The sequence below is a fragment of the Asterias amurensis genome, chromosome 10 (genome assembly GCF_032118995.1).
Source record: "Asterias amurensis chromosome 10, ASM3211899v1".
Taxonomy (NCBI): domain Eukaryota; kingdom Metazoa; phylum Echinodermata; class Asteroidea; order Forcipulatida; family Asteriidae; genus Asterias; species Asterias amurensis.
In genome coordinates, this window is record NC_092657.1 from 12398779 (window position 1) to 12542957 (window position 144179).

Consider the following 144179-nt stretch of genomic DNA (forward strand, 5'->3'; position numbering starts at 1 on the left):
GATTGATTGATTGATTGATTGATTGACTGACTTTTTTTTTACTTTTCAAAGCAAACACTTTATTCATACACAAAATATACAGAATTTACAAAAACATAGAAACTAAAAAGTTACTTTAAATAGACAATAAATAACTGTAACAAAAAAAAGATCAGTAGCTGGGATTGAAATAACACCCAAATTAACACTTAAGCAAATACATTAGCATGGCATGGTAAACAAGGAATAAATTGATTGATTGATTGATTGATTGATTGATTGATTGATTGATTGATTGATTGATTGATTGATTGATTGATTGATTGATTGATTGATTGATTGATTGATTGATTGATTGATTGATTGATTGATTGATTGATTGATTGATTGATTGATTGATTGATTGATTGATTGATTGATTGATTGATTGATTGATTGATTGATTGATTGATTGATTGATTGATTGATTGATTGATTGATTGATTGATTGATCGATCGATCGATCGATCGATCGATCGATCGATCGATCGATCGATCGATTGATTGACAATACAATATGTCTCTTTGTTAATAATGTTTGAAAACAACATGTTCTACTAATTTCTATGTTTTTGTTTCTATTTCACTTGTCCAGAATGTACTCGAGTATGTTCAAATAATGGAGAGCTTGATAATGTATTATGTACGTGTACATGCGTTTCACCCTGGAGTGGCCCAACATGTACTGGTAAGTTTGTTCAAATGACAATTTTCACATGCAAAGTTTCAGAATGTAATGTTGAGGAAATCCTTGCCAACACATGCTCAAAGCAATTCATGGAACATGCCCCAGCTACCTGTCTGACCACATCACCCCGTATGTACCAGCCCGATCACCCTGTTCCTCCTCACAACATCTCCTCACCATATGCTATCCGTGCGAACTAAGTCTTTGGGCGGATTACTAATTCGCCTGGGCGGATTACTTATTCACCCGGGCGGATTACTATTTCACCCGGGCGGATTACTATTTCGCCCGAGCGGATTACTATTTCGCCCGGGCGGATTACTATTCCGTGTGTAAAGGGAAAAGCAAAATCATACATGTAACCCTGTTTAAACAGACCCGGAGATGAGAACATTATGACCACAAAAAAAATCCGTTTTGATGGAAGAAAACATGTGCATCTATGAATGTTTTTTTATTTATTTATTTATTTTTAATTTTTTTTGGGGGGGGGAAGGGGGGACAAGCACAGTAAATAGTAAAACCGGGACACACTCAACACGTTCAAAAAGCTAGAGGTTAATTATTTTATAGTTATTCCTCATTACATGGAGAGAGATGTAATGGAATCCAAGCTTTAAAAAAACCGTATGAGGCGTTAATATGTATTGTAGAAAGTTCTTTTTAGGGAGGGGGCAAGGTAGAACAGCTGGTGTTGGTAGGGGTGGGGTTTGGATAAGATAGAAAGTGCGGGGAAGAGGGAGACCGACACTATCCAGAAAGTACCAAAGGCCAAAATAATTCTGGAGTGGGAAATTCGAAACCAAATCCGGCGACAGGGGAGGGGGGGGGCCGGTTGTTTGGAAAAGGAAAATACAAGTAATCTTGTGGGCAGCTCGTCTGGTAGTATGTGCCAAGAAATGTGATTATGTGACACCATCCTGAAGAGTCTTCAGCGCTTTTCTGATAGATTTGCGAAAAGCCCCGACACGTAACCACTCTCAAAACGTCATGGTTGTGAGCTCCAGTTTGTAAAGCCGCTTTTAGTCCAGGAGCTTATGGTGATCCGTAGAAAATAAATGATTAGAAGATGCCACCTAGCTAGATACCTTCTTTAGGTCTTACAAAACAAGAAAATACATGTTGGCAAAATTGAAAATCAATTGAATGTCATAAAACGGTGATTTTTGTGATTAGAATAACATAAAAGGTACAACTGAAATGTTTCAGATGGCGGCCATCTTGGAATTCAAAATGGCCGCCTTTTTATGTATTTGTTTCCATAACTTTGGCAATGTTCTTGAAAATCCTGTTTTTGATGACTAAAGTAACATTCGCAATGACTATCAAGCTACACAAGCTAGCATTAATATAATTAACATAAATATAAGACCAATAGAAACAATATTACATCATGAAGTTAAGGCCGCCTATCAAATGCATTTTTGCCTGTATCACGGTCTAAGATGAGCCTCACAGAAACTTGGTGTTGGTGTCTATACCCATGTTTGCAGGGTCAATGAACCCAATTGGATGGTTATATTATTGGATCATTTGGTTAAAAGAGCCATCTTGAATTTCAAAATGGCTTCCAATTAAATGTGCCTGTTTGACATATCTTGGTCTGTGGAGACGCATAGATGTAGGTATACTGGCAAGTTTTACTGTTCAACAAACCAAATAAAAACATATCCATCACCGCTAACTATGACAAACTGGCTCCAGATCTTGCCCAGAAGCGACAGGCCCTGGCTTGGTCTTGGCCAGTTAATGATATATCTGGGCCCGACCAGACTACACCGATTCCGTATTAGATCTGGGTCTGGTTAAGCCAAGCCAGGTCAGATCTTCTTAGTCTGTGCCAGGTCTGGCCATACCGGGTCAATTGATTTCAAATCTGAGCCGAGGAAGGCCAGGTCAATAAATCTGGATGTCAGACCTGTGCCAGGTTTGGCCACAATGTGTCAGATATTTCTATATCTGTGCCTGTTCTGGCCACACGAGCTCAGATAATGGCAAATGTGGGCAAGGTGTTTCCTCCAAACCAGCTCAGATGACGTCAGATCTTGGCCAGAAGTAACCAAGCCCGGAAAATGAGTTTTCGATCTATGCCAGGTCTTGCCACACATTTCAGATCTTTGCAAGATCTGGCCGAACATACTCAAAGAATGGCAATATGTGTTTAATATGTGACGCCATGACTCTGACGCCATCTAAACGTGTGTGGCATGACCTGACACAGACCTAACATTAGAGTTACCTGGTCTTGCAATACCATGCCAAGATCTGCCATTCTTTGGCATTCTGATCTTGATCTGAGCTGGCCTGGCCAAACATGGCCCAGATCTGACAGCAACTGAATTGGTGCGGTCAGGTCAGGCCAAGATATCAATATCATCAACTGGCCCAGAGCAGGCCAGGACCTGTCATTTCTGGGCAAGATCTGGGCCAGTTTGTCAGAGTTAGCTGGGATGGATATGTTTTTATTGGATTTGCTTACCCGTAAAACTTGCCCGCATGTATGAGTCTCTACATACCAAGATATGTCAAACAAGCACATTTAATGGGGGACTTTTGGGACGCTTGGTGGCAGCAGACTTTCCAGGTAAATTGCATTGTTTACGTAGTTCTGAGCATGCGCATATTACCGAGACCAATGGATTTTACCTGGGAAGTCTGCTGCCACAAAGCGTCCCAAAAGTCTCCCATTGGCGGTCATTTTGAAATTCAAGATGGCTTCTTAAACCAAATGATCCAATACATTGTTCTTATTGGGTTCGGTGAACATTTGTATAGAAACCAACACGGGGGGGGGGGGGGGGGTTGAAGGAGAAAAAGGAGGCTGGAAGGGGTTAAAGAGAACTTTTATCCGGTGATGTTTGTTAAGGTAAAAGTGAAATCATACATGTAGCCCTGTGTAAACATGCGGCCTCGTAATCCGCCCGGGCGAAAAAGTAATCCGCCCGGGCGAATTAGTAATCCGCCCGGGCGAAATAGTGGGGCCCAATTGTTTTTTCTTCCGGTATGTCCTATGTACGCTTCCGTAGTTTTTTGTAAAGCACATTGGTATTTATTTTAGTTGTGAAACACCCTATATAAGAATAAGCTATTATTATTATTTTTATTATTATTATTGTGCATTTAATTACTAAACAAAATGAATGACTTGTTGTACATTATACGTATCAACCAAATGACCTGCACTGCGATGTAATTTTAAAAAGTATTCCGTGGCCTGACTTTATTAAGAGCTAGAGTCTTACTAAAAAGGGTTCCACACACCTCAGAGAATTTAGTTTTGCAAAAAATAGTTAATGACCTGATGTTTCGACCCACCCTAGCAGAGTCTTTCTTAAAGGCTAAATGACAATACAACAAACATGAACAGGTAACTAAGTGAAACATAAGCGGTGAAGTGGAATTACATGACAGGGTTTGATAGCATGCAGAAAAAAGCGAGAGGTTAACAATGAGTAGGGGCCAAAAGGGGGGGGGGGTTAAGAGAAGGGACTGGCTTTGGATTAAAAACAATTGTTTCTTGTTTTTGTAGAATGCTCACTGTCTTGCATGAATGAAGGTGTAAGGAATGATGCGGATTGTAGTTGCGGTTGTGAAAACATCCCCTGGAGTGGAGAAACATGCTCAGGTAAACTTAATCAACATGTTCTGGATATGAATTTTTAATTTTTGGTTTTTACCCATACACCAATGTTTGGTAGCACTGTATACTTTCCCGAGTCCTGTGAAACAAATATCACAGGCATATTACTCGTGTGGGATTCGAACCCATGACCCTTGCAATTCTAGAGCAGTGTCTTACCAATCTGCACAGGAAGACTACGAAACGGTGAGGCGTAAGAAAAAGATTTGTGGCTATAAAAATATGGTAGAGTCCGAGTAGGGGAATAATGGTGAACAAGTTCATTCAGCCCATTGCGTATGTTTAGTAAAACAAAAAATACTTTTGGCGCCACAAGTAATTTCTTCAGAATTAATTGTTGCTATAAATACATTCGGCACTAATTGTCTTTTCTTCCATAATTTTATTCAGATTGTGCCATAACTTGTGGTCCCGACGAGGATCTTGATACCGTGACCTGCGAGTGCTCTGGTAAAAAAAACACTTTGTTTACCAATTTAAATTCAATGCAATTTTCCCTGTGACTTTAATTTTTCGAGACAAATGAAACTCTTGCAATGAAAATACTTTTAAAACCATTTTGGTTTTGGAATGTCATATAGAAGGGGTTTTTTTTTTTTTTTAGTTTTTGTTTGTTCGTTCGTTCGTTCGTTCGTCCGTCCGTCCGTCCGTCCGTCCGTCCGTCCGTCCGTCCGTCCGTCCGTCCGTCCGTCCGTCCGTCCGTCCGTCCGTCCGTCCGTCCGTCCGTCCGTCCGTCCGTCCGTCCGTCCGTCCGTCCGTCCGTCCGTCCGTCCGTCCGTCCGTCCGTCCGTCCGTCCGTCCGTCCGTCCGTCAAACTCCCACAAGGTGATTGCAAGTCCTGTAGTAAAACCACTTGACCACGTTAACCTAATAGATTTGTTTTATATATAATCTAATCCTGTACATGTTCCTTATCTTTATATGCAGTTTGTCCATTCACCTGTCAAAATAATGGAGTGCTTGACACTGTCAATTGTTTGTGTACATGTACAGACAACTGGACGGGACAGGCCTGCGGCGGTAAGAACCATTTTGCATTTAACATTTTACATGTTTTGGGATGTGATACGAAAAAGGCCTAAATATTGCTGCCAGTGAATTAGGCCAAGTAAAAAAAAAAAAAACAGTTGATCGTCTAAGTTTTTTCAAGAAGAGGATTATTGTTATTTCTTTCAAAGATGGTCGCCAAACATTTTAATTTAAACTGGCCACAAATTCTTCAGTTTAAAGTCACCACTTACTGCTACCATATTAATTGTTGGCTGCTGTATTTTGTCAAGCGATGCTACTAAGTGATATGCCTGATTCATTTATTTTTATAAATTTATTGTTTATTGATTTGTTTATTTCAACCACTGATGTTACAACCCCTGATTTGACAACCCCTGGTGTTACAACTCCTGGTCTGACAACCCCTGATGTTCAACAACCCCTGATGTTACAACCCAAGTTTTGACAACCCCTGATGTGACAACCCCTGATTTGTCAACTCCTGATGTAACAAGCCTTTGTGGAACAACACCTGGTTCAACAACCCCTGATGTGACAACCCCTGATGTGACAACTCCTGGTGTGACAACCCCTGATTTGACAACCCCTGATTTGACAACTCCTGATGTAACAACCCCTCGTGTAACAACACCAGGTTCAACAACCCCTGATGTTACAACCCAAGTTTTGACAACCCCTGATGTGACAACCCCTGATTTGTCAACTCCTGATGTAACAAGCCTTTGTGGAACAACACCTGGTTCAACAACCCCTGATGTGACAACCCCTGATGTGACAACTCCTGGTGTGACAACCCCTGATTTGACAACCCCTGGTGTTACAACTCCTGATGTAACAACTCCTGGTAAAACAACACCTGGTGTGACAACCCCTGATGTTACAACCCAAGTTTTGACAACCCCTGATGTGACAACCACTGATATGACAACCACTGATGTGCCAATCACTGATGTGCCAACCACTGATGTGCCAATCACTGATGTGCCAACCACTGATGTGCCAACCACTGATGTGCCAACCACTGATGTGCCAACCACTGATGTGCCAACCACTGATGTGCCAACCACTGATGTGCCAACCACTGATGTGCCAATCCCTGATGTGACAACCACTCATGTGACAACCACTCATGTGACAACCACTGATGTGCCAACCCCTGATGTGACAACCACTGATGTGCCAACCACTGATGTGCCAACCACTGATGTGCCAACCACTGATGTGCCAACCACTGATGTGCCAATCACTGATGTGCCAACCCCTGATGTGACAACCACTGATGTGCCAACCACTGATGTGACAACCACTGATGTGCCAACCCCTGATGTGACAACCACTGATGTGCCAACCACTGATGTGCCAACCACTGATGTGCCAACCACTGATGTGCCTACCACTGATGTGACAACCACTGATGTGCCAACCACTGATGTGCCAACCACTGATGTGCCAACCACTGATGTGCCAACCACTGATGTGACAACCACTGATGTGCCAACCCCTGATGTGACAACCACTGATGTGACAACCACTGATGTGCCAACCACTGATGTGACAACCACTGATGTGCCAACCACTGATGTGACAACCACTGATGTGACAACCACTGATGTGACAACCACTGATGTAACTCAAGCAATGCCTACAGGTGAGAGTGGGTTTTAAAGTACACATGTTTACAATTTATTGCAACAGGTCATGAATCTAGGCAAGGCTCACATTGAATGAAGTATTTCATCCTTAAACAGAAAAATTTATCTCATCTGGTACATGTATTATTACTTTACTCTTTTCTTGTGTTTTTGGTTTGTTAGAGAGGGTGCTAATGTGTAAATAAAAAAAGGTACCGTTCTTTTGAAGATTCATTGTCACATAACAGGAAAGCTCCTTAATTTTCGTTTTATTAGTGCATTTAAAAGCTTGCAATCAGAGATGCAGCAACCACAATGGCTTGAAACACTGAAGCAGCAACCACACAAACAATAATCACATGTTTGTTGTTTGAAAAGGCAAACTCTGTGTTGTATTTTTTGTTCTACTTCTTTTCTTCTTCTAAATCTTGATTATGTTTAATTGACATCATGGTATTTAATCATATTTAGCACATTCAAATTGGCACCACTAACATAGTTTTTACTTAAAGGAACACGTTGCCTTGGACTGGTCGAGTTGGTCTTTGAAAAGCGTTTGTAACCGTTTGTTATAAAATGCATATGATTAGAAAGATATTTTAAGGATAGAATATTTTAAGGATAGAATATAATGATCCACACAAGTATCACTCGAAATTGTGTAATTTTCCTTGTACCTCGTCGACAAACACAGTCGGCCATTTATGAGAGTCAAAATTTTGACTCCCATAAATGGCCGACCGTGTTAGTTCGCAAAGTAAAAGGAAAACCACACAATTTCGAGGCAAAACTGAATATTTATATTGCAAATAGTTTCAGACCTCTTAATCTATCTCAAACATATTTTGCACAGATCATCCAATTTCCTGACTTTCAGAGCTCTATTCAACCCTCAATGCTAGTAATGTCATCCTTCAAGGGGTCTTACTATGTAACCCATGCCCCCAAGTAACTCTTAAGTCTGTCGGAAAGTCCCGAAATCACAATGAAAAAATATTGGCTTTTCATCTTGTTGTACTTTTTGTTTCAACACCATTGCGTTCAAGATTCCGGTGAGCTGTGACAGTAAGAACCTAAAAAAAAAGAAGCAGGGATTTAGGTATTTTATAAAGTAAATTAAATTTCGTCTTTTCCTTTTCCCCAAACAATTACAATAGAGGCAGCATCCACCAAAGTAGCAACCACAGTGACGACTGAAGCAACAACCACTGATGTGCCAACCACTTGTGTGACAACCACTGATGTAACTCAAACAACGCTTACAGGTGAGAGTGGGTTTTAAAGTACAAATTGTACAGACTATTATTTTGGGTGAAGCACACATTGAATGAAGTTTTTCTACCTTTCTACCATCTGTAGATGTGCCAACTACAGATGTGCCAACCACTGTCCTGACAACCACTGAAGTGCCAACCACTATCGTGACAACCACTGATGTGCCAACCACTGTCATGACAACCACTGATGTGCCAACCACTGTCGTGACAACCACTGAAGTGCCAACCACTGTCCTGACAACCACTGATGTGCCAACCACAGTAGTGCCAACCACTATCCTGACAACCACTGATGTGCCAAACACAGATGTGCCAACCACTGTCCTGACAACCACTGAAGTGCCAACCACTGTCATGAAAACCACTAATGTGCCAACCACTGTCATGGCAACCACTGATGTGCCAACCACTGATGTGCCAACCACTGTCGTGACAACCACTGATGTGCCAACCAGAGATGTGACAACCACTGTCATTACAACCACTGAAGTGCCAACCACTGATGTGCCAACCACTGTCATGACAACCACTGATGTGCCAATGACTGATGTGCCAACCACTGTCGTGACAACCACTGATGTGCCAACCACTGTCGTGACAACCACTGATGTGCCAACCACTGTCATGCCAACCACTGGTGTGCCAACCACTGATGTGCCAACCACAGATGTGCCAACCACTGTCGTGACAACCACTGAAGTGCCAACCACGGATGTGCCAACCACTGTCGTGACAACCACTGATGTGCCAACCACTGTCGTGACAACCACTGATGTGCCAACCACAGATGTGCCAACCACTGTCATGACAACTACTGAAGTGCCTACCACTGATGTGCCAACCACTGACGTGCCAACCACAGATGTGCCAACCACTGTCTTGACAACCACTGATGTGCCAACCACTGTCATGACAACCACTGGTGTGCCAACCACTGATGTGCCAACCACAGATGTGCCAACCATTGTCGTGACAACCACTGAAGTGCCAACCACTTATGTGACAACCACTGATGTGCCAAACACAGATGTGCCAACCACTGTCCTGACAACCACTGAAGTGCGAACCACTGTCATGAAAACCACTGATGTGCCAACCACTGTCATGGCAACCACTGATGTGCCAACCACTGATGTGCCAACCACTGTCGTGACAACCACTGATGTGCCAACCACAGATGTGCCAACCACTGTGATTACAATCACTGAAGTGCCAACCACTGATGTGCCAACCACTGTCATGACAACTACTGATGTGCCAATGACTGATGTGCCAACCACTGTCGTGAAAACCACTGATGTGCCAACCACAGATGTGCCAACCACTGTCATGACAACCACTGATGTGCAAACCACTTATGTGCCAACCACTGTCGTGACAACCACTGATGTGCCAACCACTGTCGTGACAACCACTGATGTGCCAACCACTGATGTGCCAACCTCTGTCATGACAACCACTGAAGTGCCAACCACTGTCGTGACAACCACTGATGTGCCAACCACAGATGTGCCAACCAATGAAGTACCAACCACAGATGTGCCAACCACTGATGTGCCAACCACTGTCGTGACAACCACTGATGTGCCAACCACTGTCGTGACAACCACTGATGTGCCAACCACTGTCATGACAACCACTGATGTTTCAACCACAGATGTGCCAACCACTGTCATGACAACTACTGAAGTGTCAACCACTGATGTGCCAACCACTGACGTGCCAACCACAGATGTGTCAACCACTGTCGTGACAACCACTGAAGTGCCAACCACTGTCGTGACAACCACTGATGTGCCAACCTCAGATGTGCCAACCACTGTCCTGACAACCACTGAAGTGCCAACCACTGTCGTGACAACAACTGATGTGCCAACCACAGATGTGCTGACAACAACTGTCCTGACAACCACTGAAGTGCCAACCACTGTCGTGACAACCACTGATGTGCCAACCACTGTCATGACAACCACTGGTGTCCCAACCACTGATGTGCCAACCACTGTCGTGACAACCGCTGATTTGCCAACCACTGTCGTGACAACCACTGATGTGCCAACCACTGTCATGACAACCACTGAAGTGCCAACCACAGATGTGCCAACCACTGATGTGCCAACCACTGTCATGACAACCACTGATGTTTCAACCACAGATGTGCCAACCACTGTCATGACAACTACTGAAGTGCCAACCACTGATGTGCCAACCACTGACGTGCCAACTACAGATGTGCCAACCACTGTCGTGACAACCACTGAAGTGCCAACCACTGTCGTGACAACCACTGATGTGCCAACCTCAGATGTGCCAACCACTGTCCTGACAACCACTGAAGTGCCAACCACTGTCGTGACAACCACTGATGTGCCAACCACAGATGTGCCAACCACAGATGTGCCAACCACAGATGTGCCAACCACTGTCCTGACAACCACTGATGTGCCAACCACTGTCATGACAACCACTGATGTCCCAACCACAGATGTGCCAACCACTGTCGTGACAACCACTGAAGTGCCAACCACTGTCGTGACAACCACTGATGTGCCAACCTCAGATGTGCCAACCACTGTCCTGACAACCACTGAAGTGCCAACCACAGTCGTGACAACCACTGATGTGCCAACCACAGATGTGCCAACCACTGATGTGCCAACCACAGATGTGCCAACCACTGTCCTGACAACCACTGATGTGCCAACCACTGTCATGACAACCACTGATGTGCCAACCACTGATGTGCCAACCACTGTCATGACAACCACTGAAGTGCCAACCACTGTCGTGACAACCACTGATGTGCCAACCACTGTCGTGACAACCACTGATGTGCCAACCACTGTCATGACAACCACTGATGTTTCAACCACAGATGTGCCAACCACTGTCATGACAACTACTGAAGTGTCAACCACTGATGTGCCAACCACTGACGTGCCAACCACAGATGTGTCAACCACTGTCGTGACAAGCACTGAAGTGCCAACCACTGTCGTGACAACCACTGATGTGCCAACCTCAGATGTGCCAACCACTGTCCTGACAACCACTGAAGTGCCAACCACTGTCGTGACAACAACTGATGTGCCAACCACAGATGTGCTGACAACAACTGTCCTGACAACCACTGAAGTGCCAACCACTGTCGTGACAACCACTGATGTGCCAACCACTGTCATGACAACCACTGGTGTCCCAACCACTGATGTGCCAACCACTGTCGTGACAACCGCTGATTTGCCAACCACTGTCGTGACAACCACTGATGTGCCAACCACTGTCATGACAACCACTGAAGTGCCAACCACAGATGTGCCAACCACTGATGTGCCAACCACTGTCATGACAACCACTGATGTTTCAACCACAGATGTGCCAACCACTGTCATGACAACTACTGAAGTGCCAACCACTGATGTGCCAACCACTGACGTGCCAACTACAGATGTGCCAACCACTGTCGTGACAACCACTGAAGTGCCAACCACTGTCGTGACAACCACTGATGTGCCAACCTCAGATGTGCCAACCACTGTCCTGACAACCACTGAAGTGCCAACCACTGTCGTGACAACCACTGATGTGCCAACCACAGATGTGCCAACCACTGATGTGCCAACCACAGATGTGCCAACCACTGTCCTGACAACCACTGATGTGCCAACCACTGTCATGACAACCACTGATGTCCCAACCACAGATGTGCCAACCACTGTCGTGACAACCACTGAAGTGCCAACCACTGTCGTGACAACCACTGATGTGCCAACCTCAGATGTTCCAAACACTGTCCTGACAACCACTGAAGTGCCAACCACAGTCGTGACAACCACTGATGTGCCAACCACAGATGTGCCAACCACTGATGTGCCAACCACAGATGTGCCAACCACTGTCCTGACAACCACTGATGTGCCAACCACTGTCATGACAACCACTGATGTGCCAACCACTGATGTGCCAACCACTGTCATGACAACCACTGAAGTGCCAACCACAGATGTGCCAACCACTGTCATGACAACTACTGAAGTGCCAACCACTGATGTGCCAACCACTGACGTGCCAACCACAGATGTGCCAACCACTGTCGTGACAACCACTGAAGTGCCAACCACTGTCGTGACAACCACTGATGTGCCAACCTCAGATGTGACAACCACTGTCCTGACAACCACTGAAGTGCCAACCACTGTCGTGACAACCACTGATGTGCCAACCACAGATGTGCCAACCACTGATGTGCCAACCACAGATGTGCCAACCACTGTCCTGACAACCACTGATGTGCCAACCACTGTCGTGACAACCACTTATGTGCCAACCACTGTCGTGACAACCACTTATGTGCCAACCACTGTCGTGACAACCACTGATGTGCCAACCACTGTCGTGACAACCACTGATGTGCCAACCACTGTCATGACAACCACTGACGTGCCAACCACAGATGTGCCAACCACTGTCATGACAACTACTGAAGTGCCAACCACTGATGTGCCAACCACTGACGTGCCAACCACAGATGTGCCAACCACTGTCGTGACAACCACTGAAGTGCCAACCACTGTCGTGACAACCACTGATGTGCCAACCTCAGATGTGCCAACCACTGTCCTGACAACCACTGAAGTGCCAACCACTGTCGTGACAACCACTGATGTGCCAACCACAGATGTGCCAACCACTGATGTGCCAACCACAGATGTGCCAACCACTGTCCTGACAACCACTGATGTGCCAACCACTGTCATGACAACCACTGATGTCCCAACCACTGATGTGCCAACCACTGTCGTGACAACCGCTGATTTGCCAACCACTGTCGTGACAACCACTGATGGGCCAACCACTGATGTGCCAACCACTGTCATGACAACCACTGAAGTGCCAACCACTGTCGTGACAACCACTGATGTGCCAACCACTGTCGTGACAACCACTTATGTGCCAACCACTGTCATGACAACCACTGATGTTCCAACCACAGATGTGCCATTCACTGTCATGACAACCACTGAAGTGCCAACCACTGATGTGCCAACCACTGTCGTGTCAACCACTGATGTGCCAACCACTGTCATGACAACCACTGATGTGCCAACCACAGATGTGCCAACCACTGTCGTGACAACCACTGAAGTGCCAACCACTGTCGTGACAACCACTGATGTGCCAACCACAGATGTGCCAACCACTGTCCTGACAACCACTGATGTGCCAACCACTGTTTTGACAACCACTGATGTGCCAAACACAGATGTGCCAACTACTGTCCTGACAACCACTGAAGTGCCAACCACTGTTGTGACAACCACTGATGTGCCAAACACAGATGTGCCAACCACTGTCCTGACAACCACTGAAGTGCCAACCACTGTCATGACAACCACTGAAGTGCAAACCACTGTTGTGCCAACCACTGAAGTGCCAACCACTGATGTGCCAACCCCTGATGTGCCAACCCCCGATGTGCCAACCCCCGATGTGCCAACCCCTGATGTGCCAACCACTGATGTGCCAACCCCTGATGTGACAACCACTGATGGGCCGACCACTGATGTTACTTCAACAACGTCGCCTCCAGGTGAGAGTGGGTTTTAAAGTACAAGCCAAAGAAATTATGATAAAGTGTCTTATTCACGGACACTGGTGCAGCTGCCAAGACTTGAACCCACTCTGACAATACCATTACTTGAGTCTGGTGCATGAGACAGCTTGACCATGGCTGATTATAAGATGTGTTATCAATGCAACCCAAGCCCAAAATAACTATTTAGTCTGTCGGAAAGTTCCCTGCTGACAAAATACCAAAAAATACAAGAATTTGCAAAGATATGTAGCTTGCAATCTTGATGTATATTTCACCAGAACCACAATCTTCCAGCACTCTATTTAACCCTCATGGCTGGTACTGTCATACTTCAAGGGGCTTTTTACAATGCAATCCAGACCCAAAATAACTGTTAAGGATGTGAGAAAGTTCCCTGACAAATACAATAACTTGCAAAGATATGTAGCTTGTCATCTTGATGTATATTTACCCACAGTTTGCTAATATATTTGTTTGGTTTGTTTTGGGCAGATAACGAAGGTCCAATTGTCACATGCCCAATTGATAAAACTACTAGTGCGGATCTTGGGGGGGCTGGTGCCCTTGTTGATTGGTCAGGTTCACCAGATGCCACTGACCTTGTTGATGCTACAGTTAATGCCGACAGTGTTGTTTGTAAAGACAATCTTGACAATGTCGTAACTTCTGGTGGATTTTTCCAAGCCGGAACAACAACAGTGACTTGTAGAGCTTCTGATACTGCCCTTAATGAAGGGTCCTGTGTATTTGTCATTATTGTCGGTAAGTAGTTTTTGTGAGCTGATTATATTTTACTCGAGTTTGATTTTGTTTGTACAAAAGCTAGATTTTAATTTCAACACTTGAGTTTTTAAATTCTTTGATTGTTTCTTAATTAAAAAAGGAATTTTCAATGATAATAATAATAATAACCTAATTTATATAGCCCTTTATACAGATATCGATACAAATGCTTTTTTTAATACATATTATTTAGTCTCATGTGAGTGGTGATGAGTTTTTTGTGTGACAGTCATTCTTATTTTTCTTTGTTCGAACATCATTTGGCAAAGGTTGAGTATTTGCTAACATACTTGTTTTGTTTTTTTGGCAGACAACGAAGCTCCAATTGTCACATGTCCGACTAATAAAACTACCAATGTGGATTCTGGAACGGCTGGTGCCATTGTTTCTTGGTCAAGATCACCATTTGCCACTGACGCTGTTGATGCTACAGTTAATGCTGACAGTGTTGTTTGTAAAGACGGTCTTGACAATGTTATGATTTCTGGTGGATTTTTCCAAGCCGGTGAAACAACAGTGACTTGTAGAGCTTTTGATACTGCCCTTAACGAAGGGTCCTGTGCGTTTGTCATCACTGTTATCGGTAAGTATTTTTTGTGAGCTGATCGTATTGTATATGTGTTTTGACTTGTTTGTAGAAAAGCTGGACTTAATCTGCAATACTTGTTTCTGATTTTAAAAGGTGTTTTTTTTTAATTTAGTGTCAGGTAACGCTGGTATTGGTAACCTGTAATAAGTTTAGTGTGTGACAGACTCAACATTGTGATTTTATGATGTTCAAACAACATTTGCCAAAGGTTGAGTATTTGCTAACACACTTGTTTGTTTTGTTTTTGGTGGACAATGAAGCTCCAAGTGTCAAATATGTCCAAACAATGTGGATCCCTGATTTTGTGATGATTGAACATTATTTCACCACAGTTGAGTATTTGCTAATATACTTGTTTGATTTGTTTTTGGCAGATAACGAAAGTCCTATTGTCACATGTCCAAGTGCTGAAACTACCAATGTGGATCTTTCTATGGCTGGTGCTCTTGTTTCTTGGTCAGTTTCCCCAGATGCCATTGATGTTGTTGATGCTACAGTTAATGCCGACAGTGTTGTTTGTGAAGACCATCTTGGCGATGTCGTAACTTCTGGTGGATTTTTTCAAGCCGGTGTAACAACAGTGACTTGTAGAGCTAGCGATAATGTCCTTAATAACGGATCCTGTGTATTTGTCATCACTGTAATCGGTAAGTAATTTTGTGAGTTGGTTATATTGTACTTGTTTTTTATTTCTTTGTACAGAAGGTGGATTTATTTGCAATACTTGGGTTTTTCAATACCTTGATTGTTTCTGATTTAAAACGGCGTTTCTTAATTAAGTGTCAGGTGAATTGTGATGAGTTTTGTTTGTGACAGTCATTTTTTTTTCTTTGTTCGAACATCATTTACCAAAGGTTGAGTAGTTGCAAACATACTTGTTTGGTTTGTTTGTGTTGGACAATGAAGCTATAATTGTCAAAATGTCCAAACAATACTACAACCAATGTGGATCCCTTAATTTGTGATGTTAAAACATTATTTGCCAATTTCCAGGTTGAGTATTTGCTAACAAACTTTTTGTTTTTTGTTTTTGGCAGACAATGTTGCTCCAAATGTAACTTGCCCAATGGATGAAACTACCAATTTGACTTCTGGAATGGCTAGTGCTTTTGTTGATTGGTCAGTTTCACCAGATGCCACTGACGCTGTTGATGCTACAGTTAATGCCGACAGTGTTGTTTGTAAAGACGGTCTTGACAATGAAGTGATTTCTGGTGGATCTTTCCAAGTCGGTGAAACAACAGTAACTTGTAGAGCTTTTGATACTGCCCTTAATGAAGGGTCCTGTGCGTTTGTCATCACTGTTATCGGTAAGTATTTTTTGTGAGCTGATCATATTGTACTTGCGTTAGGCCCATTACCAAGATTTTTTTAAGTGATGGTGGGGGGTGGGGGGGGGGTTATATGAAAAAGAAAAATTCCAAAGTTGATAATAACACAAAAACTTACTTGGTAACAAGCAATGGATAGGTGTTGATAGTACAAAACATTGTGAGAAACGGCGTCCTCTGAAGTAACATAGTTTTCGAGAAATGAGTATTTTTCCACGAATCTGATTTCGAGACCTCAGAATTAGATTTTGAGGTCCCGAAATCAAGCATCTGAAAGCACACAACTTCGTGTGGCAAGGGTGTTTTTTCTTCCATTATTATCTCGCAACTTCAACGACCAATTGAGTTCAAATTTTCACAGGTTTGTTATTTTGTGCATATGTTGAGATACACCAAGTGAGAAGACTGGTCTTTGACAATACCAAAGGTGTCCAGTGTCTTTAATTTAATTATTGACCACTGTTTTCTTTCTCCAAGATATGATATCTCCAACTGTGACATGTCCGATCAGCTCAGAGACGCTTGTGCCTACTGGGTCATCAAGTGCTCAAGTCGACTGGTCTTCACAACCCTCTGCCGTTGATAGCGTTGATTGCTGCATTAGTGTTTCTTGTCGTAATTCTGTCGGTGGAGTGGTTGTTTCAGGTGGAATTTACAATGTTGGTAACAATGATGTTACATGCACAGCACAAGATTCTTCTTCTAATATTGGAATGTGTACTTTCACTGTCACCGTCAGAGGTAACATTGTCAACTTCTTTTATGAATAACATTTGATTTGGTAATTTTGATGTTTTCTTAACACTGTAAACTCCTTAAATTTGTTGTTTTTGAAACTTTCACTATTTTTTACTTTGAAAAAGAGGACTTGATTACTCTTTATAAGATCATATAATTTTTGGTTTGTTTGAGTGGTTCTTTATGTGTACAATATGAAACACATTTAATGTTTAATAGGGTATTCATTGTCATTTACATTACAGAGGCCATAATAATACATCCTTTTCGTTTTTACAAGTGTACACCTGGTATCTCCATGTAATTCCTTTCCCAAAGTGGAGCCTGAACTTAGAGGTGTTTTTTACCTTTTGTAAATCGCTTTGTTACCGTGACATTGATTCCTACTCACTGTGAATGAAGATGTATGTAATATAATGTATATGGAAAGGTTTGCGGTAACACCATGTAAGGACTATCTGAGTTGGGATGGTTCTGAAAAGAATTTTTGGTTTCAACGTAACGTTTCAATCAATAGTCTGTGATTGTCTTCTGGAGAAATCTGGACTGATGCTGCATTTAATGTAATTAAACTGTACTAGTTTAAGCCTCTATCGGTCATAAAGTTTTTGAAAAGCGAAAATTACATAGCAATGTTTTCAGGAGAGTCGCATGCAGATCCGTTCTACAAGCTAAAATGATTTTTTTTTTTTTTTTAAATGATCAACTCATTTCTCAAAAACCACAACACTTCAGCAAAAGTTATTTTAGAGCTTTAAACCGTGCAAGCATGTGTAAATCTGTAGACGTTTGTGTTCTGTGTTGTACAAAAAAGACCAAAACACTTTAATTTGGATCAAAAACAAACCACTGACTGCCCCAGGCAGATTAACTGCTCATCCTTGAAGAAAAATAGACAATTCAAATTCTCACACTCAATGAAAACTATGTATATAGTTTCCAAACTCTGCAATTATTTAGTGGAGCTTTGCATTATAAGTTGTTCTCTTTAATTTAATTATTGATCTGTTTTCTTTCTATAAGATATGATACCTCCGACTGTGACGTGTCCAATCAGCTCAGAAACGTTTGTGTTTCCGGGGACACCAAGTGCTCAAGTAGACTGGTCTCCACAACCCTCTGCCGTTGATAACATTGATTGCTGCATTAGTGTTTCTTGCCGTAATTCTGTCGGTGGAGTGGTTGTTTCAGGTGGAACTGTCAATGTTGGTGTTAATGAGTTGACATGCACAGCACAAGATTCTGTCTCTAATCAAGGAAGATGTACTTTCACTGTCAGCGTCAAAGGTAACACAGACAACTTGTTTTATCATCCCCTGTCAGAAGTTGCTTGTCGTGGCTCTGCGATTAACAGCACCAAACTCAAGCTCTGGTGTTTCTGATCAGCATAAGTGTGGGTTGGAGTCCTGGCACTTATGTCATTGAGCAAGTGCTTTAACGTAGTTGCTTTGTCCTACGAATGGGACATTAAGCATTAGGTCATGTGTACTATAGGATTAATAGAGTAGTAAAAAAAAAACAGAACACTTGTCCTTGAAGAGTAGGGGTGAGCGGTTAAGAGCAACGAATTCAAACTCTGGTGTTTCTGATCAGCAGAGTGTGGGTTCGAATCCCCAGCCGTTACACTGTGTCCTTGAGCAAGACACTTAACCATTGCTTCGTCCTTCGGATGGGACGTAAAGCCGTTGGTCCCATGTGTTGTGTAACGCATGTAAAAGAACCCAGTGCACTTATCGAAAAGAGAAGGGGTTCGCCCCAGTGTTCCTGGTTGAGGCTGCTTAATGCACCGTAGCACCTTGTAAACCCTTATAAGGTGCTAAATAATTGGGTCTCAGAATTCATCACTGCAACAACCTATCTTTCTGAAAGTTTGTATATACTCAGCGCCTTGAGTACCTTGTTTGGTAGATACGTGCGCTATATAAGACTTCGATATTATTATTATTACTAGATCCCATAATCAAGCACTCAAGTTTACAGTTATTCCTCAGGCTTGCGAGCTATAGTGATGAGGTTCACTTGTGAGGCATCCTTATTACCTTACCGTATAATAATATCATAATGATTAAAATATGAGATAGGATTATTCTGAAGGTGATGATGATGATCTTGCCATTCAAATAGTCATGCCTGTTTATGAAAAAAACACTTGTTATTGCAAGGTTGTTGTTTTTCTCAAGACTGGGAATTCCCAATTTTTTTATTGTTTTTTTTCACCCTTTTTTCAGGAGAAAAGGAATTGGTTACATTTTATAAGATCAATGGTATTTGGTATTTCCTTTTCCAAAAACTCTCAAATCTTTAAGATTGACTACTTCTGTTTTTAATTTGTTTAATATTTGCTGTATTATTTTGTTTTTAAAATGGTGTTAATTACCATTTTTTGTTGTTAGTTTTTCAATTTTGTGAATTTGGTTTTCTTCCAGTTCTAAATTTTGTGCCATTTGGAAGGTCCTATGGGGATCGCTTACTGTCAAATGCTGTTCAACAGGTAAGGGCAGTTGATCTTTATATAGTGTGTAAAATAGACCCCTTAAAATTGGCGCAACATACTCACATGTGCCAACCTGGGTGTCATTTTGGGTGTCAAAATCGTATACACATGCACAAAAGAGAGTTGACACCCGAAATTACGTGTATTGTTCGGAAGCGCGTTCTGTATTGTGTAAGAAATCAATAGCTTTCTCTTGCATAACGCGAAAAACCCTACAGGTACGCTGAGGTCGCACAGAGAACAACTATTGTCCAATGATCTGCCTCCTTTTTGAGAGTGTGACGTCATAGGCAACGGGTCTATAGAAGGCTTTGTTGTCGAGTCACCCAGGCATTATTGTAGCATTTTGGACATTCGGATATTAAAAAGAAGTCACAGATTATTGTTTCAGTTTATCCTAACATCGATTTGGGATCAGCATTGTACATTCAGTGAGTCCTTGGGGGAAAGTCTATAGGCTGTTGAGATGTGAACCCACTCCCCTGCATTTTGGAACGGTGTATTAACTGCTATAGAGTGCGCGGTGGTACCTACCTAACGAAGAACCATGCCGATCACCCAAATTTCAAAAAGTCTGGGCACCAGCGCCATCAAATTCTAGCAGTTTCACATTTTAAAGACTGCACTGTTTCTTTTCGAAATTGTTACTCGCTGCCCTACACCTATATGTAGACCGATGCCGACCAAGCGGTTGTTTCTACTTCAAAATAAATGCTGACTGTGCTGCATTTTTATGACGACCACAGATATCTCACCATGATGCTACCACGCTGCGTGTTCGATAATGGCGTTCCCACTACTTCTTTGTAAGACTTTGGCCCGCTTATGGTTTGGCTACACTTATTTCGAACATGTTCAGAATAGGTTTTGGGAGAGAATGCAGCTTCCCAACCTATGTAGTAGATCCCACCCTGACCAAACCACGCTCATGGAGATCCTCCCATGTTTGGCCTGCGATTGGCCAAACTGTTGGCCAGTTTTCCATTGTAATTACTTTATTAGCACTAGAAATACTGTTCCCGAAAGATTCTTAAAATCTATAACTTTATATGGCATTTTGAACGGGTGGAAGTGCCATCATTTCAGCGTACTTTCTAAGATCTTGATACAATTTATAGACTTTTTGGTCACGATTAACTCTCACCCCTTCATTATAGTATTTTGTGTTTTCCCCAACAGAGACGACAGGCTCTTACCGATTTACGATCAGAAACCTTCTACCCACCAAACTATTTTCCATATGCTGATAGTATCTTCGAAAAAATTTATGTAAGTACATTATTCATATTTAGCCCAAATATAAGAGTAAAGCATATTTGGAGTCGCATATTCCATGGGCAAAGAAATGTTATTGCACCTTTAATTGGCTAATTCTTGTACGGCATATTCTATCGAGAGGATGAATTACCTGTTGCAAACAACTCACCAACCTTATAAAGGATAAATGAACAAAATATTCGAAACAATAGTTAATGACCTGACGTTTGGATCCTGGGAGAGTCTTTCTCAAAGGCTATAAATGACAATACGACACAAATAAACAGGTATGCTGCTAAGGTCGAACCGTCAGGTCAATAACTCTTTTGTGCATATATGGATTACAAACTTGAGGATGTCAAGGCTCCGATGGCTTTTGAAGTTAAGTATTTATCATCCTGGCCAGCTTGTAATAGGTTGTCTCTGTTTCTAGTTCCCTGCTGTTCCCTCTCCCCCCCTATTTTCTGTCCTTACCCAATCTACCCTCATCTCTCATCTATTCTTCACATGTTCATTGCTGTATCCGAACCTTGCTGTCAGTCATCTTCATTAAGGACTAACTTATTAAGGACCAGTGCTTTATTTGCTATTTGTAGCCTGTATGCCTACACACATGTACGTGTAGTCTAGCTGTCCAACATGGTTGTTTATTTGTTTCCCATAAATAAAACTTTATTTGCAAATACATGTATTGTTATTGTACTTTTTGAAATGGCCAAAATAAATAATAATAATAATAATTATAATAATAATAAAGTATTAATCACCATGTATCCAAAAGAGTCTAATGTAAACCTACCTACATGTAGGGTACATGTAGGGCTTTCTTTCTTTATGGAAATTGACCCAGAGTCATAGAGATCCATATCAACCGAAAGGGCCATCTGACGAGCAGCTGTCAAGTTATGAAAGCAGTCTTTGCTGCTTTGCAACTGACAACATGATGATGATGATTATAAAAAAGGTTCAATATTTAATCCATTTTCCTGGCTGCTGATTGGTCAACTGCTCTGTAATTTTTTGTCTTAAATGTTTGGTAACTTACCCATCATAAGTGGAATATGCATTTGCATGTAGGCCTACCTTGCAACTACGCCAACACAACTTTGGACTATGTTACACCACAAAGAAACTGCAAATGTCAAAACAGAATCGAGTTTGCTAGAGGATTAATATTTTCCGATATGACGTTGGATTAAGGAAAAAATGTCTGCATCCAATATACAACTCGATCGTCAGCCTCAAAGTCTATTTGATTCAGAACTGCAATACCTGGTGATTTTTTCTTTAACAGTTCACAGAGGATGGTGTGATCATATTTAGTAATGAGCAACATCTTCAGAAACGCAGCTTCCCAACTCCTGGTCAACTGGTCTTCTCTGATTACGAGGATGCGAACATCTTGGCGCCATTTTGGGCTGACGTAGACAGTACAGTATTCAATAACGACAACAACGTCTTTTACCAGGTAAAATATTTCTACTTGTAAATATTCAAAAAATTATCTATTTTTTTTTTTTTAAATATCAATGTGAAGCCAGGTCGACTTCACGCACACTGGCTCCATCGTCGACTGGAAGACCATTTGAAATACTTTTTGAACCTTTTTGTATTTCATGATTTATATTAGAAAATATTTTCGGACTTGCTTTCCACGTCTTGCAAAGACTCAAGGTGTTATGCGAAACATGGGTTTCTGTCCAAATGAAAGTGGCTGGGGGGTTCTAGAGGACCATGATTGCAGATCCGTCCTTTGGGAACTAAAGTATTTAAATTGTCCGAGTCTGTTGGGGGATTCCAAGTCCAAGTCATGGTGCTCTGAGACCAAGTTCTAAAGAATGGACTCCAATGGACTGTAGCATCAGCCATTGAGGCATTTGTACTTTGTTTTTTTGGTTGATCTATTAAGTAATATTTGTCTGACAAATTTTGGCATACTTGTGTGCCTTGTTATAATTTTTTTGTTTCGAATCACATGCTAAAAAACTGCAATGGACATACATGTTGACTCATTGAGATGCATTGACCCACTCAGCATTCTGCAGTTTGTATTCCTAGCGGTCCTTTAGGGTGTACGCTACAATTGCCGGGATGCCACATTAGGTCAAATGTGAGCTAGCTTATGAGAGTACCATTGTGTTTTTAACACAATGGAACAAACAATGTACCCCACAATGGAATTATTTGTTCAAACAAAAGAGCAACACAAGCAGGATCTCACAAACTGGATCTGTAAGGTTGTTCAGGTGAACGCAATGCCGTTGTCCAACAATCAACAAACAAACTGTAGGCATAAACAAGTGACTGCTGGGCACTTTATAGAACAACATTGCATAATAACTGCGCATTTAAGTATAGAGTCTGCATTCTTTGACCATTTGTGTGTGTGTGTGTTTGTGTTTATTCTTCAAAGGATATTGATGCTGCAGCTCCGGGTTTTAACAAAGCTGCAGAACTTAGCACCATCAGTGCGATGGTGTCTGAACATCCTGATCTGTCCGCTCAATACCCATACTTCAGCGCAACATGGGCACTCGTTATTACATGGGTAAATGTACGACCTGCTCAAGCCATTCCAACAGCAGTAGACACCCAATATGTGAGTACAAATGTTTATGTTATGGGACTTGTACATGTCAGTAATGGCCAATTGCAGCTAGTTTGGGTAAGGGCATGGGTTCAGTTTCCGGTCCTTATTTTAGACCTTGTGTCCTGTAGCAAACATTTTTGCAACAGTTAGATGCTTTGTCCTTTGGATGGGATTTAAATAGGTTAGGTATTGCACTGCCTCATCAACATGGTAACTTGAATGGGACACATTGCTTTGGATCGGGCGAGTTGGTCTATGAAAACCGTTTGAAACCGTTTGTTAAGCATAAGGTTAGAAAGATGTTTTAAGAGTAAAGTTCCACACAAATTTCCCTTAAATTGGCATGGTTTGCGATAAAAATTTCATGAACTAACACGGCACGCCATCTTGTGGAGTTGAGTTTTGACTCCATAAAATGGCCAAAAAAGGGAAAACCATGCAATTTAGAGGCATGTTTATGTGGATTATTGTATTGTACTTTTAAAACTTCTATCTAACCATATCGACCAACTCGACCATTCCAAGGCAATGAGTCCCTTTAATACATGTACATGTAGATCCTTTATTGTTCACGAAACCCAAACACAGCTCAGTGGCATTGGTTCTGATGGAGCACTAGAAGAACTGCTGTTCTTTTTATTATTAGGAGATGTTATGATAGCAATATTACTTGTTTTACTGAATTTTTGGAGACCAATTAGCTTGAATTGGTATGACGTAAAAGTCTTTGTAGTATTAACCTTAAAGGGAAATTAAATCATAAATTGTTTAAAGCATTCATTCTTATCTTCTAATGTTTAACAAAAAACAACCAAAACTAGATCAGATTTGTTGGACAATACATCACACTTTCAGTGAAAACAGCATAAAATGATTTTAATCTCAATATGTTTGGGATTTTTCACACAACTTCTCAATATTAATGCAGGGAAAATAATTTCCAAAATTGATTGAGGTGAAAAATGGTTTTAGCTTGAATAATCTGATATTTTCCTTTTATTAGGAGACCAACACATTCCAAGTCATAATTGTGACGGATTCAAATCATGGTTTTGCCATCATGAACTACCATCCATCGCACATGAATTGGAACCCTGCAATGCTCTTTGACAGCAATGTCATCCTTGGATACTCATACGGACTATTAAATGAGCATTTTCATGTGCAAGGTGTATCTAATATTTTCAAGCCAGGACGCGACAATGGGAATTCTGGGCTTCAAGGACGATGGGTGTTCCATATCGACAAGCTCCCACAGAATTACCAAAATCCACGTTTGTTCTGTACAAACTGGGCATCAAGGCAGTCATTTTCCAGGTCATGGATATTTTCTTATTTGTTTACTGCCCACACCTGTCCTTGTTCTTGGACTATGGCATGGTTAGACTTCCGCTTCACTTATATAGGCTTTGAGACATCATTACCAACACAAGGAAGTTCTGGCGTATGTGAGTAAAACGGCATTGACCAAATTCTGATTTGCTTATTAGAATGTTTTTATATAATCTAAGAAGAAAAAATATCAATTTATCTCTTAATTTATTTTCCTGATTTCAATTTTAGAGTTATATACTTTGATTGCTGACCGCACCACCAGCGGTGACTCGCAATATACTGCAGTGGGACCGGTGAAATGTGCATCGTGGGCCATTACCAGTTTATTGTTCGGGGATCATTGCAATCTATACTAACCTACGTTTGGTGTTAATTCCTGTGATTTGTTATATGAACAAGATTAATTTGAGAAATGTAAAGGTGCGAATAATACAGAGTTGTCAGTTAGGTTTACAGCTCATTAAAAATTGGGGCGGGGGAGGTGGGCAAAGTTGACTACTTTTCAAAAGGTGTTGGGGTGGGGGGGGGGGGGGGGGTTATTGGCTGGCAGGTACTTTGTATATACATCACATAGTAGTTTTATAACCTACTGATGAACAAGGTCTTTTATATTATATTTATCTCTTTACAGCTTTTTGTTTTGTGCGAACTTTTCAATGGCCTTGGTTAGCTGGTCCTCGGTGCTGCTACGATTTATTCTACGGTAGCATTATAGTTGGTGTAAGAAGTGCACTAAGTGCATCAGTGTTTGAGACATATCCAGTGAGCCCTTTTTTCTACAGAGTGAGCTTTTATTATCAACAATGGTTTGGTGAGCATGAGTTTTGGCAATTTATGAAAAGTTTTGAATGTTTATGAGTGCATGCAATGGTGAAAATATTTTCAAGAATTGAAAGATGGCAATATGTTACAATCAGAGAGGATGAAGCTGCCATTCAACAAATATTTCTTCTTTCAACGTCAGAAAAACTGCTCTCCATTGCATGAGATGCAATACATCACAAAATAACGTTCCAGGTTGTAAATTCACAGGTTGTGTATTCACAAACATAAACGTTCCTACAAGGCTTAAAAAACGACGGACACAAATGTTAAGCAATCTACTCAAAAAGTATATTTTGTGTATAAATATATGACCATTTTGGAATTGTTTTCTGAACAGATGAGGAGTTTCTGCCCCGGCAACACTGTTGTGTACAATCAAACCTGTGTTACATCTATGAGCGCTTTAGGCCCCCCATGAGCTGTTGGAGATACAGGCCGCCATTTTGGGGTAAGTACTTGACTAATGCATGCTTACTAGTATTTTCCATACAATTCCATACAATTTTCCATAATTCTGTTTATCATTAAGTTTCAAAAAGTTACCATATAAATGTCAATGACATGTAACCAGTTAGGGCTCTATCTGTCGGACAATAAGTGCCTTACAAAACCTAATTTGACCAAAAAGCCCCTATAGATGGATTGCACTCCTACCCACCAACAGCAAAATTATTTTCCCAAGCCCCTCTATAGATATTTTCTGAATGCGCACACTGTTGTTAGTTTTGGCTTAGTGCCCAAGTGCACCAGACTCGAGCTGTAGTGTTTCTGTTGGTCTGTTTGAGTTGCAGTCACACCTAAAGTTGTAGGTCATGTTTCATAAGAAATACAAGAACTAAGTATACTTTCGTTAAGAAAAGTTGTTCACTTGATGGTGTTTCTGACGTTGTTAGCTGCATTAAGTTTGTGCAACATCACATTCATCTAAGGTTTCAAATGTGAAAATATTTTTACTTTGGAGTCCGTTTTTGGAAAACAATCGTGGCACGTTGATGTAGTGACATTTTTATCATCTAGAAATAATGATTCTTCTTAACCCTCAGCCTGGTTCTTTGGAGACCCACATATCATGACCCTCGATAGTGTCGGCTACACGTTCAATGGCCTTGGAGAGTTCTCTATGCTGATTGTGGACGATCAGCCTACAAATGGGCAGAAAATGTTTGAGTTGCAGATTAGGACTAAGCGGGCTCTCAACACAGAAACACAACAACTCACTGACGCCACTTACTTAAGTGGGTTTGCTGCTGAGATTGTTGGTGGCGAAAGGGTGAGTGAAAATCAGATTTCTTACAACACCATCTGGAAATCAGGTCTGCTTAATGTAGTTATATAAACGATGTGACCTATGTTTACATTCAAAGCTCTCACGTCATGTTTCGCCGGGCAAAAAACACGCGCAGTCATGGTAAGATTGCGTGTACTTTCTAGCTGAATGCCAAAACACAAAGGTTTTGCTCGGCGGTATAAGCGCGAATCATGTTATGTTTTCAAGTGACGTCAGAGGTCACATCGTCTATATATCCAGTTGGAATCCTGCTGTATGTGGATTGGATTTTCATTCCTTATCTGGGCCCAATTTCATAGAGCTGCTATAAGCACACAAAGTTGCTTAGCATGATTTGTTTTGCCTTACCAACCAAATTTCCACGTGATTTTTAGGATAAGCAAACAACAGCTGAATACCAGTAACAAGCAATATGCAACCAATTTTGTTGGTACCTGTTTTTATCATGGAAGAAATTTCATGTCAATAAAATTGTAGTGCTAAGCAGCTCTATGAAATTGGGCCCTGGTGTGGGCATGGCTTCCCTAGTTTGGGTTATCCTACTGCCACATCTAGAACTGAAGATTGCTTCCTGTTTTTTTTTGTGGATTTGTAAAATAAATAAATAAATAAAGCTTTTTTACTTTATGTAGCCTGTATGTGGACCCCCTCAAGTCTTCAAGTTAGGATCAGGGAGACTTAAATTGCAAAAATAGTGGTCCTCTACACAAAGGAAATAAGGTTTCTCCGAGGTTTTCTTTGTTAAAGTTGTACCTCAACGGGAAATCGTTTAGAAAGTGGAATAATATAAGGGTGTGCTCAATAAGGATGCATTTGATAATTTGTTTTTGTTCTTCGGTATTGCAGATTGAGATAAAAGCAAATGCTGCTGCCGATGGTCTTATTACAACAGTTAATGGGGAAGTGATAGTACCCACGACGGAAGGTAAAACACATCTATATGCACCATTTAATCAACTAAAAGTTACTTGGTTGTTGTTTTTGTTTGTGGCGGCAAGAACAAAAGATAAATTTGTAAAAAAAACTGTGAAATAAATTGGACACTCTTGATTCTGACCATCACTGCACCAGTTACAAGGCCATTTAATCCTTAAACCAGCTCAGCTCTCTTGGGAGTATGCCTTCTCTGCTGTGGAAGTGTCGTGGCCGAGCGGTTAAGAACTCCAAATTCAAACTCTGGTGTTTCTGATCAGCAGAGTGTGGGTTCACATCCCCAGCCGTGACACTTGTGTCCGTAAGCAAGATGCTTAACCACAGCTTCCTCCTTCGAATGAGATGTAAAGCCCTTGGTCCCATGTGTTGTGTTACGCACGTAAAAGAGCCCAGTGCACTTATCGAAAAGAGAAGGGGTTAGCCCCGGTGTTCCTGGCTGTGGCAGCTGAATGTGCCGTTACAAGGTGCTTCATAATTGGGCCTCAGAATTCGTAACTTCAATAACCTATCTTTCTGTAAAATGTTAGCCTTTGAGAAAAACTCGGCTAGGGTCAAAACATCAGACCCTTAACTATTTTTTGCACTTAATCCCTTGGACTAATTATACAACTGAAATATTTTGCAGGTGTCATGATAGGTAACCTAACTGTGACTCTTGAGGAGAACCCATTGAAAGTGGCTGCTAACTACATAGAAAACATTGGGTTTGCCGTGGGTATAAACAACAGTTTTTGTGACATCACGTTCCGGATTGACGACGAATACAAAACTAGAACTAAAGGACTGATGGGTAAGGTCGTCCAGACTTATTTCAGACTTTTCGTGAGTGTTATGAACAGGTTAAGTGTTAATTGGCACTTAAAGGCACTAGACACTATTGGTAATTACTCAAAGGAATTGTTAGCATAAAAACTTACTTTGTAATGAGCAATGGATATATAGCTGTTGATAGTATAAAACATTGTGAGAAACAGTTCCCTCTGAAGTATAGTAGTTTTTGAGAAAGAAGGAATTTCTCAGTAAAATATTTGAATTGATTTCGAGACCTCACGCGTGAGGTCTCGAAATCAACCATCTGTTTTTTTCTTCCATTATTATCTCGCAATTTCGACGACCAATTGAGTCCAAATTTTCACAGGTTTGTTATTCTGTGCATATGTTGAGATACACCAAGTGAGAAGACTGGTCTTTGACAATCACCATAAGTGTCCAGTGTATTTAAATGCTAGTTAAAACTTTCGAGGACTAGTCACCTGTACTTGTGTGTCCGGTTGGCTAAACGTTCAGTGTTGAGAAGTGCCTCCCTGCCACGGACAAGTGAAAACACTGGAGGACTCTCGTGAATTGACAAGCTACTGGGCCCAATTTCATGCTCTGCTTACCGCCGAATTCTGCGCTTAGGATCACGATCCCCGTTTACAAGCAAGTGACGAATTTATGTGCTAGCCTTGTAAGCGTAGATTGCCTTTGTAACGTGGAGAACGCACGCGCAGAAGTCAAAATTCAACCCTAACCTGTGAACTACGCTTGTCGTAAGCACATAATTCCCTGCTTCCGTAAGCGCCGATTCTGTGCTTACAGTGAGCAGAGCCATGAAATTGGGCCTAGGTCCCTCGATGTAGTCACTGAAAAAGTTTAGGTAAAACCTTGCTTCTGGTGAGAGAAGACTCATCACAAGTTAAAACGTTTAGAAACCATTGAAATGTATGAATGCTCTTATGCTTATTTTAGGTTTATGGGATGATGACACGACCAATGAGGCTCTAAGGCGTGATGGCAACCAGCAGCCGGCAACTGGGGATGGTGGGGTCATGACAGAAGAAGATTATTATCAATTTGGAATCACCTGTAAGTAAACTAGTCGTAGAATTCCAAATAGTGACTCATAAAGCTCAATTCAAATCAGTATTTATGATATACTTCTCTTTTTCGAGAAAAAAAAAATAATATTGTTATTATTATTGGTTTATTAAAAATTCAAACATCACTGCCCGAGGGCTGAATTGATTTTTAAAATATACACAACAAGAATATACATTATAAAAACATTTAAAAGGGAAGAAAAATTGTTTTAAAGATTATGTTCAAAGATTATAGATGAAATAATGAAGGGGATATCAGTTTATCTTTAACAAAACCAAAGAGAATTTAGCCATGAGGACAGCCTAGACAACTAAAGACTAAACAAACAGATCAGACAAAGAGTTTCACAAAACAAACAAAAAAGACCACTCATAGATTTGTAAGGCTGACAATAATAAGCAGGCATCACTGACCAGGCTGGTTAAAAAATGGGTGCGTTTCTCAAAGTTGGATTTGCTTCGAAGAGGTTCTGAAATTCATCTTTATGGTCTCACTCTTGCATTTTTTTTTTAAGTGGACAGTCTTTGGAATAGCCTTGCTCAAGGCGGTCGAGATATTCACTCCGAAAAAAGACCGCCGCTGTATAAAAACCCACCCGTATACACTGTGCGTAAAATGTGTAACCACATCGCACGACACGATGCCCCCGTACACTATCCGCATGCGTCGGCCATCAGGCCGAACTCAAGGCAGTCGAACTATTCACTCCGAAAAAAGACCGCTACTAAAAACCCACCCGTATACACTGACACTGTGCGTAAAATGTGTAACCACATCGCACGACACGATGCCCCCGTACACTATCCGCATGCGCCGGCCGTCAGGCCGAAAGCCTTGTAGGGTCTGTGTTGAAGCCACTGACCAGCGAAGAGTTCCCACGGTCAACTCATTACCATAATGCCCGTGAAAGACGAGACATGTTTACATCACACACCACCACCACGGACGCTCAGCGAGCATGATAGGGTCCAAAGGTCGTGATAAGGGAAGTGAGTGATATTGGACGTCAAAATGATTAATTCATTTCCTGTGTTGTCTGATAGGTCTGACGAAAGATATACATATTCATGAGCTGCATACTAGCATATATTGGAAATTGTTTTCATGAAACACATTAAACCCGGAAGTTACAGCTCCGACAAGGCTGACGGCCTCCGCATGCGGTTAGTGGTACGAGTGTGGATGACTTGTGTGCACAGTAGTTGTACGATGTGACAGTGTGTATTACGGGTGGGTTGTGTGGTGTGATTACACGCACCACGCACAGTGTATACGGGTGGGTTTACAACGGCGACTTTTTTTGAGTGAATAATGCGACTGCCTTGAGCAAGGCTTTCTTTGGAAGTCCACCTTAAAATGTTTCAATTATTTAAACAAATATGCAAAGCTTTTTTTTTTTTAAGTCTTTAGCAAAAACCGGTAGACAATAAAAAGCAACACAAACAAACCTTGGTTTTTCTGAATGCTCATGCTTGCGCTAAATTCTGAAACTTTAAAAAAAGCACCAACCGTTATTTTGTGTTTGTTTCCTTTGCAGGGCGTATTACTGAAGAGGATTCCCTTTTTTATTATGTCGACTCAGAAAGCTTTGCCTCCGAGAATGATATCACCTTTACTCCAAGGTTTTTAGAAAATCTGATAGCTGAGGCAACTACGGCAGAGCTTGAGGCCGTCATGAAACTCTGCAAAAATGACAAGATGTGTCAGTTTGACTATCTAGCAACCAAGGATCCGGTATTTGGTGAGGCTGCCATGATGATAAACAGTGAGAACCAAGCCGAACTTAACAGAGCAAGTAAGAACAGAAACAACTAACTGTTTATAATTCTCAACATTGCCCTGCACCCAGATTAACCCAGGTCAAAATTCCAGTTGAACCTAGTTAACTGGGGTCAGCTGGTTCAACTGGATAGTGACCAAACTCGTCCATTTTCCATATTTACCAACTGGTTTGGACTAGGTTTAACTGTGTTCAACTAGGTTGAAATTATAAACCAGTTGGTCTCTGTCCATTTTCCATATTAAACCAACTGGTTTTAACGTGTTTAACTAGTTTATCAACTGGTTTCAACTAGTTCCAGTTAAACACAGTTTAACTAGGTTCAACTGGAATTTCAACCTGGGAATAGAGCTGCTAATTAGGCAGTGGACACTATTGGTAATTACTCAAAAGAATTATTAGGATAAAACCTTTCTTGATTACGAGTAATGGGGAGAGGTTGGTAGTATAAAACATTGTGAGAAACGGCTCTCTCTGAAGTGACATAGTTTTCGAGAAAGAAGTAATTTTCCACAACAATTTTGTTTTTGAGACCTCAAGTTTAGAATTTGAGGTCTCAAAATCAAGCATCTAAAAGCACACTACCTCGTGTGACATAGTTATCTCGCAACTCCGACGACCAATCGAGCACAAATTTTCACAGGTTTGTTATTTTATGCATATGTTGATATACACCAAGTGAGTAGACTGGTCTTTGACATTTACCAATAGTGTCCACTGTCTTTAAGAAGAACAAGTAGCAAAGTGCAACAAAAATAAGGTTTCCATACCAAAATACATGTCATGACTACTGTTGCTAAGCGGGACATTTTAAAGTTTATTTTCAGCTTAAGCAGCTCTATGAAATTGAGCACCCGTAATAGTTAAGTAGCAAGTGTGAAATATGACACCTTTGGTAGTTGTCAGAGATCAAAATGGTCACTCGGTGTACCTATCTTATGCATAAAATAACAAATCTGTGGGAGCTTGGTCTTAATTTGTAATCAAAGTGGCAAGGTGATAGGAAAAAGCACCTTTGTTGCACAAATTTCTCAAAATCTACATCACTTCATCAGAGGGAGCAGTTTCTCGCAATGTTTTATACTATCAACAGTTCCCATTGCTTGTTACCAAGTAAGTTTTTATGCTAATAATTATGTTGAGTAATTTCCAATAGTGTCATTATTATTATTATTTTTATTTATTCAGCCATTTCAACAATACATGACAATACAAAAGTACTTCCAGACGGGCTAGGAGAAACAAAAGCAAAGTACCTTTAAACATTTATGAGTTGAGTGCTACATGGATGATTTATTTTTGTTTTTAAACAGCTAACTTTCCTCCGAACATAACATCGGTAGAGCGTATCCAAGTAACTGTAGGGGAGATATTTACACTGCAGTTAGAAGCGAGTGACATGGACGGCGATAACATTACATTTAGTCTTGCTGAGGCGATTGAAGGGGCCTCAATCACACCAGAAGGTCGGTACACAACCTCATTTGTTTAGTTTCATAGGCACCTCTTCATGAACGTCAGGTGGCGCTAATTTAAATATGTGGAATGTTGTTACAACCCCCGGTGTGTCTTCATTGTCTTCAGAGTTTTGGTGTTTGGTGGTCACTGCTTGTTTCACTTTGATGCTGTAAATGCATTTTTTTCCCCTCTCCCCTGTAAAGTTTCTGGATGGTTGTAAATATCTAAATGTCTCTGTGTTTTTTTATCCTATTTATATTTTTATACCTGAAGTTTATGTTTATGTATTTATCTGACAATTTATACTTTTTTTTAATCTAGTTTGAGATTTCTAGAATGGAGGACCACCTCATTCTATACTCTGCATTTTTTTTTAGAAGAGACTGTTGTAACTGTTACTTTTCCAATATCTGGCTTGTAGTAACCAACAGGTTCAACGCATCAAACTTAAATTCTAACTGTTGATGAGTATGTATTTATCTGACAATTTATACTTTTTTTTAATCTAGTTTGAGATTTCTAGAATGGAGGACCACCTTATTCTATACTCTGCAGTTTTTTGTTAGAAGAGACTGTTGTAGCTGTTACTTTTCCAATATCTGGCTTGTAGTAACCAACAGGTTCAACGCATCAAACTTAAATTCTAACTGTTGATGAGTCTGTAGAGTGTTGGTTTGGTTCTCAGTTGTTGAATTTAGTCTATGCGGATGACACTATAATATATTTGTTGCACAGACTGTATTCCCCAGGGAGCTGAGAGGATTTAAAGAATGATTTAAATGCCCCAGTGACCAGCGGTAATAATATTGGAAGCGATTTGAGATGCCATTCGGGTCTGTAAAGTGCTATATGAAAATCATTTATTAATATTAATTTTTATTATTAATTGTTTGTCATTACCCAGGTACCTGCCAGGGTACTCGATGTCAATTCAATTCAATTCAATTCAAATCAATTCACTTTTATTCCAAATAAAAAAAAATTAAAATAAAGTTGCTGGTACTGGCCAGGCTTCCTACTCATGATACCCAAGCCTACATCCGTATGGACTGTTTCAGCCCTAGGTTAGGTGGCATGAAACGACCTCTGGAAAAAAATAATTGTAGCCCACAACTTGAAGTGGCTTTCAGGCCTTGTGTGTCCTGGCGACTTGCATTAAAAAAAAAAAAACAGCAATACGTTGCCTTAATTGAAAAAGCAAAATCAGTACAAAGTTTTGGTGAATGTTTCCATTAAACTTAAAATATTAAAAGATTTCTGATGAAATATTTAACATTTCACTACAGGTGGCCTCTTCACCTGGGATGTTGTTGACAGAACAGCGGTTAAGCTAATGTTTGTCGCTAGTGACGACAAGTCCAACACGACAATGGAACCAGAGGTTGAGCTATGTGACTGTAGCAATGGTGGTACATGCAGATTTGGTGAATATGTAGAGGGCACAAATATCATGATAGATCGTTTTGGTGTAAGTACAGATCTGTAATTGAGTCTTAAAGGCAGTGGACACTATTGGTAAATACTCAAAACAACAATTAGCATAAAACCTTACTTGGTAACAAGTAATGGGGAGAGGTTGGTAGTATTACACATTGTGAGAAACGGCTCCCTCTGAAGTGATGTAGTTTTCGAGAAAGAAGTAATTTTCCACGAATTTGATTTCGAGACCTCGGATTTAGAATTTTAGGTCTCGAAATCAAGCTTCTGAAAGCACACAACTTCGTGTGACAATGATGTTTTTTTCTTCCATAGTTATCTTGCAACTTCGACGACCAATTGAGCTCAAAGCTTCACAGGTTTGTTATTTTATGCATATGTTGAGATACACCAAGTCCAAGTGAGAAGACTGGTCTTTTACATTTACCAATAGTGTCCAGTGTTTTTAAGTGTTTGAAATGTTAAGCTTATATGTCTAAAGGTTTTTCTTTTCTTGATTTATTGGGGTGTCATGATATTAATATTTATAATAAACCATTTATTTATAAAGCTTATTACACACGGAGTCCCAATGCACTGTACAAAGTAAATATAAAACAAACAACAAAATCAGTCAGAGTTTAACAAAATAAAATTTGAGAAGGCGGAATTTGATACTTAGTTAGTGCGTCTTTGATGTTGCGGGGAAGTTTGTTCCAAAGAGTAGGAGAAGACGTAGAAATAGCCCAGCAGTCTACCCAGACTTTAACCACAATTTCTTAATTTTTTAGAATGGAACAGTTAGCCAATTGTATTGTCTGTTATAACAATGCTCGTAATGCTTCGTAATAGTTATCTCCAGAACAGGTAATTATTCTGTTGCCTCTGTAAATAATCCCCCAAATTCTCCCATTCTCATATGGCTCATTTACTTTTGTTTAAGGTGGTGTTGTGCGACTGTATGTCAGGCTGGAACGGAGTTCTTTGTGAAGTTAACTACGATGCTTGTGAGGTCAGCCCGTGTTTCCACACTGTGGCTTGTTTCGATATGGACCCCCCTCATTTAAACAGGACGTGCGCAGACTGTCCAGTCGGGCTGGAGGGTGACGGCGTGAAATGCAGGGGTGAGTAACTTTGAGTTATTGGCCAAGCAATGCATTCCCACGACCATTTTGAATTGAATTTCAAATTCTCTCAAAAAACCCATCGCCGCAAAAAGTTGTTGCTGGAAAGTACCATATGTGATCAAGTTTTTTTATCTGTAACAACTCTCACCACGGGAACAAAACAAAAATGCACGAAGGAATAACCTTTATTGGATGCTGATATTATCTACAGATATTGATGAGTGTATTCTATACGAGAATTCTACTGCTAGTAGTGGGGGACTCGGTTGTGATCAGAACTGCTTCAATCTGCTACAGACCTTCAACTGTAGCTGCAACTCTGGATTCTCTTTGTACATCGACGGCAGAAGATGTATCGGTATGTTATAATATTGGGTTTTTTTCTCCTGCAAACAAAACATTTTTGTTACAGGTGATTTACTTATTGTCCTGCTGCAAATACATCGGAAAATATTTTCTTTGCATACAATTTGAAAAGTTTTGAGATGTTTGATAAATCATATTTTCTTTCAATGAGCTGTCTTCAAATTGTTATTATTTTCTAGATGTTGATGAATGCAATCTGCAATCCGATGACTGCTCCCCCGATGCTGTTTGTAACAATACCGTCGGTAGTTATGAATGTATCTGTAATCCAGGCTACACAGATGATAACGGAGATGGTAGAGTTTGCTTAGGTATAGTTCAAGAATTGTCCAAGTTATTTAAACAAACTTTATTCCACGTACTGCATCTCTTTGGAACTCCGTACCTTGTGCATGTTTCCCTCCATCCTACTGGACTGTTTTAAAAGGAATATCAATCCCTGCCTCCGGCTCTCTGAGTTATTTTCATGTTTAGTCGTTTTCTTCCTGTAACCCCTTACCTAGAGTGGCTTTAGTCTTGTTTGGGGCGAACTTACATACAAATTATTTTTTTTTTTTAAGCAGCAGTACATTAAATATATACGTATCAAGTCCTTAGTTTTTGAACTAAAAAGTTGCATCCCCTTAAGGTGAACCCCTTGCTGCTTCCTCCCAGGTTGTGTTAGGTTGGGTATGATTCCTGGCTAATGGCTATTATTATTTATTATTATTATTAATGGCAGCTGCAGGTTGAATTGCCTCTGAAAATCCATGACCAAAGCTATTGACAAAATAGGGAAATCGTCAACATTAGGGACGGATAGCTCGGTTGGAAGAGCACTGCCGTCGATTTCACCAAACTCTTCCCAACTTAGGATTAATCTTAGGACTTAGGACGTGTTAAACTCGGAAGACTGGGTGTTTTTTCCAGCCTGTTGTTGTCTTAGTGTTCATGTATGTGACCAGTTGGCGTTGTTCTGGCTGGTGCATTTTTTGAATATGCAGGTCTTTTGTTGCTTTGTATTTGTAACTTCACTTATTTTGTAATTTATATAGTTTTGACATAGATTCTGTATTCTTGTATTTGGCCAGTGGATGTCAAGTTTCTATGTTTTTTAACGTGGACAATAAATAAATCTATTCTATCTATTCTATTCAAAGCATTAGGTCGCATTGAACCAATCCTAAGTTAGGGCGCCCTACTCGAGATAGGATTAATCCTAGTGTTTCTTGAAATCGGCTGCAGGCACATTAATTGGTGTGTTGCAGGTTCAGGTTTGGCTCTAGTCCAAGTGAATGAATTGTATTGCATTAAACTAAATTTATTTTTTGCATTTATTAACTTGGGATGAAATAAGAAACCTGAAGGTTTCCTGGTAATATCACTGGAAAATTTGGCATGACCTTTAGCACTTGAGTTCTTAACTGTGGCGATACCCCTGGGAAAAGTTATACCCCTGCTTGGGAGTAGGCTGGATAACCCCCTAGGGAGTAGCATTCTAAATGTTTGTTTTATGTACCCAGAAAAATTAAGTGAAACAAAAGTAGGGTGGCAGTGAGTCAAAATTCCCCATGGCTTTCCCAGGGTTTTATTCCCTGGGAGTTGGCTCAGGTGAACATGGCTATAATATATCGATTGAGAAAAACAATTCACCAAGTTATTTGCTCTCTGATTTTGGACAAACATTTTATGATTATTTTGTGTGTATATTTTTGTTCAGATATCAATGAGTGTAACGGAGTGAATAGTTGTGACAGCAATTCTGAATGCTTCAACACAGACGGATCATACAGATGTGAATGTCTTACGGGGTATGAAGGCAGTGGATTTACATGTGAAGGTAATAAATTCATCTCAGTCAAGTTCCTCATGTACATGTACAGTAGTAATAATGATAATAATAATATATTAATAATATCAAAAGCTTATTGTGTGTACGTATCTACCAACCTGGTACTCAAGGCGCTTAGTCTATTGATTTGATTAAATTGATAGGTTACTGAAGATATGAATTCTGAGACCCAATTATGTAGCACTTGGGGTTTACAAGGTGCTATGGCGCATTCAGCAACTTATTTTTTTGTAAACCTTGGAGCTTGCTCTATATGGGCCGCAATTATAGACGATGTCCCATCGTTACTTTTTGTAATGTTTTTTTCACTTCACCATGCTGAGAGGAATTTTCTTATTTCAGCGATTCGTTTCAACTCTTGCTGTCGTAGATATGGATGAATGCATGAGGAGCCTTGACGATTGTCACCAAGAAGCATTGTGTGGCAACACCGTGGGTTCGTTTACCTGCAGCTGTAACGACGGATGGACCGGTAACGGTACCTGGTGTGAAAATGAGAATGAGTGTCTTCGCCTGGTGCAACCCTGTAGTTCAAGAGTCAGTACGTGTTCAGATACTGATGGTAGCTTTACGTGTACCTGCATTGAAGGTTTTCTCGGCAACGGATTCTCTTGTGTTGGTAAGTTTGACTGAGTTGCATGCTGATGAAACATTTCTAAGAAATAAAAAAAGTGTTTTATACTATCAACAGCTCTCCATTGCTTTTTTCGTAAATTCTATAGTTGTTTTTTGTTTTTTTTAGTTTTACAGAGCTCTATACATTGTTCTTATAGACATTCTTTAGAAAAGTGGCCCAATTTTCTAAAGAAAGACACTGTATAGATTCTGTGTAGAAATTGTATAGAATTTGTATAGAAACTGTATAGAAATTTTATATAGATGTTCTATATATTTTTCTATAGAATTTTTTCAAGAAATTCTATAGTTTTTTTTTTAATAGATTTCTATAGAACTTTTTTCTAAGGGAACAAGTAAGTTTTTATGCTGACAATTATTTTGTAATTACCAATAGTGTCCAGTGACTTTAATATCCCATCCAAAGGATGACAATTCTTTTTTGAATTTGTTTTTCATATAGACAAGGATGAGTGTACTACAGGTGAAGCAACCTGCTTGGACGTTCTAGGCGTATGTGTTAACACACCCGGTTCCTACAGCTGTGAATGTATTAATGGTTATAGCGGGGATGGGCGTTCTTCTTGCGTTGGTAAGATTATAGTTATCTCTTCACTAGCACCACCTGGCATGTAGATACTGAGTAAAGGAACAGGCCTTGTCGAATTATTTGTCAATTTAGAAATAAATTGTTGCTGGTTGCTAGTACCAGGGGTTGATTTCACAAAGAGTTAAGACTAGCGCAGGGATCTCACGGTGATAATTATACACTGTATAAGAATGGTTTTATTATTATTATTAGTCTTCTTGAGTAAGGATGAGTCATCACTCATTGTAACTGGGGACGATACTTAAGTTTTTAATATCTCCTAGGACTAGTCCTAAGTCCTAGTCCAACTCTTTGTGAAATCAACCCCTGAGTGACCTCATTTTGAACTTGCAGAGATGGATTGAGTGATTTGACCTTTTTTCTTCACAGTGTTATTTTTGAAACATTTCCCACTTTTATTGCAGATGTTAATGAGTGCACCATCGGGACTGATGATTGCATCTCCAATGCAGTATGCATGAATACAGCAGGTGGATTTGATTGTGAGTGCCGGCCAGGATATACCGGCAGTGGATCAGTCTGTACAGGTAACTATTGATCCCCACAGTGTTAATGCGCAACCATAGAGTTATATATAAGAACTAGAGGGGCACTGGTGATGCTGTTGCACAAACGCGGCGGGACCGCAAGGGGACATGTGGGATATAGTGTTCGTGGGTTGAATATGAAGTACACGTTGGAGTTGTACGCTACGCGATGCTGTTTTGTCAACTTACAAAATGGCCACACAAACACACGCTGTGCGATGCTGTTTTGTCAAAATAGCCGCATGCGCGCATGCTGGGTCGCGTACATGTACATGTATATAGGCCTGCGCCCTGTAGTTCTTATATATAACCCAGTGGGCAAAATACGTTGAAATAACGTTGAAACAACGTCATACCCCGACGTTGAAGTAACATTGAATAATAGTTGGATTTGCAAATTGTTTTAACGTTGAAATGTCGACGTAGAAACAGCGTGGGAATGTTAACGTTGTTTCAATGTCGGCATTTGTACGTGGTTTCAACGTTAAGTTTCTATGTTGAAACAACGTTGAATAATGGTTGGATTTGCAAATCGTTTTAACGTTGAAATGCCGACTTAAAAACAATGTTAAAATCACCATGTTGTTTCAACGTCAAGTTAAGACGCTGAAACAACGTTGAATAATAGTTAGATTTGCAAATCGTTATAACGTTGAAATGCCGACGTACATGTAGAAACAACGTTGCAATCACAATGTAGAAACAATGGCTCTTTAATTCCCTAGTTAATTATATTAATTAATTATTTTTTTATTTATTTCAGGTAATTATCATTAGTGTTAGTTAATACTACTCTGTTATTTACATGTACTTTAATATTTATACTAACTCAATACATGACTACAACCTATCAAGGTCTAACATCTATACACACTGTATGTCTTTTGAAGGTCAACTTTTTACATCAATTTGGCGCTGATATATTGTAGTTAATTTCTGACCAAAGTATGACGTCTAATAAATGTCATATTTTGGTCAGGTGTCAACGTTGCCTTAGGTTGACCTCGATATGCAAATTTATAGCCGGATACAAATAGCAGTCCAAACTCGAAGTTAATATGCTACAATTTTGGTGTAATTGGGAAATTAAGTGGTTTATTGTTTCTTTTCTAAATTCTTTTAGAAAAAAAATGCTTTGGATCTCTACACTTCTTTCAATACTTTCATTTGCTAATTATTAATTAAAAATTTTACCAATTAAATAAAATAAATCCATGACTGCAGATTCTATGTATCCTAGACTATTTATATATGAAACGTGTTGTATGCTATAGGTATGAGGGATAGCATGTAGTAGTGTAGTATCAACATTAGTAGTGTATAAGTATTATTAATATTTAAATAAAGACAAATGCAAAAATACACTACCTACTCAGGTAAAAGTTAATGAGACATCCAATGTAATGTTGTTTCAACGTAATTTAACATTTTTTATTAATGAGCAAATTAACGTTGAAACAACGTCCGTATGCTTTCTGGGTAACATCTAGCAGACGTTGAATCAATGTTACATCAATGCTGGAATGACGTCCAGTCATGTCGTTATTGCATTGTTAGACGTTGCTGGTGACGTCGATTGGACGTGTCTATTTGGGTGTTGAATGCCATCAATGTTTGACGTTAAAGTGACGTAATTTTTGCACCAAAGCGCAACGTCAAGTTGACATAGATTTTTGGTCAAGACCAACGTCTAACTGACGTTGAATTAACATTATATCAGTGTAGGAATGACGTCAAACAAAGTCATGCAACGTCAGTTAGACGTTGGGTTTGACCAAAAACCTATGTCAAGTTGACGTGCGCGTGGGTGCAAAAATTACGTCACTTTAACGTCAAACATTGACGTCCATTCAACGTTTGGTCTGACCTGAAAATGACGTCATAACAACGTCGGTCTGCTGTGTGGGATGATTGTAAAATAAACATGGCAATTTCTTAAACTGCCCGTTGGAAAGATAAGCATTGATTTTAGTTGGTTATTATGCAATGCAATAACAACCTTTATCCAATTTGTGAAACTACCTGACTGATAACGGGTTGGACCAACGTTGATTTTAGGTTGTTATCATCACAACGCAAAAACAACCTTTATCCAACATTGTATGTCAGAAACCTCATGTTGAAACAATTCGTTACCACACTGATGTTGGATCAACATTGATTTGAGGTTATTTATCGTGAGGTAAAAACGTCCAACGTTGCACATACATCAAAAATTATTATGTCGATACAACGTCAGCAGACTGATATTGGATCAACATTGATTTGAGGTTATTACCGTGTCGCAAAAACAACCTTTGTGCAACGATGTAAAACATGAAAAACATAATGCTATTACAACATCGCAGACTGATATTCGATCAACTTTGATTTTATCCAACGTTGCAGGCCTACATACTTCAAAAACATTACATTGATACAACGTTGGCAGACTGATGTTGGATCAACGTTGATGTTGTGTTGTTATTATCCCGACGCAAAAAACAACCTTTATCCAACGTTGTACTTACGACCAAAACATTACATTGATACAACGTCAGCAGACTGATGTTGGATCACTGTCGATTTTTAGGTGGTTATTATCCCGATGCAAAAACAAGCTTTATGCAACGTTGTACTTACGTCAAACAAATTACATTGATACAACGTTGGCAGACTGATGTTGGATCAACGTTGATTTTTGGTTGTTATTATCCTGACGCAAAAACAACCTTTATCCAACGTTGTACATACTTCAAAAACATTTTGTTGATACAACGTTGGCAGACTGATGTTGGATCAACGTCGATTTTTGGTGTTATTATCCCGACGCAAAAACAACCTTTATCCATTGTTGTACTTACGACCAAAACACAGCGTTGATACAACGTTACCCAGCAGGCACAAGATGGTCATAGTAACGTTAAACCGACGTCAAATCCCGACGTCGGATGACGGTCGGCTCATGGTTCTATGTGAAAGTTTGTAGGACGTCTGTTACCAACCATGATACAACGTAATTTTTCCGACCACAAACCGACGTCGACAGACGGTCAATAAATAAACGTCATTTAGACGTCGGCAAATTTCCCAAAACATGACGTCAAATCCCGACGTCGGATGATGGTCGGTTTATGGTTCTATGTGAAAGTTTGTAGGACGTCTGTTATCGACCATGATACAACGTAGTTTTTCCGACCACAAACCGACGTCGGCATATTGTCAATTAATGACGTCGTTTAGACGTCATTGGAATACCCCAAACCTGACGTTAAATCAACATTATCTAAGTTTATTATTTATTAGTTAATTGATTTTTAATTATTAACATTATCAATTAATACAATGCATACATACATACAATCCGCTTGATCTCCCTTCGTTGACCTCTAGTCACCGCACCTATTATAGTATTCAATGGTACAGCATGTGTATATATACCGATCGGTTTCAAGAATTTTGCATTCATGGGTGTTATAGATTGTAATTAAAACTTTGTAGTTTTAATTAATATTTTGGAATTAAGCTGTCAAATTTAGTTAACACATTTAATTTATCACAAAATCTATTGATATTTAACACAAACAAAACAAAGCATGTGTTTGTAGTATCTAATTACCGATAAATTTGTTGTATAATTGTTGCAGTATATACCACATCTAAGTCTGACCTCAAAATTTGCATAATATGCAAATTATGTCGTGACGGTAAATTGCCGTCACAAGCTGACCATAATATGACGAAATACTGATGTACATATTATGACGTCATAATGACGTCACAGGTTGACCAAAATATAATGACGCTACTAACTGGTTATGATACAAACAATAATATGACGTTTGTTTATGGTCGGCTTATGGTAATACAATTATGGTTACAAAGGGACATACAAAAAACGTCTATGCAACGTCTGCTCAATGACGTTACTATCTGGTTAAAATACAAAAATTAATGCGACGTCTTATTATGGTCAGACTGTTGTAATAAAACGATGGTTAGACTATGACAATAAAATTACGTCTAAGCAACGTCTGGTCAATGACGTTACTATTAAGTTATAAATCTACCTAAAATGTAACGTTCATTTTCGGTTACATTTTAGTTATTATAGTTATGACCATCTTACGACGTCCATACGACGTTATTAATTTACGTTTGATTCTTGTCGCCAATCTGACGTTGTATTTTAGTTACTTTTTGGTAATCTGACGTCGCGACTCAAAATCAACCATAATATGACGTCAGAAAGACGTCGTGTGCCTGCTGGGTAGCAGACTGGTGTTGGATCAACGTCAATTTTTGGTTGTTATTATCCCGCCGCAAAAACCAATTTTATCCAACGCTGTACTTACGTCAAAAACATTACATTGATACAACGTTGGCAGACTGATGTTGGATCAACGTTGATTTATGGTACTTCAAAGTTGCGACGCCAAATCAACCAATATCCAACGTTGAAATAACGTTATGTGCCCACTGGGAACTCTATGTGCACAACACACTTACTCATGCCTACTCTGTACTATTTTGACTTAGAAATGGTGGACAGGCAAGAGGTCAATGCTGATACAATGAACCTTGAACCTTGAACCTTGATACCTGGGATATAATACCATAGCCATACCCACTTTATGCAAGCTGGCTCTTGCAATTATGCATTTGTACTTTTAGTTTTTTTGTATGAAAGTTTAAGTTTTTGAACTTGTTTTGTTTTGCAAAGAGTCATATATATAGTTTTAAAGAATTTAAAGAATTGTAGAGAGAAAATGAGTGATTGCAAGCTTTTGGACTGCAAGGGTTAATTAATACCCCTTGCCGTTAAAATTACAGGATTAACTGTGACTATTTGCAGTTGGGAATTTTATTAGGGTGGGAATTTAATTGGGGGAGGGTATTTTATGAAACGGTTTATGATTATGATATTTGGAGTATGTGTGTTGATTTCTAATCACAAAAACAAAATAATAATAAAAATAACAACTGTATCTTCTTCATAATTCAAAGAATATTGACTGTTAAAAACAGATGTTAACAGTATTTTTTTATCCCATATTTAATAAATAAAATTGGGGGTTTATTGTTGTCTTTTCCTAACAGATATTGATGAGTGCATGTTGGGGGTTCATGACTGTCCACAAGATTGCAAAAACCTGGATGGAACCTACATGTGCTTATGTGGTGAAGGATTCACGGAACAAGGGGATGGAACGTGTACAGGTAATTGTATTTTTACCATCAGTCACATATGTCAGACTCATCTAAGCCTGTTTGCTCTATTTGTACAGTCTTATAAACCACCAGGGGAGCTCCTATGGGGTGCCCCTTCTTTGCCTTTTCCAAAATTAGATTGACAAAAATGCATCGTTTGACACATTAAAAAATCCCCCAAAGGCCTTCTTTTTTCCCTCTTCTCACCCTCCCCCAATCTTTAAATACTGAAATAAATAAATAAAATTTGTGTAAATTATGTGTGTTTACAGCAACCACGCCATGCAGCGGAAAGACTTGTATAGACAGTACATGCTACACTGCAGCATCTTCTCTAGAACTCTGTCGCTGTGATATTGGTTTTCACAACCCAGATGGTGGCGACACTTGCTTGGGTAAAAATTTGAATCTGTCATCAGTGTCGTCTTCTAATTTATTTATAAATTAATTAATTTAAAAATGTTATTGTAAATTTACTTATGATCGGACTTTTATTTGAACTATTACTGCCTGTTGTTTACTTCAGATATATAATATGCTCTCTATATACTACTTTTCTTGGGTTGAGGATCTGGGCCCAATTTCATGGAGCTGCTAAGCACAAAAAGTTGCTTAGCATGAAATTTTGCCTGGTTACAAACAGGATTACCAACCAAATTTCCACATGATTTTCAGGATAAGTAAACAACAGCTGAATACCAGTACCAAGCAATATCCAACAAATGGAAATTTGGTTGGTAATCCTGTTTTAATCAAGGAAGAAATTTCATGCTGAGCAAATTTTTGTTTTACGCAGTCAGTTTCCTTTGTGGTTAGGCAACATTTGAAATTGAATAACCATTGATTATTTATATCGGTTACAGAAACCAATGAGTGTGAAAGTGTTGACAATCCTCATTCATGCGGTTCTAACGCGACCTGCACTAATACTGTGGGTAGTTATAATTGTACCTGCTCCCTCGGCTACGCCCTCGACAGCGATCAACGCACCTGCTCAGGTAGGTTTGTAGATAAAACCTGTCTTGAAAATTTGTTTCAAGATTTATTAAGGTCAGATGGTCACTGTCATAAGATAGACTAGAGATTCACTATTCAATAGTGTCCTGAAAACAGAATGAACAACACGTTCTCCAAGTCCACAGGACAAATACGCTGTTAAGTTCTAGAAATTTAATCACATGCACATTAACATCTGCATCCTTCACAAATATGAAGCCGGACAGCAAAGCTGATGTTTATAACAGCGTCTTCAGAAACTTTTCCATCATCGATGCATGAACCAGGGGCCGATGTCACAAAGCAATTAAATTCATCGCAAGACAGATTTTCAGTATCACCATAGTGATTTGCATTGTGACATCACACTTTACTAAGCAACTACGATTGATTTGCAGTTACGATCAATCTTAGATTTTTGTGAAATCGGCCCCAGAACTTGTTGGATAGAGAAATTATTTCTGCTGACTTCCAAGTTTGAGTACAATATTTGTATTTGTGTCCTTTTGGTTGGTAACCACTTTGCAACAGCTAATAATTTTATTTAATTTATTTGTATTGGTAGATGTGAACGAATGCCTTACGAAAGACCATGATTGTGATGAGATGAGTACAGTTTGTGTCAATGCTGAACCATTTTTCACGTGTGACTGTAAGGATGGATACCAACGTTCAACACTGTCTGGACTATGTGATGGTGAGTAAAGCCCAGTTCATACTTCCTGCGATTGCGAATGCGATGCAAATTTGACGTTAATTTGACGTCACAACTCTGTTTTCGCTGCGATATTCGCAAGAGAGTTGAGAACAATTCAACCCCTGCAAATTATTTGTTGCGTAATTGGGAGAATCACATTAGGCGTTTTAATAAAAAAAAACAAAGAAAAATTGCAATGATTGAGAGAAGGCTATTGGCCCCGGCTTTGAGCTGCTTAAGCAGGAAATAACGCTCACAACTTTTCTGCTGAGGAAAAATGCGCAGTAAGTCTCGAGTCATACGTGAACTGTGGCAAAATACACGCATACTAAGCGTCCTACAGGGCTATTAAAGCGCCATGGTTTTTAGCAAGTGTGCACACACAGTATAGTACATTTTGGTGAGCCAGTCATCAGCAATGTTTTTCAGTATGCTGGGGTTGGTAATCTTGACACAGCAAATGGTACATGGCAGCACACCCGGTGCTCTCTATTTTCTATTATTTGAGTGTATATGCCAAAGAAGTATCAAAAGTTATTTTTGTAATAAGTACTTGTTTTTTTGTTTTGTTTTCATGGTAGATATAAATGAGTGTTTGTTGGGGGACCCCTCTGATTTGACTTGCCACGTGGATGCTGATTGTATTAATACTAATGGCTCCTACACTTGCCAATGTAAGAGCGGATACATTGGAAATGGACTGGTGTGCTTTGGTAAAGTTTTATTTCTTCATTCCTTTTTTCAAGATTCAAATGAACTAAAGGTTATTTTACCCTCGCACTAAGTGTTAGCACCGTGTTCTCGGTACTTCCCCAAGTTCTGTGAAAATCAATCACAGGCATTAGTAAGCTCTAAACTAAAATTTAAAATTATGTTTTTATCCTTTAAATAAATAATCATTCATAAGTAAATAAGTGAACTGCAGACTAACTTTGTTAGCGATTTCTGTTTTTTTTTATCTGTCTGTCTGTAAAGATATTGATGAGTGTCGATTGCCAGCAGCACATCCATTAATTGCCAACTGCTCCCATCAAGCTGTCTGCACCAATCTGGCTGGTTTCTTCCAGTGCAACTGCTCTGTGGGATTCGAAGGGAATGGAGTTACCTGCCAAGGTAAGGATCAAGACACTCTCTCATGCTCGAAGGCAGCGGATCTCTGTTGAGCTGACCTCAGTTGTCAGGTATATATTAACAATCAATGACAGGCAATCTATAAGATGGTTAAATATTGTTGATACTATTCATTCATCAGACATAAAAGAGTGTGAAAGCGTAGACCCTGTCTGTGCCAGCAACAGCCTGTGCAGTGACACTGAAGGCAGCTACCTCTGCATGTGTAATAGTGGATACCGTGGTGATGGGTTTACCTCCTGCGTGAACATTGATGAGTGTCAAGAGAACCCAGACTTGTGTCACTCCCTAGCAACGTGCACAAACACCGAAGGAAGCTACGAATGTAATTGTGATCCCGGATACCAGGGGTCTGGCCTAGAATGTACAAGTGAGTTTAGTTCTCTTTTTTAAAACCAGTGCAACGAAGGACACAATTCGTTGCATTGTCCCTGTGGTACATTATCAGCACATGTTAAGAGATTTATTTTGCATGTTTTTTAAACAAGTTTTTGTCCAAGTGTATTGTTGAAATGTGTATTTTGCCTGGGTTTATTTAAGCTAACAATTGTATGCTTAAAGACACAGGACACTATTGGTAATTGTAAAGAGTCCCGGTCCCAACACTTTAACAAAGCTCTGTATTTGAATAAAAAAATGAGTGCTTTGAAACACCTTCAGGTTTGATAAAGCGCTAAACTGTGTATTATTGTTCTGGTTATTTATGTGTATTTTATTATTATGATTATTCTTTTGTTTAGATGAAAATGAATGTACAAGTGGGAATAATGATTGTGCAGTTGGCAGCTCACAGTGCACAGACAACGTAGGAAGTTATGTTTGTATGTGTAACAGCGGTTACGTGTCCGCTGAGGGCCTCATCGAAGGACGACAGTGTGACGGTAACAATCTTATTTTTACCTTTAATATGTTTAAAGAAGCTGCGTGTTGAATAGAACATATTATTAGAAACAAGATCTACCCTACCTACTGTACACGTAACCAAAACTGTCGGAGTAAAGAAGTACTTCCAATGAAGACAGAATTTACAAAATAAAACTGTATTTTTTCAGCTGTTTTTCCTGAAAATTTTGAGTGAAATAGACCATGCAATACCGTCACAACGCCACTTTAAAACAATGATGACGCTGTGCTTTTAGAAGAAAGGATGGGCCAATGAGTAACCTGCTCTTGACTCCTGTCAAACTACTCAAATGCAGATGTCATGTGCAAATGGTCTGAAAAGCAACAAGATTTACCATGACTTGGCCTATATTGATGATTATCAAAAGTTGTGCAGTTTCAATTTTGTATTTGTTTTTTCTCTCAGATGTGAATGAGTGTGAAATGAACATGGATTCATGTGACACAGTAGTGTCCAGATGTGACAACATACCTGGTGGATATGACTGTTCATGTCTGAGCGGTTTTGAAATACAAAACACTGCATGTGTGGGTAAGAACATAATTATGTCCTTCCTTAAAATCAATTATGTTTTTCAATTTGTTGGCGAATTCAAGTCAAAAGTAATTAGCATTAAAAAGGTGGAAGGTGTGATTTCAGAAAAGTGTAATGTATAATTATTAACACCAATGACTGGTTCTCGTGAAAACTTACTGGTAACCGGAATCATGGCTTTGTACAACATTACTATTTCTTCATGTGACTAGAGGCATTGAATGGTGAGGTATCAATACAAATGTGTGTATCTATACTTGCCAGGTAGAGTTTGCTCTTAGAGAAGTGTCTTTCTTTATTCTACTACCGCGGAGTAGATTTATCGGATGTCAAATCCAATCCATGAGCCTCAGGTCTGAGGTAGGGTTCACACAGCCGGGGTCCACAGAGGTGAAAAGCAGTGCAAGATACATCACTTGCCGACCTGCTCCAAACTGAGTTTATACCTTGTTGCACCGATGCGAGAACAATTATTTGTTATACCTCAGTAACAAGTTGTGAAGTTTGATTGGTCGAGAACCAATTACATGATGTGATACAAAAACGCATGTACATTAGCGTGATTGTTCCCACTGTTGGTCAATTGCCAGTGCTTTGTACAAAACAACCGCGGTTTCAAAGTAACAGTGAAGAATTGTTGCTTATTTTTAACAACTGTTTGTCTCCAATAAACTATGCATACTTCGTCGTTATAATGTTTGTAGATGACATCAGAACTTCCAGAAGAGGAATAATTATGTTACCAACTTATAAGAACAAAATTGTTGCACGCTGTGACTGGGGTCCATGGGCTTTGTACACCCTCAGGAGTAATTTGCAGATTGTGCGATTACCCCCTGGGGTGTACAAAACAACATGAACCCCCGCCACAGGGTGCAACAATTGTATAATAATAAACTTTTATCTAAAAGGATTATTTTTTCTTTCCTGTAGACATTGATGAATGTCAGATCTCCAGCCAGTGTTCCAGCAAACCAGACTCAGTTTGTTTTAATTTACCAGGATCTTATGAGTGTACCTGCATGTTTAACTTCTATCAAGAAAGAAACGTTTGTAAACGTAAGATCATCTTCCTTTATCAAATTTTTATTTCCTTTGAGTTTAAAAAATATTTACCTCATGTTTTTTATTGTTGTTAGCTGAAATACAAAGTACAGAGTTGTTAACTTTGCAATCAAACAACAAGTTATTTATTTTCTTTTATGTTTATAGAGTTCGTAACAGTAAATATTATTCAGAAAAATAGTTCTACCAAAGTCAAAGAAATACCCTTTGGAGAACCCATAATTTTGTTTTTCTTTCATTGCTGTTTAATATGAATATAAACAAAATCCTTTCATTAAATTAATAATTTTAGCCTTTTTTCTTTTCCGATTTTTATGACAGCCGGTGTATCCTACAACACTTCCGCAGTTTTTACACTTGTCAGTAGTGTCATGGTCCTCAATGAGGGATTTGATCTTCGTCGACATTTTGTGAAATATCGCACAGATTTGAAAAGAGACGTAAGTTTGTGAAACTTTGAAAAAAGTAAGGAGAAGTGCCCAGAAACACTTTTGCATTTCATTAAAACCTTTTGTCTCTAGCTATCTAACTGTAGAACGCCCCTTAAGAAGCTGCCTGGTGATTGGTTAAGAGTGCATTATATTATGTACATTAGCTGGGATCCATGGGAGATCAGTGAGTTTTTCTTACTGAATGGATTTCCCAGGATAAACAATAAATAAATTAAATAAAATAAACTAGAGATTGAGAGTTTGTGAACAAACTCAAGGTGTTCGGTTTCCGGGAGTAAAAGCCTGGATTAAAAAACAAATATTACACCTTGCTTTGTTCTCAAGATTTGTAATAAATGATTCAAATTGCAAAAACTGTCAAAACAACATGATTACGTCATCTTGTAATATTTGTTTTAAACCAGACCTTTGCCAGACTTGTATGCTGTGATGGTAAAGCATCAAAGGATGTATATTTCAACCTAAAAGGCAACAAACAACGCCCTTTCAAATCCTTTCACAGTCACTTCCGGTTTAAACAGGTCAAAAGGTCAACGAAAGTTCACAAACATATCCATTTCTGTAAAGTACTTAAAGCCCTTTCATATGACGTATATTGTCAAAATAGCTTATGTAGTTTAGGAAATATGAACTTAGGAAATATTGACGACTGTAGAAAAGACTGTAAGGGGCATGTAGGTTTTAACCGCCTTTCATGAAGCTTTTTCGCGCTCTATGGATGATCACTGGAGCGTGACTCTGCTGCACCGCTAATACACTACACGTTGTGTGTATGCCTACGTGCAATGTTTATGCACATACCAATGGGGATTTACGTTGTTCTTTAGACGTGAATTTTGAAATTTTCAACCTCTTTTGAGCCGGAAGACAACATCAAAATGGGGTTATGTCTGTGGGGCGTTTACGGAGTTTTCAGTGACGGTTCCGATGATGTTTGATTGTGAGAATCCCTTATGTAGATCAAAAGTTAAGATTTTTTGAAATAATAAACTTTGAATTTTCATAACTCAAGAATAGATTACGTCATCATGACGTAACTACACATTTTTCCTCTCCTAGTAAATATCTAACTGTGTGCGAAGTTTCAAGTTCATACGAGTTTGGGAAAGATGTTTTTGTTGGGGGACAAGGGACGTAGAGAAGAAGAAGAAGAAGTATCAATAAATAAAAAAAAAACGAACAAAAATAAGAGGTGTTCTGGGCTGTTGGCCCGAACACCTAATAAATGATTACTTGAGCCCACAAGCTTGATGCACTATTAAAATGTACAATAATACACCTACCTGTAGCAAAACCAGGCTACTATAGTAGCAACCAATGTACTATACCCATAACAATATACTACCAGTGGTAACCAATGTACTACACCCATAGCAACCAAGGTACTATACCAGAAGAGTTTTACTGTATTCATTTCTATAGCAACCAATGTGCTTTACATAGCAACCAACCCGGTAGTTAACTGTTCATGTTTGTTGTGTTGTCATTTAGTCTTTGAGAAAGACTCTGCTAGGGTCAAAATGTCAGGCCACTAACTTTATTTTTACAAATTTGTGTCCCCAGATTGAAGCAACCTTTAGAGAGTCTGCTATATCAACCGGTTTTGGAGATGTCCTCATCTATGATATTACCCCCATCCCAGGTTCAGACAGTACTGTCTTGGTGACGTTCGCTACAAACATGAAGAATGCTGCGACACCGGAGGCTACAATCGTCGCTTCTTTCCTTGATCTTCTTGATGGGAGCAACATGGATCAAGTACAGCTCAACCATAAAGTGATAAGAAACACCCTCATCATTGGAGCGCCACGTGAGTAGGAATTATGACTATTTCTGATAATGAGACATATTTCAATCCTTTCTCACCAAGAATTTTTTTTTCTTCATATTTTATTTAAGTATATATATCAACCCAGACCCTACTTTTCTTTGAATGATTTATTTTGTATTCATAAATACCTCAGACAGTTTCCCTATTCCTATTGGTGGAGAGCGCGTCATTGGGGGGGGGGGAAACTTTGTTTATGACCAGTAAAAAGTGTTGAAACATGGGCGTGACACGCGAGCTTGCACCTGTGCTTATAAGACAGTTTCTTCATTCCTATTAGTCGAGGGCAACGGCTGAAACAGTTGTGCCACATCACGCAATACGCGCGACGCGCACAGCATTCCCTTATAAGGAGTTGTTAACCCTAGGGCGGCGGAGAGCGTTACCATTTCATAGCTGGAGGGGTGTTGTGTTGAAAGAAATCATTGAACAATTATAATTTTTGCATTTATTTTACTTTTTGACCAAAAAGTGTTGATGTTTTTGACAGAAAAGGTATTTATGAATGGGAATCAAAGTGTGTTATAATTGAATCGGTTTTCAACTAGCCGAGGCCTGGTTCTTTATAATTTACCTTGACTTCGTCTCGGTAAAATTATCAAGAACCGGGCCTCGTTGGGATTTAACCACTAGTTGAAAACCTCTTCACCACACATTGATTCACTTATTAATATGTATATCCATACAACCTGCAAACATTTCATTTTAGCGTTGTTGAGATATCACAAAAACTCTGGAGCAATTATGCCACACTCAGGAATAATAATCCATATTTGGGATATACAGTCTAAACTATGAGTGCGTTTTGGCAACCCAAATGAACCCAGCCAATTCAACAAGTTAGTTACCATTTGGTCTGAACAGCCTCGCCACCGCGGTTCTACTGAACATGTGAAAACACTCAACAGATGACCAATGCTCAAACATGTTTCTGGGTATGGTCGCCAAAACGCACTCCATAGTCCTTCAAATTGAATGATTTCTTCAAAATGTTACACATTATCAAAAGCTGGAGGTCTTTTACCAAGTAAGTTTTAAGTTTTGATATGGTCTTTAATTGTTGAAGTACATTTACCTATCTATGACCCTACCTTTAAAGAACCTTTTTACTTTGTATCTGCAGAGTGCGATTCCAGTCCATGTGTGAACAGTGGCACCTGTGCAAGTGATAATACGGCCAGCGATGGGTACTCATGCAGCTGCCTAGCAGGGTTCACAGGACAAAACTGTGAATTGCGTAAGTGTACATTACATAAGTCCATTAGATAGGTCATTGCATGGAATATAGACTGTAGTCTCACGCAATTCATCAATGAGAAAACAACTCAAACTCCAGACTCTATTTCACGATGAGTTTAAATCTTATTGAATTTTATGTGTTCAAAGTTCTTGAAAATAAGAATACACTTTATACAATATATTTTTCTTTCATATAATGGCAAAATTTTACTTTCCCAACAAAATGATACAAATTTGTAAAGCCATTATACAAAACTACTAACAGTTTGAATGATTTTTAGAACGTTTACTCCCAATAATGAACTCCGTTTCTTACTTTTGAGTTTGCCCTTAATGCAATAATCAGCGCCCTAGAGCACGTCTTAATGATAAGGGCACTATATAAGTTTTGGTATTATTATTATTATTATTATTACGCTGTAATGAAAGATTTCCTTTCTATTTTTGAGATGATGTATCTTGACCTTTTCCCTACTTGTCATGTGTATCTGTAGAGCCATGTGTTACTGCTTCATGTCAGAATAGTGGGACATGTACTAATGATGTGACATCAAACACAGGCTACATTTGTGCCTGCAGTCCGGGCTTCACAGGCACCAACTGTGGAGAAAGGGGTAAGTAAACTCCCCAGGGAGCTGAGACCGTTTACTCTGTCACTTTGTCCTCCAGGAGAACCCATACCACTCCGGTTTTAAATGCACTTCACTGGCTCCCTGTTCAATATCGCATTCAATACAAATTACTTCTGCTTGTTTTTCATTCTTTACATGGTTCTGCTCCTCAGTATAATTGTCCATTAATTACCCGTTACAATCCTTCCAGATGTCTTAGATCATCCACTTTGTCATTACTGGTTGTTCCCCACACCCACAACAGTTGGGGTGACAGGGCTTTTTCTCATGCTGGTCCTTTACTTTGGAATAATCTGCCTCTTAATATCCGTAACACGTCCTCTATTCTTTATTTCAAAGAGGCCCTCAAAACCCACTTTTTCACAGCTGCTTTTCATTAATTTTGTGTTTCTTCCTTGCGCCATGAGCATCACTTGTGGTGGATACCGGCGCACTATAAGTGTTCATATTATTATTTATTATTATTAAAGCGCTTTGAGATGCCCCTTCGGGTGTGAAAAGGGCTATATAACAACTGGTTATTATTATTATTATAACATACATTATACTCCCAATATATCCTTTGCCCTTGCTTCATTTGTTGTAGAAAAGATGGTGCTGACTGTAGTACATAAAAAGTTCCCTTGCACTGTACTTTAAAATCATGCTAATTATTTGTGTTGAACACGGACATGTGTTCAGCTCTTTGGGAAGTCCTACTACTTGAGTTGGATTTGAGCACAAGACCTTTGCCTAGAGCAGATGTGGAAGTTTCATGGCCGAGTGGTTAAGAGCAACGAATTCAAACTCTGGTGTTTCTGATCAGCAGAGTTAGGGTTCGAATCCCCAGTCCATTGCTTGGTCCCAAGTGTTGTGTAACGCATTTAAAAGAACCGTAGCTTGTAAACCCTTATAAGGTGCTAAATAATTTGGTTTCAAAATTCATTACTGCAATAACCTTTCTTTCTGAAAGTTTGTATATACATAGCGCCTTTTGACTCCCATAAATGGCCGACCGTGTTAGTTCGCACAGCAAAAAGAAAACCACGCAATTTCGAAGCAAACTTGTGTGGATCATTGTATTCTACTTTTAAAACATCTTTCCAACCATATGCATTTGATAAAAAAACGGTTACAAACGCTTTTTATAGACCAACTCGTCCGATCCAAGGCAACGTGTTCCTTTAAGCTATCCCTAATTTTTGCCCTAACTTTGTTAAAAGCAGTGCTATTATTCAGGGATGAGATTGTTCAGACTTTTGACTGAATTCAGACCTTTTATGTCGGCCTGGTCAAGAAAATCAGACAATATTTTTTTTCCCACAAATAAAGAAATCCTGCTCATTGGTCTATTTCTCTAGTGCTTTGGGTGCTGTTTCCAAAAGCTCCTTGTAATCTATAACCTCAGGGGTTACCAGAAATGGCTTCATTTCAACATACTTTTGAATTTGTGTCCAAGTTTCAGACTTTTTCGTTAGTAACGACTTTCACCCCTGATTATTTAAACTAAACATTTTCTTTATTACTCTCCAAAGCACCATGTGACGACCCTGCCAATCAATGTGGTAATGGTGGTACTTGTAACAACAACCTGTTCGCTAACCTTCGTGGTTACACTTGCATCTGTCTAGCTGGTTTCCTCGGTGACGACTGCGAAATTGGTAAGGGTAGAAACAGTTCCCACCGTTCCCCTCATCATCAGGCACTGGTGCATCTGCGTTTATTTCCCTAAATGTTTAGACAGAACTTATTTACTGTTCATCCGGGGTTTTTGAGATTCCAAGCAAATTGAGAATGGGACCTCTTGTGCAAGTTTACCCGCGATAGTTGATGCATGTTCTCCAATTTTCGCTTGTATTTTGAGCAGACTTGTAAAATCAGGAGCATATGGCGACACGCTTTCTGGATAAAAAATAGAATGCTATACCCAGTCTCTTAAAGGCAAGCCAAAAGTGAAGATCCCATTTTGTTGCTGTCGGTTTCTTTTAAATTTATAGTAAATTTGGAAACAATGTCACTGTTTTCACTTTTCAAAACAGACACTTTATTCATTTACAAAATATACATAATTGATTGATTGATTGATTTATTGATTGTTTGGTTGATTGATTGATTGATTGATTGATTGATTGATTGATTGATTGATTGATTGATTGATTGATTGATTGATTGATTGATTGATTGATTGATTGATTGATTGATTGATTGATTGATTGACAATACAATAAGTCTCTTTGTTAATAATGTTTGAAAACAATATGTTATACTAATTTCTATGTTTTTGTTTCTATTTCACTTGTCCAGAATGTACTCAAGTATGTTCAAATAATGGAGAGCTTGATAATGTATTATGTACGTGTACATGCGTTTCACCCTGGAGTGGCCCAACTTGTACTGGTAAGTTTGTTCAAATGACAATTTTCACATGCAAAGTTTCAGAATGTCATGTTGAGGAAATCCATGCCAACACATACTCAAAGCAATTCATGGAACATGCCCCAGCTACCTGTCTGACCACATCACCCCGTATGTACCAGCCCGATCACCCTGTTCCTCCTCACAACATCTCCTCACCATATGCTATCCGTACGAACTAAGTCTTTGGGCGGATTACTAATTCGCCCGGGCGGATTACTTATTCGCCCGGGCGGATTACAATTTTGCCCGGGCATATTACTATTTCCCCCGAGCGGATTACTATTTCGCCCGGGCAGATTACTATTCCGTGTGTAAAGGGAAAAGCAAAATCATACATGTAACCCTGTTTAAACAGACCCGGAGATGAGAACATTATGACCACAAAAAAAATCTGTTTTGATGGAAGAAAACATGTGCATCTATGAATGTTTTTTTATTTATTTATTTATTGTTTTTTTTTTGGGGGGGGAAGGGGGGACAAGCACAGTAAATAGTAAAACCGGGACACACTCAACACGTTCAAAAAGCTAAAGGTTAATTATTTTATAATTTTTCCTCATTACATGGAGAGAGATGTATTGGAATCCAAGCTTTAAAAGAAACGTATGAGGCGTTAATATGTATTGTAGAAAGTACTTTTTAGGGAGGGGGGCAAGGTAGAACAGCTGGTGTTGGTAGGGGTGGGGTTTGGATAAGATAGAAAGTGCGGGGAAGAGGGAGACCGACACTATCCAGAAAGTACCAAAGGCCAAAAGAAATTCGAAACCAAATCCGGCGACAGGGGAGGGGCGGGTGGTTGTTTGGAAAAGGAAAATACAAGTAATCTTGTGGGCAGCTCGTCTGGTAGTATGTGCCAAGAAATGTGATTATGTGACACCATCCTGAAGAGTCTTCTGATAGATTTGCGAAAAGCCCTGACACAAACCACTCTCAAAACGTCATGGTTGTGAGCTCCAGTTTGTAAAGCCGCTTTTAGTCCAGGAGCTTATGGTGATCCGTAGAAAATAAATGATTAGAAGATGCCACCTAGCTAGATACCTTCTTTAGGTCTTACAAAACAAGAAAATACATGTTGGCAAAATTGAAATTCAATTGAATGTCATAAAACGGTGATTTTTGTGATTAGAATAACATAAAAGGTACAACTGAATTGTTTCAGATGGCGGCCATCTTGGAATTCAAAATGACCGCCTTTTTATGTATTTGTTTCCTTAACTTTGGCAATGTTGTTGAAAATCCTGTTTTTGATGACTAAAGTAACATTCGCAATGACTATCAAGCTACACAAGCTAGCATTAATATAATAATATAAATATAAGACCAATAGAAACAATATTACATCATGAAGTTAAGGCCGCCTTTTTGAATTTCAAAATTGCCGCCTATCAAATGCATTTTTGCCTGTATCACGGTCTATGATGAGCCTCACAGAAACTTGGTGTTGGTGTCTATACCCATGTTTGCAGGGTCAATGAACCCAATTGGATGGTTATATTATTGGATCATTTGGTTAAAAGAGCCATCTTGAATTTCAAAATGGCTTCCAATTAAATGTGCCTGTTTGACATATCTTGGTCTGTGGAGACGCATAGATGTAGGTATACTGGCAAGTTTTACTGTTCAACAAACCAAATAAAAACATATCCATCACAGCTAACTATGACAAACTGGCTCCAGATATTGCCCAGAAGCGACAGGCCCTGGTTTGGTCTTGGCCAGTTACTGATATGTCTGGGCCCGACCAGACTACACCGATTCCGTATTAGATCTGGGTCTGGTTAAGCCAAGCCAGGTCAGATCTTCTTAGTCTGTGCCAGGTCTGGCCATACCGGGTCAATTGATTTCAAATCTGAGCCGAGGAAGGCCAGGTCAATAAATCTGGATGTCAGACCTGTGCCAGGTTTGGCCACAATGTATCAGATATTTCTATATCTGTGCCTGTTCTGGCCACACGAGCTCAGATAATGGCAAATGTGGGCAAGGTGTTTCCTCCAAACCAGGTCAGATGACGTCAGATCTTGGCCAGAAGTAACCAAGCCCGGAAAATGACTTTCCAGGTAAATTGCATTGTTTGTGTAGTTCTGAGCATGCGCATATTACCAAGACCAATGGATTTTACCTGGGAAGTCTGCTGCCACCAAGCGTCCCAAAAGTCTCCCATTGTCGGTCGTTTTGAAATTCAAGATGGCTCCTTAAACCAAATGATCCAATACATTGTTCTTATTGGGTTCAGTGAACATTTGTATAGAAACCAACACCGGGGGGGGGGGGGGGGGGGGGGGGGGTTGAAGGAGAAAAAGGAGGCTGGAAGGGGTTAAAGAGAACTTTTATCTGGTGATGTTTGTTGAGGTAAAAGTGAAATCATACATGTAGCCCTGTGTAAACATGCGGCCTCGTAATCCGCCCGGGCGAATTACTAATCCGGGCGAAATGGTGGGGCCCGATTTTTTTTTCTTTCGTTATGTCCTATATACGCTTCCGTAGTTTTTTGTAAAGCACATTGGTATTTATTTTAGTTATGAAACACCCTATATAAGAATAAGCTATTATTATTATTTTTATTATTATTATTGTGCATTTAATTACTAAACAAAATGAATGACTTGTCTTTGTACGTATCAACCATATGACCTGCACTGCGATGTAATTTTAAAAAGTATTCCCTGGCCTGACTTTATTAAGAGCTACAGTCTTACTAAAAAAGGTTCCACACACCTCAGAGAATTTAGTTTTGCAAAAAATAGTTAATGACCTGATGTTTCGACCCTAGCAGAGTCTTTCTTAAAGGCTAAATGACAATACAACAAACATGAACAGGTAACTAAGTGAAACATAAGCAGTGAAGTGGAAATACATGACGGGGTTTGATAGCATGCAGAAAAAAGCAAGAGGTTAACAAAGTGTAGGGGCCAAAAGGGGGGGGGGGGGTTAAGAGAAGGGACTGGCTTTGGATTAAAAACAATTGTTTCTTGTTTTTGTAGAATGCTCACTGTCTTGCATGAATGAAGGTGTAAGGAATGATGCGGATTGTAGTTGCGGTTGTGAAAACATCCCCTGGAGTGGAGAAACATGCTCAGGTAAACTTAATCAACATGTTCTGGATATGAATTTTTAATTTTTGTTTTTTACCCATACACCAATGTTTGGTAGCACTGTATACTTTCCCGAGTCCTGTGAAACAAACATCACAGGCATAACTCGTGTGGGATTCGAACCCATGACCCTGGCAATTCTAGAGCAGTGTCTTACCAATCTGCACAGGAAGACTACGAAACGGTGAGGCGTAAGAAAAAGATTTGTGGCTATAAAAATATGGTAGAGTCCGAGTAGGGGAATAATGGTGAACAAGTTCATTCAGCCCATTGCGTATGTTTAGTAAAAAAAAATATACTTTTGGCGCCACAAGTAATTTCTTCAGAATTAATTGTTGCTATAAATACATTCGGCATTAATTGTCTTTTCTTCCATAATTTTATTCAGATTGTGCCATAACTTGTGGTCCCGACGAGGATCTTGATACCGTGACCTGCGAGTGCTCTGGTAAAAAAAAACTTTATTTACCAATTTAAATTCAATGCAATTTTCCCTGTGACTTTAATTTTTCGAGACAAAATGAAACTCTTGTAATGAAAATACTTTTAAAACCATTTGGGTCTTGTAATGTCATAGAGAAGGGGTTTGTTTTTTTGTTTAGTTTGTGTTTGTTTGTTTGTTTGTTTGTTTGTTGTTTGTTTGTTTAGATGATCTTTCCATCAAGGGAACTCAGCAAACTCCCACAAGGGGATACAAACACCAAGCTGGCAACAGCTTATCTCTCTTATACAAACATTGGTTAAATGTCTATGATTATGAATTGTACAAATCAAGAAATTGTGATTAAGTAACGGCAATATTTATTCTAGTAATTTTGAAATCAGCAGTTATCTGGGAAAACTCGAACCCACAACCTTGTGATTGCAAGTTCTGTAGTCAAACCACTTGACCACTTTAACTTATTAGATTTGTTTTATATATAATCTAATCCTGTACATGTTCCTTATCTTTATATGCAGTTTGTCCATTCACCTGTCAAAATAATGGAGTGCTTGACACTGTCAATTGTTTGTGTTCATGTACAGACAACTGGATGGGACAGGCCTGCAGCGGTAAGAACCATTTTGCGTTTAACATTTTACATGTTTTGGGATGTTTTAGGCCAAGTAAAAAAAAATACCAGTTGATCGTCTAAGTTTTTCCAAGAAGAGGATTATTGTTATTTCTTTCACAGATGGTCGCCAAGCATTTTAATTCAAACTGGCCACCAATTCTTCAGTTTAAAGTCACCACTTACTGCTACCATATTAATTTTTGGCTGCTGTATTTTCTCAAGCGATGCTACTAAGTGATATGCCTGATTCATTTATTTTTATAAATCTATTTATTGATTGGTTTATTTCACAAATAAAAGCTTCATAGCCTTAAAGACACTGGACACCAAGTTGTGTGCTTTCAGATGCTTGATTTCGAGACGTAAAAGAAATCTAATTCTGAGGTCAAATTTGTGGAAAATTACTTCTTTCTCCAAATCTACATTAGTTCAGAGGGAGCTGTTTCTCACAATGTTTTATACTGTCAACAGCTCTCCTTTGCTTGTTATCAATTAAGTTTTTATTCTAACAGTGATTTTGAGTAATAGTGTCCATTGCCTTTAAGGAGGCAGAATTGAGTTTTATTTTTACATCATTGATGAGCATCCATACCAGATGATTAATGCTGCATGATTTATAAGAATTTTTGTCTGTTATACAATCTTGCAGAATGCTCAATCAACTCCTGTTCAAATAGTGGAACATTGATTGATGCAATGTGTCAGTGTGACTGCGATGGAAACTGGGCAGGAACAACTTGTACAGGTAAGGCTTGATGTTTTCAGTTCGCTTGAGCAGAACATTTTGCAAAAAGACATTTGCTTAAACGGCAAAGTGAAATGTCCTCACTGTCTTCTTTTAAAAAAGCATCTCCCTATAGGCCTACAGGTTACGACACTTAAGTCACATTGTGTAATGTATTTCTTCTGTGGCATAGGCCATGTGATAGACTGCACCTTCATGATTTTAGTCAATTCAATGATGGCTCGTTTTTGGTAGTGTTGGTACACTTGTGTTTGTCTGTCCTTGTTGTCCCCTGTCTTTGTCTTTGTGAGTCTTACATGCAGTGTTAGTCTCTCAATAGGTTAGGGTTCAAAAGCCAAGGCTTCACTCAATCCTAATTTTTGCTCTTCTGACTTGTTAATAATGTTTGCTACTGTTTATAACTGTCACTGTTATGCCTGATATTATAAAAACACCAATTATGTAATTTTGTCGTGTTAGGGCAATACCAAAATAAATGTTTTGTTGAACTGAGTTGATTTAATTGAGTCTGAGCACATATCAATGAAAGAACAAATCAAAACATATATTTTATGATGATTGGTAGAAAAGGAGGAACATCACCAAAAACTTGTTAAGTTTTTATAACTCTTGAAAATATTTGAAAGCTATAACACAAAATGCGATATTTCCCAGATGACCATTGTAGTATCTTGTCTGTCAATGCAAGGTGCTTAAATTTAAGATTTGTGTAAGGACAAAATAACCTATATATAACTTGTATTGTTGAGGTCAAATAAATAATAATAATAATAATAATAAATAACCCCCCCCCCCCCCCCAAAAAAAAAAAAAAAAGATTCTTTAAATGTTGCCTGTCTCATATCACAAGAGCATGAGAAAGACACAAACTTATTGCTCTAACTAAAAATCATGCTGGGAGATTTCCTTTCCTTCATAGCTCTGGAATGATCTGCCACAACATCTTAGAAAATACATCTCCATTTCTTAGTTCAGAAAGAACTTATAAAAAACAACCATCAAGTTTCTTTTTTTCACGTCTGCGTTTGGTATTTTTAGGAAAAGGCGCTTTAGCAAATTCCTCGTTATTATTAGCTGGTTTTCCTGTAGGTAGTTCTTTGTGTGTTCTACAGGAAATAATAAGTTCGGCAGACATATGTTACTAATTTATTTCACCATTTTGTAATCTTGCAGATTGTTCACTCACAAGTAGCTCTTGTTCAAATAGTGGAGTACTGGATAGTTCAACATGTCAGTGTGGCTGTACGGGAAGCTGGACAGGAACACTTTGTATAGGTACACTTGATTTTTGTGACATTGTTTTTTACTAATTGTTTCCAAAAACTACAGTTCCTCAGCAAGTAATGATTTAAGGGAAACTTTATACCATCATTATCTTCAAACTGTTGAAAGTTTAATGTAAATCTGTGGACATTTTGTTTTATGTTACAAAAAGTACCCTGACACTTAACACAAATTTCCTGCTGAAGCTGCACATTTCCAAATATGCATTCGAAATTCTGAAGTTTGGCAGATATTGGTTGATAAGTTTTTGTTCCGATTTCAATGCTCAGAATGTTTAATAAACTGTGAAAATAGTGGAAGATTGACTGCTGCAATGTGTGAATGTGCCTGCGATGGAGGCTGGACTGGAACACTTTGTACAGGTAGGTTGACTCTCCATGGCAGTGTGGTCCTTTTCAGACCATGTCCAATAATTTACCATAACTTCATAAAGAGTTATAACTTAGGCAGAAACATTTGCTTTAAAATGAGGTGCATATGTGGTGCATGTGATTGGTATTTTTTTAGTAACTATATTCATACAAGCAAACATTTAACATTTAAGTCATTAAGAACAAAAAATGTTCAATTTTTTTTTAAGGAGATCTTCATATAATATTTAGTTTACTTTGATTGCTTTTCAGATGGATTTATTTCTCTGAAGGATTGTTGTATTACTGGAATGAACTTTATTTAGTCGTGACCTTTCCAGAAAAAAAATCAAAGACAAAATTGTGTGTCTTTAAAAAACAAGGTTTTGTTTTCAATATATTGACTTAGTGCATTTTTGGTATCTTTGAGTATTTTAAGAATACCATCGTCTGTAGATCTTGGTTCAAATGCCACCTTGGATCAGAGCCTTGAGGTAGATTGGTCGCTTACAGGTTCGTTAATCAGTGAATGGATGTAACTTACTCAAGAACTCACTGTGGAGGCAGTCCAACTTATTCTTGATGCTTCTAACATTTTGGTGATAAATGTCTAGATGATTGTTTCTTGATGAGGGTTGTTGGTTGCAGGATGTGATACTTGAGCAGAAGGGAATGGAACAGGATTAGTTTCAATATCTCCAGATAAGATTATGTTGAATGCTACATATATGAGTTATTATGGTCAATTAGAGGCAGTGGACACTATTGGTAATTACTTAAAAATATTATCAGCATAAAACCTCATTTGGTAACGAGTAATGGGAGCTGTTGATAGTATCAAACATTGTGAGAAACGACTCCCTCTGAAGTGACGTAGTTTTCGAGAAAAAAGTAATTTTCCACGAATTTGATTTTGAGACCTAAAGTTTAGAATTTGAGGTCTTGAAATCAAGCATCTGAAAGCACACAACTTCGTGTGACAAGGGTGTTTTTTCTGTCCTAGTTATCTCGCAACTCCGACGACCAATTGAGTTCAAATTTTCACAGGTTTGTTATTTTATGCATATGTTGAGATACACCAAGTGAGAAGAATGGTCTTTGACAATTACCAATATTGTCCACTGTCTTTAAGAGAGAATTCCTTGGTTCTACTACAAGAAAGCATACAGATGTTTAATGCTACATACTTTTTGTCCATTTGTAATTATAGATTGTGCACTTGACTGCCTAAATGGTGGAACATTGGATAGTGCAACATGTCAATGTGCTTGTGCTCGGAGCTGGAGCGGAACAACTTGTTCAAGTAAGTTCGGTATCCATCTTTTGCAGTATTGTCTGCAAATCGAGAAAATTAAAAGCCAATGATAGCCCCATTAAGCTGATTTAAAACACTCAATCACAATAGTAAACAAAAAAAAAAACGTAAAATTTGAAGATCCTGAAAAAGTTACCCTAAGATCCACAACAGAAAAATATTGAAAATGAAACCAGTCAAAAATAATAAAAGGAGATAAAAAACCACTTTATGTAAACAGTGAGCTTAAATTATTTTCAATAATTAACAATCCTCCTGTCCTGTTTCCTGTTCTTTGTATTGATTTTATAAATTTATTTTTTTGTAATTTTGTTTATTTGGTTCTTGTTTAATTATAATATTAACAACAAGTTAATATACATAGCACATTTCACAATAACGTCTCAATGCGCTTTACTTTCACCTCTGTAATAGTGTGCTTTCAGCTTGAAGCTTAAATATAAATTTTCAATAGTTAACGATTCTCCAGGATCGTGTACTTTGTATTGATGTGTTTTTGTTTTGTTTTAGCTTGTCCTATTACTGCTGCAAGTTGTATGAATGGAGCATCCTTTGATGCAGACAATTGCGAGTGTGTTTGTTCTCAGGCTAATTCAGGGGATACTTGCGCAGGTAAAAAATTTATAATTCATTTAAGCATAGGATAGGTGACAGGATGTCTAGTTTGTAAATGAACAGACTGAAACAACAAAATTTACTTAAAAAGAAAGAGTATGGAGCAGGGGGATGGGAGCAGGGGTTGGGCGTAGAGAGCAAAACTGAACGTCCAAGCAGCAACTTTTAACACAAGCTAATAATTAAAGGCAATATTAATGGATTCACAGCAGAATCCATGGCAGTCAGAGTTTATGTAAATATAAAGAATGATTCAATTATTTGTTTATTTATTTGTTCTCAGCTGGCCACATCTCATAAACAATATCCTAAAGATGAGCAAAGTAAACTGTTCAAAACTTCTAGACCACACTGTCTCTTTTCAGAGCCAACTCCCTCAAAAGAGATATTATACATAGTTGTACCCGCAAGTTTACTATTTAGTGTTTATAATGTTGTTACTGCTTATTTTTAACACAACACTAAGCTTCAAACACCATTTATAAACATCCTTGTCTGTTTTTGTTGTCTTTCTTTCAGTCGTTAATCCTTGCCTAGATACAAGTCTTTGTACCGGTGTCGAACGTTATTGTTCACCTGACCACAACAATCAAAATGGTTTTACATGTCCCTGCCAAGCTTATGACGGGTACATTCAAGTAGGAGACCAATGTCTACGTGAGTACTATAGAGTAATCAAGAATTCATCCGACTCGTAGGTTTATTTCTTTCTATTGCTTCACATCTATGTTTCTGCGCTCAAAACCCAGTGCTTCCTGAATCCTTTGTATGGATTTAGCTTCACATGGAGTCAGGGCCCAATTTCATGCCAAGAGTTTTGCGTTTATGACTGATGGATACACACGCTTTACAGGATGTTGTAAGCTCAGGGCCACTATGTATTAAATACCCAGACTATAGGGTCCAACAGTTTCAGTTTCGAGAAACTGTTGTATTGGAATATTTTGGGAGAGGGAGGAAGGATCCAAGTATATCACTAAAAAGGGCTATAGGGTTACCCCATAAAAAGTTAAGCCGGGATTCTGCTAGGATTCGGTAGCGGAATCTCATCAAATTCCCCCCGGGATACCATGTGGATCCCGCAAAATCCTGCAAAATTCTCCCACAAGTTTTTCTCGCTGGAATCCTGGTAAATTATATCACTCAAAGGAGCTAGGGTTACCCCAAAGTCCAAACAGAATCCCATCGAAACCTAACCGGGATTCTTGCCATCTGGGATCCCGCCAAATTATCCCACAATTTTTTTCCCGCTGGGGTCCCACCGGCATTTCCGGTAAAATTTTCTAAAACCTAACGATTTGTTTTTTGCATTCACTTCATCCAGAGCGACCGTCATTAAGAGTTGTGGTAAAAACGTTGACTGAATTCTTTCCTGCCTATGCAAACCCAACTTCAGCTAGATTCAAAAATTTCATCGCAATAATGGAAAGCGTGGTAAGTTCAAGTGCACTTATAAGAGAAATACTATGGAGAAAACACCATTGTAATCCTAGTCGTGAATGCAACCTGTATGAACTACCTAAATCACAATGTGGGGTCTCATACGCGACATTCTGTGGAGTTATACCTAAGCGCAACTGTATCAACAAAATAGTTGTTACAATGCAGACCACTCAAAATGTCATGTTACCAGTGTACCATCTGTGAATGCAGAACAATTCTTTTTATCAAAAGGACCTAGTACTCATCGTAACATTACATTGTACACATTCATTTAATTGTTGTTTGTCCTGTGCTGCATAGTGTCCCAAACTCATTGCTGTGTTTCTGGGTCATGCTGTATTACAATTAAAGTACCAAACCAATGTATAACATTGTTTTTGTTTTTAACCAATCAAAAAAATTCCTAGCGCGCCAGATGTTTTGTTTTGGCGGGCTTGTTATTTTACCTTTCACTTCGTCACTAAGATGTTGATTGAGTCTGAGTACAATCTAACGCAATATTTTCTCTCTACACATCAGGCGGATGGATAACTGATTCATATATGTTGTCATTGTTCATACTTTATATCAGCTTTTATGGAGGCTCGACGAAAACTCGACGACATTGATGGCTGAATCAGTAACGGGTTCGCTGATCCGTAATGGCAGCGCAGTGGTCACAGCAACAATTTTCTACCCTGTTGGAACCATTCCACCCGAAGCTGCTACAGTGTATGTCCTGGCCTTGCAAGCCAACCTGATTGATGACATGGGGAATTCAGTTCCAATCAGACAAAATTCCGTCACTGCACAAGGTATGACTTTTTTGTTGCTCTTACTATTAAAAAAACAAAAACGGAGCATTGCTCAAATAAGTATAACAATAACAACAATGATGATAACTTTTTATTTTTATTTGAACGTGCTCCGCTTCTTAAGTTTTTGGAATTCATGGGGAACAATAAAAATTCTTCTTAAACTTACAGCAAATTGGTGCACAAAATGTTTCTTCATTTTCTTGTTCAGCCTTTAATTTAAAAGAAATAACAGTTGACATCATATTATAAGGTCTCTTAATAATTTCTGAATTTTATTTTTGTCCATTCATCAGATGCATCCATAGCCTGCACAGTTGGCTACTGTCAAAATGGCGGCACTTGTACCCGAGCTGGCATCTTCCCAATGTTTACCTACAGTTGCAGGTAACTATTTACTTCTTTAGTTTTTTGTGCCAGACACACACGGCCTGAAGGCCACTTCAAGGTGTGGGCTACAATTTTTTTCAGAGGCTGTTGCCACCTACTGCTAGGGCTGAAACAGGGCTACCCCTTTTACAGTCCATATGGACGTAGGCTTGGGTATCATTAATCCGAAGCCTGGCCGGTAGAGCAGAAAGCACTACCTCCCCAATTTTACAAAGCAAGTGTCACGACCGGGATCTGAACCCACGCCCCGCTGATCGGGATCCCCACCCCATGGTCAGGCATGCCACTTTTCCATTTTTACCATTAATAATTGAAAAATACAATTACAAAATAGTTGAAATTCTTTAATATCCTCTTTTTTGTGAAATTACAGTTGTATTCCTGCATGGGACATTCCAAGATATTTGACCTTTAAACCCCCTGTTTAGATCAGGTCAAGAAGAGGCATTGGACACATGTACACAATTCTGAATGAATGAGTATATGGCAAAATGAAACCCAGGCCAAGTTTTTTGGCTTTGCTTACTGCCAAATTCTGCGCTTGAAATCACTATTGTCTGCGTTAATAACTTGAGACCAATGTTCGATTTGATACAATCTGGAATTGCTCGCTCTTACTAGAATTGCTAGCTCTTACTTTCACCAATGTCACAAGGACACTCCGCACTAGCTGTGTAAGCAAAGAATGCCTTCAGAAAAACAAATCAATATCACACATGATTCAGTTTCTGATTCTATCATATGATTTTGTTTTTCTTTAGTTGTCTGGATTCCTTTACTGGTGATCAGTGTGAGACAGACGTGACAATTACAACACAGGCTACAACGCAGGCCCCAACCCAGACCCCTGATGGTAAGCGAAGCCACCTGTGCATTTCTCACTTTATAATTTTGTTTTAATTTTGTTTAAATGATCTTCAGAAACTCAGGTTACATGTAGATCAAAATACTTATTTGGGGGGCGACTTAGGCCAAGTACACTGCAGTGGTAACGATGACGACGCAAAGAGAACGCATTCCATTGGTTTATTTGCTCCACGCAGAATACGCCCACACTTATTCAACCAATCGAGTGCGTTCTTGATATCGAGGCCTGTAAGAGGATGACCAGGCCTTTACATAGTCCAAAAAGTATGGCAATTCAGATTTTTGCAGGCTAAAGCCTGGCTCATTTTGCAACAAATAATTTGGAAGAGTTGAGATGTGCCCAACTGAGGACGAAAACTTTGCAGCAAAATAGAGCTGTGTTGTCAAAATAAACTTTGTGTTCGCATTGCATGAAGTATGAACCAGGCTTAAGTTAGGTTGAATAATAAATAAAACAAAATAATAATAATAATAAAAAACATTTAAACACATCAACAAAAGTATGTCCCCCCCTAAACAATTCGCCACAACATCGTAAGGTAAAACATTTTACCAATACAACTAATTAAGAAATAATTCTATGACATGTTTCCTAAGTGTTGTTTAATGTGACGTGTGTACTCAAATATTTTCACCAATGACAACATTTACTGATGTCCAACCCTTTATTATGATACCATTTGCTTGTAGCAACGTGTGATGATGGTTCGATCTGCAATTAATCAAATGAACCCAACACAATATAAACATTTGATTTACAGCAATTACAATAACGAATTAATCCCAATTTTATGTATTTACAACAATTGATTAAATCCCTATTTACCCACAAAATGTGTGCCAAGTGTGTGTGATTCCCCTTTGCCTCAACTCAAGTGACTTAACTTAATCTCAAACTTTATCCCAACTGTGACCTTTGACCCGTATCCACACACACCACCGTGTACTGTATGCCACAATACCCCAACGTACACAGTACACGTACATGTACATGCAACCCACGTGAATCTAACTGACGACATGCTTAGAAAATTAACCACTTTTACAATCAAAATTTTACACTAATTACCCGCTTATTATCAACAATCCCTGATGCAGAGTATACTTAAACTTATAATCTTAAACCTGATTGAACTAATTTTGTACTCACAACATTGGGCGCATCCAAAATCAACAAAATATTGGCGAAAGTATGACCGACTAGTGACAAATGTTATGATCGATCCTGGCGAAAGATGCAAAACAGCGCCCTCATTTGACCAAGAAAATTCTACGCTTCTGACGTCACGCATGAATAAATCACGTTGCCTAGCCCGTAACATCCCGGCCCCTTAAATGGGCATAGTCCTTATGAGCATTTACCTAACACTCAATTTTACAAATCAAATCCCAATTTGGCCCAAACGCAGAAAAATGCAGTACCAGCAAAAAACGCATAACAACAGGTAACAAGAACTGATAATGCAAACTTCAAAAAACTTGAACTCTAATAAGCTTCAAAACCTTTGGCAAAGCTAGTGTTCTCACAATCCATAAACTGTTCATGAAGATGTGTTCATCTGTGAACTTATATCACAAATGCAATGTTTGCCGAGAATGTCCAACGATAAATGTTCACATTCCGCAACGGTCCAAAGAAGTTGCCATGGCAACAAGAGGTCTGGCTAAACTGCTCCATTAAACTAGCACAAGGAGGCGGCGCTTGGCTCACACCTCAAATCATGCCTCAATGCACGATATTTTACCAAATATCAAATAAGCTCAAATAATGAGCACTCCTCAGATTGCAGTCCATAGACTTGAGTCACTCCTGTTGTGGTTCACATCCAACTGCTATTTGGTGCTCTCTAGACCTTCCACTGACTCCAGCAGACACAACTTGTGAATTGGTCTAACAAGTGTTGATGATTTAGTCTTCACCTTAGCAGTCCTGACTAAGTTGTCATCACCCGGATAGGTTTCCACGACTCTTCCCATGGTCCACTGGTTCCTGGGGAGGTCTTCAACAATCAACACGATATCTCCTGCTCTGATGTTCCTTGTTGGCTCATTCCACTTTCGACGTTGCTGCAGGGTGGGTAGATATTCCCTGATCCATCTGCGCCAAAATAGGTCAGCCAAATATTGGACTTGTCTCCATCGTTTACGACTATATAGATCACACTTGTCAAACACGTCCGCGGGGAAAACATTGCTCGGACGCAACAGAAGAAGATGATTTGGAGTCAAGGGTTCTGGATCCCTCACATCATCTGAAACTACAGTAAGTGGACGACCGTTGATCACAGATTCAACCATACACATCATAGTTGAGAGACTTTCATCATAGAGCACTTGTTGTTTTAAAACTGTGTTCAAAATCTTTCTTGTTGTTCTTATCTGTCTCTCCCATGATCCTCCCATGTGTGATGCTGCCGGTGGATTGAATTTCCATCTAATCCTTTTCTGCAGTAGAGTTTTGAGCTCGGATGACAATTTCACAGCTTCCTCTTCGGTCTCCACTGAAACTAGGCAATCATCAACATAGAAATTGCGCTTCACAATCTCTACAGTTTCAGAGGAGAAGTCATCCCGGTTATCATCGGCTGTCTGACGCATAGCGAAATTGCAGCAACTCGGACTCCAAGTCCCGCCGAACAGGTGCACACACATCCGATATATCTTGGGCTGTTGTGTCATTTTGCCGTCTGGCCACCATAGAAATCTCATCACATCTCGATCTTCTACAGGCACGCGAACTTGATGGAACATGGCCTCCACATCTGCCATGAAGGCAACTGGTTCCCGTCTAAATCTCAATAATACTCCTATCAGTCTGTTTGTTAGGTCTGGTCCTTGCAGTACTTCACTATTGAGGGACACACCTCCACTTATGGCTGCGCAATCGAACACAATGCGCAATTTGTCTGGTTTCATAGGATGAAATACAGGATGATGAGGCAGATACCACACAGGCTTGTCATCGGGCTTACATTCTTGCCCTTCCACTTCTTCTGCATATCCCTTCTTAAGTAAGTCCTCGATTCCTTCTTGGTACTTACGATGCAGCTTATCATCCTTGCCAAGTTTTCTTGCGAGACCTTGCAACCTTTGTTCAGCTAGCCATCGGTTGTCTGGCAAACTGGGTGGACATTTCTTAAACGGCACAGGTAACTGGTAATGTCCTCCTTCCATACATACTCCATCTTTCCAAACCTTCAGCGCTCTTTGGTCATTTACTGACATGCCTCTTTCATCACTTATGCAATCTGATGCTTCCAGTTTCCAAAACTTATCTAACTGTTCTTCAAGGCAGATGTCTCCTTGGATGAAGCTGGAACTAGCGGTCAAATCTTGTCTTTTTCCGCTCACTTGGTTCACTGAACCATGCAATGACCATCCCAGGGCTGTTCTTAGCGCGTATGGTCCTTCTTTTCCTGCCCTTATTTCGAGCGGCATCAGTGCTTTTGGAACATCTTGTCCTATCAGGAGCCCAACTTCCTTCTCTCCAGCAAACGGCAGATCAATACCTTTCAAGTGAGGCAATCCTGATATTTCGTCCATTTTTGCCATGTGTGTACCATGAACGTTGATCTTTGGTTTCGTGTACACTTTTGTCATCTCTAGTCTTTCTGTAGTCGGACCAGAGTCTACGACTATGCTCACCAAAGTGGTATCGATTGTACTGTCTATCTTGTCAAGTGTTGTCAGGCTGAGTTTTTGCGTGGTCCCTTTCAATCCAAGACTTCGAGCTAACTGCTCGGTACAGAAAGTGTTTGTAGACCCCGTGTCCAACAAAGCGTAAGTCCGCACAAACATCTTACCTCGTGCGGCTTGAACCCTCACAGGTACGATGGGTAGGACGCTTCTGCTACCGGCCCCTGTGATATTATTACAGCTTGTGTCTTCGGCTGAGTCGATATAGCCATTTTGAACTTTGGCCTCTGGTTGGGTAGTTGACGGATTTGTTTCTTCTTGCGGCTGCAGAATGTGGAGAAATTTTGTGTGCTTTCTTCCACAGCCAGCGACGGAGCATGTTCTATTCAGCCTGCATGCCATTGTCATATGGCCCTTGCGGAGACAATTAAAGCATAATCTCTCCTGCTTTGCATAGTTCATTCTGTCTTGAGGTTTCATACCTTTAAACTGTTGACAACCAAACAGTGTGTGCTCCTCCTTGCACAGAGGACACTTTCTTGTGACGAATTCATTCTTCTTGGTGTCAAACTCATTGGTTTCCATGGTAACCGCAAAAGTGCCTTTGGACCTCTGCTTATCACTTTTGTTCTGCGGCACATCTCGGTTGCTCTTCGAGCTGATTGATCCATAAACTGGGTTATTCTCTTCTTCGGCCACATCTTCTATGAAGGAGACTAGGTCTTTCATGTCTGGTATTCTATCGTTCCTCTTCTGAATTTCTCTTACTATCCGGATCCACCTGTACCGAAGGTAGTTCGGCAGTCGTTCTACGATGCTCTTCAAGAAACTCTGAGGTGCCATCTCACCTTCAAACCCCACAGCGAGTAGGGTTTCATAGCAAACTCTCAATTCGTCTGCCATTTCTCTGAGAGCAGTGCCGTTGTGAGCCGAGATGGTTACGCCTTTAGTCACCCTCTGAATCCAGGCATCTGCAACCTTATGCTTGTTTCCAAAACGCTCCTTCAGCAGCGTCTTAGCTCTCTTGTAGCCCTGAGTGGAATCCATCACTGAGCATGCTTGAATAACTTTACGTGCATCTCCCTTGCAGTAGTGCAACAGCCGGGTTAACTTTGCAGCATCAGCTATTGACGTGCTGTCCACATTTATCTCAAAGGCTCTCCAAAATTCCCAAAACTTCAGGGGTTCTCCATCGTAGAACATCAACTCTGCCTTTGGTAGTTGCAATGTCTCTATCAGACTTCTCTGCTGTCTTTCTGCTTGACGTAACAATTCAATGACGGGCTCAGAGGTGGATTGCTTCTCTTGTGATTCTTGAGAATGTTCGGTAGGGCATGTTGTTGATTCTTCATAAGAATGTTCAGCTTGCAGTGGCTGGCTAGCTTGCAGTGAGGGACTGTTGCTAATAGTTGACTTCTGATCTTCAAATTGAGCGTATACCTTTTCTTCTGCTTCATAACAACAGATTCTGGTGCTGAGTCGGAGCTCCGCCTTCATCTGCTTGAGCTTTAACTCTTGTAGCTCCAACTCTCGTTGCTCACTCAGAGCTGCGTACTCTGCAGCAAGTGCAGCCTTTTTTGCCATGACTTTTATTCTGGCCTTTCTACTTGCAGACGTGCCGGTGGTACTTACGCTGCACTGACTCACCGAGTCTTCTGGATTGATATCATCTTCTTGATTTTCCATTGCAGATCTCTTTATAGCGTGTTATCGAACTTAATGTGACGTGTGTACTCAAATATTTTCACCAATGACAACATTTACTGATGTCCAACCCTTTATTATGATACCATTTGCTTGTAGCAACGTGTGATGATGGTTCGATCTGCAATTAATCAAATGAACCCAACACAATATAAACATTTGATTTACAGCAATTACAATAACGAATTAATCCCAATTTTATGTATTTACAACAATTGATTAAATCCCTATTTACCCACAAAATGTGTGCCAAGTGTGTGTGATTCCCCTTTGCCTCAACTCAAGTGACTTAACTTAATCTCAAACTTTATCCCAACTGTGACCTTTGACCCGTATCCACACACACCACTGTGTACTGTATGCCACAATACCCCAACGTACACAGTACACGTACATGTACATGCAACCCACGTGAATCTAACTGACGACATGCTTAGAAAATTAACCACTTTTACAATCAAAATTTTACACTAATTACCCGCTTATTATCAACAATCCCTGATGCAGAGTATACTTAAACTTATAATCTTAAACCTGATTGAACTAATTTTGTACTCACAACATTGGGCGCATCCAAAATCAACAAAATATTGGCGAAAGTATGACCGACTAGTGACAAATGTTATGATCGATCCTGGCGAAAGATGCAAAACAGCGCCCTCATTTGACCAAGAAAATTCTACGCTTCTGACGTCACGCATGAATAAATCACGTTGCCTAGCCCGTAACAGTGAAAATGAAAGATGTCCATGAATAGCAAATTTAAAGTCGTTGCAATAGTAATAATTTCACTGTTATTGTTTTTTTGCTCCTCAGCCGAGCCCCTGTCTACAGTAGCCATCGCACTGATTACTGTAGGTGGCTTCGTCCTCCTCATACTTATCTCAACCCTCTTCTTATGTATGTGTATCCTTATGAGACGTCAGTATGAAGAAGGTCGACCTGGAAAAGACTACCGAGCGAGAAGTCAATATTATGATCATCAACAAAACTGGGGTTTCGCTAGGGATGATAGTTATAGTGATCAGCTTTCGTCAGATGAGTCACAGAACTCTGAGACACAGAGGCGAATGAACAGACTCATGCAAGTTATGTGGCAGTCACCATACCTACAGAGAGTAAGTCAACTTGTAATCAGTACCTTGATGTGTTAATGCATTGCATGGCCACTTTGGGGTCAGAACTTGACCCCCAAAAGATCTTTAACACCCACAGGAAAATTGTTTTTATGAGGTCATCATGAAGCCTTTACTGTTAAGAAAACAGACGATCTCACATAATGCCCTGCTATTTGTTTCGAGAAGCTCAAAGCTAACTTTTCCTAAGCTTTGTTTTGCTCACAACTTCAACTGTTGCCAAGGCCATTTAAAGGTGTCGTAGTGTGTTGCAACCAATACAAACACCAATGCAACATTGTTGGTTGGAGGCGCCCTGGGTGCGATTACCAATTCATGCTGGGCGTATTTACTTTTCAGCAATGGCGGAAAAACATCCAGGTGGTTTTCAAACCTTGGGGTCGAATCCACAAGATCGTAGGACTTTCAGCTCCAAAGTTTGCTAGACAAGACAGTTTTTTACATTATCAAAATGATTTTTATATATATATATATATATTGAGTAGGGTAGATGGCCTTTTAGCTTTTGATCCAAACTGGACCTTAAATCCATTTATTTAAAAAAAGAGGGGAAAGGGATAAAGGGAAGGATCCAGAAAAAAATACGGGAAAAACTACATGTATAGCCAATCAAAGTTTATATTTTAGAAACAACTGGTGGCTATATAGTTTAACACATGAACTTTTTTATTTGAATAAGCATTAAGAGAAGCACTCACAGAAGATTATCGCATTTGAGTAAGTGTGCTTCCATTGTGACTTAACTGATTTTGATTTTTTCCCTCATCCCCAGAACCCAAATCAAGAATTCATACGGCCTTATGTAGTGACTGGAATGGAGGCACAGTATCATCATGATGCCATGGTAAGTCAAACTATCTATTTCAAGCATGGTGGCCGAGCGGTCAATCCGTGAACTGAATTATTATGTAGTTCGATTGTTGGGGGCATGTCACAGTCATAGCACTTAAAGGCAGTGGACGGTATTGGTAATTACTCAAAATAATTATTAGCATAAAAATTTACTTGGTAACGAGTAATGGAGAGAGCTTGATAGTATACAAATATTGACTGCTTCGAGTGCTATGGTAAAAACTACAACTCCCTTGGTGATCCCCGGACCGTTCCATTTTCCCTCGGCGCAGCACAAGTTAAAGCAGTCAATATTTGTTTTATAACACCCCAACAGACTATTTATCATCCTCGTACACGTATCGTTCGTACGCGCGTTTCAGATACACAGATGCACAACTGATTGGGTTCGAGGTTGGTAAAAAGATGTCTGGGTACTGCACGCCGTGTGATAGTCGTCGGACTATCACACGGCAAACGATGCAACGATCTCACGGCCGCTGTCTAGAAAAACTAAGACATACCATGTGACGTGCTCTAAACCAATGAAAAGGCAGAATATTTGTAAGGGGTGTTATAATTTAAAATATTATGAGAAATGGCTTCCTCTGAAGTAACATAGTTATCAAGAAAGAAGTAATTTTCCACGAATTTGATTTTGAGACCTCAAAATTTTAGGTCTTGAAATCAAGCTTCTGAAAGCACAACTTCATGTGACAAAGGTTTTTTTTTCGTTCATTGTTATCTCGCAACTTCGACAACCAATTGAGCTCCAATTTTCACAGGTTTGTTATTTTATGCATTTTTATGTTGAGATACACCAAGTGAAAAGACTGGTCTTAGACAATTACCAATAGTGTCCAGTGTCTTTAAAGGGTTGAAACTAACTGTTCTTTATTTCTTGATATCTTTCCTCAGAGTGAAGACAGAGATACAGGCCTCGTGGCACGGAATCCTCTTGCATACAGAAGAAATTAGGTTTACAGGAGACTGGAGTGTAACAGTGCCTCTGTTCACGCCCCACCTTGTGGGCGTAATTTGGGAGTTATTTTTGATAACACACTATCCATGGATAAACTTGTCAGCAGAATCTGTCAATCGACATACCATTACTTAAGAACTGTTAATACCATCCGGAAAACCTTTATCACATAATACTGCTGCTACTATCATCCATTCTTTGGTCACTTCTCGCCTTGACAGTGGTAATTCCCTATAATACAGAGTTACGGAACACCAGCTCCACAAACTACAACTTTTACAAAATGCTGCCGCTCGTGTTTTAACAAAATCTAAAAAACATGATCATATTACACCTTTATTGCAGGAACTTCACTGGCTACCCATTCGACAAGGAATTCAATTCCAAATTCTACTTATTGCATTTAAATCTCAGTTCGGCTTGACTCCGTCTTATATTGCAAATCTCCTTGTACCTTATGCCCCCTCTCGCACTCTTCGTTCTTCTGCTAAGTCCCTTTTAACTATTTTTTTTTCTGTACCGAAAGGGTCCAATGGCTTTAACATTATTCACTTGAACTGAAATTTACTGAAATTTTGGAAAGTTAGCTTTACAATATATCTTTTGGGGTTTAAAATGTTGGTGTGAAGAGAAAATATTATAAAACTCTGTATTTGTATGTATCTTATTGCATATAGGCCACAATTTGTTGGCAGCTGCAACTGTAATGTATGGTAAAGCAATCATACCGCCAAGCATTTTTGGGGGAGCTTTAGAGAGATTGAAGAAAAACAATGTTTTTGTGGGCACAATTGAGTTCTTACCAACTGATTTGCACATAATCTTGAAATATACTGCAATGCATCTAGAGGGATATTTTTACATCTTGTGGCGGCTGGATGGCAATACTTCAAAATCAGCGCACAGTGTGTTGTTTGGAGCCAAATTGTTTGGTTTCAGATTGTACCCACTTTGCGCGCCATTCGAATTGCATAATGCGCAATTCCAGTTTGTGTGGACCATTTTCTACACTAAGTGAATTGGTGCCTCATCTGCTGACAGAGGATCAAATTATGTGTTGAGAAAATAAACCAAAATGTCATGCCTTGAAATCAGGGAAAACGCCACAATCATTAAACAAGAGCAATGTTTTTGTCTAGTCTTACCTCCTCCACCCACCCTACTTTCTGGATGTGAATCTTTAAACAGCATCAAATGTATATTAATTTTGTTTTTTACCCATATACACAGATGTTTGATAGCACTGTATAGCATTGTATACTCAGTACTTCGCCCTCAGTACTTCCTGTATAAAAATATATCACAGACATGTACTAGGCATCAAATGTATTCCTACATCTTTCAATCACAGACAATGTAACATGATTTATACACTTGTTTTACAAATGTGTGTAGAATAAAATAATGATAGGCCTATATTTTTTTATACAAATAATGAAAACTGACAAGCAGTACAAAATAATCTATTTTTACTATTTTTGGCGAGCTGCTTTAGCAGTATGCGAGCCAATGTAATACCGATTTTGTCCGTCCGTCTGTCCGTCCGTCCGTCCGGCCGTCCGCACTCAGTGGAAATGTTAAAGATTTTGGTTTAAGTTTCAGTCGTTGAGTTAAGTTGTTCTTGGTCTGACAAGCCCAAGTGAGATTGTTATATATACTTGTCAGTCATGTTTTGTAGTTTTTAGCTATGTTTTCTACGGTGGCTGATCTCCGCCAACAAATAAACACTTTTTCAGTAGGGCGTTATAACGCCCTATACGGCGTTATAGCGCCCTAAATTAGGGCGTTATAACGCCCTATATGGCATTATAACGCCCTAAATTATGGCGTTTTAACGCCCTAATTGAGAAATAGGGCGTTATAACAGCCTAATTTAACGGCGTTATAACGCCCTATTAGGGCGTAATTACGCCCTATAGCGCCCTAAATTACGGCGTTATAACGCCCTAATAAGGCAGTATAACGCCGTAATTTAGGGCGTTATTACGCCCTAATAGGGCGTTATAACGCCCTAAATTACAGGGCGTAATAACGCCCTAAATTACGGCGTTATAACGCCGTAATTGAGAAATAGGGCGTAATAACGCCGTAAAATTAGGGCGTTATAACGCCCTATTATAGGGCATTAGTATGCCCTAATTAGGGCATTATAACGCCCGTAATTAGGGCGTTTTAACGCCATAATTTAGGGCGTTATTACGCCGTATAGGGCGTTAAAACGCCCTACTGAAAAGGTGTTTATTTGTTGGCGGAGATCAGCCACCGTAGTTGTCCAATAATGTTGAAGTTTTTGGAATAAGAAAATGTTAAAGATTTTGGAATAAAAAAACTGCTAAAGTTTTTGGAATACAAAAAATGTTAAAGTTTTTTTTTTCAGGCTCAAAGTCAAACATTGACATCTGGATTTTAAAGAAACAAACTCAAACTTAAATCTTAAAGTTTTGAAATAATTTGTTTAAACAAAAATTAATCTCTCTGTCACAGGTTCCAGTTGATTGAGCTGAAACAATAAAAACATACAATGATCATAACTCCTGAGTGCAACGATGTACTGACTTGAAACTTAAGTCAAACATTGCTTCTGTCGTATAGATACATATGAAAATATAAAATCCAAAGAGTGCATCAATGGTTCCAGTTGATTGAGCTGAAACATTGAAAACCTTAAATGGTCATAACTTCTTATTGCAACGATGTACTGACTTGAAACTTAATACATTGCTTCTGTCGTATAGATACATATGAAAAGATAAAATTCAAAGAGTGCATCAATGGTTCCAGTTGAATGAGCTGAAACAATGAAAACCTTAAATGGTCAAAACTCCTTATTGCACCGATGTTCTGACTTGAAACTTCAATCAAATATTACTTTTTGCATGAAGCTTCACACGAAACAATAAAACTTAAAGAGTTTATCACTGGTTCAAGTTGAATGAGCTAAAACAATGAAAACCTTAAAGGAACCTGTTGCCTTGGGCCGGTCGAGGTGGTCTTTGAAAAGCGCTTGTAACTGTTTGCTATAAAATGCATATGGTTGGAAAGATGTTTTAAAAGTAAATTACAATGATCCACAAAAAATTGCATGATTTTCCTTTTACCTTGTCGACTAACACGGTTGGCCATTTATGGGAGTCAAATTTTGTATTCCCATAAATGGCCAACCGTGTTAGTTCGCAAAGCAAAGGGAAAACCACACAATTTCGAGGCAATTTCGTGTGGATCATTGTACTCTACTTTTAAAACATCTTTCCAACCATTTATGCATTTTATAACAAATGGTTACAAATGCTTTTTATACCGCCAACTCGTCCGATCCAAGGCACACACTCTTTATTGTAATGACGTACAGATTTAAAACTTCAATCAAATATTTCTGCTTACATGTAGATAATATGAACAGATGAAAACATTAAATGGTCTTAACTTCATACTTGTCAATGTCTCCACCCCTGTGACCATCAGTTGATCAGATGATTGGTTTTTCTGTCAGTCATTGGTTCTATCTGGCGATCGGCAGCTCGCCATGGCAGCTTCGCTGTCTAGTTTAATATTATTAATATTGAAAGTTATTATTTACTAAATTTTGAATAAAACAATTTATAGAAAAAGTATAGTGTTCTGTTACATTTTCAGGCACAATTTGACACGATTTGGCCTTGTAGATTTTTTCGAGCAAAATTTGACAAGTTCACAAGGCCTTATTTAGCCTTGCAGATTTTTTTCGAGCGAAATTTGACAAGTTCACAAGGCTATAGACTTGTAGATTTTTTCGAGCAAAATTTGACAAGTTCATGCATCGTATTACTTTGTTACAGGCGCTCCATACTTTATGTTAAGGTCAGAGGTCAAGTAAATAAACAAACAGTTCTATTATGCAACTAAAGTACTGGTGTCTGTCACTGCATTGATACTTAAGTTCATCGATCATCATCCAGGCTTAAACATTACAATTGGCGACGAGGATGGAATTATCGTAAAGTTAAAACATCAAACTTTATTTCCATCGTCATCAGGACAAGTTTTCGTGGGAAATTTGTGTCGAAACTGAGTAAGTTTTTGAGTACGTTTTCCTTGACTCTGTGCATTTCTTATCACACACTTTGGATGCGTGATCCACGTAACGTCACAAGAATACACCAACATCCTCATCGGCCATCGTCACATATAACATTGAATTCTCGCCAATTATGTCTGTTACAAATCTGCCTCAGTTCCCAAGTTTTCAGCATCATACTGAGCTATCTACCGTTGGTCTACGGTGGCAGAAATATGTGAAGAGATTGGATAATTCTTCGTAGCGTTTAACATTACCGATGATAAACAACAGAGGGCGCTCCTCCTCCATTACTCGGGTCCAGAAGTCATGGGTATTTTCGAGACCTTGGGGACACAGGATCAAATTATTCGTCTGCCAAGGAACATTTAACTGAACATTTTTCGCCTCAAAGGAACATTGAGTATGAGATATTCACATTCAGATCTATGAAGCAGTCTGCTACTGAACCAGTGAGTGACTTTCACAAACGATTGCAAGAACAAGCACAAAAGTGTGATTTTCATGACAAAGATTCTGAAGTAAAATCTCAAATAATCCAGGGATGTGCCTCATCCAAGCTGAGACGTCATGCCTTGCGTGAATCTGAACTAACACTGCAGAAATTGTTGTCTACAGGCAGAGCATATGAGCTATCAGATATGCAAGCCAAATGCATAGAAAAACATGATCAAAGCCCTGTCACTGAAACCGTGCATGCTGCACAACACCAAAGAGGCGCTACGCAGAAACGACATACCAATAAACCCGCAAACACAAACAAGTCTGGACAGACATGTCGCAATTGTGGAGGTAGATATCCCCACAAGGATCAATGCCCTGCTCATGGTATCATCTGTCACTCGTGTGGAAAGGCAAACCACTTCGCGAAACACTGCCTCAGTAAGAAGCAAGGCCAACACGGCAAACAACGCCATGTTCGAGATAAAGTGAACGTCGTTAACCAGGACAATGACTCCAGCTCTGACGACAATGAATATGTGTTTGGTATCAAAGGGTCTCCTAAGCCCAAACAGCCTGCAGTTACTGTCACGATAAACCGAATGCTAGTGCATGCAATAATTGATACCGGTGCTTCTATCAACATCATGTGTAATGATGTGTACACCGCATTGCTTTCCCGTCCAGCACTGCAAACGCATGAACATTCCAAGGTTTTTGCATATGGAAGTACTACTCCCCTCGAGATCATAGGAACATTCAACGCATCGATCTCATACAAGTCAACGCGCATCACATCTACGTTCTTCGTAACAAAGCCACCAGGGGATACGCTAATCAGTTTCGCGTCGGCCTCAAAACTCGGCATCGTCAAAGTTGTCTACACAGTCAACGACAACCCCTCATCCCCATCTCACGTACCAAGCTTAGTCGAGGAGTACTCGGACCGCTTTGAGAGGATCGGCAAGCTGAAAGATTTTCAGTGCAAGCTCCATGAAGACCCAACAGTTCAGCCGATTGCTCAGCCTCATCGGCGAATTCCCTTCCACGTTAGGAAGAAAGTTGACGTGGAACTAGAGAAGTTATTATCACTCGATATCATAGAACCGGTCCATGATGCACCAACCCCTTGGGTGTCACCGATCCATGTTGTGGAGAAACCACATAGACCTGGGGAAATTCGTATGTGTGTGGACATGAGATCAGTCAACAAGGCCATCCAGCGCAAAAGGCATGTCACCCCTACGATTGATGATGTCACAGCACATGTCAATGGATCCACAGTCTTCAGTAAGCTTGATCTAAACGCAGGCTATCACCAGATAGAGTTGTCTCCTGAATCACATCACCTTACAGTCTTTTCGACACACGCAGGCCTGTACCGCTACAAGCGTTTAAATGTTGGTGTCTGTTCAGCCGCTAAAGTGTTTCAAAATCTCATTAACACTGCTCTTCAAGGGCTCTGTCGCGTCATGCGCTCCCGTCCTCGCAAGGTCCCAGTCGAGAAGAAAAACTCCCGGAACAGCACGTCAACTTCATCTCACAACACGCGGTACCCAAGACTGTCAAGATCGACGATATTCGCACCGCAACGCAACAAGACGACATACTCCAGCACTGCATCAACGCACTGGTCACTGGAAATTGGGACATAGCCCTTAAACGACCCAACGCACAGCAAAATAGAGACCCGCTTCGGAGTCTGTACAAGATGCGCACTGAGCTAACAACGACGGCTAATCGCGATATCTTGCTCCGTGGCATACGCATCGTCATTCCTCACGCTTTGACTCAAACTATCATTGACATCGCGCACGAAAGACACCAGGGAATCACCAAAACCAAACCACTCCTTCGCGAAAAAGTGTGGTTCCCTGGAATCGATCGTCTCGTTGAAAAAAACATCCGTGATTGCCTCATGTGCCCAAAGGACCCTGGCTTGAGGTTAGTGTTGATTTCTGTGACGTCCCCACTAGAGAACATATTTCAGTTGTTACCGACGACTACAGTCGATATCCTGCAATTGAAATCGTCACATCAACTTCCGCTCGAGCCGCCATTCCGAAGCTCGATCGCATATTCACTACCTTCGGCGTGCCTGAAGTCGTACGTACTGACCGGCCCACCTTTCATCAGCAGCGAATTTGAAAACTTCAGTGACTACCTAGGATTTCAACACCGAAAAGTTACACCCCGTTGGCCACGCGCGAACAGAGAAGTTGAACGCTTCATGAGAACTCTTAAGAAAACATATCACACATCCATCGCTGACTGCAAACCATGGAAACAATCCATGTACCAATTCTTATGCAACTACCACGCCACACCTCATGCTACGACTGGTGTCCCACCGGCTACTCTTCTCTTCGGGCGACCAATCCGGACACGCCTTCCTCAGACTACACAATCTGCTAACAATGCCAAATTGCACCGCAAAGACAAAACACGGAAAGCTGCAAAGAAAGCGTACGCTGACAAACGCTAACATGCCAAGCAACCGAACATAAAGGAGGGTGATTGTGTGCTCATCCGCCGCGATGGTATGATCACCAAAGGCCAGACCCCATTTTCAGGAAAAATATGATAAGTTCACAAGGCTATAATATTCTTTTGAAAATTTTCAGGAAAAATATGATAAGTTCACAAGGCTATACATAAGCCTTGTACACTTTTTCAAGTAAAAATTGCATAAGGCAATAGCCCAACCATAACAAACAATTCAGTCGGAAAAACAATAACATTTGTAGCTTCCTAAATTTTGTTTATTTCTTAGGTTTCTTTGTCATCAAGTCAATATTCATATTTGGATTACATAAAATATCACTATACACATACAATAATTAAAAACACAATAATGGTAACATGCCTGGCAATTAATGTTGAAAACATATTTACATAAATGATCTACCTGTAACGTGATGATAATCGTACACATATCTGATTCCCAGCATACATACTTTCGAACCAAAACTTGTTACACCACGAAAATCAAAATTTTATAAAGAAACAAATAAATACAAAATTACTACATAAAGAATAAGCTCTAATGTTTTTTGAAAGTTGGTTTGAGACAATAGTTGTTTAAACAAACTTGATACCTCTCAACATTGAAACCTTAAATCTTGAAACACCAGTTTTACGAGATAGCAACACAAGAGGCATTGCAAGTTAAACTCAACTCCAAGGGTTTTGTACACCCTCGGGGTCACTTTAGGTGCCATTTACCCCCTCGGGTGTACAAGTCCCCATGGACCCCTTTACAGCATGAAATAATTGTATACTGTATCCCAGGGGAAAATCTCTACTGTTCAAAGCAAATAACACCCTCTTTTGCCAGAACTTTTGGATCTGGTTCATTGCTGTCTCTTGTCACAAATAGAATTGTTTTGATTGTTTGCAACCTGTTATCTCAAGATTCTTGACGATTCCAATTAAATCTGAACAGTTGGCAGGTATGAGCATGGAGAAAGAAGAAGGAAGAAACTGTTCGGCTAGCCCTGGTAGGACGTCAATCAGTCCACAGTTAATACAATTTTGGAAGAATATTATTCATGACTGTGTAGAATTTTTGTCTGTACAATTTTGTTGGTTTTTCAGATATCAGATTTGGTAGGAAGAACTTTTGTCTGTACAGTATGGGAAAGATATTTTACCCGAGCGCTGTAAAACTGTAAAGTAAGACACTAAGAAAAGCAGTGCAACGAATTTAGGTCCTACATGCCGGTTGACCATTACATAAATACTAGCCAACCACAGTACACCAATAATAATATACTGATGCTCACATGACCATCCCACATTTTGACTATTTCCACAGGTAGAAAACAAAATGCTGTGCCAACTTCATAGAGCTGTTCATGCATTCAACGTTGCTAAGCACAGACGTAACTTTTAGATCAGCAGAGAAACATATCACACGAATTGTTAATTCTAATTGAGATGTTCTGCTTAAATAACTCTATAAGATTGGCGTCCAGGTCTACCCCAGATAATTTAAAGTTTTGAAGTTTAAAATAACTCAAAAATCCTGAATACAAATAGTTACTGATTAACATATTCCAAACATGAACTAAACATCTCCATACATGATTAATGCATACGACCTCAACTTAATATAAACACGAATATGCAGCAGGTCCTAATTAAAATGCTATAATATAAACTCTTCATTTTGATCTAACATAAAAATACACTTTGCTCTAATTGAAATATTTCACATACTTTGCATCAGGAACAATACTTTGTTAAAAACAATTATATTACAATTACTGTTTCAAATGTATACTCTTCTGTTACTAAAAAAGGGAATCAATGTGTGGTGCTGCCACTGCCACTGCCACTGCCACTGCCACTGCCACTCATCGTCCTCCCCGTCCTCATCGTCCTCATCCTCATCCTCCCCCTCCCCATCATCATCATCATCATCCTCATCCTCATCCTCATCATCATCATCATCATCATCATCATCATCATCATCATCATCATCATCATCATCATCCTCATCCTCATCCTCATCATCATCATCCTCCTCATCCTCATACTCATCATCATCATCATCCTCATCCTCATCATCCTCATCCTCATCATCATCATCATCATCATCATCATCATCATCATCATCATCATCATCATCATCATCATCCTCATCCTCATCCTCATCCTCATCATCCTCCTCATCCTCCTCATCATCATCATCATCATCCTCATCATCCTCATCATCCTCATCATCCTCATCATCCTCCTCATCATCATCATCATCATCCTCATCCTCATCCTCATCATCATCATCCTCCTCATCCTCATCATCATCATCCTCATCCTCATCATCCTCATCCTCATCCTCATCCTCATCATCATCATCATCATCATCATCATCATCATCATCATCATCATCCTCATCCTCATCCTCATCATCATCCTCATCCTCATCCTCATCCTCATCCTCATCATCCTCCTCATCCTCATCATCATCATCATCATCCTCATCATCCTCATCATCCTCATCATCCTCATCATCCTCATCATCCTCATCATCCTCATCATCATCCTCATCCTCATCCTCATCCTCATCATCATCATCATCATCATCATCCTCATCATCATCCTCATCCTCATCATCATCCTCATCATCATCCTCATCCTCATCCTCATCCTCATCCTCATCATCATCCTCATCATCATCATCCTCATCATCACCCTCATCCTCATCCTCATCCTCATCATCCTCATTTTCATCCTCATCCTCATCCTCATCATCCTCATCCTCATCCTCATCCTCATCCTCATCCTCATCCTCATCATCCTCATCCTCATCCTCATCATCATCATCATCATCATCATCATCCTCATCATCCTCATCATCCTCATCCTCATCCTCATCATCCTCATCCTCATCATCATCATCCTCATCCTCATCCTCATCCTCATCCTCATCCTCATCATCATCATCATCATCATAATCATCATCCTCATCCTCATCCTCATCCTCATCCTCATCATCCTCATCATCATCATCATCATCATCCTCATCCTCATCCTCATCATCCTCATCGTCACCGTCACCGTCACCGTCACCGTCACCGTCACCGTCACCGTCACCGTCACCGTCACCGTCACCGTCACCGTCACCGTCACCGTCACCGTCACCGTCACCGTCACCGTCACCGTCACCGTCACCGTCACCGTCACCGTCACCGTCACCGTCACCGTCACCGTCACCGTCCTCGTCACCGTCACCGTCCTCGTCACCGTCACCGTCCTCGTCACCCTCCTCGTTTTCGTCCTCGTCCGCGTCCGCGTCCTCGTCCTCGTCCTCGTCCTCGTCATCATCATCATCATCTTTCAAAACAGGTATATTAGTTCAACTTCCCAAACATGCATTATTTTTATTTCCCACTCCAAAATTGGAATGGTACTCATTTTAACTACCCCGAAAGGATGTTAGGCTGAGTCAACCTTGCTACTGTGAAAGTTGTTTAAATCACAGCCAAAGGTATTGGCTTTTGTAGCTTTCAGTCGATAGACTTTGCTTTCCAATCGATTATTACAACGCACACTTCCCTTTCCAGTCTATTATCACAACGCACACGTCTTCGCAATGTTTATTTTCGTTTTTAATGTTGTATTCCGTCATCAGAACTAAACACACCCATGTGGTTTGTTATAACTTCATCAAATATAACTGAATTTCTTATTATCGCGCTTTCAGTTCCGAGTCGGAAGAATAAATTATCTGTCAGAGCACCTATGATATTTTTCTCATAAAGAAGCAACTTTCTCGAGCTGTTATGCAAATTGAATTCTCCAAGTATAAAACTTGTTAGACCAGAATCTTGGATTTTTCCTAATATTTCACTAAATTGTTCAATAAAGTTGTCACAAAAAGTACCTTGTGTTACATTCATAAAGCAGACTATTAAGTTGTTTTTTCCTGTGTTCAATATTTCAACGAAAGAAGATTCTAAGCTTTCTGACGTAACATGTAAATCACCGCGATGCAAATAGTTTAAGTCTGAAATATTAAATTCCGTCAATGAATCTTGAAATGACCTCAACTTTGAATTTAAATGCAATACTATATCTTGAATATTTTCTTTAGCTTTAACCATGTCATACGTAACAGATGAAGGCAATGATAAATTTCTTGAACCAGACGAAGCAATAGTTTCTCGAACATCTTTTTCCATTTTCAACCAACTTTTTCTCAGATATAAAATAAGACGCCAATTTGACTTGTACAACAGGAATTTTGTTTTTTCAAACACTTTTTCTTGTACTTCTGTAAAATAAAACCGTTGACATGTTCTTGATAAAACTGATTTGCAACATAACTTAGATTGATATTCATGATCCAGCATCGAACTTGGTCTCTACTCCAGCTTGACATAAGTGACGACTTGACTGTAAAACAAGCACAACATAATAACGTCATGTATAAGTTGGGTGTCGAATAGAACTTTACATTCAATATCATTGTGTCAAACGTAGACTCTTATAAGAATCAATAAATCGTCCTGAAATTATAGAGACAAACAAAGCATCGGCACTTTAATATCACGTAACTTTTTGTCTGAAACATTATTTATATAATATACATACCAATGGGGCGTAGCTTAACGTAACCCATACTGTATTAATTTACCTGTATGATTCGACATCGGAAGGTTATCAGCATCTGAAGGGTATTGAAAGAAAATAAATAAAATCACAAATACAGTCACATTCAATCAATACACACATTCAACTGTTCTATGTACACTGATGGCAACTACTTAAAATAATTGTTAGCATTTACTATACTATGAAGTAACGTAGTTTTTGAGAAAGAAGTAATTTCTCACAAAATAATTAAATTGAATTCGAGACCTCAGCCGAGGTCTAGAATTTAAGGCATCTGAAAACTTGTGCGACAATGGTGTTTTTCTTCCATTATTCTGTCGCCACTTCGACGACTAATTGAGTTCAAATTTTCATAGGTTTGTTATTGTATGCATTTGTTGAGATACACCGGGACCCAATTTCATACAGCTGCTTAACGGTCAATTTTGTGCTTAACGGGCGCACCTATCAATTTTTATATTTCATAGCCTTGCTTAAGCAATGTTTTTTGCTTAAAGCGGTAAGCAAACAAAAAGGGTCCTTAAAGCCTCTGTTTTGCTTATGCTACTCTCATACTTGGGCAAATATCTTGCGAATATGAATGTTTTAAATTCGCGACGAATTCGCCGAAAAGGTGCGATTTTATTTATAATAATATTATGTTCTATGTCGTCCTTAAACCTCTCCTTACCAATATCTTACGGGTTGTTCTAAAACCCCCTCGACCCCCTCGACCCACGACCTACGACCCTTCTTCGTCTGCCCCGTATTCGAAGCGGGTCCCAACTAGGAATTCATAAACGGCCTTCGAAGTAAAATTCACGAGTCCCGATTTAGAACTCACAGTGTGTGATCTAAATAACAGGCGACGCAACTTCCTTCCAATGTAAAATTCTGTGCCTGCATATTTTCCCCAGGACAAAATGAGGCCACTTGGTAAAAATTTGAGTATTTTCTCCGCTTCCGCACGTCACGTGCACACTGATCTTGCCCTCGTTAGCCGTACAGCTATGGGGCGCCGTTTGTCCATTAATTGTTTGACACTTTTAAGGCATGTTTTTACCATGGTTTACAGCAATTAGATGTAAACCATAGAAACTGTTGCCAAATCCTGTTACGGTTTACATACCAGTAAAGTATTTGTTGTGTATAAGTTTATGGTTTACAAACCATGAACATACAAAAAACATTTACAAATCATGGTTCATAAACCAAGAAAATTTACGCATCTTAAAAACATGGTTTATAAACCATAACAAAATGAAGCATCAAATTCATGGTTTACAAATCATGGTTTACAAACCATGAAAATTGAGACATCTAAAAAACATGATTTATAAACCAGGAAAATTGAAGAATAAAAATCGTGGTTTACAAATCATGGTTTATAAACCATAACAAATAAACCATAAAATCATGGTTTGTGACAATGGTTTATAAACCATGAAAATCGAGACTTCTTTAAAAAATATGGTTTATAAACCATGAAAATCGAGACTTCTTAACAAACATGGTTTATAAACCATGAAAATTTACACATCTCAAAAACGTTGTTTGTAAACGATAAAAAAAGTGCACTTACAAATCATGGTTTACAAACCATAAAAATGTGCACTCAGAAATCAGGGTTTATAAACCATAAAAACAGCAGTCACAAATCATGGTTTACAAACCATAAAAAATGTGCACTCAGAAATCATGGTTTACAAACCATAAAAGTGTGCACTCACAAGTCATGGTTTGTAAACCATAAAAACGTGCACTCACAAATCATGGTTTACAAACCATAAAAAATACTGCAATGAATGTATGGTAAAAGCCCGAATGGCTTATTTGCACAAATAAACCATTTTAAAAACTGCAATTTTTATGGTTTATAAACCATGATTTGTGAGTGCACACTTTTATGGTTTGTAAACCATGATTTGTGAGTGCACGCTTTTATCGTTTGTAAACCATGATTTGTGAGTGCACGCTTTTATGGTTTGTAAACCATGATTTGTGAGTGCACGTTTTTATGGTTTATAAACCATGATTTGTGACTGCACATTTTGATGGTTTGTAAACCATGATTTCTGAGTGCACGTTTTTATGGTTTGTAAACCATGATTTGTAAGTGCACTTTTTTATGGTTTACAAACAACGTTTTTGAGATGTTTAAATTTTCATGGTTTTATAAACCATGTTTATTAAGAAGTCTCGATTTTCATGGTTTATAAACCATGTTTTTAAAGAAGTCTCGATTTTCATGGCTTATAAACCATTGTCACAAACCATGATTTTATGGTTCATTTGTTGTGGTTTATAAACCATGATTTGTAAACCACGATTTTTATTCTTCAATTTTCATGGTTTATAAACCATGCTTTTTAGATGTCTCAATTTTCATGGTTTGTAAACCATGATTTGTAAACCATGAATTTGATGCTTCATTTTTTATGGTTTATAAACCATGTTTTTAAGATGCGTAAATTTTCTTGGTTTATGAACCATGATTTGTAAATGTTTTTTGTATGTTCATGGTTTGTAAACCATAAACTTATACACAACAAATACTTTACTGGTATGTAAACCATAACAGGATTTGGCAACAGTTTCTATGGTTTACATCTAATTGCTGTAAACCATGGTAAAAACATGCCTTAAAAGTGTCAAACAATTAATGGACAAACGGCGCCCCATATACAGCAGGCGGTACGAGCAGTAGGCCCTGTGTGGCGAGGGGTGTGTGGGAGACAACATGGGCCATTTGGTCGGTCTGGTCTCCAACTCGAGCTACGCATAGAGCAAGTAGTACACATGACTGGAGCCCGCAGTCGTACTCGGGCGGTAAACGCAGGTTTCCAGTTGGGATATATTCTTTATTCAGGCTCGGGTCGGCCAAGAGATGCGCATGGTTATTGCGCGTTTTTTTAAATTGCCACAGGTCCCGATCTCAGCCAATCACGCGCAGTTTGCTTCGTGCTTTACCACGTGTGTATGGTGTGTCTCGTACGCTGTGTGATGTGCGGATGCATGGTAAATGAAGTATAGTCGACGTCAGCATACAAAATTGTGTGCGTGATTGGCTGAGATTGTGAACAGTGGCAATTTCGGTGTACAGGAAAAAAAAATGCACAAAAGTCGAGGGGGTCGTGGGTCGTGGGTCGTGGGGGTCGAGGGGTTTTAGAACAACCCATATCTTACGCATAATACGCACGCTTTACCAACAGTACCAATGGCTTACCAAATGCTTACGTAAATCGATGGCGAATTACCGTCTTCACAACGTTCGCTGAATGTACGGAAGCGCTTCGTATTGCTGCTCTCACAGAGTGGTGAATGTATTTGTGAACACGAATATTTCGCAATGAACTCGTCCAAAATGGCGGTTGGAGAGTGAATATTTTCATCTCGGTCTCACCCCTCGATCGTCCTCGGTCGGCCATCTCCTTACCAATATCTCACAAATATGTTACGAATGCTTACCAACGCTTGCCAATGCCTTTACGAACGTTGCAAACGACGCACGCTTTACCAACGTTACCAAAAGCTTACGAAAATCACGCCGAATTACCGTCTTCGCAACATTCGCTGAAATTTACAAACCTGTTTGTAAATTGTAAATGTTCGTAAGGAGGTTTGGGATTAGTTTGTGATCGTTCTGAATTTGTTAACAACGCTTACGAAGACACGGCGAATGTTGCGAAGATAAAGCGATTGTCAAATATTTCCTTCCGATAGAAAATTCGCTAGCATATTCGCCGTGTGAGAGCAGCATTTATTGACCGATCTTCGTAAGGAGGTGGAGAATGACTTGTGAACGTAGTGAATTTGTGGCGAATGTTGCGATGTTTGAGCGATTGTTAAATATATCCGTTCGTAAGCACATTCGCTAGCATTATTCTCTCTAGTGTGAGAAGAACATAAAATGCTTCAGAAATGTTGTACAATGCATTATCTTCTTGTCTACTTTCAAGTTAGTAAATCTTTCGAGGGGCAAATTGAACCATTACAAATAACACTATCAGGCACAGAAAGTGATGACTTTTTTATCGCCACTCCGCATTTATTTCGCTCGCTATTTTGTAAACACCTTTTTTTACTCGTAAAATGTTGCGCGCACAGTTAGTTTACGTGCTTAAGCTAGCAACCGCTCGTGGAATAGGTTTACGCTAAGCAAGTTTGTTTGCTATGTTAAGCAAACAGCTTAAAAGCTCGTGAAATAGGTGTACGTTTAGCATGGAGGTAGAATGGTTTAAGCAATTATTGTTGCTACATTAAGCAACAAATAAATTGCTTACCGTTAAGCAGCTCTATGAAATTGGGCCCAGGTGAGAAGACTGGTCTTTGACATATGTCCAGAGCCTTTGAACTAACCCAACGACATGGTGGTTTCGTCGTGCAATTTACATTTAAATTAGTATTATTAGAAGTAAAAAGAAAGAAATAAACGATTTTTCCCCCAATAATTGTCATCTTCAGCCAAGACACAAATTCAACTCTTGGTCAACTTTTGAAACACAAACTGGTGTTTAAGACGGAAACTCAACCAAATAAAATGTTTTGTTAGCAAGCGAATAATGAACATTATTTAACTCAAACTATAGTGGTAGCGTTAAAGCCATTGGACACTTTCGGCAAACAGTATTGTCCAACGCCCTCACTTCGTGTATCATAACATCTGTATAAAATAACAAACCTGTGAAAATTTAGGCTCAATCGGTCATCGGAGTAGGGAGAAAATAACGGGAAAACCCACCCTTGTTTCCGCACGTTTCTTCGTGTCATGACATATGTTCAAAATACTTCCGTAATTCTCGCTGTCGAGAATTGATGATGTTTTAATGTTTTCTCAAAATGGAAAGCATTTCATGGAATAATATTTCAAGAGAAGTCTTTCACCATTACCTTCTGCAAACCCTTGATTTATTTTTTTTATATTTTTTGTTTTATATGTGAACCTTTTTTTTATGTTCCGAAAGTGTATAGTGGCTTTAAGTAACTTACCTGTAGGCATATTGTTATCAGCAAATGAATCAGCACCTGAAGGAGAAAGAAAGATAACAACAAAATAACACTAATAACCTTTTAAAACCAAAAACAAATTATAAACTTAAAGTCACCTGGAAGTGGTATTTTTTCAAAATAAAGCTTTTGTCACTAATACATGTGTTTTGATGAGTGGAATGTGAATAAACAGTTAACTAAGGTTTTTAAAAATCAGTTCTTATGTTATTTACAAATTAAGAGTAGACCCCGACCCGAGAGGGCGCTGTTCGTGACGTCAATCGAGGCAGACTTTGCCTGTAATGTTTGTACGTTTCAATTTTTTTTTTTCCGGCAATGCCGACCTGGTGTATTGCTGCTGAATGCAGAAAAAACACTTTTTGAAATGTACCAACTCACGACTTGGACGTACATGTACTTTGCACGTGTGTTTACTATACGCATTGCAGGCAAAGTCTGCCTCGATTGACGTCACAAAAGGGGTAGGCGGAGTCAGCCCCCAAACAACTTTATATATTTTTTTAACATATAAATCGTGACAAACAAATACTAAAAAAATTGTTTTATTGTTCGTAAGCATATACTCTTATGTTTGAAAGAAAAAAAAATATTTCCAGGTGACTTTAACTCCTTGGCTATGTGGATTTTTATCAGGTCGTCTTCAGGCTGTTAGATATAAGGGTGATATTTCTGCTTGGGAGAGATTGCATGCTGGAGTTCCGCAAGGGACAAAAACTGGGCCCATTGCCTTTTTAGTAATGATCAATTATTTTGTTCCTGATCTTCCAGCAGTCGAACATTACAAATATATGTCGATGATCTGACTTTAAGTCAGACCCTCTCTAATCCTAACGAGAGCTCCAACATGCAAAATGTGCTTAATGACCTAAATCAATGGACTGATCTGAATAAAATGAAACTTAATCCCGCCAAATGCCAGTACATGAATAACAGTTTTCAACATACCCAACTTGATCCGCCCACCTTCGACATTTTAGATTCTCAAATGAATCAAACTGATTGTTTGAAGTAATTTCAAGTGGGATTCCCAAGTTAACAACATGTGTGGTAATTTTAACCGTAGACTGTTCTTTTTACGCCAGCTTAAACGTTGTTTTATTTCTTTCAAGGATCTGTTAACTGTATATGTTGTATATGTCCGACCCACTATCGAATACGCCTGTCCTGGCTGGTACTCTGTATTTACTAAAACACAACTCATAACCCTTGAAAGGTTACCAAAAAGGGTTGTTCGTATCATTCTGGCTAGTCAGCCAAATACATCAACATCATATGTGGAAATATGCCAATTGTTCAGTTTGCCTACAATCCCTGATAGACTGAGTCATTTATTTGTAATTTTGGTAAGACCTTGTTTGAATCACTTTTTCAATTCACAACTCACGGTAATCTAATCATGTGACTGAACATTGTGCTGAGCATTCTTTAAAAAAAGGTACAGAGGCTTAAATAAGCCATGGTGCCAATATGTTTTTAATATATCTGGAGATTTTTTGGGGGGTAACCCATATATCATTATAACTATTGGTATTAACATTTAATGCTCTACCGGCTGGTAAACATCTCAAGCAAGAGGAAAATCATGGTATCCAATTCCCTACACTGGCAGAATAAAAATTGTTAGCAAGTGTACCAACAAATCTACCTATAATTAAAGGCAGTGGACACTATTGGTAATTACTCAAAATAATTATTAGCATAAAACCTTACTTGGTAATGAGTAATGGGGAGAGGTTGATGGTATAAAACATTGTGAGAAACGGCACCCTCTGAAGTGCCATAGTTTTCGAGAAAGAAGTAATTTTCCATAAATTTGATTTCGAGACCTCAGATTTAGAACTTGATGTCTCGAAATCAACCATCTAAACGCACCCAACTTCGTGTGACAAGGATGTTTTTTTTCTTTCATTATTATCTCGCAAGTTCGATGACCGATTGAGCTCAAATTTTTACAGGCTTGTTATTTTATGCATATGTTGAGATACTTCAACTGTGAAGGCAAGTCGTTGACAATTACCATAAGTGTCCACTGTCTTTAAACGCACCAAGCTACACAATGAATCTCCCGAAGGGAACACAACACTAACATTCCCAAGGGAACAGTAAAATTAATATTTTAGCCCATAAAATAACTGTGATGTTTCCCTGGAAAAGTAGTAATTTCACCGTATGCTAGTCGGTCCGCCGTATCACGGTCATTAGTCTTAGTAAGAGACCCTCGTTAAGGACTGATTCCCCCGTCTGATAGGCGCTAGCCTTTGGTCAAGGCGCACGCGGCACACCGGATAGCACGCACAACCCCAAAAATGTAACGCACGAAAAAAGACGAATTTGCATCGAACGTTCTTGTGACGTCATGCAAGTAATAGTGGCTTCTTTTGACCAGCGACTCACCACGCTAATGCATTATGCATTAAATTTTCTCCCACCAAAATCGTTGGCAAATGTAAAGGAAAACATAAGGCCCCATAACGAGTTGGTAAAGGCGCTTCGCGGCTTCGCCGCTCGCGGTGACTAAAGGCTAGTGTTACATTCTAAATGAGTTCATTTGATAAACTTAAGTGACGACATGAGATTTTCATGGTGTTGATTGGTCTGAGTTGATGTGCATCACCTGACGCACCAACAACCAATCAGCGCAGAGAAGTCCCTGGCATGAACCAAACAGTTTATAACGCGACGCCATCTTCTTTTATGTGTCACGTCGGTCACCCGGACTCTCAAACTGCAGTTTTTTCACTGTAAAGAAGTCGGTCCATATAACAAAAACCAACGTAACACTTCATCATAATAAGGTACAGAGTGTCCCTGGTGTGTAGACAAGAGGCCAGGCCGGGTGAGAGTGACATGGACGACGTCGTAGAAGTAGAGTGTTCAAACAGATGCTTCTCAAAACACCTCCATGTTGTGTGGTAAGTTAATAACATGTACACGTTACACGCGGAGTCTCACACTTATTTAATAATAATATAATAAACTTGTTTTTTCATGTTATGAAGAGTATCAATTTTAATTAACGACCGTAGTCAGACAAACATACGGCCCAAAATGTACAAACAATCGATATGTGACGTTAAGCCATGATGTGTAGACAATTTCAACAAGTTTGACAATTTTTACATGAAACTTTTAAAGCAATTCGCGTTGTTATTTCCAACTAGAAATGCGAGTTTCGTTCCGTCAAAGTACAAGACAGCCTGGCGCTACTCATCAACGTGAACCCCCCGTGGAAGGCGTATACACATGTACATGTACATAACGGCATCATGTGCAGAGCACATTGGAACACATGCTCGTACATTTACTCTGTCTGAAGACTCAAACACAATTGTTTGTTTGACCGTTAAAATGGGGAAGCTCCACTGTCATCCATTTACTTGGTATTCATGGACATTCAACCACCTCCCCAACACTCTTCGTTACAATACTTTTTTAGTAAAGTTTTCAGGTATTATTGAATATAATCTTTGTCCATGTCTTTTCAGACAAGACAACTTTTTCCCGAAGTCACCAGGTGAAGCACCCATCAGGCACAATGATGACATGGAACACTAGACAATGATTTCATTCTGTATGACCATGGAGGTAGAATTATGACAGGGGCATCATCTGTACAGCTAGTTGCAGGACGTCAGTAACACAATGTCTTTGGTATTTTCACCGCTAAGCAAGTCTATGAAGTATGATGACGCATGCATTAGACTTGACCTACCTACACCATACAGGATCAAACACTTGGTTCACTTCACATGCTCACCTTTAAAAAATGTCTTGTAAAAGTTTGAACACATTTTTTTAACGTTTGGTTCAATTTGTTTAATTGACGCAATGCTTTTTCACATCTGGATTCAGCACCCCAAAAGTAAGTAAATAAGCGGTAATATTTTTCAGGATAACCAGATTTTTTTTTAAAATCCTGTGTGAAAAAATAATTTAAAATTTATTGTTTTTTAATTTTATTAATTGTGTATTTTGTTGTATAAAAGAGAATAAGTTGCTGAAAAACAAAAGATCACAGTGCTAGTCTACACATGGTGTTACCACAAACCACAGTACATTAAATAGCCTATGAAATAGGACTAATTCTTCACCAAAATCTGTTTTTTTTTATGACAAAATAGTTACAACTTTTCATTGCCATTGGGTGTGTTAACTTTTTTTTCTTTTGTGTTTGCGTTATAATCATATATTCATGAAAAACTTGGATGTGATGCAAGGATGATGGTTGTTCACAAAAAAATACAGATTTTTTTGTTCATGTGGAAACTCAACTAATATTTGGCTGTTTTTTTTTCAGGACATAAAACACAATGTCCACATGCTTCCACTAAACTCACACAATTCGAGATAATGATGTAAGAAAGCTTCCCTTAAAATATTACTTGCTGAGGTGCTGTTGTTGTTAAGTAATGATTAAAACAAGTGAAGACAATTATTTTGGCATGTAAATTTGTTTTCTTGACATTGTTTACAATTACAAGGTAGGCGTGTAAGTTTACAAACGTGTAAGTTTAGTGTAAATCTGTGGACATTGTGTTTTATACTACAACAAGTATTCAAAGCTTGTATAATCGTTCAGACTATTGTGAGGTGGCAGGAATTGTTTATGTGTACAACCATGATGTTGTAGTTTGGCCTTCGATGACATCACATTATTTGCTCATGAATTTTCAAAATTCAAATTTCAAAAAACTAAATTCAGAAAGAGTATAAAGTTATTTGTACAAAGGTTATTCCTAACGTTATTTCTACAAGCATTAAAATTGTGTAAATTGTATATAATTATTTTTTCGAATAAAAAACAAACAAAGGAAAAGTTAATCTTTGGTCTATGTTCTTCATTTGTTACTTGCTGTTTGAGCTCTTAAACATTGGATGTTTAGGTATTAAACATTTTAATGTTTAATTTCTTAACATCTAGTGTTTCAATCAAAACATCTAGATGTTTTATGTCTAAACATTTAATATTTAATATCTAAACACCAAGTGTCCTACTGCTAAACACTAAGCATGCCTAAACATGTTAATCAATAGGACATGTTTACATGCCAGAAAGTGTTTAGCAAAGAAAGCAAAACTTTAGCAAGAAAGACTGACAGCAAGAAAGTGTTTAGCAAAGTGTTTAGACTATAAACACTGTTTTTAGAGTGTATGATACAACAGTGCGGTTTTAGAGCAGAATGGTTCATACTGGTACACATCAGGGAGTATTAACGGGGACAGTTTTCCTTCAGGGCTGGTCGTATATACCATCATTCCTTTTCGTATTTCATTGCCTTTTCATCCAATTAAAATATTCCATGGCAGCCGGATAAAATAAATTGCGGCCTTTTGTATACATCGGGTCCTCCCTTAAGGGGTTCTGCCGAGTAACACGTAAAGGTGACCCCGGTTCGATTCCCGGTCGGGGCCATATGTGAGTTGAGTTGTGCGTTGGTTCTCTGCTGTGCCACGAGGGTTTTCCAGACTATCCGGTTTTCCTCCCTCAGGAAAAAATCAAACACTTTCGATCTTGGCTGTGCTCCGTGGTCATAATGGGTTGATGTGGCTGGCAGCTGAATGCGCCCTTGCATGCCTGCTTCTGGAACACGTTGTAGCCGCGTCCTTCGCAATTCAGCTCTTAGCTGCGAGTAAGGATGATTAGCCCCCCAAATTATTATTATTATGTAAGTAGGTTTTGATTCTTTGCATGGTGGAAATACGATATGGAAAAGTTTGCAGTAACACCATGTAATGACTAGCTCTAATGAGTTGGGGTGGTTCTGAAAAGAACCGTTGGTGGCTGATCTCCGCCAACAAATAAACACTTTTTCAGTATGGCGTTATAACGCCTTATACGGCGTTATTACGCCCTAAATAAGGGCGTTATCTAAGGGCGTTATAACGGACTATTTTAAGGCCATATAACGCCCTAAATAACGGCGTTATAACGCTGCGAACTAACACGGTTGGCCATTTGTTGGAGTCAAATATTTGACTCCCATAAATGGCCGACCACGTTTGTCGACAAGGTAAAAGGAAAACTGCGCATTTTTCGAGGCTTGTTGGGTGGATCATTGTATTCTACTTTTTGACAACATCTTTCTACCCATATGCATTTTATAACAAACGGTTACAAATGCTTTTCAAAGACCAACTCGACCGATTCAATGTTTAAATTACTATTGTTTAAGTTTTGTAAAGTTTTTGATGTTTTCTTCATAAGTAAAGGGCTAAAGCGTGTTATTATTCTACTCTTCCACAAGTTTTTTTTTTCCAAAGGGAGAAGGTAAAACATAGAACAGCGTTTCATGCTACTTCGCTACGCTCATACGCATGAAAAACAGTTTAGTGTTAATGGACACGCCATAATAAAGGAAAAAGGAGGCAATAGGATTTGATTCAAATTATTTATTTACAGCATGGGATAATGGTGGTATCACAAACGGCTTTTGAATAAATTTAACAGGGGTGAACAGATATTTGTCTTGACCCAGATTGATCCCGGCAGCCTGTAAAAATCGGCGTAAAATCGCAACTGGTGAGTAGGTGTCCAGTGTGTCGCAAAGAAAAGCAGTACTACCATCCCTGAAAATGTCAGTTTTTATTTTGGGATAACATTGAAATACCCTTATTGTTTGGCAATTCAGAAAAGTGGGTAGCCTTTATACCTGCCATCTCATTGTGTCGAAAAAGGAGAGCATATTTGAGGGAGATATAACAAGCAGATCTAAGATCTAAAAGCGAGGCATCAGGACCCGCGAAATGGTCTACAATGGCTTTGACTTGGCTAAGGGAAATTGGCTGTTTTTGTGCGGGCGGATGATGGAGTTCCCGCCTACCGCTAACTATCACATGTTGAATGATGGGTGCATCAAGCGGGTTACTTTTGACATTAACCAATGAATGTAACCATCTCAATGAAGCAGCAGTAGAAATCAAAGGATTTTCAGAGTTTGAATGTGATTTTATATGTGACAAGTAGATTGCTATCACTTGATCAGAAAAGGGGAGCACCAGAGGAATACCTTGCGATTCTAGCCAGGATAAAAATTGACGACATTCATAGAAATAAGCCATAACCGTACCCTCGGATTTAGCAAATATTACATCTAGCAGCATTATTTCTTTCTGGGCTTGGAATTGGAGGGGGAAATCGAGCCAAAATGGGTGGTTGTGGACTATCTGTATGCACAAAAAAGAGAGGAAGAATTAAGAATGAAAATATGTGATACTCATCACTGTAAAAGAGTGAGAAGGGATTAAATTTGAACAAAGTCTAGATATGCGGCTGCAACGCAGCCCTCGAAATCATTTGAACCAAGCAGGGAGTTGTGATTTCTGCCATGTTTAAGCGCGAGAATTATTACGCCTTTACATTTGCAAAGATGCATGTGTTTAAGTGTGGATGCCACTACGGCTACAGGAGGAACCAACAATGCATTCTCACCGTGTTAGTTCTGGGCAAAGGCGTCTACACCCGAAGAACCTGGGTTCCAAAAACGAGAATAAAATCGGGGCAGTTTAGCATTATAAGAAGTAGCGAAGCAGTCAATTGTGAATGGACCCCAGCGAGCATTGATAACAGAGAAAAACTTTTTCTGAAAGGGGCCAATCGTCCGTGTCGAGAATCCTACTGACAAAATCAGCTTGGTCATTTTTAGCCCTGGGTATCCACTCAACATCAATGCGAATAGAGTTGTTCAGACAAATATTGAAAATATCAACAGCCAGATTGTTCAGGTTTGGTTTCATACTCCCGGACTCGATAATTTTTGCTGCACACTGACTATCGGTAAGCAACTTCAACTCAGAGGCATGAATCAAAGGTAGGAAAGACAAGGGCGATAAGCGAATCGCCTCGAGCTCGCGCCAAGTGGAACTTTGGACTGATTCTGTGTTAGTCCACAATTTGTGGGCTGTGTGAACCTCGTTACAGATTATAGCACCCGCACCGGTGGAGCTGGCGTCTAAGCAAATTATCTTGTTAACAACTCGGTGAGCGAAAACAAAACGAACATTCAAAATTTTGGCATTAGCTCTCCAAAACTTAACTTCAGAAAGACAGAAATTTGTAAGAACGACTGGAACGTTTTCATCAAAGGCTGCTGCGATTGTCATTTGACAGTGACGAGTCATTAATCTAGAAATACTACCAACAACGGGGGACAACGAAATAATTTGGCCTACGAATGAATGTAAATCTCTTATTGTGAAGATGTATGTTGCTGTAGAAGAAAATCAATAGATTTGTTTATCTTAACGATCCTACGATCAAGAATCTTAAGTGTACCCTGTGCAGTGTCCCATCTCATACCCAACCAATCGATAAAATATACAGGGCTCCAAATACTCTTAGAAATGTTGTATACAAAACCTGCTTCTAAAAGATCAGAACGAATGTGGTTAGAGATGTTTAAGGCAATCTGGTTGTGTTTTGATGCTTCCTTAGGTCTAGGGATGACAATGAAACCATCATCCAAGTAGAGAGCTATTAAAACTCCACATGACCTCCAGTGGGTGACCAAAGGTTTCAGAGCTTTGGTAAATATGTAAGGAGCGGATTTGAGCCCGAAAGGCAAAACCGTAAGTTCGAAATGTCTGACTACCCCGTTAATAGACCAAGAAAACCCCAGGTAACATTGGGAGGCAGGGGCAATGTCAAAATGATGGTAGCCCGATTTTAAATCGAATGTAACCATGAGAGCATTTTGTGACAGAAATTGAATACCCGATTTCCAGTCGTCCAATTTAAAGCGCGTTTTTGGTATGAATTTGTTCAGAACGCTGAGATCAAGAATAAGCCTATTTTTCTTGGAAGCTGAGCATGAGACAGATAAAGGGCTGTTCACGTAAGAAGGATGAGATTTTTTTGAAATACGGGAAGAAGCCAGTAAATCTAAAATGGAATCTGTTACAAATTTTGCCTCGCGTAAGGCCGACTTATTATTCTTGAAAAACATAGGAGGGGGTTCCTTTTCAAAAGGGATTACATAACCTTGCTCGATTATTGATAAAATCATGTCAGAAGAACCTATATCACGCCAGAATTGAACATGTTGTTTTAGTCTCCCTTTAACTGGTAAATTATCAGACTGTAAGGGTGTCTTTTCAGGAAAACAATGTACCTTCAGAACGTCATCGAACTTATTGCAAATACTGTCTTTACTGTGCCTTTGGCAATGTTGAGGCGGTGCTGGTACTGGCGGTATCAAAAGATCCTGTCTGAGCAATTCCCTGGTTGCCTGCTTGGGGCAGTGCTCTCTGGAACTGGTAGGATGGGGCGTGCCATGATTGGGGTCTCTGCCCGATGAAAGGGACGGCTGGTGTGGGTCTTGTCTGATTTCGGTAACGTGAGTAGGTGTTGGAACCAAAGGAGTAGGGGCAATTTCTGGACCAGTGGCCGGACATTCCACAGGAGAAGCACGAATCAAAAGACGGCATGCCTGAAAAAGCACAATTTTTGAAAAAAAAGAGAGAAAGCAAAACGGCGACTGGAAATACAAAATGTACTAAACCCTTTGCCTGGGATCGGGAGGGTGGGAGGGCACTAAGTCAGGTTTAAGTATTATTGGCAAAGATAGATGGTACTCGGTGTGTTTGTGAAATCACCTGAATGGGGAAGCTGAGAAAGCGCTTCATTTATATATGGGTACGCTTGAATGAATTAGACTATCAAACACAATGGTATGGGTGCATCTATGACGCAAGGAAAGCATAAAATGCAAATTAGAATGAAGGCCTATGGCGCGCCAAACAGACAAAACTAAATTTTTCCAGCCAATCTGTCTTTTTAATAGTAATTATATTATGCCAAAGAATTCAAAAAAAAAAAATGAAAACTTGTAGATTTAGCATCCGTTTCAAAAAACAAAATATTAAAAAACAGCCAATGGGGATAGCATACAAATTATATTTATTAAATAATTTCCACAGAAACGACACCTATCGATTAATGTTAGCAAAAAACCATCAGCTAAAAGCAAGGTCCATGGTGACAATCATTATTGTAGTCCTCATCACGAAGGGTGACAATATGTCATGTACATATAGCAAGAATGTAAAACACACCCAAAATAGAACTCACAGTTAAAAAAAACTACAGACCCATATCATCATGTAATAAAATTAGAAGATTTGAGATTTCGACAAAATTCCAATCGGAAATGTACTCAATACAATTGCAATACGGCATTTGATATCGTTTTAATGTGAGTTTTGAAACTTGTAGTATTTTTATCAATGATTCTACTCCAACTCCCCCCCCCCCCCCCACCGATAAAAGTTTGGCACTGTTTGCGCCAATAACACACTAATTTTATACACTTATTTTCCTCATGGGGGGGGGGGGCAGCGGATGACAATCATGAAAATGTCTAAACGTTATTATAAAAAAAAAAAATTGAAAACAAAAATCACTTCATCAAGGGATGCTAGCTATTTTTATTTATTTTTATAGGGCGTAACGCCCTAAAAGGGCGTTATAACGCCGTAAAACTATGGCGTTATAAAGCACTATTACTAAATTAGGGCGTTATAACGCCGTAAATTAGGGCGTTATTACGCCCTAATTGGCAAAATAATTACTCAATTAGGGCGATATAACGCCGTAAATTAGGGCGTTATAACGCCGTATAGGGCGTTATTACGCCATAATAGGGCGTTATAACGCCGTAAAATAGGGCGTGATAGCGCCCTAATTTAGGGCGTAATAACGCCGTATAGGGCGTTATAACGCCATACTGAAAAAGTGTTTTTTTGTTGGCGGAGACCAGCTTCCGTAGTAAGCAGTAAAAGATAGCCACCGAATTTAGGCTGGATCAATACAATTCAGAGGAAATCCCGTGGACCTATAACGGCTAGCCTGGGTTTTGAGCAGATAACATGGTTCGGCATTTTGTACGTTCCTAAAAGGCCAAAAACAGTTGCCGATAGGCAATAGTGCCGGTTCTTTTGTTTTGTTTTTTTAATTACAAGCCTGCTTATCCAAACGGCTTGCTTTAATAACATTTATGTTACCGTTATAAACTTACTGACATTTTGCCTTATTCCGTTGTACATGTTACCGTCGATATTTCTCATGGAAAAATGGAAATACAAGTGTATCTGATTTGGATTCAATTGATTTTTTCCAGGAAAATGCGGAGGCATAAATGGGGCCGCATGTGAGCCATGCAGCATAAGCTTCCGATGAGTGCTTTGAAAGTTTAAAGTCGTCACCGGTGTTTCAAATGTCTGGTAGACGACTCTCGGGACGAAGCCGATCAACTTTGGGAAGCGAGAAAGAAACACTTCATGGTCACGTTGCGTCCTAAAATGTAGCCAACACTGGGATCGATGGTGACCATTATGGGGCGGCCAAATAAGGGGGCCGTCTTCACATGTACACATCATTAAAGCCATTGGACCCTTTCGGTACAGAAAAAAAAAATCAAAATAAAAATCCCAGATTTACAAATAACTTACAGGGTTTACAGAAGTTAGTGGTGAAATACTTCTCTTGAAATATTGTTCCATGAAATGCTTTACTTTTTGAGAAAACAGTAAAACAATATAAATTCTCGTTAACGAGAATTACAGATTTATTTTAAACACAATGTCATGACACGGCGAAACGCGCGGATACAAGGGTGGGTTTTCCAGTTATTTTGTCCCGACTCCGATGACCGATTAAGCCCAAATTTTCACAGGTTTGTTATTTGATATAGAAGTTGTGATACACGAAGTGTGGGCCTTGGACAATACTGTTTACCGAAAGGGTCCAATAAAGCAAAGTTGGGTGGACAAAGCGGAACGGGCCCAGTCAGGTGGGAATCACTTGTGGATGTAGCCTCTAAAGATATTTGCAAAGCGCCCAATTCCATAAGTCTCTCAGGGCATAAAGACATAAATTATACAATGAGAGAAAGATGAGCGGTTTCAAACAATGAGTTTTAACAGGGACTTAAAACAGTGAAAAGAATTAGCCCTGCGAATATGCTCAGGAAGACCATGGGAAGACTATTTAAAAGAAACTGTGCGGCATATCAAAACTTGTTGTGGCCATTTTAAGTGGTAGAAGCTCTTATTGATAGCAATGACTGCATTAATACTGGTATAATATTGATTTAGAAACAGTCATGAGTGTGTAAAAATCGCTGTAATGTCACGAGACAAGCCTGAGTAAGCAATTTGTATTTGTCCATTGCCTGAAGAGTCATGGGATATAAGCATCAGTTTGAGTTGTAGAGATCAGGCTGAGATGAAAACAATGGGTGTGCAATAGGCCTAAAGTATTAATACGCCATGTAACCGTTCTTATCAATCCAAAATATTTAGCCTAACATAGCTGCGCTTCCGCCGTTTAGCGGCGTGCATCAAAGGGCAATATTTTGACGTCACAGTTAAAGGCATGCTTTGTTACTTCTATAGTGCAACAAAGCGGCTATACAAAACGGGGCACCACAATGTGGTAACATGCCATGGTAAAATTGGGCTTTGTGGCCCTTTATAACTTCACAAGTTAAGTACGTCACCAATTTCCACAATGTAGGCCTAAAGAATACTAGCCGGGGCAGGGTCCCGACATAGTAGGATGGTTTGACCTCACGAATGAACAACAATAATGGGCCCCGAGAATGTGAGTTGATCTGGCCTCACAGTAAGTTTAATATTATGATAATATAAATGATGAAATTTATAGTACTAGACATAGAGTTTTTTGTTAAATACAAAAACACGGTGTTCGGTTGGACGTTACGTGATGACGTAGTTCAAAAACATTGAACCATCAAGATGTTTTTTATATAATGTGTCGTTATTTTATAGTTAAACTTGTATCACACTTTTGAACGCCTTGTTTCTTCACAAATGCAATATGTTTGTGTGAGATTGGCATCAGTTTTTTTGTTTGCAACTTATGAAAGCCCTTTAAAAATCTAGCTCACCCCTGCACTGGATGCTGCACACAGATTTGATAATCAACAGCGCCCTCTTGGTGGGCAAAAAGAGAGCGCTGTTGGGAATGTCCCCAAAAACTTTCGCGCCATATGATTTTTACAAATTTTAAACGTTGTTTTATTGTTATTTAATACCCGAAGACGTAATTTTGAAGGTTCAACTATCTGTTGAGTTTCAAGGTTCAAATCGATCTCAATCTTGAGTTATGCCGTAGATAAGCTCAAAAGTTTTTGGGGTTTTTTTTGCTGAAAAAAACACGAAGGCGAACTTTGACCCAGGGTAACGACCCCGAAGTTAATGTCGTACGATTTTGACGTTAACTTTTCAAATGTTTCCCAAGTCTTTATCTATCCGATGCCCAAGTATGAACATCATAGCTTTTATATTCGTTGAGATACATCAACAAGTAAATTGTAATTTTTCAACATTAGGAACCTTGTCAATGACGTCATCAATGACGTCATCAATCCAAAAAAGTGTCGGTTTCATCTACTCATTATTACCTATGTACATAATAAGTTTTAAGTTTGTACAAGTTTTACTTTTGTTTTAAAGCTCAAAAGTTTGTTTTTTGATGTAAAACACACGGAGACGAAGTTTGACCCAGGGTAACGACCCGGAAGTTAAGGTCATACGATTTTGGCGTTAACTTTTCAAATGTTTCCCAAGTCTTTATCTATCCGATGCCAAAGTATGAACATCATAGCTGTTATATTCGTTGATATACAGCAACAAGCATTTGGTCATTTTTCAACATTAAAAACCTTGTCATGACCTCATCAATGACGTCATCATTCCAAAAAAGTGGCGGTTTTATCTACTCACTATTGCCTATGTACATAGTAAGTTTTAGGTTTGTACAAGCTTTTATTTTGTTTTAAAGCTCAAAAGTTGTTTTTTGATGACAAAATGCGGAGGCGAACTTTGACCCAGGGTAACGACCCGGAAGTTAAGGTCGTACGATTTTGGCGTTAACTTTTTAAATGTTGTCCAAGTATTTATCTATCCGATGCTGAAATATGAACATCATAGCTTTAATATTCGTTGAGATACAGCAACAAGCAAATTGTAATTTTTCAACATTAAAAACCTTGCCATGACGTCATCAATGACGTCATCATTCCAAAAAAGTGGCGGTTTCATCTACGCACTAGTGCCTATGTACAAAGTAAGTTTTAAGTTTGTACAAGCTGTTCTTTTGTTTTAAAGCTCAAAAGTTGTTTTTTGATGAAAAAATGCGGAGGCGAACTTTGACCCAGGGTAACGACCGGAAGTTAAGGTCATACGATTTTGGCGTTAACTTATCAAATGTTGTCCAAGTCTTTATCTATCTGATGCCTAAGTATGAACATCATAGCATTCATATTTGTTGAGATACAGCGAAAAGCAAATGTCGTTTTTCAACTTTAAAAACCTTGCCATGACGTCATTGACGTCATGACGTCATCATTCCCAAAAAGTGGCGGTTTCATCTACTCACTTTTGCCTATGTACATAGTAAGTTTTAAGTTTGTACAAGCTTTACTTTTGTTAAAAATTGCTGGAGAAGGTTCGCAGGGAAAGAAGAACACGAGAAAAAAAAAAAAAAAAAAAAAAAAAACAGAACAATAACAATAGTTGTTCGGCTGTTGGCCGAACACCTAAAAATTATTACAAAAACAAGGTGTTCGGTTGAACGTAACGTGATGACGTAGTTCAAAAACATTGAACCAAAAAGATGAATTTTTCTACAATGTGTCGTTACTTTATAGTCAAAGGTAGTGGACACTATTGGTAATTACTCAAAATAATTATCAGCCTAAAGCCTTACTTGGTGACGAAATGGGGAGAGGTTGATGGTATAAAACAGTGTGAGAAACGGCTCGCTCTGAAGTGACATAGTTTTCGTCCATTTGTTCAGACAGGGTTGAATTAACGGAAAATACCAAAAAGAAATCAATTCAGACATGGGGTATAAGTTCATGGTGAAATAAATATGGAAAAATACGTTTATAAATAATTTAAGAGGATGAATGATCAATACTTGACATTGGTTAAAGGCAGCGTGAAAGCAACAGACATAAATGCATCACACCCCTACATAAACTATAAACGAAAAGAAGCTGAATGGTGGATGTTTTCAGGCAGTGTACATTTTCTTATACGCTGACCCACTGACCCAGGTCGCTTCTGATTGGTTTATGAAGAAAAACCTACGAAACCAAAAACAAGATGTAAAGGGCCCATTGTAGTTTGCGTCTTGCTTGTGGTCGCGGACAAAGGTCTAGACAGCTTCGCACTATAAGGACTACCTTCAAAGAAACATTCCTTGAGGCTTTGTTAAACTTTACGAAAACACTTTCACAGCCAGTAGTTTCATGCTTTATGAACTTGCCTGGGCTTTTCACCAATAAACTATCTGACCTTTATTGTGTATAATATTTTAGGGGGTTTTGGTGGGAAAAGTGTTTACATTTTCACCACTATTATTCATGTGAACACAATCTGTACGTTGCATATATTTATATTTTGGTGGGTAAAAAATGATAGATTTGTCCCAAAACGTATTTTTGATAATTTATTATAATCCCCTTAGGCATCAAACTTTTGAAAGTTCGCTCACACACCGAACAAGATGTAAGCTTGGTTTAATTTAAGATTGCCGTGTCGAACGCCCAATTAATTATTTAATTCCGTCGATCAATCGATTCACCAAGATTTAAAAAGTAAATATAATTTGTTGTATTTACCCGTGCTTCTTTAATTGATGATCACATTTAACGAGTGTTTTTCAAGGAACATTAGCATTACGGCTTTTTGCTAACGAAACAGTTGCTGGCAGTGTAAGCACTTTATGTATTAATTGTGTATTTATTAATTGTAATCCACCATACATAAACTGACAAACCTGTACAAGTTTGAGATCGATTGGCCATCTGGGTCTCGAAAAATAGTGAAAAACCGATTCTACATTTTGCATGACACCGATTTAAAAAAAAAATGAATAAAATGCTCACTGAGCGATAAACTCTTAAATAAAATTGTGATTTTTCAACATTAGAAACCTTGTCACGACGTCATCAATGACGTCATCATTCTAAAAAAGTGCCGGTTTCATCTACTCACTATTATCTATGTACATAGTAAGTTTTATGTTTGTACAAGCTTTACTTTTGTTTAAAAGCTCAAAAGTTGTTTTTTTGATGTAAAATTCACGAAGGCGAACTTTGACCCAGGGTAACGACCCCGAAGTTAAGGTCGTACGATTTTGGCGTTAACTTTTTAAATGTTGTCCAAGTCTTTATCTATCCGATGCTGAAATATGAACATCATAGCTTCAATATTCGTTGAGATACAGCAACAAGCAAATTGTAATTTTTTTCAACATTAAAAACCTTGTCATGATGTCATCAATGACGTCATCAATCCAAAAAAGTGGCAGTTTAATCTACGCACTAGTGCCTTTGTACAAAGTAAGTTTTAAGTTTGTACAAGCTTTACTTTTGCTTTAAAGCTCAAAAGTTGTTTTTTGATGAAAAAATGCGAAGACGAACTTTGACCCAGGGTAACGACCGGAAGTTAAGGTCATACGTTTTTTGCGTTTACTTTTCAAATGTTGTCCAAGTCTTTATCTATCCGATGCTGAAATATGAACATCATAGCTTTTTTGTTCGTTGAGATACAGCAACAAGCAAATGGTAATTTTTCAAAATTAAAAACCCTGTCATGACGTCATCAATGACGCAATCATTCCCAAAATATGGCGGTTTCTTCCACTCACTATTGCCTATGAACATACTAAGTTTTAAGTTTGTACAAGCTTTACTTTTGTTTAAAAGTTCAAAAGTTGTTTTTGATGTAAAATACACGAAGGCGAACTTTGACCCAGGGTAACGACCCGGAAGTTAAGGTCGTACGATTTTGGCGTTAACTTTTCAAATGTTGTCCAAGTCTTTATCTCTATCCGATGGCCAAGTACGAACATTATAGCTCTTATATTCGTTGAGATACAGCAACAAGCAAATGGTCATTTTTTAACACTAAAAACCCTGTCATGACGTCATCAATGACGTCATTAATGACGTCATCATTCCAAAAAAGTGGCGGTTCCATCAACTCACTGGTGCCTATGTACATAGTAAGTTTTAAGTTTGTACAAGCTTTACTGTTGTTTTAAAGCTCAAAAGATGGTTTTTGATGAAAAAATGCGAAGGCAAACTTTGACCCAGGGTAACGACTGGAAGTTAAGGTCATACGATTTTTGCGTTAACTTTTCAAATGTTTCCCAAGTCTTTATCTATCTGATGCCCAAGTATGAACATCATAGCATTCATATTCAATGAGATACAGCGAAAAGCAAATGTCGTTTTTCAACTTTAAAAACCTTGCCATGAAGTCATCAATGACGTCATCGTTCCCAAAAAGTGGCGGTTTCATCTACTCACTATTGCCTATGTACATAGTAGGTTTTAAGTTTGTACAAGCTTTACTTTTGTTTAAAATTGCTGGAGAAGGTTCGCAGGGAAAGAAGAACACGAGGAAAAAAACCAAAAAAACAGAACAATAACAATAGATGTTAGGCTGTTGGCCAAACACCTAATAAATAACAGTCAGTTTGTATATAATTTGGTCTCAAAGACGAAGTTTTATGGGGTTTGGCCCCTAGATTGTAAGATGATTTGGCCTCGCAGAGAGCAATAATTATGATAATAATAATAATGATATTTATAATAATAATTATAGTTAGTTTGTATACAATTTGGTCTCAAAGCCGAAGTTTCATGGGGATGGGCCCCAAGATTGTGAGAGGATTTGGCCTCACAGAAAAAGTATTATGGGGTTGGACCCCGAAATGGTGAGATCATGAAAATGTTGCCTTATAGATGCAGTATTATGGGGGTGGGCCCCGAGATTGTGAGATGATCTGGCCTCACTGAAAGTATTATTACGATAACAACTATATATTGTAAATACTAATGATACAAGTTGGCCTCACTACGAAGTTTTACGGGAATTGGCCCCAAGATTGTGAGATGATCTGGCCTCACAGATGAAGTATTATGGTGTTGGAACCCAAGATTGTGAGATGAGTTTGCCTCAGAGATGAAGTACTATGGGGATAGGCCCCGAGGTGGTGAGATGATTTGGCCTCACAGAAGTATCAATTTGATATTAAAATAGTATTTATAATATAATATACTAATTATGGTCAGTTGTAAGTATAATCTAGTCTTACAGACGAAGTTCTGTTGGGATGGGCCCGGAGATTGTGAGATGATTTTGCCTCACAGATGAAGTACTATGGGGTGGGACCCCGAGATTGGGAGATGATTTGGCCACACAGAAGTATTAATTTTGTGTTAATAATGATATTTGAAACAATAATAATAGTCAGATTGTATCTTTCAGACAAAGTTTTTGCGGGGATTAGCCCCGAGATTGTGATAAGATTTGGGCCTCACAGATAAAGTATTACGGGGTTGGACCCCGAGATGGTGAGATGAAATTTGCCTCAGAGAAGTATTTTTATGGGGATGTGTCCCGAGGTGGTGAGATGATCTTGCCTCAAAGAAAGTATTCAAATAATAATAATAATGGAATTTATAGTAATTATAGTAAATTTGTATATTTATAATTGGCGTCACGAATGAAATATTATGGGGATGGGCCCCGATAGTGTTAGAAGGACTTGCCTCACAAATAAATTATCGGATGGGCCCCGAGATGATGAGATGGTTCTGCCTCACAGATAAAGTATAAAATGGGGATGGGCCCCGAGTTTGTGAGATGAATTGCCCCCACAAGATGGAGTATGTATAATGTCACCTTAAAAATGTGAATGTCATTGTATGCCTTGTGCACTAAAGCAAATTTTGGGTCCTTGGTCCACCCGTTTTATTTTAGAGTGGTCAAGAAATATTCAAGAAACCTATGGGGGTGAGCCCCCGAGACGGTGAGATGAATTTGCCACACAGGATGGATTATGTATTAATTAATGTGAAAAAGAAAAAGAACAAAAAAAAACAACATGAATTTGAACAATTTAGGGCGCCTAAGCCCTGTGCATTAAAACGAGTTTCGGTCCTTGGGCCACCACTGTCTTATTGTAGTGTGTTCAAATAAATATACCAGAAATATATGGTGTGGGCCCCCGAGACGGTGAGATGCGGCAGATCTGCCGCACAGATGGACTGTGTATGGGGTGCAACCCCCAGATAAAGTATTTCGCTCCACATCAAGGCCGTATCATACATAAAATAAGATAGCGCCCTCTTGCGGATGACTTTTGTCATTTAAACCCCGCCTCTTTTGCGTGGCGCAATGTGCCCATCACGGAAGTAACGGCCTAATTTGCATACAAGATAAACAAGCGGCTCCCCTGATTAGTTTAAGTTAATTATTCAAACAATTTTGTTAAGTGGGCGTATCTATGACGCAGTGGTTTGTTTTCTTTATTTACTTGGGTCAAAAGTCAACTATTTTTTAATCTTGGGCCAAGTTTAGACATGCTGTTTTCTCCAAACGTTTCGAACGTACTCGCCACAATGTCACCAAAAAACGGCAAATCAGACCAAAATATAACTTAACATTAATTTTTAGAAACGTGAGCCATTCACAGAAGGAGTGTGTATTTTGCAGAAGATCGTGGGTCTAAAAAGGTAAGGGCAGCTCGGTTTTTATCCTAATTTTAAGACAAAGTTTGACAATGTTTTTCAGTTTTTCGTTCGTTATACGGACGTGTACACACGTACAACACATGTACATACATTACGTTTTTCATACACGTGTTTTGTGTATAGGCCACGCGTGGAACTATATGGAGACGGGCGGTCATGTACACACGTGTAAAGTGTACATGGTCGTGTGTGGCCTAATCATAATGAAAGCATGGCTGCTCTGTGATTCGAAATAGGAAGTAAACTAGTCAACTTGGGTTTACATATACATTGCAATAACAAATTAACAATCAACACTTTGACGAAGAGCAGAACATTAAGAATTAAGCACTTATAAGTTTAGAACGGAACAAGTTTTTTTTATGTTCATGTATTTCAATCCAGAAACCAGGGTGCTGTATTCCTATTTTTGTTTTGTGTATCCTGAACTGAAGGGAGTTATAACACAGCACCCCAATTACTGTCTCTAGTTATTTTTGGCACTCTACTCCTGGTAAATTTTACAAATAATTATAACAAGCACTCAATATATACAGTCACTTATCAGTCAGGCCTAATTTAACTATGCTAACTTTTGTTGACAAACTTTGAGTTGGAGATTCAAAGTTGGAAAGACTGTAAAGCTACATTTGCAAGAACAGTAGATCTACGTATTGTCGTCAGATACACTTTTGTTTTGTTTATCCGACTTAATTTCTTATGCTATTTATGTTAATCATGTTACCCCCCTTTTATAAACATGTTAAAGTCAATATTTCAAAAAACACATTTTGTGACTGGTTACATTCAAAATTTTCTATTTGCATGTATACGTAGATTAAATCAATATTGTTATCAGAAACATTTATTCCTCCTTTGGTCTTTTTACAGCAGTGATCACCTGAGCCTGGATTTCTGGTGTGGTGCTAACATGATGACGCCTCATGATGGTGAGAAGACGCTGCAGATTATCTTTCATACCATGAACAACACGACCTGTTCTATTGAACTCAGTGTGGACGAGCTCGCCACCCTGCTCGTTCATTAGTCCAAACCCTACACCAAATCTCCGAAGCTGCTCCACTGCATGGCGTTCCAGGAGGTGCATCTTGGGGGTAATTGAATGACCTGGAAACATCCTTCGGTATGAAGACATGAAGTCAGTGATACAGGCGTCTGAAATGTAATTACGTAAGACATATTAAATAAAGCTGTGGCATCAGAGGATCTATAAAATTAAGAAAATAATAAAAATTAAAAACATTTCCCCACATGATTTTATTACATACCAATTTGATTTAAGTCTTCTGTTGACACAGCTTTGGCATGATTAATGGCAAAGTGTACATCGGCGAACTTCATGAATATTTCCATGAAGGTTTCACCAATTGATGAAGCCTCGCGTATTAGGTCGGTGTATCTGACAACTGGGATGGTGTCACATATCATATCTCTCATCACATTCTTTGGCGTGGCTGTAAGGTCTTTGATGACTTCTATCTAAATTGAAATAAATAAAAACACTCAAAATGTGTAAGTTTGTTTATAAATAGGCATATTTTGAACAATAAAATACAACTAAATTGAATGTGAACGTACCCTGCAACACTTCTGTACGTGGTTGCCCACAAAGGCCTTCCCATGATACGCCTGTCTTTCTACTCTGTGTCTCTTTAGGGTGTCATCAAGACCGCTGGCGATGGGTCCGGTGCCAAATGGCAGATCTGCAACATTCTGCGTGTGTTCCTGTCAAACAACAATATGACGTACAATATAGGTAAGTAGTTGGGTAATTTGATGTTGAAAAAAAACCTGCAGCTGAAATTAAATTTCAAATAGTCTTAAAGGAAAAATGTTTGAATTACCATTTCCTCTAGTTCACAATGGATCTTAAAGGCCTTGTTAGCAATTCTTTCAAATGCTTTCCCCGCATTTTTTTGGTCTTGAAAATATTGCAATGGTAGCTCCTCTTCAAGTTGTTCTAGCTCTTTTTGTTTTTGGGTCATGACACTGTCGATCTTCTGTTGCCTTTCAAACTCATTGGAGATCTGCTGGTCAAAGTTGGTTGCACTGTTGTCGTCGTCCTCATCAGCAAACTCCACAGACCACTTATACAATTTAAGGTCAATGTTGTGACTGCTGCTTTCGAACATATCAAACAACTTTTTGTAGATGCCGAGGGATATGTGGAGACTAGGAATCACCACCTGTACAAGAAATTACAAAAAAACATTTGTAATTAATGTTGAAACACAAAAAGTTACACCAAATGTAAACCCACATGTATCAATTACTTACTTGATCAATCTCAACAGGAATCATTGCCTTTGCTATGACACTGTTTGATACGTCTTTTGCCCGAACCTTGCGACAGCCATCTTCCTGGTATGCTTTGTAACTTTCTGCAAGTGATGCAAGGCTTCTGTACTGAACACTTTGATCTTGTTCTTCCAATGGAGCCTGCATGTCAGCCTTGGAGGTGTGACAATATAAGCAGCAATAATGGGCTGTCAAACAAACAATATATTAAAATAAGCAAGCAGATTGTAATTTGCATCGTAGTATTACAGCAGGAATGCAAGAAAACAAAATTGAAAGGTTTATTTACCATTGCAGCTGCAGATGCCATAAATCTTGGTGAGAAGTTCGTAGTCTCCAAAGACGAATGTGCGGATTATCTTCTCTCTAAATTCAACATGTTGAAAAGACAGATTTGTGTGTTAGTTATCCAAATATATTAATCATTAAGAAAACATTGAAAACCCAATTCAGTTTTATTTTTAATATACCTTTTCAAATCCCCCCCCCCCGTAATTTTAGATGGTGAATTTGAGATGCGTACTACTGTTATGGTTTACATTACCTCCAAGTCTGACGTTGAAGTGATGACAGCTGCTCAAGGATTGGAATGAGACACTGCAAGTTAGCAGTCGAATCTGGAGCTTAAAAACAAGCGAATACCACAGTGTTTTGAAGACAATTGGGGCGGTGGGTGTTGGCGATTTGGAAGGCGAGTTTAAAAGAGGTTCCTCCTTTATCCCCACCTACCTTAATCCATATCTCGTTCTCGGGAATAACGCCGTTATGCCAAGTCAGGGATCCTTTCCTACACAAGCAGACACAAACAAATTAATTTTGTTATAACCACAAAGATTTTAAATTTTCATGCGATTGGTTAAACCTTGATGATGTTTTTGTTTTATTTTATTAGAATGCACTTACGATTGATGTCGTTCAAGATAATCAAGGATCATCGCAGGGAGATCCTTCACAAACACAAAGGGGACATCTACAGTGACTTTTCCATTTACCCCAGTAGCCTTGTTGGATGGAAGGAGCATGGGCCGAAGACAACCGTGTAAGTTGTCTTTCAAGAGACTGCTCTGTCGTTTCCGCATCTGTTGCTCTGATGTCACTGTCACTCCAAGTGTACCAAGATATCTGCAAAGGCATCAGTACAAATCTTGAAAGATTATCTTTTTAGAACTGTTGAACTATTTACAAGCAACGGTAATTTCTGAATTGCTTTATTTGATGCATACAATTAGGAAAAAAATTCAATTATTGAAAAGGAAATGTCATTTACCTTCGCATTTTGCGGATCTGCTCCCAGGCAAGCTGGCAATCTCTCATCATTGCTAAAGCACGATCAGGTGTAAAGCTTTTGTTGTCAGATGGCTGATTTGTGGACACGTGATTGTTGGTAGTGGTCTCTGCACTTTTACGTTTAAGTTGAACACAAGCGGACTGGAAAAAGGATAACAATGATTTATTAATGATTTACTTTTCGTTACTGACATTTAAAATCAAACTTGAACACAGTATGAACATACTTTTTGAATGTAATACCCTACCAGAGGTTTTCAGCTTTGCAGTTCCATGAACCTTCAGCTTGTGCCATGTCCACCTGTCTGCTGCAGCTTCAATTTGGGGTGGAATTGGAGTCCCTCTTACATGCTGTGAAGCAACTTTTTCCAGAAGTTTGGCTGCCTTTATGATTTCTGACTCCTCAGATGAGGGTAGAGGTTCACTGGGTGCATAACACAACTCGCAATGGCAGTCGGCTCTTTTTGAGGGGCATTCATGCGATAGCATTTTCTCTAATTTCCCTAAAGAGCCACATTTTGAGCAAGCTGTTGTCAATGTGCTCAATTGAAAGCGTAGAACTCTTGGGCATGGTGATACATTTGTGAAGTGTACTGGCTGCCTACACACTGGACATGGTACCTCAGGGCTGTTGTACTTAAACCAGGAGGATAGGCAAATGGCACAAAAATTATGCTCACAGAGTGTTTGGATGGCTGGACTGCTCAATATGCATTGACAAATGGGGCATATGAAAATGTTTTGCTCCTCGGAAGATTTGCCACAAATTTCAAGCAAAGGGCTTACAGAAGTGCAGTTGTCCTTTTCTATTCCAAACAGATCATGTGTTGGTAAAGTACACTTGTTGGAATTAACAATTACAGATTGACCGGGTCGCTCTCTGTTCGGTTGGTGACCCCCAACAGTTTGCCTAGAAAACTGCTCACAGTTATCACATTCACCAGTCCTAGGATGCTTTGTCCACTTTAGTCTTGGTAAACGTAATGCATTTTCAAGGTCAGGACTACTATCTAATCTGTCGCCCTGTGATGCATAGCGTAGAGATCGTGAACATTTATAGCAGACTGATCCAGGGTGAACCTCCGGGTTATCTTCCCATGTACTTAAATTAAAAACAGCATACGCTTCTTTTCTGTACTTCGAACAGTCGACGGGTTTTGTATTACTCTTACCAGCTTGTTTTTGTTTTGCAGTTTCTAGCCTTCTTGCACATATACGGCACAATTTTGCCAAAACTGCCTGGTGGTGCTCCATAATTTCTTGAAAAGTTCAATTGTATTGTAAGTAGTAATTAAAATAAAACAAAATAAAATTTGCTGAACCAAAACTGTGCCAAATGTAACTTTTATTCCTTACAGTGTCTCGACTGAATTGTATTCAATGCTAATGATGATGAGAATACCTAACGATGATGCGCCGCTTACGTTAGAGATTGTTTTCTTAAATTTTAAAGTTTTAATACAATTGAACTTGGCGCCATTGCTAATGTGGCTATCTACGCAAATTAATCAAATGCACACATTTTGTATTTGCGCACTACGTTAGTGCACAGAAACCTACTGCGCAAAACAGGTCAGCGCGCACACATTCATTATTTGCGCAATTTTTTTTACTTTGCGCAAACCACGTGAACAGACGTAAACTTTTGTCCCTATTTTCTCCTTGAAGTATTGCTTAACGTCTCTGTAAACTATAGTATGAACTTATTTCTCTAGTATTAACTAAATGTCCAGTCAGTTTAACTCTAATAAGATCAAAACCCACGTTATGCACAATTAAAGAACTTTGAATTCCCAAAAAGTGGTGTCCGGAAACTTGACATACCTGGGGGTATGTTGACGACGCGTGGGTTAGTTGTGTGTGAAGCCGCGTGGGAAAACACCGAACAGCTAAAACCTTGCTGAATCTGACGACCACAACTCGATAAATTGAGCTGCCCTTAGTTTAAAAATCAAGATTTATGTAGACATTTGAGTAAATTATCCAAATTGTAGGTCGGTTTACAAATAAAAAGTTATTTTCTTTTATTTTACGCGAACTTTTGTCCGTCGGTTTTCGCTACGAATGTTTTAATTTTCCACACGATCGTGTTAAGAAACATCGTTTTTTAATATATTTCTCACTGAAATAGTGTTCCTAATACATGAAATGTATGACCTTTTCAAACATATTTAACAACTCACAACTTAAATTCGTAAGGGGATTTGTCTTTTATTATAAAACACATGTTTAATTCAATGTTTTGATTCCCTAGTTACGGACAATACGACGCCATCTTTGTCGTTCACATTAATACACATTATTGGAGTAACGAATCTCTAACAAATATTTTGGTGCACTTTATTGACACTGCGTCAATGGAATTGGGACGGCCGTGACATATGGAATACAAATACAGTACATTACAATGCCTAGAGATTGCGAGGTGATTCGGCCTCACAGAAGGTTATGGAATGATATTGCCTCAAATTTAAAAGCAGGTCTGGGGTTATACCCCAAGATGCCTAGATGAATTACATTTGTATTTAATTGAGTCAGAAAGATAAAGATTTCTTATTCAAAATGTTCAATGATTTGCTTTTGGGTTCAAATAGATGTTGGGTCGGGACCAAATATATTGTTTACCGTAAAAGCATGCTGGCGGAAATGGGCCGAGGTGGTGAGACAAATTTGCCCTCTCAAATAAACATTAAGATGCAGTTAATTTTTCTGCGATCGTGGGAGTAATTGGACTGGCAACAAAATGTGTTATTTATTATAGTTGGTTCTGAAATCCTGGGATCAGCGGGCCTTGCTGCAAAGAACAATCATCGGTTGTGGCGATTAAACCTCGCTTGGCGCAAGCACGGGCGCAGTACATCTGTGCAAAACGGCAGCACTTGTATTGTCAGAGTTTCAGAGTATGGCAGGTACCTACAAAATACTCAAGACACACACTTTGGGGAGTATATTTCACCACTTCGCAAAATCAATCCAGAGGAAACAAGAGAGACGGGGAGCGAAGGGGTGTACCCTCCGGTGGGTATGTCACGGACGCCGGCTTAAAAGAAGCTTAAAAGAAGAAAGGAAGAAATGGCATGCGTGTAGATAGATTAAAGAGTTTCCATCTGACAAGGTCTAGGGTGAAGGCAAGATCTGTGGCTTACAATGGGTCACCTACACACATTGTGGTCTTCTAGTATGGAGACACACTTCTAGTACCGTTGGAGTTTCGGAGTACAAGCGGACGCAAACTCATCTAAGGGAGTTGTCGAGCAAAGTCACATTATTCAAGGGAAATTGGACAGACCGAATGCATTTACTCAACCTTTGTCCTGAGGAAGCTTTGTCAAATGTCTTTTACACCGTTTTCTTTGTACCATCTCTAATGGGATGAAGTGTGGGGTGACATCGGCTGCAAGGCAGCCTCCAGATCCCTATTTGAGTGGTGACCAAATCTAACGTTGTTCAGTCGACGGAGGCTGCGGTCGGCGATAGAAGCTGATATTTATTTTATTTTTAAATACTTTTCAGCACATACTATTTTACTCCGTCTAGACGAGGCTTTCCTTCGGTTTCGGGCTTTAGAATGTTTCTAAACGAGTATATCAGATGGGCAGAACATCATGCAATGCGTGTGGTAGTGTCGGATTATTTGGTCAAAAGAATGACAGGCTTTGGTTGGCTAGCCTCACATGATGTTCAATGGAACGTGGAAGGAAGGCGAAGATGGGTGCGTTGGACTGATTGATGCCATATTGTTGTCAAGTAGCCTAACGCGAGGTTTCGCATGGTGGATATACATGTATATATATACAAATATATAAAACTAGAAATTTAGAGTTTGTTTTAAAATAAACTCTAGGTGTTCGGTTTCCGGGAGTAAAAACCTGGTGAAAAAAAATATTCCACCTTGCTTTGTTCTCAAGATTTGTACTCAAGTTTCACCTCAGTCGAACATTGGTTTGGCATACACACAGCTTTGAAAAGTACACCTTTAAAGCAATACCACCTGACACATGATGACCTCATCAAGCTAAGACTGCACGGATACGTTGCTATTATGAAGGAGATTATGTATACCAATATTGAAACAATTGTCATAAACTGAGACACAAACATCTAGTAAAAGTGTATTTTTAGATGTTTATGATCTGCCGCTAGAGGGCGCACATATTTTTGGTAACGTCATCAGTAGTGTTTTTTTTAAACCAGACCTTTGCCAGACTTGTATGCTGTGATGGTAAAGCATCAAAGGATGTATATTTAAACCTAAAAGGCCTTTAATAACGCCCCTTCAAATCATGTTTACAGTCATTTCCGGTTTGAAAAGGTCAAAAGGTCAAGACAAATTCACCAACATGTCCATTTTTGTTAAGTACGTAAATCCCTTTCATTTGATGTATAGATTGTCAAAATGGTTAATGTGATTGAGGAAACAGGAAGTTACGAGAAATTGACGACTGCAGAATAGACTAACTAACCGAAAGGCAAATGTACCTGACATGTTGAAAACGCCTCGAACACAGACTAAAACGATTAACACGTGGCGCAGAGCGTGACTATGCTCCGCGATGCACCGCAGACTTGAACAAGTACACGCCGAGTACAAGCCAAATTCAGATCTATGGCACTCCTGGAGCTCCGTATAAACGTAATACTGTTATGCCCCTTTAAATGATGTTTGACCAGGCAAAGATATAAAGTAGGTTCCAACGGTTACAAAATATTACTATGATTAGCCCGTGCTTAGCCCGCTCATGGGGGTTCCATTGTTTGTGATTAAATTGACTTCATTATCATTATGTTTGACAACTTGGACCGAGCATCTCTGGGTCAAAAGAATTACGGATTTATTTTAAACACATGTCATGACACGGCGAAACGCGCGGTCACGAGGGTGGGTTTTTCCGTTGTTTTCTCCCGACTCCGATGACCGATTGAGCCTAAATTTTCACATGTTTGTTATAGAAGTTGTGGTACACGAAGTGTGGGCCTTGGGCAATACTGTTAACCGAAAAGGTCAAATGGCTTTAAGTCATGTTTGACGCCTTGGATCGGGCACCACTAGGGCAGGAGATGTTAAGGAGGTTCCAAACGATACATAATTAGTATGCTTAGCCCGGTTTTGGGTTCCAGTATTTTCTTATTTTATGTAAATAACATTATATGCATTAAAGGAACACGTTGCCTTGGATCGGACGAGTTGGTCTATAAAAAGCGTTTGTAACCGTTCGTTATAAAATACATAATGGTTGGAAAGATGTTGTAAAAGTAGAATAAAATGACCCACACAAATTTGCCTCGAAATTGCGTGGTTTTCCTTTTACTTTGCGAACTAACACGGTCGGCCATTTTTGGGAGTCATAAAAACAGGATCTATGGAAAAGCTGAAAATAAAAACCATGTCGAAGTATACCATTGTTATTCAATAGAGACTAATATTATAGTCACTTTGGTTGGGGAGTGAGGACTAGTAAATCACACACATAAATCACATTGCTGGCTGAGACATAATTGTATGCACCTGACAAATCTATGCATGGATATTCTTTAGAAGGTTTTGTTTGTTTGAATAGATTCACATGGTTCGTTGATTATAAGGGGGTTGGTTGTGGCGACAACAACCTTGTTATCCTTTTGACAACCATCAATTATAATGTAATTTCACGGCTGATGGTTGCACTTTGGTATTGTCACTTTTCAAGTGTGTAAAGGCTTAAAGTTTGATGAATAGTATGACGAAAACGAACTTTTATCCTTTTGACAACTTGGACCAAGCACCTCTGGGCCAAAAGAATTACGGATTTATTTTAAACACATGTCATGACACGGCGAAACGCGCGGATACGAGGATGGGTTTTCCCGTTATTTTCTCCCGACTCCGATGACCGATTGAGCCTAAATTTTCACAGGTTTGTTATAGAAGTTGTGATACACGAAGTGTGGGCCTTGGGTAATAACCGAAAGGGTCCAATGGCTTTAAGTCATGTTTGATGCCTTGGATCGGGCACCACTAGGGCAGGAGATGTTAAGGAGGTTCCAAACGATACATAATTAGTATATGCTTAGCCCGGTTTTGGGTTCCAGTATTCTCTTATTTTATGTAAATAACATTATATGCGCTAAAGGAACACGTTGCCTTGGATCGGACGAGTTGGTCTATAAAAAGCGTTTGTAACCGTTTGTTATAGAATACATAATGGTTGGAAAGATGTAAAAGTAGAATAAAATGATCCACACAAATTTGTCTCGAAATTGCGTGGTTTTCCTTTTACTTTGCGAACTAACACGGTCGGCCATTTTTGGGAGTCATAAAAAACAGGATCTATGGAAAAGCTGAAAATAAAAACCATGTCGAAATATACCATTGCTATTCAATAGAGACGTATTGTAGTCACTTTGGTTGGGGAGTGAGGAAACTAGTAAAACACACATAAATCACAGTGCTGGCTGGGACATAATGTTTTGCACCTGGCAAATCTATGCATGGATATTCTTTAGAAGGCTTTGTTTGTTTGAATAGATTCACATGGTTCGTTGATTATAAGGGGGTTGGTTGTGGCGACAACAACCTTGTTATCCTTTTGACAACCATCAATTATAATGTAATTTCACGGCTGATGGTTGCACTTTGGTATTGTCACTTTTCAAGTGTCTAAAGGCTTAAAGTTTGATGAATAGTATGACGAAAACGAACTTTTATCCTTTTGAACTGAATTCATGATTTATTGTCTCATTCTTCTCACGTAGCTGTTTAGTAGGGTCAAAACGTGAGGCCAGTGACACTATTTTGCAAGTACAAGTACACCATGTAATGTTAGTTGGACGCAGTTTGCTAACAGCCATTAACCTTTTTTAAATAAAATCAGAACATTAATAATTTTGCTTGTTACATAAAATAAAATTGAAGAGGATGCCTGAATTGACTAAAACAATCGGAGTTGGACGAGGTGTAGACTTGATTCAAGTCTTAGATTGTGGTTATTCTTCTGCATCCCAGGCACGAAAAACGCCCCCACATTATTAGCGATCACGCGGGCCCTAACTCGCAATCTCAATACACACACGTTGCAACGTGTGCAGGCTGTGTATAAGTAAACTTCTTAATTAGTTACTGATTGTTTTGAATAAGTCGACTTCGCAAAATAATACGTCGGTAAGTAACTGATTCCACGAAATAAGTCGTCTCGATGAGATAACGTATGTCGCTAACTCGATATGTCGGATGGCACTCCTGGAGCTCCGTAGGTGACCTTTTGCCAGTCAAAACTTATAAATGGAAAATCACGCCATGTGCACGCACATGGCACTGGCGTATAATGTGTAAACAAGTCTGAACAAGCTATAGTCGCGAGGTGTATGCTGCGTTAGGCATAAAAATTTAGGCCAAGAAAACATACAAATGCTTACTTTTGAACCGTAAGACAAGGTCAAAATGGGATTATGTCTGCGAGGCGTTTACGGAGTTTTGAATGATGATTCCGATGGTGTATTGATTGTAAGAATCCCCTGTGTAGATCAGAAGTTATGATTTTATATTAATAAAAAACTTTAAATGACCATCATTCAAGAATGGTTGACGTCATCATGACGTAACTTAAACGGTTTTCTCTCCTAATGAATATCTAACTATGTGTGAAGTTTCAAGTTCATACGAGTTTGGGAAAGGTGCTTTTGTGAGCGGACAAGGTATTTTTGAGTTGGCCGAACAAACTTAAAAAAACACTAGAGATTGAGAGTTTGTGAACAAACTCAAGGTGTTCGGTTTCCGGGAGTAAAAGCCTGGATTCAAAAACAAATATTACACCTTGCTTTGTTCTCAAGATTTGTAATAAATGATTCAAATTACACAAACTGTCAAAACCACATGATTACGTCATCTAGTAAAAGTGTATGTTTGGTGACGTCATCGGTAATATTTGTTTTAAACCAGACCTTTGCCAGACTTGTATGGTGTGATGGTAAAGCATCAAAGGATGTTTATTTCGACCTAAAAGACAATAAACCAAGCCCTTTCAAATCATTTCACAGTCACTTCCCGTTTAAACAGGTCAAAAGGTCAACGAAAGTTCACCAACATATCCATTTCTGTCAAGTACGTAAAGCCCTTTCATATGATGTACAGATTGTCAAAATAGCTTATGTAGTTTAGGAAATATGAACTTAGGAAATATTGACTGACGACTGAAGAAAAGACTGTAAGGGGCATGTATGTTTTAACCGCCTTGAACGAAGACTATTCTTCATGAAGCTTTTTCGCGCTCTATTAATAATATTTTAAAAAAGAAGTAAAAAAAAAAAAAACGTTGATCAAAAATAATGATTTTTTGAAATAATTATTTGAATTTGTATTACTCAAGAATGGATGACGTCATCATGACCTAACTAACACATTATTCCACTCATAATGCATATCTAACTATGTGCGAAGTTTCAAGTTCATACGAGTTTAGGAAGTGTGCTTTTGTTCGAGGACAAGGGACGGAGAGAAGAAGATGAACATCTGGATTGTTTTATTGATTTGTTTGTACTAAAGTTTTGTTTAATCCGGCAGTTTATTTTAGCAAGACCACTCCTAATTGCTTGGGCGTTATGCTTTAACCATTCTGTTTTCTTTGAATGTTTTGTATTGTAACATCCATGTCTGTGCATGGAGGTAGAAATAGATTAGTTTACGTAACGTCCTTTCCTACTAGAGAAAGTTTGAAAGGGCTTATGTTATTCCAGAGATTTTTTTTCTTCAAAATATTTAACTCAGAATAACTTGGATAGTTGTTTTAACAAATAATCAAAACAATTGATGATTAAGCTAAGTTCAAGCAGTAATAGATATTGTAATAATGACGTGAATTCCGTGGGCCCAAAACGCCCTTCACCCGGGGGGAATGGTCGATCGATGTAACGTCTCTATTCTTCTCGGTGTTTAACCAAAACATGACCAATGTTCGTCTTGTTGTACTGTTGTTTTCTCACATAATTAAAAGTCCCATGAATCACTGAAGTAGGTGGCCATCTCAGCGAAACTTTGTCTTCAATTCCACATTGACCACTAATCCATCAGAAGGGTAACATTTGAACAATTTGACGCCGAAGATTGAGAGGAAATCATTTTCGCAGCGTTCTGCAAATAGAGCTATACAGCTCTAAATAATAGAGCTATATAGCTCTATGCATATCACGCTATGGCACAGAGTACAATAAACTTGGCAGCATGCCACCAAATAAATGATGCCTAATACACTACACGTGTACGACACACGTGTTACGCACAACCAATGGAAAAATTTCGTAGTTCTTTATACATGAAATTATGAATTTTCAAACTCGATTTTGAACCAGAAGACGAGATCAAAATGGGATCATGTCTGCGAGGCATTTACGGAGTTTTTAACGAACTTTCCGATGATGTGTCGATTGTAATAACCCATCATGTAGATCAAAAGTTATGATTTTTTGAAATAATAAACTTTGAAAATTCATAATTTAAGAATTGAAGACGTCATCGTGACGTATCTCAAACGGTTTCTTCTCCTGATAAATATATAACTATGTGTGAAGTTAGAAGTTCATACAGGTTTGGAAAGTGTGCTTTTGTTAGAGGGCAAGGGACGGAGATGTATTTTTGAAGAAAAATATACAATTGCAAACTTTGACCTTCCGGTACGAACGGAAGGAGGGGTCATACGATTTTGACGTTAACTTTTCAAATGTAGTCCCAGTCTTGATCTATCAGATGCGTAATTATGAATATCATAACTGTAAAATTCGAAGACATATAGCGAAAAGCAAATGGTAACTTTTTGAACCTAAAAACCTTGTAATTCGACACCTGATGACGTCATCATGACAATAAAACGGTTTCATCTACTAATGAATATCTAACTATGTGTGAAGTTTCAAGTTTATGTGAGCATAGCAAGTATGTCTTTGTTAGCGGACATAAACCACGGAGAAGAAGACGAAGTAAAAAAAAATATAAAAAAAAATAACAAAAACAAGAGGTCTTCGGACTCGAGTCCGAACACCTAAAAACAAGAGGTCTTCGGACTCGAGTCCGAACACTTAAAAAAAAAAAAAAACAAAAAAAAAAAAAACAAGAGGTCTTCGGACTCGAGTCCGAACACCTAAAAAAACGAACAAAAATAAGAGGTGTTCGGGTTCAATACCCGAACACCTAATTAAAAAAAAACGAACAAAAATAAGAGGTGTTCGGGTTCAATACCCGAACACCTAAAAAAAAAAAAAAAAAGAGAACAAAAATAAGAGGTGTTCCGGGCTGTTGGCCCGAACACCTAATTACAAAAATACGGTGTTCGGTTGGGCGTTACGTGATGACGTAGTTAAAAAACATTGAACCATAAAGATGACTTTTTCTACAACGTGTCGTTAATTTTTATAGTTAAACTTGTGTCACAGTTTTTAACGACACCTTTTTTTTCTTCACAAATGCAATATTTTTGTGTGAGATAGGCTTTAGGTTTTAATTTGCAATTAATGGAAACAGTTTTAAAATTAAGCTACCTCTGCACGGGATGACGTTAACTTTTCAAATGTTGTCCAAGTCTTTATCTATCCGATGCTGAAATATGAACATCATAGCTTTTCTATTCGTTGAGATACAGCAACAAGCAAATGGTCAATTTTCAAAATTAAAAACCCTGTCATGACGTCATCAATGACGCCATCATTCCCAAAATATGGCGGTTTCTTCCACTCACTATTGCCTATGAACATAGTAAGTTTTAAGTTTCTACAAGCTTTACTTTTGTTTGAAAGCTCAAAAGTTGTTTCAAATCATTTCAAATCATTTCACAGTCACTTTCGGTTTAAACGAGTCAAAAAGTCAACGAAAGTTCACCAACATATCCATTTCTGTAAAGTACGTAAAGCCCTTTCATATGATGTATAGATTGTCAAAATAGCTTATGTAGTTTAGGAAATATGACGACTGTAGAAAAGATTGTAAGGGGCATGTATGTTTTAACCGCCTTGAACGAAGACTTCTTCATGGAGCTTTTTCGCGCTCTATGGATGATCACTGGAGCGTGACTCTGCTGCACAGCTAATACACTACACGTTGTGTGTATGCCTACGTGCAATGTTTATGCACATACCAACGGGGATTTACGTTGTTCTTGAGACGTGAATTTTGAAATTTAAGCAAATTTTTGAGCCGGAAGACAACATCAAAATGGGGTCTTGTCTGTGAGGCGTTTACGAAGTTTTCAATGACGATTCCGATGATGTTTCGATTGTAAGAATCCCTCATGTAGATCAAAAGTTTTGATTTTTTGAAATAAACTTTGAATATCTATAACTCAAGAATTGATGACGTCACCACGATGTAACTCACACGGTTTTTTCTCCTAATGAATCGCTAACTATGTGTGAAGTTTCAAGTTCATACGAGTTTGGGAAAGGTGTTTTTGTTAGCGGACAAGGGACGGTCAGAAGAAGAAGAAGTATGAAGAAAAAGAAAAACTAGATATAGTTTGTAGAAACAAACACTAGGTGTTCGGCTATTGTTGGGTCAGTGTTTGAATAAATGAAACAAGTATTGTAAGTATCCCGTCAAATTACAAAGAAATCAAAACCAAACAGTTTTCTTGATGTGTAATAATTTTATGGAAAAAGCATCAACAAGTGTACATTTCAACCTAAAAGCCTTGAAATAATGCCTTTTCAAAGCATTTTACAGGCTCTTCTAGTTTAAAAGGGTCAAAAAGTCAACAGAAGGTCACCAACATACCCATTTTTGTGGAATACGTGAGGCCCTTTCATATGATGTATAGATTGTCAAAATATTTTTGTTATTGACGAAACGTGAACTGATGAATAATGGCGACTGGAGAAGAGACTAACTAACTAGGAGGGAAATGTTTGTTGAAAACGCCTTGAAAACAGACTTCGTATGTAAAGCCCTTTCATGTGATGTATAGATTGTCAAAATAGCTTTTGTGGTTGAGGACAAAGGAACTTATGCATAATGACGACTGGAGAAAAGACTAACCGAAAGGAAAAATGTTTGTTGAAAACACCTTGAAAACAGACTATGTACGTAAAGCCCTTTCATGTGATGTATAGATTGTCAAAATAGCTTCTGTGGTTGAGGACATAGGAACTTATGCATAATGACGAATGGAGAAGAGACTAACTAACCGAAAGGGAAATGTTTGTTGAAAACACCTTGAAAACAGACTACGTACGTAAAGCCCTTTCAAATGATGTATAGATTGTCAAATAGCTTTTGTGGTTTAGGACAAAGGAACTTATGCATAATGAAGACTGGAGAAGAGACTAACTAACCGAAAGGGAAATGTTTGTTGAAAACACCTTCAAAACAGACTACGTACGTAAAGCCCTTTCATATGATGTATAGATTGTCAAAGTAGATTGTGTGGTTGAGGACATAGGAACTTATGCATAATGACGACTGGAGAAGAGACTAACTAACCGAAAGGGAAATGTTTGTTGAAAACACCTTGAAAACAGACTACGTACGTAAAGCCCTTTCATATGATGTATAGATTGTCAAAATAGCTTGTGTGGTTGAGGATATTAGGAGCTTATGCATAATGACGACTGGAGAAGAGACTAACTAACCGGGAGGGAAATCTTTGTTGAAAACGCCTTGAAAACAGACTAAAGCGAAGCTAGTTATAGGAGAAAAAAAAATTAAATACAAAAATTAATAGTACAAATTTTGGTCGCCAAGTGGTCTCCCATCCAAATACTGACTGGGCCCGATTTTGCTTAACTTTAGTGACCGGTGTTATCAACGCAGTATGGTCGTAGATAAAACCAACTAATTACTTTTGAAGAAAACTGACATTATGTTGAGAACGCCTCGAACGCAGACTAAAACGATTAACACGTGGTGCAGAGCGTGACTATGCTCCTCAATGCACCGCATACTTACACGTGGTGACCGCAATGCACCGCATGCTTACACGTGGTGACAAAGTACATGTTCATGTAATTGTAAAATCTTTACGCGCAATCAATGGGGGAATTTTGTAGTTCTTTATACATGAATTTTAAAATTTTCAACCTCTCTTTTGAACCAGAAGACAAGATCAAAAAGGGGTCATGTCTGTGAGGCGTTTACGGAGTTAACAATGCCCTTTCCGATGATGTGTTGATTGTAAAAATCCCTCATGTAGATCAAAAGTTATGATTTTTTGGAACAATAAACTTTGAATGAGTGTATCTCGTCAACTGATGACGTCATCGTGACGTAACAACTTTTGCATCATCTACTGGTTATTGTCTACCTGTGTGCAAAGTTTCAACTTAATGCAAGCTTCGCAACTATGCTTTTTCTTGCGGACAATCGACAGCGAGAGGAAGAAGAAAAACCAAAAAAAAAAAGAAACAACCGAACAATAACAAAGAGTTGTTCGGGCTGTTACCCGAACACCTAAAAACGAACAAAATCAAAGAGTTGTTCGGGCTGTTGCCCGAACACCTAAAAAAAAAAAAAAAAAAAATAGATATAGTGTTTGTAAAAACAAACACTAGGTGTTCGGCTATTGTTGGGTCAGTGTTTGAATAAATGAAACAAGTATTGTAAGTATCCCGTCAAATTACAAAGAAATCAAAACCAAACAGTTTTCTTGATGTGTAATAATTTTATGGAAAAAGCATCAAAAAGTGTACATATCAACCTAAAAGCCTTTAAATACTGCCTTTTCAAAGCATTTTACAGGCTATTCCAGTTTAAAAAGGTCAAAAAGTCAAGGGAAGGTCACCAACATACCCATTTTTGTGGAATACGTGAGGCCCTTTCATATGATGTATAGATTGTCAAAATAGATTTTGTGTTTGAGGAAACGTGAACTGATGAATAATGGCGACTGGAGAAGAGACTAACTAACCAGATGGAAATGTTTGTTGAAAACGCCTTGAAAACAGACTACGTACGTTAAGCCCTTTCATATGATGTATAGGTTGTCAAAATAGCTTTAGTGGTTGAGGACCTTATGTATAATGACGACTGAAGAAGAGACTAACTAACCGGAAGGGAAATGTTTGTTGAAAACGCCTTGAAAACAGACTACGTACGTAAAGCACTTTCATATAATGTATAGTGAATCGATGAAAAGAATAATTGTTAATAGCTCGCCAAGATGCAAAGAAATCAAAATGAAAACGGATTACTTTTATACATTTCAATTTTTTAATTCTACCACCATATTCAACGGGAACTTTAAACAACATGCATACAACATATATTCACAAGAAAAAGCCAAGCTGAAAAAATTTTTGCTCATACAAAATTATAGGATTTTTCAAAACAATAAACTTTCGTTAAACAACAAAATAAGCCATGCCATTATTAACTTTTAGACTATTGAAAGAGGCACTTGTTTTCAGTCAAAATGTAAAACGAAGACAAGTCGAGGAAATGGCAAACCTAAGTCCCTCGTGAATTTTGACTTAAAGGGAAGGTACAATACACTAGGTGTATCTCAACATAATTATGTATACAATAACAAACCTGTGAAAATTTAAGCTCAATTGGTCATTGGAGTTGGGAGAAAATGATGAAAGAAAAAAACACCCTTGTTGGACGAACCCGTGTGCTTTCAGATAGGAATAAAAGACTTCTAGCTATAGAAGTCTTTTATTATTTTAGTAAGACATTACCTCTTTCTCAAAAACTACGTTACTTAAGACTAGGGAGTCGTTTCCCACAATGTTTTATACTATCAACAGCTCTCCAATGATATTGTAGCGTGAACTACATTTGGTTCTTGTTTAACCTGTCACAAAACGCCAACAGGAAAACATAACGACAATCAGATATTCTTAACTCACAACTTTTATTCAACTTCTCAAAAACACGTCCACTCGGGCAACATCAGCTTCAGAACAACTCAGCAATAATCAATACACGCTAGAAAAAAGGGCGCCAAACAACAAACCGCATCTGGTCAGCGCACCTGGATATCTATAATCCTATACACAATGTTATACAATTGTTATACAATTGTTATACAACAGTCAATGCACGTCATTATTGTCCAAATACAGCATCACAGTTCACATGAAGTTCAGCCCAGCTACGGTGGGAGCACTGTCCTTCCTGATCCGACGGGGCAATCCAGCGCACCCGGCGGGCCTTTTGTTTATATACATTACGCACAAGTTTGTGTTCGTTACAATATGTTACCAAGTCAGTTTTTAAGGTAGTTTTGAGTAAGTACCAAACATGTACCTTCCCTTTAAAACATATATAATGAGTTAAGCAATATTTATACCTGTAGCTGTAGGTTGTATCATGGAAATAAGGAATGCAACACAGCGAGTGGAAATCTGTCACTGGTTCCAAAACCATTCCGCTGAACTTTTCATAATTTGCTGTATTCTGAAGAGGCAAAATAACAAGAAAGTTAAACAAAGTATCTCAAGGAAAATCAATTCAAGCTGAAACTGTTAAAAATTAAGTCTAAAAGATTATCATGATAGAATAATCAGTTATTGAATTATATTGTGCTCTCTAGGACCAGCTGTTTCAGGGGGTTAGTAAACAAAAATCAAAGTTAGGAGTTGACACAAGGAAAAGTTAGTGGAAAATGCAATTATACTGTTTTTGAAATGAACAACTTATCAACGAAACAAAAGGAAAACGTCATCGCAGGCTTTTTTAAACACGCTTGTCATAAAACATGACTCACATAAAACTTATATTATAACAGGCTGACCATTATTTCTTACAAGTCACACAGTTTTACCTCACCGTTCGACAGCCAATGGTCATGAATACCAAACGTACCCTAGTTCAAAATCATTACCACATTCACCAATTAATAATAAAGGATAGTACTTATAACACTCGTTTTGAAAGCATTGATTTTCACACAAAGCTTACCATTTATACCACCGTGTAGACTGCCGTTAATTCGGTCCAAAGCACCCTTTACTTTTGGGGACTGGTTGATCAATGTTACGTCTGTGCTTCTCTGTGTTTGATCAAAACACGACAAATGCCGTCTTTTTCTGCTTTCTGTATTTTCTCACGTAATTAGAAGTCTTACGAACCACTGAAGTAGGTGGCCATCTCAGCGTAACGTTGTCTTCAGTTCCACCTTCACCATTATGCCATCAGAAGTGCAAAAATAAAACAATTTGACGCCGAAAATGCAGTGGCATTCGTTTCCGTTGCGCAAGTTCCGCCATATGCATTGATCGTCTGTACAGCGTAAAACTTGGCAACGCACCAATTCAGTGAATAACACGCACAGTCATAACAACCGCGTAAACAGACTACATTCTCATTACTGTTTCATTCGTGCTGTATGTAGGCTCATCCAACAGGCGTCGGCTATAGATTTTTTTAATCTTAAACTAATGTTTTGAACATGAAGTGAAGGTCAAAGTGGGGTCATGTCTGTGAAGCGTCCAAAGCTCTTTGCAAGACCTTTCCGATGAGGTATACATTGTTGGATTTTTGGACTTCTTGATTAATGATTTTTTTGAAATAATAAACTTTGAATTAGTATATTTCAACAACTGATGACGTAATCGTTACGTAACAACTTATGTTTTATCTACTGGTTATTGTCTAAATGTGTGCAAAGTTTCAACTTAATGCAAGCTTCGCAACTATGCTTTTTCTTGCGGACAATCGACTCGGAGAAGAATATTAAAAATGAAAAAAAAAAACGGAAAGAAAACGAACAATAACAATTAAGAGTTGTTCGGGCTGTTGCCCGAACACCTAAAAAAGAAACGAACAATAACAAAAGGTGTTCGAAGCTATGCTCTGCTCCGAACACCTAAAAAAAAAACGTACAATAACAAAGAGTTGTTCTGGCTGTTACCCGAACACCTTAAAAAAAACGAACAAAATCAAAGAGTTGTTCAGGCTGTTGCCCGAACACCTAAAAAAAAAACGAACAATAACAAAAGGTGTTCGGAGCTGCGCTCTGCTCCGAACACCCAAGAAGAAGAAGAAGTATGAAGAAAAAGAAAGAAAAAAAAACGAACAAAAATAAGAGGTGTTCCGGGCTGTGGCCCGAACACCTAAAAATTACATGTCTGTGGAAATATTTGTATCATGGGCTGCGGAACTTAGTCGGTCTATTAGGTTTCGTTGAAATATCGTTGCGTTGGTCATCGCCAAATTGAGGAAGTTGTGTCAGGACAGAATTTAACTATGATGATTTTGGTGCGTTATGGCAATTTATGTTTTCCTTTTCCGTAGCTCAGTCAGGCCGAGCTTAAGACTGGGTTGCTGTCAAAATCAAAGATATTTTTAAAATGTTGGCAGACTTCAAAAAATGGATTTTGGCAAAACTCCATGTTTGAGTAGGTATGGGTACACAATACACAAAAATCGAATAAAAAAAGTTATATTAGACATTGGTTGCCATGGTTACGGCCAAAATAAGATTTTCAGCAATTTTTCCAAGTTTTTACCCTTAAGAGTTAAAATATAGGTAAATTCACATCAATACATTGAGTCGTCCTATGCTTAACTTGAGACAACAAAATTATTGCTTTAAATTTACCCTAATGCTATTTTTAGAACATCATTAGCGCATGTTTTTAGAAATTTGCAAAATAAACATTTTTACCCTTATTTGGCCCTCAAAATGACAATTTTACAGGGGTCTCAGAATATTCTCCTTTCGGTTGTATTTCGAGCCAACAATGGTCCTTTCATTTTGAGAAAAACTTGGGCAATTGTATCCTGTTGTAACAGTACTGTCTTAAAAAATGCATTTTTAACTTGTTTTCTTTAGATTGAATAAATCACTAATAAAATAATACTTTTAGTCTCCCATCAATCCGGCACCTTTCATGAGCACCCTGTAGCCTTGTGGACCACCCAACATTGATCAAGAATATTTTTAATGACCTCTAAGTTTGGGATTTTATACTACCCCCCCCCCCCGTGCATGCCCAGCCCCCAAGCATATCAAATATTGTTGACAATGCATTACAAAGCGCCTCCTTTGTTGAATGTCCCTGTTTAAAATTTCCATTGCACATCATTAATAGTAGGAAAGTTTGTGCTGTCTTCAGTCACCTTTAGGGAATATTTGCCATTTCGGTTGTGATTGGGCGATTATTTGTGTTTTCATGTCAGGGGAGCACAAATAGGCAACTGTATCATGTAGTGACACTGCCTCAACATGATGGTAAAATTTGAATTTATTCTCTTTATTGGCATTTCTTACATGCTGAACAATGATGCTGATTGAAAAAAAAAATATAACTGTATACAATGCATAGTTCAAAGACTCACCCGAAACTAATTTGGCTGGTAATAGTGTTATCCGGCTATGTTCCATTAGGGAACTTGGAAATTAATTGATTTACGTAACCATTAATCGTACACGCAGTCACTGATTATGTGATGCCTCTGTGCAGTGTTAATGACGTGTAAGACATTTTTGATGTTCAAACGAAGAGCTGTGAACGTCCATTTTGTCAAGAAAATTGAACATTTTGTTTAAAGTCACCTGGAAATAGAATGTTATTTCCTTCAAACATAAGCGTATGCTTACGAACAATAAAACAATTTTTTTAGAAATTGTTTGTCACGATTTATATGTTTAAAAAATATCTAAAGTTGTTTGGGGGCTGACTCCGCTTACCCCTTTTGTGACGTCAATCGAGGCAGACTTTGCTTGCAATGTGTATAGTAAACACACGTGCAAAGTACATGTACGTCCAAGTCGTGAGTTGGTACATTTCAAATAGTGTTTTTCTTCATTCAGCCGCAATACACCTGGTTTTTTCTGGCATTGCCGGAAAAAAAACGTAAAAACTCACGACTTGGTCCGTACATGAACCTTGCAATTGTGTTTACTCTACGCATTACAGGCAAAGTCTGCCTCGATTGACGTCACGAACAGCGCCCTTGCCGGGTCGGGGTCTACTCTTAATTTTGTAAATAACATAAGAACTGATTTTTTAAAACCTTCATCATCATCATCCGTCGTCCTTAGACGGAATAGCAGAAGCAGCTTTGATGAAGTGGTGCCAGGTTGCTTTGTCCCTCATGAGTTGTTGAGTCTCGTTTTGATTGAGATTTTTGTCTCCGGTGATGGTGTCAGTGTAGCTCATTTTCCTCCTGCCGCGATTTGGATGTCCGCCAGGGGGATTCCAGAAGACCAGATGCGATATAGGTTGATCCGCTCTTCGCAAACAGTGGCCAGCAAACTGGAGACGTCTCTGCATTATGGTCTCGGAAAGTGGTGGTAGATTGCCATAAACCTCCCTGTTTGTAGTATGGTCCCGCCAGTGGATGTTGAGAACTCTACGCAGCAGTTGAGTGTAGCAACCGTTGATGCGATCATTCATTTTTTGTGTTGTTGTCCATGTTTCGGCTCCATATAGCAAGATGCTTTCAACACAGGCCCTGAAGAACTTGATTTTGATAGCTCTGTCAAGATCAGACTTCCAGATCTTATCTAATTGGCTACATGCTGACCATGCTTGCGCTTTCCTGCATTTGAAATCTTGGAATGAGTCAGGTAGTGACGAACCGAGGTATTTGAAATCTGAAACAGTTTTAAGTTTCGTACCATCAAGAGTCTTTATACTGGATGTTGGAGGAATGTTCACGAGGAGAGTCTTCGTTTTTCCTGTGTTTAGATAAAGCCCGACACAATTGAAAGCCTCCTCAATACTGTGAAGTAATGATTCTGCAGTGTCAATTGATGTTGACAAGAGTGCTACATCATCAGCAAAGTCCAGATCATGGAGACGGATCTCTGGATAACGACTGCTCTTTCTTTCTTTAAGCACAATTCCTGTTTCCTGCTGAATACCTCGTAAAGCGTGCCTCATTATATAATCCAGCACAACCACGAAGAGGAAAGGTGCTAAAGTGTCGCCCTGGAGTACGCCAGCATGGGTCTGGAAGGATTCCGTTTCACCATCTGGTGTGATTACTGATGCAGAGGAGTCGTCATATATTAGCTTAATGGCTTCAATTATACTTGTTGGAATACCATATGCTTGTAAGATGTTGAACATTCGTTCTCTGTGGATGGAGTCGAAGGCCTTTGAATAGTCTACGAACACAAGAGCCAATGGCATGTTCTTTGACTTCATGCCCTCGATGATTCGTCTGAGTGCCAGAATTTGGGACACAGTTGACCTCTTTTGTCTAAAGCCATTTTGATTCCATCTCAGTAGAGGGTCCACATGAGGTCTGATTCTGTTCAACAGCATCCGGTTGAAAATTTTGGCTCCGATGCTAGTAAGAGTGATACCCCGGTAGTTGGACGGCTGCGACAGGTCTCCTTTCTTCGGTATGGGTATATGTCTCCCCTTTGACCACTGCTTCGGTTTTTCATGTTGCAGTAGAAGTTGATTACAGTAGTGTAGAAGGTGGGGTTTATAAATGTTAGACTTCCATAGCTCAAGGGGGATGTTGTCCAATCCCACAGCGCTGCCAGTTTTGGTTTGTGCAAGTGCTTGGTTCACTTCCTCTTCAGTAAACTCAGTGGTGATTATGGGTAGATTTCCATCATAGATTCGAGTGATGGTAAAGTCACTGTCAGGGATGGAAGGTGGTTTCCCAAGTAAGTTTGAGAAGTTCTGCACCCATGCTTCCTTTCTTTCTTGCGGTGTTCCATTAAGATGTGCAGGTTTGGATTCCTTTCTACCACAAATGTCATTTATGATTTTCCAAGCCACGCTGTGTCTGCTAGAGAGGGAGGCTTGATGGATTTGCTCAACATGCATCACAAGCAAAGCCTTTTCTTCTGACATGTACGATTCTTTCAGAGTCTGCTTAGCTTGCTGAATGTTGTTACCCTCCTTGATTGCAGTATTAAGTTCTTTTCTTGCAGCCTGAACTTTCGACGATTGAGAAATGTTCTTAAAATTTCTCTTTGGTTTCTTTGGCAGGACGTCTTTTGCTGCCTTCGCACAGGACGTTTGGAGAAGGTCATACCGCTCTTGGTTTGACACTGTATCAGCCTCTTGAACCAGTGGGTCGAAGTAGTTGGATACTCGGATTGTGTACAAATCTTGTAATTGCTTGTCCTGACTGAGTGCTTTGAAGTTCACCTTAGTTAACTGTTTTATTCACATTCCACTCATCAAAACACATGTATTAATGACAAAAGCTTTGTTTAAAAAAAAAATACCACTTTCAGGTGACTTTAAGATTGTATAGGCAAACGTAAATGACCACAGACATACCACAGAATCTCTTTGTGATGCATGTTTATACCATTGAGCATTATAGTTTTATACTTGTAAGTTGCTTTGCTCTATTGTGTGTCTGTTTTTTTTTTTTCAATCAACATCATTGTTCAGCATTTAAAAAGTAATGAGAGAGCATTTTTTTTTCATATCATTATAAAATTTACAAAATACACCCTTTTCTTAAAGGCATGAAGTTTCTAGCAACACTGCTCCACAGTTAAAAAAATACAAAAACATTCTTTTTTAATTATGTGATGGCTGTTTATACAATTGGGAGTTATGTTGTGATAACATGCTTTATTATACTTTGTCCTGATATTTTGTCAGTCTTCATCATTGTTAAGCATGTAGAAAGTCATAAAATACATTATTTTACAACTTTAAATCTATACAATCCAATCGCCAAAAAGCATGAAGCTTCGGACAACACTGCTCCCCAGTTCAACAAATTCCAAAACATTTTTTTGAAATTCCTACAGACCAGTATCTTATCTTTTAAGCCTGGTAGCCCAACTTTCCTAAATATGCGTCTTTCGGACTTCTGACAAACTTAGCAACCCCCTCTATTTCCCAAATTGAACCTTTGGCAAAACACCCCTTTTTGAAATAATGGATTATTCCATTCACAATTGACTGTACCTGGGTCAGGTGCACTTTTGGAAAGACCAAGGGTGTATATTTACCGTATTCAGTTGATAATATATTTGGTCTTTACACAGTGAAGCCTTCAACTTTGGGTAATTTTCAGAAAAGAGCTAAACTAGGTGAATTATGGCAATTATTTTTTGTTTAACCGTTGTCATGGCAACCAAAGTGCAATGCAAAAACTATGCTTTCTTTTTACACTTTGGTTGAAGGAATTAACATGTGCAAAGAGTAAACAAAATCCATGAAAACAAAAATTCATAATTTTTTTGTTATACAATTTGAAAATAAACACGTTTTTTCCGAAAAAGGACGAAGTTATGGCAGCACTGCTCCCCAGTACAACAAATACCAAAACTTTTTTTTGAAATTCTTACAGACCAGTATCTTATCTTTCATGCCTGGAAGCAAAACTTTCCTAAATATGCAACTTTGGGACTTCTTACAATTTTAGCAACCCCATGTATTTCCCAAATTGACTTTTCCTCAAAACACACCTTTTTGAAATAATGGAATCTTCCATTCACAATTAACTGTACTTTTGTCAAACGCATTTTTAGAAAGACTAGGGATGCATATTTATCATATCCAGCTAAGAGTTCGGTCCACTATTTGGTTTTTACACAGTGGAGCCCTCAACTTTGGGTAATTTGTACTCATGAAAAGAGCTAAATTAGGTGAAATATGGTAATTTTCTACTTTTGACCGTTGCCATGGCAACGAAGGTGTAAATGCAAAACTTATGCTTTATTTTTACATTTTGGTTGATGTCCTTCACTTGTGCAAAGTTTAAACAAAATCCATTTTTGAAAGTTTGCCACCACTTCTTTGATTTTTAGAGCAACCCAGTCTTAATGGCAGACTCGACATTATTCATACAACTTCCAGCCTTAAAGAGCCAAGAAGGTACGTTTGGAGGGTTTTCTGTTTAAATGCCGGTTGCTGACCATCATACGGTTGGGGCTGGCCATCTAGACGATAGGTCTACCCGGATGGTGCAGTCAAATTTGATTGATAGGACACACGTATCCCCTCATACGGAGGGTGATGACCTTACACGGCAATCTTACATGGACACGGAGGTACCAATTAGAGCTCCATGCTATGGATCATTTTAGTTTTAATCGGCAGGGTCCGCAGGTACAGCTATTCTTCCTAATGACATGGGTCCAACATGAGAAAAGCTTGGGTCTTATGGAGGTGAGGAGCGGGAGACCGAGCAAGCTCTTACATCGCACTATAACGAGACGACTTTTGAGGTGACGAGGTCTGATGGCAGTTATCCTTTGTGTATATAGTCACACCTTGGCAAACCCTGAGGGGATGGGTCTCCCCTCCCTTGTTTGTCGCCCCTAAGCTGGACACAGTTTGCTATTTCATCAGAACAAATGAGTTGGTGGATGGATTTTGTTATTTTGTCCATTCCCTTGCTTCATCCGACGAAATCCTACTGCAGGCCCCTGGCCAATAAACCCAAGCCGTTCTACGGGAGGCAGTAGATTCTAACTGCTTCTCGCAGCATCAGCGGGTCGAGATGACTGCGCATTGTGTGCTCACGTAAGTCGATTTTGGGAGTTTCCGAGTGTGGGCAACTCAAAGATGTGAGAATTCAGCAGACGGTCTAGGGCCAGAGAGGACATATGCGAAGCATTGCAGGGGTCTTCCTCGAGCTCGACATCAGATGTTACCGAGCGAAGAGCTCAAACCTCAGAACCAAAAGGCTTTTACAAGTTGGCTATCTAGCTGTGTTGACGGTTGACGTAGCAGTTTTGACCAAAATGGCGTCGGGCGTTCCAACCTTTGGGCCGTCGGCTTGGGTGAGAAATGGGGAGTTTTGGTAAGAATTGGGTGGCTTGAGGGGACTGGGGTTTGGTGAGAATTGGGAGGTTTAGGGTTTCTCTTGCTTTGTCGGCGTGAGAAAGCAGGCTACAGGGTTAGAAGCGAACAATCTAACCTAAATGTAGAGTTTCAGCCCGCGAGTGAGCAGTGGTGCAAATAGGATACTATCAACAGCTCCCCATGGCTTTATACTGAACACGTTTATGCTAACAATTATTTTGAGTAAATACCAATAGTGTCCAGTGCATTTAAATAATGTAAGGCTGATGGGCGCCTTCTGTGCCTGCAAGCAGCTAGTGTACAAACATGTACCAACAACCTTGCCCCCTTTCTACCTCAACCCTGCCTAAAAAGCTAGCTCATATGTTGGTATAACGTAATATCAACATGCGTTGGGCTTTCATGATAATCTTGATTAAATAACCTTATTAAACTTTTGTTCTTTAGGTTTTTGTTGGTTGCTCTTCCTTGGCCTGATGAAATAACGTTGAATGGGAATTTGTTGTGCGTTCTCTTGGCGGGACTGTTACCTTTGATCTATAACCAGCACTAAATGCCGACATTTTTTTTCATGTTGCATTTTGAAGTGATTGTCTGTTCTTTAACCAACTTTAGTTATTTTGATGTAATTAAACCTTTTTTCAAATTTTGTCCTTTAATTTGGAAAAAATTAACTTTTGTGAATAATGTGTTGTTTTAAGCGTAAAATAAATGATAATAATAAAAAAATCTGAACGAATTTTGACAGATGATGCCGTCTCAAAAAGATAAAAACTACAAACAAGAATTGCACGGACAATACTTAACTAACCACTTGCTGCTCTTTTTTATACACTACATTAAAAGAAAGCTTAACAAGTTTATAAATCAAAAACAAACTTTGATTTGGAAAAAAAATAGTTCATCAAATCTTAAATTTCGGGTCAAGTCGGCCAAAAGAGCATCTTCAACGTTTTGTTCATCTGTTGTGGTTCTCGTTAAATTGCTGAAGTAGCGATGTTGCATCATCAGTTTAGCTGGTCGTTCTGGATCCTTTAAAATGTGACCCGACTTTTGCTTCAGGTTGTCACCGTTTGCCGTTTTATTTTGCTTTTTTAGCAGTTTTTATTTGGCTTGTGCCTTTTTTGGAACCACGGCTCCGGATTTGGCTCAGGCAGCTTGGCCCCGCGGTTGTTTTGCGAAGACTGGTCTTTGACAATTACCAATATTGTCCAGTGTCTTTAAGGCTATCTGATATGGTGATATTTGCAACAAAAATATTGTGTTGTTAGATTTAGTCCATCCAGTTGCTATTCCTGGCTAGAGGTTCTGAGATGTTACTGTAAAAATCTTCCGAAAACTTGTATTAATTTTGTTTAAAGACATTGACACCTTTGGTTATTGTCAAAGACCAGTCTTCCCACTTGTTGTATCTTAACATATGCACACAACAAACCTGTGAACATTTGAACTCAATTGGTCGTCGAAGTTGCGAGATAATAATGGAAGAAAAATGCCCTGTCAAACGAAGTTTTGTGCTTTGAGATGCTTGATTTCGGGACCTCAAAATCTAATTCTGAGGTCTCAAAATTAAGTTCAAATATTTTAGTGGAAAATTACTTCTTTCTCGAAAACTACGTTGCTTCAGAGGGAGCCGTTTCTCACAATGTTTCATTCTATCAACAGCAGAACAGCTATCAATTGCTCGTTACCAAGTAAGTTTTTATGCTAACAATTATCCTGAGTAATTACCAATAGTGTCCAGTGCCTTTAAAGTTATCTGGGATGGTGGATTATTTCCAATTAGAAAGGGTTATTGGAGTTTGTTCATTGAGTTTCTACTTCAGTCGTTGACTACCTGTTGACTACATGCATGTGTGAACACAAAAAGTCGTGTACAGGAAGTACAATTCAAGAACATTGTATAAAACTATGTGTTGATCGAGCGCATTGGACCACAACAATGCATTGCCTTGGCCACGAGTTCGATAAACTTGACGCGCCTTTATTAAACTACAAAAGAAAATATATTACCCCAGGCCCCGATGTTGGTGTAACTCACATGGAATATTAATATACCAAGAGAAGCTAGTCTGCGCACGGAACTCATAAGAAATATCGAACTCTTGACGCTGGGTTTACTTTGATTTACTTAGGACCTAACGACAGGTAGGCGAGATGTCGTCCCAGCAAAGCACACCGGTTCGATCGCCAGTGATCCTACTCCTAGCGGTGTTTCTGTTGTTAGCCTCACCATCGGGTTGCGCATCAGGTACTGTACAATTTTCACCTGTTACTTTCTAATTCTCTCACACAAAATAATATGTGTTTTCTACTTGAGTGAAGTATAAACAGAGTTTTCGTTTATGGGGAGAAAATTGTAGCAAAAGACATTTACACGGTAACAGTGAAGTAGAACAGTCATGAGTAAAACTGAGTGCCTGTTTGTGAAAGGTTTTGATTTCTCGGTGAATGTTGTCACAAAAAACAGTATTTTGATTTTAGTATGGATACTCATTTCCTGATTTGCATGTTTTCCCTAATCCCCTTGTATATATAGTAAATTGTCCAGAACCCAGTGGCCATGATTGTACATAACCCATGTCTATGGTACATATAGTACCCTGCCTTGATTTGTATGGTCTCAGGTTTAGGGTCCAGTAACTTCACTGCATATTCAAAGGGTAAGTTTCAACAACAAAGAGATTTGTGCTGGTGTGATGTGTGTGTAGGGATATAGTGTATGCTAATGGGGGTGGCAATAGGGGGTAGAGCAATTGGGTTTGGTGGGATGTAAACACAGTCCTTCTGAGAATTTGTGCTGGATGCACACACCCTGTTTTTGCTGTGCAGTTGGGTGGTCTTTTGAGGAACACAGTTTCTCAAGTATTTCCTCTGCTTACCAGTTTTCACGCTATTATGCCTTTTTCTTTGGATTGGGAAAAAAATAATGATGCCATATATCAACCGATGCCCTAATTATCTTCATTTGTTAATACGAAGTATGCAAACATGTATTAAAACTTGATGGACATTGAAATGTTCACACCACACACCGATCTTGGATGACTTCAACTGGCCCCATTTGTTTTGAGTTTTTCCTGTTTTCACGGCAAACGAGAAAGTATGGTTTCCCGGTGAAGCCATACATGGACGAAACATCTGCAGTGACTACAAGTGTTCTTTGAGACTCTGTGTATAACTGTATAGCCAGCAGTTGCCTTTATTTTATTCAAAATATTTTTTTATTAAATTTTTAAAATTACCATGGTTACTTGCAAAAATATATATATATCAATTTTTCTTTGTTCAATCCTAAAATCATTTAAAAATGTACCCAGTCAGTTTCCCTTGTGGTTTATTATTTGATATCTGATAAAAAAAGTCGCATCCCCTTAAGGTGATCCCCTGTCTGCCGCTTCCCAGGTTGTATCGTTACCCGGGTGTGATCCCTGGCTACACGGCAGTTTGCGGTTTAATGGCTTCTGACAGGCACCCCCGAACAAAGATATTGACAAAATTGGGAGACCACCAACATAGGGCTAGATAGCTCAGTTGGTAGAGCGCCGGCACGTTAAACCGGAGGTCGTTGGTTCAAATCCCGCTCTAGTTCAATCCTAAAATCATTTAAAAATGTACCCAGTCAGTTTCCCTTGTGGTTTATTATTTGATATATATAAGAGCTAAGGAAACACCTTGTATCTAGGGGACACAGCGAACGTAGGGTCCAACTTGCTATCAACAGGGCTCTCAACGTACCTCGTCATACTCTGTTGGCTAACACGGGAGCTAAAAAAGCTCCGACCAATAGAGTTGCTTTGGTCACCACCTTCCACCCCAAACTACCCAAACTTCCCTCAATTCTCAATAATAA

At 39.0% G+C, this 144179-nt stretch overlaps 2 protein-coding genes and 4 pseudogenes across 2 annotated transcripts; 1 reads left to right on the forward strand and 5 right to left on the reverse strand.

The window, feature by feature from the left end:
- Nucleotides 1-3202: 3202 nt before the first annotated feature.
- Nucleotides 3203-78633, forward strand: LOC139942690 (uncharacterized). Its single transcript, XM_071939498.1, has 67 exons — nucleotides 3203-3290; nucleotides 4236-4331; nucleotides 4737-4796; nucleotides 5274-5366; nucleotides 5797-6201; nucleotides 8146-8253; nucleotides 11039-12075; nucleotides 13120-13855; nucleotides 14354-14623; nucleotides 14955-15227; nucleotides 15608-15880; nucleotides 16271-16543; nucleotides 17042-17305; nucleotides 18326-18589; nucleotides 19729-19793; nucleotides 20976-21065; nucleotides 22348-22521; nucleotides 23467-23652; nucleotides 24647-25091; nucleotides 25610-25789; nucleotides 26141-26251; nucleotides 26847-27073; nucleotides 27938-28016; nucleotides 28650-28814; nucleotides 29756-29872; nucleotides 31425-31682; nucleotides 32981-33133; nucleotides 34412-34593; nucleotides 35485-35665; nucleotides 35880-36026; nucleotides 36214-36345; nucleotides 37734-37853; nucleotides 38236-38484; nucleotides 38944-39072; nucleotides 39495-39617; nucleotides 44697-44816; nucleotides 45080-45202; nucleotides 45671-45805; nucleotides 46369-46500; nucleotides 47082-47213; nucleotides 47476-47613; nucleotides 47753-48001; nucleotides 48372-48512; nucleotides 48941-49066; nucleotides 50003-50128; nucleotides 50456-50574; nucleotides 52150-52396; nucleotides 53538-53651; nucleotides 54148-54267; nucleotides 55800-55925; nucleotides 56569-56661; nucleotides 59664-59759; nucleotides 60163-60222; nucleotides 60735-60827; nucleotides 61479-61574; nucleotides 62748-62849; nucleotides 63128-63220; nucleotides 64419-64511; nucleotides 65034-65135; nucleotides 65658-65795; nucleotides 66463-66572; nucleotides 67153-67375; nucleotides 67672-67762; nucleotides 68527-68618; nucleotides 74789-75090; nucleotides 75881-75952; nucleotides 76858-78633. Exons 1-67 carry the CDS (start codon nucleotides 3203-3205, stop codon nucleotides 76915-76917), a joined length of 11817 nt encoding a protein of 3938 aa, XP_071795599.1. The 3' UTR covers nucleotides 76918-78633.
- Nucleotides 71110-74672, reverse strand: LOC139943379 (uncharacterized). The gene is made up of 3 exons (XM_071940196.1): nucleotides 74532-74672; nucleotides 71183-74093; nucleotides 71110-71139 (listed from the first exon to the last, which is right to left on the reverse strand). The coding sequence occupies exons 2-3, from the start codon at nucleotides 73952-73954 to the stop codon at nucleotides 71110-71112; spliced, it is 2802 nt and encodes a 933-aa protein (XP_071796297.1). The 5' UTR covers nucleotides 73955-74093; nucleotides 74532-74672.
- An 8652-nt stretch (nucleotides 78634-87285) lies between the features above and the next one.
- LOC139942691 (uncharacterized) lies at nucleotides 87286-94496 on the reverse strand (annotated as a pseudogene).
- A 5414-nt stretch (nucleotides 94497-99910) lies between these two features.
- Nucleotides 99911-104542, reverse strand: LOC139942692 (uncharacterized; annotated as a pseudogene).
- On the reverse strand, nucleotides 100766-101642 carry LOC139943381 (uncharacterized; annotated as a pseudogene).
- A 9311-nt stretch (nucleotides 104543-113853) lies between the features above and the next one.
- On the reverse strand, nucleotides 113854-116475 carry LOC139942694 (uncharacterized; annotated as a pseudogene).
- Nucleotides 116476-144179: the final 27704 nt, after the last annotated feature.

What these genes read in the sequence shown, in the direction of transcription:
- LOC139942690 (XM_071939498.1), top strand. Translation starts at nt 3,203, where the DNA reads ATGTATGAGTCTCTACATACCAAGATATGTCAAACAAGCACATTTAAT. An exon ending in GATAGTACCCACGACGGAAG is followed by an intron (nt 28,017 to 28,649) that starts GTAAAACACATC and finishes AATATTTTGCAG; the next exon opens with GTGTCATGATAGGTAACCTA. An exon ending in AGGGGATGGAACGTGTACAG is followed by an intron (nt 44,817 to 45,079) that starts GTAATTGTATTT and finishes GTGTGTTTACAG; the next exon opens with CAACCACGCCATGCAGCGGA.
- LOC139943379 (XM_071940196.1), bottom strand. Translation starts at nt 73,954, where the DNA reads ATGGAAAATCAAGAAGATGATATCAATCCAGAAGACTCGGTGAGTCAG. An exon ending in ATGACTTCTCCTCTGAAACT is followed by an intron (nt 71,140 to 71,182) that starts GTAGAGATTGTG and finishes ATGATTGCCTAG; the next exon opens with TTTCAGTGGAGACCGAAGAG.